This window comes from Thermobia domestica, chromosome 3 (genome assembly GCF_964235325.1).
Source record: "Thermobia domestica chromosome 3, izTheDome1.hap1.1, whole genome shotgun sequence".
Lineage (NCBI taxonomy): Eukaryota > Metazoa > Arthropoda > Insecta > Zygentoma > Lepismatidae > Thermobia > Thermobia domestica.
The window spans coordinates 320669088-320802072 of NC_137456.1; the positions used below are offsets into that span (position 1 = coordinate 320669088).

Sequence of the window (132985 nt, forward strand, 5' to 3'; positions counted from 1 at the left end):
GAAAGCCAGCTTTACGCGATTTTTACAAATCAACTACGCTAGAGTTATTAGTATGTCTGTCAAATGGTGGAAGAAGCTGTTTTTTCTGCTGTTTGACTTATCGCATGTCAAAGCTTACATACTGTACAGGAAGAAAGCAAGAAAGCATATCGCACTTCGAACTTTTTATGCGACAGTAGCAGAAAACTGTAGCACTCAGGAGAATTTGAAGTACAGGGACTATCGCAGTCTTCAGCCGATGAGTGTATTTATTTCTGTGAAAGTGTATTTTGCACTGCGTGCAGTGAAAAAACCTGACAAAAAGCAACGAATCTTCGAGGACCATCACATGCAAATCCAAAAAAGGTAAACAGTTTGTTTTCTTAATTTTAAACAATTGGTAAGTTTACTGTACATTGTGTTAATTTCTAAGAAATTGGTTACAAATCTGTGGAGATATGCAATTTTAAAAATACCTCTAAAATGTGCCGGACAGTATAAGTGAAAAGTTTAAATACCCGTCGGGTTGAGAGTTACACACCAGGGAACGTAGCACTCCGTATAAACTGCGATAGCGAAGGACGCATAGCAGAGAAAATCATAATGTCATATTTGTCACTGTTTATCTTTCAAAACAAATCGAAACAGTTTGGTTGAAAAAGTTATTTTAAGATCTTTCTTATTTATTTATTTATTTATTAGATTGATAATACACCGCAGCAATTCAGAGATAATGGTTTCTCATTTTTGGGTGCATAACAAGAAAATTACTAAGTGTTAAGTAATGAAATTCTCAGAATTTACAGGTAATAAATAGATGCACCTACATATCGTGCACACGAAATTATTTCACGGGATCTCGTTTCCAAGATATAGTCCTATAAACATTAATCTACCAATAAAGTACGATAAAATACGCACTTTTTCATCAATTTCTATTTTTGTCTTACTACACACTACAAAGAAATGTTTTATGTCGTTAAGTATTGAAAAGAGAAGATTCCAACAATTCTAACGAGGTACGAGAATGCAATATAAGTTTTGGGCGAATGTCACGGCAGCACCGCGAAGTCAGGGGCCTATCTTTATGAAATGGATAGTAGTGTGTCTAATTTTCTCCATGACTCACTCAGCAATGGCTATAGCCTGTTCATGCCTAACATATCACTGTTGTGAAAAAATGTTACGAACATATCTGTTTATCATATCTGCTGAGAAAGCAATCTGGTTCCATGTTTTCAGTTATAAGTTTATTTTGTTTTTAACATCGATTGCGAATTCTTATAAATAAAAGAAAACTCATCATAAACGTTACATTTGAATAAGCTAAAGAAAAGTCTGCAGATCATATAAAACTGTGTTTTGCCTAACATGCTTAACATTTTCACCACCAACAGTTACACAAGGTATCGACATGCACAACCCAATCATAGCTAAATGTCTTACAGTTGCTGATGGACTACTTAGAAAACAACACTTGAAAATAGGAATTAAATTGAAACACGTGACTGCTTAGTAGAACGAACTTTTACAATATGTGCCATTTCTGAGAGCTAGAGTGAACTAAATCATCTAGCTTCATTTCTAAACCAAAATTATCATGCGCTCCCATATCTGACAGTCAACGGATATGGTATCGAATGTATTATCTGTTTATAGAATTGGGAACGCTTCAAACGTATGGAACAGCGAAGAGGCTTTTCAAGACTAACTTTTACCTCTATCTTTTTCGTCAGTAGAACAGTTGCGATTTATCACAATTATCCACCTCTAGTTAATGTCACAGTTAAGTCACAGTTAGTGATGCAGTTAGATTTTCCTTGCAGTTTCAAACATAAATTGGAAGAACTTCGTTAAGAGCAATACATCATAATACTTACAGTTTAGTGTAGTTTATGACTTTAAAATAAGGGTAGCGAGATCGGCTAATATTTTCGTATATTTATGTATTATAAAACTAAACTTTTTCTCCACTAAAAAATTTCAATTGCATCCAGTTACGCATTTCCTTTGACAGAGGTGTACCAAAAAATATTTTGTTTCAACGTTATTTTGTTTCAATATAAAAAGTTAATACAAGTAGTAGATGCAAGAATAATGCCAAAGAAAGTAAAAAGTAAATAAATCATGTAAATGAACAATACTAGACAAAGGACGTATACACAGAATTGTACTAAAAATAACAGGATATGACTACTTTCTATCTTTATTTCTTTTGTTTTTAATTATAATTACAAAATTTATATACATATAAGAAAAAGTCTTGTGTAAACATGTTATTCTAATATGTAAAAGTACAAGAACAACATAGTGTTTAATGTTTGCACTCGACAAAACTTTGCTCTGTTTCCAACTTCACTAGTAAATAATATCGGCCATTTTTCACTCTGGCACTTTCAAGAGTATAAGAATGAACTTTAAAAATACAATACATTTAAAGAATATGATTGGTATTACAAAAGTAACATTACATTAACAGACAAATGCGCTATGCACAGTTTAGTGGTAACAATAGTCGATGATAAAATTTGCCTTATATGCGTTCATATGACAGAATTGGACGGACAAATGTGTTTTGTGTATGTAAAACAGTGCTGGTATAAAAGCTCAGGTATGTACTTATTGCTGTTTTCACTTAAATGTTCTACTTTTTATCACTGTATCTTGATGAATATTCAATACCCAATAGATATCAAAATAGCATCAACGAGTTTCACTGTTTGTCAGAAAGCAACCGAATTTCGTTAATTTGATGATTCAATGAAACGGTGCTTTGGTTAACTTTATTTGCAAGTCTTTGTGCAAGAAAAGTTCAAGCTTATGTTTATTTTGGCTTTATAATAGACACTACACTGAAAAAGTCAAGTCCAGTTTTAAGGACAAAGCGATGACAATATGCTCTCCGTTGGGAACACCATGACAAGACGCTGATGTCAATCGTAATAGTGAATGAAACACCCTTATTTCCTGTGGCGTCGTATGTCAGTCAATGAGAACGGTCCTTACTGTTTTCATAGGAATAATTGATGCTCTCACTTACTGACGTACAACGCCACAGGAAATAAGGGTGTTTCACTCAGTATTACGACTGACACTATCGGCTTGTCATGGTCTTCTCAACAGAAAACATATTATCTTCGTTTTCTCCTTAAATCTGGACTTGTCTTTTTTCAGTGTAACAGTTGCATTATCGTCCAGATACCTATTTATCATTATTACGTAAACTATTAATATTTTGGATAGTTTTGCCCCTGTAATTAAAAAAGCACCATCTTCAAAGAGAAATGAATGTATCTATCTGACAATTATGGAAAATCGGCAATGAAAGTGTATAGTTATGACAAGAACACAGATTCTGGTAGGACACCAAAATAAGGGGACATTTCTATGTAAATAAGCATAATTGATTTAAATATGTGTAATGAAACAGGTAATACTGATTTAAATATACAATGAAACACGTAATACTGATTTGAAATATATGAAACATGTAATACTGATGCAAGTATACACAATACCGATTGTAATGAAATTTTAGATCAATCTAATCTAGGCAAGAAGTAGTTAGAAGCTTTAATTCTTGTATGTTATGCATTTATGTAAACTCTACTTAAATACTTTTGTTGTGTATAAAGCAGAAAACATACATTTTTAAAATTTTTATTACAACTATTTCTTATGGTTGTTACTTACTAAATATATTATTAAAGGCATTAAAATTTAGTGCGAAACACACAAATATCCGGAACAGAAATGTAGTATTGAAACGAAGGAAGTGTTTTAACTTAATTTCTGTACTACATTTTGATTAATCTTGTTTGAGTTGTACTGGTTGTTCTGAATCTACATTTATACGATCTTTAACTCCCTTAGAAAGAGCGATACTTTGAAATTTTAAATACTTGTCACATCTTACATTTGTCTCGATCAGTAGCTTCAATGTCCATGGCAAAAATTTATCAACTTTATGTTCGTTATATATTATATTTGCCACATCGTTGCTAAATTACGTGCTGTTGAGATCTGTGGACTAGTGTGTCGTTATCGAAAGATTAAGTGAATTGTGATTGAAAATAACGACATTTTATTAATGAGTATGCATTTGCTCTGTCGTCTTCGGTTTGAAGCTCAATAGTCCTTGTAAGAACAATATGTACGTAATTGTGATGAGTCTGGCATAATTTGGTGAGGAGTGGAATATTATAATTGATTATGCCTGTGAGTATGAATTTTGCAAATGTGAATGTTACTGAATTATGAAAAAGGACCAGACTTCAGTAAAAGTGTTGCATGCTTGCACAGCAGGCATGGGTTGTAGTTCCTTCAATGTATTTCGGCTTCCATTCGTATTTAATTGGGATAAATGATAGACTATAGAGAACTATAGGAAACTTATTAGTACAGTCAGAGAAAATGTTTCTCCTTGTTCCTTGTCCGGTTGTCTATGTTAATATCTGTTGCGATATTAAAATATTTTGAGATATATCTGAAAAAATGTAATACACTGATTTAGTATGATATAGGTGGTAACTAAACTGAAACTTACAGTGCGCATGTACTTAGAAGTATATGTAACGCTATGTTCTATATTTAATTGAGATATGCAACGTAAACATTTGCTTATCATGCCAATATGTGTGCCTTCCTTAGCTATTAATTCCGATAATAAGTTAACCCAGTCGTGATTACAGAATATGAAGGTAAATATGGCAGTATTTCAGGCATTAAGTACAGAAATCATGAATACTTTCTTCTAAGTAGTGCTGCACTAGGAATCGAATGTTTTTATACGATACTTGTTAATATAATTTCTCTATTTTGACAAATACACATTGAGTAGTTATCCTTCTTCTGTTTTATGTTATTGAATACCTCCAAAATGTCCATTTCTGGCATTGTTTGGCATTTGTGTTTCAGCAGTATCTTCAATTGGGTACAACGATACCTAGAAAACATCAGAAGAATTTGCATTTATTATTAATATATTCAATTTGCGTTTAGAATATAATTTAATAGGCTGTTGGCACGGCATTCTTCGCTCTCTGTACCACAATTCAACAAATAAATGGAAACACATCTTTACTTGTTCTATAGATTGTAATCAACCAGTTTACTTTCTGGTGTATTCATGGGAACTTTACCATAAATGCGAGTAGGACGCACGCTATTTTCTTTCTGTTACCATGCCGAAGATCTAAAGCGCGTCAAGCCCTTACCATCTTTCACTCTATGTGAATCACGAAACTATACGATTCGCTATGAGTAACGTCGATACCTGTCTCAGAATTATTCGACCATCACTTAACATGGGACAAATATTTACCAAATATGACGAATAAAGCCTATAATGGACTAAATCTGCTGAAATATTTAACTGGTATTACTTGGAGACTTACAAAGATCCAAAGGTCTCTTACGTACAAAGGTCTCTTAGGTGCTACCTGAACTTACGGGTTCACAGCGTGGAAGGAATTCTACCAAAATATTATCATTCTCGAACGACATGCTTTCTGCATATAGCCTTCCCGTCCAATTACCCAGGACTTGTACCAACTCACATGACTTTTCTCACATTATAGAACCATATCGAATAACTACGTCTCATCTATGTTAGCAAATGCTTCCAGAATCACAATCCGTACTTCATGACATCATACAATATCTCATTTTTTTACATGCCACACCATATCGATAGCAACATACACTACTGTCTCTACTTCCTACACTTTATCAGTTTACTTTATTCCAGAGAGACCCTACAGTCTTAGTCATCTCTGACTACAGTATTTTATTCATGAATATCTTTCACTAATTAATCCATCTTACCCTGCACAGTAGTTACCTTTCTCTAGCCCTTTGGGCTTCCCTCGATTTTATCATCGCCTAGAATTTTCCCTAGGGAAAAAGTAGTTTTATTTGTGTGATCAATGTAACTAACGCTTTATTCTGTATATTCCACATTGCTTCATTCTTCATCCTCATTAACACGTTCTCAATATTCCCATTCATTTCTTTCTACCATATTATCTTCTACCTAAGGATCTTACATGTACATTTTCTTTCGTTATAATTATCCTTTGATACATATATGTTTACTTCCTGTTCCTAATGAGAAGAATCAAAGTTCCTTACGTCATGGTCATTCTTCTAAAATGTTATGGCGAGGTTTCACTAAAGGACGTAGACCACCATCAGTAATTCGTCCCCAATGTTTCCATCTCTTACCACTCAGAGGGCGTAATACTCTCTTTATAGGTTAGCTAGCCCTTATGGTTAGCAGGTAAATGAAAAACTTGATGTTGGAGTGACATGCTAGCCGTAGTAGTCAAGCTGGACATTATTATGCCATTTTTGACACCTGTGTACATTTTTTTATTATTTATAATTTGCACGCACCTTTGGCGAAGGATACTCGAGTTCGATTCCCGGCGGGAGCTCATGTGGTGTGGATTCCACGTTAAGCTGTAGGTCCAAGTCTTATATAGCCTCCCTGGTGAAAAGGACACTAAACTGAAATCATATCCAATCAAAATATTTATAAATGGAGGCGAGGTGGTTCATTTGTAGAGTACTTATCTCTGGTGCTGAGGTCCATGGTTGGACTCTCGGCCAAGTACCTTTGTGGTGAACAGCATTTTCTCCGTGGCTTTTCTCGGGATATTCCCATTTTCTTAATCCACATTATCATTCCACCAAATTCTTCCATCATTCATTTGACTTAATTATCCGTCTCCTTCAACCTGAAAGGTATAAACGTGGGACATTAAGCTGACAAATTGCACTTCATTTCAATATTTACAAATCGCTGCAATAGAGAAAGTGCAACCTTCTAAGGCCTACTGATTTCACGAAACGTAATCATGGGAATTCTGAAAGTAAATGACTTAAACACCCTGAAATGTTATTGAAAGTAAACCTCATTCAAATACATTCACGAAGCTATTGGTTAGTCGAGTCCATTTGGGTCATAATCTGTTCACAATATCGCCATAGCTATAAGCACATATCTGAAAATGAATATCTTTAACCCGATATGAAACTCAATAGTACATATCATTAGGTTTTATTTGCTATACGAAATTCATCGGTAACTGCAAGCAATTTATTATGGTTATCATGTGCATAGAGCTACGTAAGGTTTTGTAAATAAGGTCAATTTAAACTCTAATTTGCTTCGTTTATCTAATTCGAAAGAAAAATTGTAAGTATGTCATTAATTATAACCAAATTGGACATAGTTCGTTTAATTTAGTTATATTTTGCTCAATTAATTTCATTCTTGCATATACGGAGATGGAAAATCAAAGCCTGGAATCCTGACGAGGTTATTTCATGCTATAAAATAAGTATTAAGTATGGACATAACGTTATACCAGGAATGCTTTACCCTTAGAAGGAAGATTAAAATGATTATGATATGTGATTCAATGAAAATGAGAATAATATGCTTTTCTAATATACTTTGTCAATTTCTTAACTATTATTATTATTATTATTATTAGTAGTAGTAGTAGTAGTAGTAGTAGTAGTAGTAGTAGTAGTAGTAATAGTAATAGTAGTAGTAGTAGTAGTAGTAGTAGATGATTACAATACAGTAATAATGAAAAATAATTATAAACATGGCCCCGCGTGGCGTAGTCGCTAACGCTCTTGCCTTTGGTGCGAGAAGACCCGAATTCGATTCCCAGTGTAGTCACTCGGTCGAAAAAAGTGTAAAGCTTTTCCAGGCCTGCCGTCTTGAGTGACTTTTTCCCAGGGTTTCCCTCATTCACACAATGCAAATGCCGGGATGGTATCTAAAATAATAGTCCCAGGCTGCTTCCTTCCTTTCCCAATCCTTTCTTCCTTCCCTTCCATCGGATAGTGTGCTCGCCGAGGAACGTCATCCCTCACACATATGACGAGCTAAATGGACTTGGATGCCGACAGCCCAGAACTCTAATTCCTAATCCTAATCCTTAATAAGAATTCTAAACACATAAAATATACTTTTTAACTTGATTATATAAACATAGGTCAGAACTCACCTGAAGAGATTCTAGGTGCATCCTTTTAAAATCCGAGTAGAAGGAAAATACGTGAGCAAAAAAGGCGTAAACCATGATCCACTCTGACACACTACTAACAACATGCATCTCCCATCCTCCGTCATCTGGTTTCCATGTTAAATAATTGCTTCCTGCAACAATATTAAGTGTCATTGTTGCTTATGAATTCTATTGATTTGCAATCTATAATCTGATGATATAAGGATACAAAGAGATAGATATCATTAAGCGTCACTGTACTTACGAATTCTATTGATTTGCAATTTACAATCTGATGATACAAAGATACAAAGAGATAGATATGATTAAGCGTCACTGTACTTAGGAATTCTATTGATTTGCAATCTACAGTCTGATGATACAAGGGTACAAAGAGATAGATATGGTTAAGTGTCATTGATACTTCGAATTCTATTGATTTGCAATCTACAGTCTGATGATACAAGGATACAAAGAGATAGATATGGTTAAGTGTCATTGTTACTTCGAATTCTATTGATTTTCAATCTACAGTCTGATTATGCAAGAGTGATTGATTTAATCGAATGACTTAACGTTTTGTGGTTTGATTTTTATTTGACATATTCAGGATTCATTTATTAAGTATCAATTTCTTCATTTTAGATTTCATTCATTTTATCATTGTTTCAGTGACTAATTGACGGAAAACTTTTACTGAAAGTTTTGCAGCAAGTGTGCTATAAAAGCACATAATGCGAGGGCTGTCCAGAATGTAACAGACATCTTGGAATAACAAGTAACAGAATGATGAAACCAAATTGTATTATGTTCATTTGAAAGGTACACTCTTAAGCTATTTTTCCACATAATCGCCATGCAAATTAAGGCACTTGATCATACCGTGACTCAAGTTTTTCAATACCGTCACTGTAGAAACATGACGCCTGCGATTTCAACCACTGGCCTACACCGACATGCAGTTTGAGATCAGTGTCAAAGCGTTGTGTAGCGAGACACGTATTCATCGGTGGGAAGAGGTGGTTATCGCTTGGCGCAAAGTCCGGGCTGTATGGTGTTGATCGAAGACCTCTCATGCAAAACCATCCAAGAGTTCTCAATTACTCTTGGCCGTGTATGGAAGTTCGATGTTACAATTGCCTTACTCGGCCTACCCTCATTATTCTATGTCCGTACACTTCACACAGTTGCCGATGTATTTTAATTGACTTGTGGTTTTTCGCCAACGAAAAACCTAATCACCGAGCGCACCTCAAATGAAGCGAGATTTTCTATTGCAGCGCGCATTGTAACACGTTACAGAAAGCAGAATAAGAGCACCACAGTCCTTACGCTACCAGAGCTGGATGCATGTTGAGTGTGGCAACGTTCTGACACCAAGATGGCGACTCTAGCACCGCTCACTGCCGCGATAAGCCAAAACGTTCGGGACTTTCTGGATAGTCCTCATATTTGTAGTATATTTTACAGTAATAATTACTAAGCCATATGGAAATAGATTGCAGATATTATATAGGCTTTAAACTACTTTTAAATCTCCTTGAACACGAATTATTACATCTGTCGCTCATAATGTTGTAATCCAAATAAATCGTGTTTCTCAAAGGAGTAACAAACTTTCCGAAGTATGTCTATGCTCAAATATGTGTACACTAATATTTACCACAGAAATTACATGAAGTGGATCAAGAGAATGTTTCAAGAGAATGAAGAATGGATACACAGAACACAAAATGAACGGATGAATAGATGATTTATGAACGAACGATCATAAACAGAATCAAGTTTTTGTTAATCAGAAAATTGACAAACGATACACACACAAAAAAAGAAATGTTAAGTTTTCTTTAAGAAATTCCTTTCTTTCAAATATTTCTTATGCTCTTATCCATAAACGAAATTTGATCTAATAAATGCAAATACGAGGGAAGTTCAATAAGTTATCTCCCTAGACTGGAAGGAATGCAGATAGGCTCACCTGGTCATCACTGTTTTCGAAGTAGTTCCAATGGAAGTCTATGCGCTGTCACCACTTTGTGGGCGGCGAAGAAATCGCAGAGGAAAAGTATTCTTTGCCTGCAAACTACTGCGAAACAGCCTGTTGGACCTCGTTGTCCGACAAAAAAGCGTTGTCCCTGCAGGTGTTTCTTCAGGTTTCGGAAAAGGAAAGAGTTACCAGGGGCCATGTCAGGACTGTAGGAAGGATGATTTTACACTTAGAAACCACATCAGGAATTTGTCCTTGTTCTCCTCAAAGAAGTACAGAAAAAGTGGGAACACCTACATCCAGCATTGCTTCTGTGCAGTCGTAAGCATTCTGGGGACCCAACGAGCACAGACTTTTAACATGCCCAAGCGGTCATGCAGTATCATCTTCTTTTGGATATGCCACATGCTGCTTCATACGGCGATCCTGCAGGACCATATCCTCAACTTTGCGGCATATTTCCGTGGTGACTGCATTTGCGGTTCTCCCAGAGCAGGGGTCATCCTCAATGGACTCCCGTCTCCGCTTGAATTGTTTTGACCAGTATTTGACCTGGAATTCTGACGTTACTGCATTTTGGTAAACTTTCATGAGTCGCTCGTAGATCTCTTCTGGTCCCTTCCCTTCTTTAGTGAGAAACTTGATGACCGAGCGGTGCTCCAACTTCTGCAAATTCATTGTTCGCGGCGTCATAGAAATATCTGCTCACGGAGACTGCGTTGCTCCGACAGACCTCAAACTGCGCAGCGGGATTTCCCACAGTGGCCTTGACATGCTTGTCAGGCGTAATAATGCTCCTACCCTCCCGTCCTGTCCTCACTTATTGGACGCCCCTAGCATCTGTGATGGATTGAAATGTTAATATTAACCCAAATTATTAAAATCAACTACAGTTGTGCAAGAATATAGTATTCAAAAGCGAATATCAGGGTGTCTACTAAAATTCCAAAATGAAATTTCGTGACTTTTTCGTGACCTTTTCTTTACCAAATCATAAAATTTTGCTAACATTTTAAAGAGCGAATTAGGGTACGAAAAGGCAGAATTTTCATCCATGTGATAGAAACGTAGTTTGGTTGCGATTTGGTAGCGTCTAAAGCCGACCATAGACATTTTTGGTGGTGAATTGTGACGTTTTATAGAACAAAACTTTCCAATCTGTACTTACAATTGCACAGTTAAAAAAAATCGTGACCCAAAAGCTAAATTTCGTGATTTTTTCGTGACTTTCATCACCGTTTTCTGATTTCGTGACTTCGTGACATTCGTGACCGATAGACACCCTGGAACATGAAATGATCAGATTTGTTTAGAACAACTCCATAGATTTATCTAAAGCTTAAATAGAGACAGAAAGGATCAAATAATATTTGACACACAAGTTATAATGTTGGGTTCCCTTGATTGACATATCCCATTGATTTATGTTACTTGTAAAGGCCAAAAAGTGAAAAATAGAATACTTGGTTAGTTAAATTAGTCTCTGGTTGCAGACAAACACACTTCCTATAGTTCAGCCTAAATTTTATTTCCATGACGAAATAAGTCTGAAAGTCATCAACCGCATGTTGCACCGCCCAGAAACCAAAGTGTATTTTAAGTATCATAAAATTATCAAGATGATGGGTGGTGGTCGGTAGGAGAATCGTCAGGAGAAGACGGAGGGTGAGGAAAGGATTCATATTCTAACCTATAGATAGCTTGAATTGTTCTAACCTACAGTCCAATCTTTTATATTATCCTAGGAGGTCGGTTTCTCATCAGAAATGACAATCCGATTCAAGAAACTTTCCCGCCTATTTCGCAGAATCAGAAATCTGCATCGCTTTATGGAACGATCTCCTCCTTTCCTGTATAGGTAGATAATTTATTGGACATCCCTCGTATCTGTGATTGAAATCTTAATATTAACCCAAATTATTAAGATCACCTACGTTTCTGCAAGAATATGGTATTCGAAAGCGATTATGAGTGTGAAAGTTCAACATGATCTAACACACCGTTAAATCTTTTATATTTCCTTAGGAAGTCATTTTTTTATCAGAAGTGACAATCCGATTCAAGAAAGTTTTCCACCTGTTTCGTAGAATCAGAGATATGCATCGCTTCATGGAGCGATCCTCTTCGACCGGCGTAAATTCATGTTGCACCCATGAGTTTAACTTCTTCACGTTACGTGTTGCGCATAGCTGTCAAATGACACTGGTATAGTGTATGGTCAACTTGTATCCAACTACAAGACACCTTTAGGGCACCGCGGTTGCTTAGTAATACAACACTAATCTTGAAATTGAAATAAGGAGAACCCCAAGAAAGTTCACGCACGTTTTTGTTTATCACAAAACCCATTTGCTGAAACTGCCATTGGTATCGCACGCACAAAAGAAAAAGGTCCACCACAGATCCACCACAGCCTAGGAATGAAAACGTAAATGACCTTGGTCCATATCCAGAAACAAACACATGTATAATCAGTGTATGTGAGAAGAGCCGTTGCGTGCGGATGTGTGGAAGTGCGCTCCGATAAATCCCGTGTAAAACCCGGGTCTACCCTGGTGTTGGACTTTGCTGCTTTCACGGATTACGGGTAAGGGTTGTGGTGTTATTGTGTCAGAATTTCATGTTACTTGAGTTAACGACAGTTATGATATTCTTATGAATTCAGTGTGGTCCTTGTAACCTCCAATCAGTAAATTTAATTTTATAATCAAAGAAAGAAGAAAGGAAGACTCTTTTGAAAAGTAAAAACTGCTGACTAGTTAAAAGAGCGGAAACAGTGAGTGTAATGATCTTGCTAACTAACTGTTTGTGTGTCTGTGAAAGACCTGGACATATAAAGACGTGGACATTGGAGACACGTAAGCAGAACCTAATCCTGTTATCAGCACATTTTAACAGACTATAGTAAATATAATAGTAAAAACACATGCATGGTTCTAATAAAAACCCTCTTAAGGCGGGAATTAGGGAAAGAACATTATAGTAGGTATAGTGTGACTTTAAAATACGAACTGGTATCAATATTTGGTGAGCTAGTAACAACCAGTGACCCAACTCTTAGGATCTCTCCTGATAGTTGGGGAGTCTCCACTAGAAGACTAACATGAATCAGTCGGACGAAAGAAGACCCAAGAGTAGTTTTGGTAGTTATGAAGAGATGATTATTGTCAACTTAAATCAACGCCCGCGAGCAGCAAACAAAAGAGAAGAAGTGTCAATTGCCCCCGAACATCACGAGAAGAAGGTGAACAAGAACAAGAAAATCAGGTGTTTAGAGTGAGGTTGACAGTTGCTCTATAGGTATGAGTAATTATCAAGAAGCACTCAAGTTTATTGATAATACACTCGACGTAAAAAAAATGGTAAAGCCAAAATGATGCAGTTAAAGAAGAACTAACAAAATGGCTCATCTATCAATCCAGGATGAAGAGAATCATTGACCATATTAAGGAAGAATATCTAAAACTAAAGGACGAAAACAAGGAACTTAAGACTAGACTAGGCATTGCTGAGGAAAAAATAAGAAATTAAAATACTGTTTCATACACGATTGCTGATCCCAAAACAAAAACTTTTGCAGAGATAGTAAAAAGACAAGAGACGGTAAGAGCAAGAGCAATTAAAGAGGCAGTGACCAAACAAAAGCCAGTCATATTTCTAAAAGGGAAGGAGAATGAGTCCATCAAAGATCTTCAAACTAAGTTTGTCAAGTCTTTTAGTCCAACTAAGAAAAGAATTAAAGTTGTTTCTGTCAAGTCGGTGAGTGGATCATTGATAGTCGAAACAGAAACCAAAGAAGATATAGAAAAAATATCAAAAAATGAAAAGTTGATGGAAGAACTCAAAATTGAAGAAAAAAGGAAGAAAAGACCATTGGTCATTATATACAACGTACCGGCAGAAATGAAAGACGCAGATATTGTGTCTACAATTATTGAGGAAAACTTGGAAGATAACGATGTGAAATTGGCAAAGAAAGAAGTAAAGCCGAAATTCAGAACAGGGCCAAAGATTGACACCAGGTGCCATTTAGTAATTGAAGCACCTAATGAAATCTATAAGAAACTACTTCATACAAATAGGGTATATCATCTATACGAAGCCTTAACAATCAAAGATTTCGTTTCAATTCCTAGATGCCTTCGTTGTCTTGATTTAGGACATACCCAAAGGTTCTGCAAGGATGACAAATCAACTTATAAAATTCGTGGACAAGAAAATCATGAACAAAAACACTGTTCGGAGAAAGGTAAACCCAAAGTTTGTATACCTTGCCAAAAAAAAGAAAGAAAAAGTGTACGGCTTCCAACGAAAAGGAATGCCTAACATACAAAATGTTGTATGAAAGAAAAGTATCCCGAATTGACCATGGATAAGTGTTACTTAGAACTAATATTTAAATTAAGATCTTCTTAGAAAACAAGAGAAACAAAGTAAAAATCGGGATGACAGACACTGGGAATCGTAAAGAAAGCTAAATATGGATGAATACGTAGATTTACGTATCAATCTGTATGAATATAGTTTTGATAATATAGAGCAGTATGCTAAAAACTATATTGATTCAAACAATAGGGAAACTTTTTCAATTTTATATTTAAATGCTAGAAGTATACGGAATAAAATTAATGAATTAGAACTACTGTTACATAGAATACATATTGTAAAAGTTATAATTATTGTTGAGACATGGTTGTATTCTGGTGAAATTGAATACTATAATATTAATAACTATAATAAGTTCTATGTGTGTAGGGACTATAATCGTGGTGGAGAGTACTTGTTTATATCAGTAATGAATTGTATGTTATAGATAAAGCGTATAGAATACTAGGAATACAGATAAAATTTATGTCGAAAAATGTAACGCTTTTTAGTATATATAATCCAAACAAGAATATGGTTAATGAACTGTTAGATGACATGGAAATTGTGTTAACTAATTGTAAAAATTCATCCATTCTAATGGTAGGGGACTTTAATATTGACACATTAAACAGAGATTCAACTGAAACTTTAAAATATGTACACTTTTGTGGAAATTATGGCCTCTTTCAGGCAAATATTAAATATCCGACCAGGCTGACTGATAACAGTAGAACCTTGATAGATCATGTATTAGTAAACGATTCAAGTGAATTGGTTTCTGTTAAAAATATATTAGCTGATATAAGTGACCATAATATATTAAAATGTAACATCATATTTGAACGAGTACAATATTATGTAAACAATATGGAACATTCACGTTTACCTAAAATAAATTATAATATACTAAATAATTATTTTAGGAATACAAAATTTTCTTTAACTACTAATTATATTGATGAACAATATGGTAATTTGATAAAGTATATGTCAGAAGGGATTGAAATATCTAAATATAAAAGTATGCATAAGGTGTGTAGGAAAGGATATAAACCTAAGTCTCCTTGGATAAACGAAGAATTGTTAAGTTTAGTAAAAATGAGAGATAAATATTATTCTTTAATTAAAAAATTCCTAGATAATATAGATATACGTAATGAGCATAGAAAACTTAGAAATATGGTAACAAAGTCGAGACGGCAACTGAAGAGCGAGTATTATCACAGAAAATACAAGAATCTTTGTCTGATAGTAGGAAATTTTGGGGTGTTGTTAAAGAAATATTAACTAAAAAGATAAATAATGATATAGATTGTATACAATTGAAAATAGGAAATACCTTAGTTGATAATGAACGTATACCAAATGTGTTGAATGATCATTTTGCAAATGTTGATAAAACACTGGCATCAAAGATACCCTTAACGGAAAATACAGCTTTGAATACGGGTATACCATACAACCGCTCATTTTTTTACGCCAGTTACCCATATGGAAATCATTAGAATTATTAGTTCGCTAAAGAGAAAAGAAACCAGACAAAAGATGGATTACATAATGAATTTTTAATAAATTGCAAGGACACCATAAGCCATACTTTATCTGAATTACTAAATCTTTCCTTTACTATAGGCAAATTTCCAATGCAATGTAAAACTGCCAAAGTCATTCCAATTTATAAAGGTGGAGATAAGTTAAATCCGAATAATTATAGGCCAATATCAGTATTAAGCTGCATTTCCAAATTCATTGAGAAGTGTGTACATAAGAGAATGGTAACTTATCTAGAGTCTATAAATTATTTTTGTAAATATCAAAATGGTTTTAGGAAAAAAACAAGTACCTTAAATGCTGTAACTGATATAGTAGTAGAAATTCAAGAATGTTTGGATAACAATAAACTTGCAGCAAGATTGTTTATTGATTTAAAGAAAGCATTTGATACACTCAAACATAACATATTGCTTCAACAGCTTGAAAATTTAGGATTCAGAGATATATTTCTTTCATGGTTTAAAAGTTACTTGTCTAATAGGTCGCAATATGTCTTAGTAAATGGAAAAGAAAGTAACGAGGCTCAAATAGAGTATGGTGTTCCACAAGGCTTCATATTGGGACCGTTACTGTTTTTAATTTATGTCAATGATGTTCATCTGCTTAACCTAAGAGGTAGAATAACTTTATTTGCTGATGATAGTACTATATTCTATAAAGCTGATACTGTAGAGGAACTGATAACATACATTAAAGAAGACTTATCTACATTATATCATTGGTTATGCATAAACTCGTTGTCATTAAATTTAGAAAAGTCTCATTATATAATTTTTCACAAGTCGTTGTCAAAGTTAATTCTTTCTAACAAAATTGGAATTAAGAATTTGGAGGTGAAAAGAGTCGAATACACTACATATTTAGGGATAATAATAGATCAACATCTAACTTGGGAATTACATATTAAAAATTTAAAAAAGAAAATAACTCCTATTGTAGGTCTTATGTACCGCTTTAGGAAAACCCTAACAACGAACTTGAAAAGAATGGTATACAATGCATATATACAAAGTCATTTGATATATTTGTGTATTATTTGGGGATATGCCAAGAAATCAAAAATACAACCACTCATAATATTACAAACAAGGCCATTAGAGCGTATGGTCGACTTGTGGACTATCCAAGTAAGAGTTTATTTATGGAATCAAATATACTGCCATTCGATTTATTAATTAAAATCCAACCCTGTATGCATGTCCATAATGTACTTTCAAATAATATACATAGTAATCTACTTTTATTAAAGAGGAAAGAGGTACATAATAATAATACTAGAAAAAAGAATGATATTGATATTGATAATGTTAATACAACAAAGTATGGAATAAATAGCGTTAAGCATAACATCACACAAACTTATAATAGTCTGCCTAAAGATATAAAGGACACAAAAGCAATACCTTTATTTAAGAAATAAATCAAAAAACAGCTTTGGAATAAATTTGCGGAATAATCTAGTAGCCATAAAAATGACAAATGAAGACAGTGGATACTGACACATTACTACATAAAAAATAGCAAAAAGAAATACTTAGTCCCTTAAAGTGAGCTATTGCTCGTTGGGACAACATTTTCCATCTTCTACTATCCACATGTTATACCTGTCAGGCATAGGGAACTTGGAAGACCAGTTCACTTTATAATTTAGGAATATTAAGTGTGGGAAATCTGGAGGACCGATTTCCCTATTAATGACGTATATTAAGTGTGAGAAATTAGGGTATTATCAAAATAAATTGTAGGAAATTTGGATTTCCAATTTCCGTATAGTATGGTATTTCTGTTACTCTTTGTTTTTTCTTTTCTTTCTTTTCCTCTTATTTTTTAAAGAACTTGTGTTAGTAAAAATATGTTTTGATTGTAATGGTATAATATATTGAGAACAAATGTAGATATCTTGTATAAATCTTCCAACACTGGTCTAAATTCTGTAGCATCTCTTTTGTATAATAAATAAAATACTACCAAAGAGATAACTTTTATATGTCAAATTTCTGTCCTGGTGTTCTCACCTTATTACTGTACACAAAAGACATACGATTCCAGAACATTACCTTTGAAATCCTGATAAGAAATTACTCCTGAAACAATCATGATAATGAACAAAATTGTTGAAACTGATGCAAGAAACGTTCTCCAGTGAGCCATTGCCTTTGAATTAAAACTAGGATTCATCTGATAGGAAAAGTAACTCTGAAACAGAATATTTGATTTATGAAAAAAGTTATATACAGAAATATATAATAAAGGGTATCTTCACGAGGTGAGCAAATATAGGTTTGGTATGGTTGATTCACTCAAAAATTAAAGTCAAGTGGCATATGAAACGCATATGAGTTGTGGGTTCACATCTTCAGCATAAAATGGTTCGGGATGGAACAACCTCAGAAATACAAGTGACAACAATAGCCGGCATGTTGAAGTTTTTCTTCTTGAATATAGCTTAAATTTTCTAAATAGAAAGTTAAGCGTTTGACATTTTAATGCACATTTATTACAGAAATTCAATGCCACTGGTCGTTTTGTTCAACTACTAATCGTTCACTAGTAATGGCCCGCTTTACCATTGCAAATATCACTTACTGACTAAAGACATTGAGAGTTTTGTCATATAATTAAGCTTTCACTAACTGTAGCCTGTTTTATCATTGTAAATTTCACTAAAAGGACATGTAAATTGCAGCTTGCGTGTGAAGGCTGCATAGCTGAGTACTTCAATTCGATATCAGATAGGAATCAATTCATTTTAATGGTATTGCTGAGCTCATTAGCAGATTCTCGGAGACAGGATCTGACGATAAAAATCTTATTGCTATTCCGAAAATTTCAACAAATAAGGCACCTACTGTCGCTCCTTTTGCATCCTTAAGAAACAAAACCATAGCTACGGAGGATACTTTCCTCAAGTGGAGTCCATATAAAATCCAGACAGACCTGCATCTGGCAGAGGACGATATAGAACATCGAATGTAGTTTGCCGATTGGAAAAGTAAATAACCCGGATTTCCCCTTGAATATTTTATTTTCTTACAAGGTTTACGTAAATGAAGAAGTAAACAAAGAAATTCACAGCTACTGAAGTGACACCAATCGGAATTCGGTTGATAAATTAGGGATAGCTGGTGGCGAATAGATTGTGTTCTGATGTATTATTTTTAGGATGCGGATCATTCTTCATATAGGTACGCTGAGAATCGGCCAATACCTGGGTCTACCCGGATGAGAAGTGAGTGTAGTCCGAGGACTGTTCATACCCAAAGTTCTCTTAGAAGGATAAAGTCCCTCATAGTTATCATGGTCCATGGAACTAACTGGATAAACATTTTCCTGAGAGATGGATCGGTATCAAGGATCAGTGGAGTTGTCAGCACGTTCTACATATTTCAAGTTTCTGAACTTCTACCTGTGAAGCTACATTAAGGTTATAATGTACACCTCAAGATCAGAAATTTAGAGCATTCGATGCAGGTAATTGAGAATGCCTTTGCTATCGTGTGTGAAGATACAATTATTGTTTTGCACGAGAAGTGGAAGAGACGTGTGGTACAAACCATTGTTGCACAAAGTGGCCATCTCGAGTATGTGTTACGGGACGATTAACAGGAGAAAAAAACATAATTACTAAACGATTAATGATAGTACAAAACGGTTAGCAGTGTCACACTCCTGTAGAAAATCTGCATATAGAGCATGTGTCGCACAGTGACTTTCCAATTAACAAAATGATATAATCAAGATGTAGGTTGTGGTAGTCACTTGAGTTTCTGAGATTGTCCTCTTTCCCAAACATTGTAAAATTTCCATCCAATAGCTGTTCCTGTGTCAGGATTATACCATGAATTTTGGTTCATCATGTATGTGTCACGTGAGAGAAATCAGATAGTTGTCCTTAACCAGTAATGCAAACCCATGTGACGGAAATATACAGTGGTGTTATTAAAAGGAAAGTCCTCTCGTAACCTGAATTGTTAGTAAAATAAGGAAAAGAATATTATATATATATATATATATATATATATATATATATATATATATATATATATATAGAGAGAGAGAGAGAGAGAGAGAGAGAGAGAGATAGATATATAGATATATATATATAGATATATATAATATACAACTGCCGGAAAATAAAATTGCAGTATCCTGTAAAACATGAGGGAGATTGATGTGTTTCAAGTATTGGGTTCTTTGGTGATAGTGAAGTAGATGATTAACTGTGTAACAGTTTCGACCGACAGATGGCAGCGCCACAGAGAGACACTTGCGCCACTTGTGCCGAGTCTGTGTTGTGAATTAGCAGAGGCCGAAGATCAGCAGGTGCATGAAGTGATTCACACAGTAAACACAAGCAAGACAAAATGCCACGACGACGCAATCATGATCCATACAGTCAAATGAGCGAGTTCGAACGTGGGTCTTAGAAAGGCTGGTTGGTCTTTTCGTCGAATCGGCAAACACGTTGGCCGTGATGCTTCTGTGGTGCAGCGGTGTTGGCAGCAATGAATAGGAACCCATTCAAACACCCGCAAAGAAGGTTCTGGACGTCCTCGTAGCACGAACGTGCGCCAAGATCGGTGTATTGTAAGGGTGGCATTGGAAGCCCGCACAGCTACCACGTAAAACATTGGAACAAATGTGGCCCCTGAAGTTCCCATGCGCACTATTGGAAACAGATTACTAGCGGCAGGACTTCGGACATACACACCAATTGCCCGTCTGCCACTGATCCCACATCATCGCCGTACACGTTTGGAGTGTTGTTAGCAAAAGAGCACCTGGAGAAGGGAATAGCGTTCCGTTGTGTTCATCGACGAAAGCCGATTCTCTCTCTATGCAAGTGATGGTAGACTGCTAGTGCGATGTCGACTTGGAGAGCGTCTGCTCCCACAGTGCGTGCGTACAAGACAAAGTGGTACCACCCCAGGTGTTATGGTGTGGGGCGCGATCAGCTACAACTTTCGCTCACCTTCAGTGTTTGTGAATGGGACATTGACAAGCACCTTTTACGTGCAACAGGTGGCAGAACCGGTTTTACTGCCTTTCTTGAGACAGAAGGGTCCTGTACTCTTTCAACAAGACCATGCCCGCCCACATGCTGCTCGTGCAACAGAACGTGCTCCGCAAGATATGTCCGGACTTCCCTGGCCAGCACGCTCCCCAGATTTGTCTACTATGGAATATATATGGGACATTATGAGTCGATAACTGGCAACTGCTTCACGTCCACCTACAACTGTTGCTGATTTGCGCGATCAGATCTAGCAGGCATTACAGAATGTACCGCAAGACTGTATCCGTTATCTCTGTGATCGAATGCATGCAAGAATCCGTGCCTATATTGCAGTTCGTGGAGGGTATACACGGTAATAAAGTGGTGGTGGCAGTGTGATGATAGACAAGAGCGCCGATTTCTCTGTAAAATTGTGGGGGCCCTTTCAAATGCAGAAGGTATATACGAGGATTTTAAGACAAATTACATTCAAATTATGCCAAATATTGTATATTCATTAATACAATAGGGCGCCCCATACGAGCTTTGGGGGGCCGCCCGCACAGGATCGGCGCCCTTGATGATAGACGTGCCGTTCACACAAAACAATGTACTGAAGAAGCTAATATTGTATTCATCATCTTATATTCGTACCATGTACAGTATATGGAATAAATGTGGTTGAGATTGGAAAAAAATTTCGTGGTATTGCAATTTTATTTTCCAGCAGTATAATTCGTATAAATGATTTTTGTTGTGTAATTTTCTAAAACTAATTGCAGTTGTATAATTTTCTAAAATTAATTGCAGTTGTACAATTTTCTAAAACTAATTGCAGTTGTACAATTTTCTAAAACTAATTGCAGTTGTACAATTTTCTAAAACTAATTGCAGTTGTATAATTTTCTAAAACTAATTGCAGTTGTATAATTTTCTAAAACTAATTGCCGTTGTACAATTTTCTAAAACTAATTGCAGTTGTACAATTTTCTAAAACTAATTGCAGTTATGCAATTTTCTAAAACTAATTACAGTTGTATAATTTTCTAAAACTAATTGCAGTTGTACAATTTTCTAAAACTAATTGCAGTTGTATAATTTTCTAAAACTAATTGCAGTTGTATAATTTTCTAAACCTAATTGCCGTTGTACAATTTTCTAAAACTAATTGCAGTTGTACAATTTTCTAAAACTAATTGCCGTTGTACAATTTTCTAAAACTAATTGCAGTTGTATAATTTTCTAAAACTAATTGCAGTTGTACAATTTTCTAAAACTAATTGCAGTTGTATAATTTTCTAAAACTAATTGCATTTGAACAATTTTCTAAAACTAATTGAAGTTGTACAATTTTCTAAAACTAATTGCAGTTGTATAATTTTCTAAAACTAATTGCAGTTGTAAATTTTCTAAAACTAATTGCAGTTGTATAATTTTCTAAAACTAATTGCATTTGTACAATTTTCTAAAACTAATTGCAGTTGTATAATTTTCTAAAACTAATTGCAGTTGTATAATTTTCTAAAACTAATTGCAGTTGTACAATTTTCTAAAACTAATTGCAGTTGTACAATTTTCTAAAACTAATTGCAGTTGTACAATTTTCTAAAACTAATTGCAGTTGTATAATTTTCTAAAACTAATTGCAGTTGTACAACTTTCTAAAACTAATTGCAGTTGTATAATTTTCTAAAACTAATTGCAGTTGTACAATTTAGTCCTTAGACAAAAATTCATCCTGTGTTACGAAACTTCGACTAAGTAAAAGTTAAAACAAGGAGAACAATAACAATTTTCGATGGCTTTGCTTTAAATTATGATGTTTATATACGGCTTCCAAATTAGAAAATTCAATGTTTAAGCCTCAAGTTGAACTGCTGTCACTTTTGACTTAAGTAGCGGTATTAATTTTGGTATAAAACTTACTTTTATGATGCTGAATATAGACAATAATGCTTTCAAACAGTAATGTAAAATGATTTCACCCACCTGTATCATATTGCAATATTCCTATTTACAAAACTTGACCTGAATTCAAGATGGCGGATTTCAAGATGGCTGCTGTCAGGCTTCACCTTACCGTACGACTTCTCCTTAGGTATAGTATGTACCCACATTGTTGTTATTGACTTTTGTTATTAACAGGCCGTTTACAAGGAGTGGTACTGAACGTATTGTGCAATTGTCGACATGAATACGCGACATTTGAATCTGCCATTTTTGTTAATTCCACTTCGAAAATGCAGCTGCTTTTTCGTGCGTGGTCTTTCTGTGGGACTTCCTTCCTCTAAGTGAAATTTTACGGTAGGTTTCGATATGAGCTCATTCATACTTCAATATGTAAGTGGCAAATGGACTTTTAACAAGCGCTTGCTCGCTGGTATCTCACACGCGAACTTCGCTTGTATTTGTATTGGTCTTCAAGGGAGTGAAAATTATAGTACAAATGGTAATTACATAAACGTAATGTAATCAATGCTTAAGCTAAGTGAATTCAAAGAAAGATATTTACAATAGGAATAGAAGCAGTAATATCAGCTCATATTAAACAGGTTTGAAGCTTCAACAAGCCAATATTGCTCACTACGTTCCTCCTTTTTCTTTATTTTCTTTTTTTAACATATGAAGTAATACACTCGAGTATGTATAGGCCTGAATAGTCTGAAATGTTGTGTGTCATTAATACACTTCATGATTATAAAACCTATGTATATTCAAGTATATTTTCGTAACACATTGATCGGTTTGGATTTACTATTATTATTATTTTGTTTGAAAGAGAATTATTTAAAGATGACAGATAAAGTTTGAGAATATTTCAGGGGCGAATTCATGGTTTTCGTAAACAGAGGTGCATATACGTATATTTTCGTTATGCTTTTGTTTTAAGACATTACTCCCATATAAGTTTAAAGGAGGTTAAAACTTTTATCGAGCAGGGGCGCACCTTTGAGAATGAAATATATAGGCCTATATAATATTTTAAACATTGTTTTTATTTTTTTTACAAAAAAAAAACATCCTATGTGAAATCCTTGATGGTTTATTTATAGAATTTGTATTTGTACAAGTGGTTTGGTAAAATTGACAGTTATCTGAATATTGTGTCAAAATATACGCCACGACAAATTGTATTGTTAAACATTTGTACGAAATAGAACGATATATATGCAGATTTGTATTGTGTTTTAAAAATATATATAGAAATAAAATATATATATATATATATATATATATATATATATATATATATATATATATATATATATATATATAAAGCACCTCAAACAAAGAAATTGCAAGAACATCAGTGCTTCTTATCTCATTTTATAGTTAATTTGTCTTCTTAGGACCGGGCAAAGAAGTTAACACCAAGCAGGTAGAGTGATTAGACAGCACCTGACAAAATATTTACAATAAATTGGGAAACAGTGATAAGCGCAGTTAGTACTGTTAAAAGTTACTATGATGGTAGATATTTGTTCATTGTGCCGTTTATTGTGCAAAATAGCTGTTTAGTGCGTAATAATAAATATACCTTGGATAGAATGGAAGGGAATTCCTTTATTTGCTTGTTTCATCTTAAATTAGTTTTTGGTTATTCAATATGAAAAACAAAATAGCTTTCTTTTGATTGTACAAAAAACTGAAATGATTAGTTTAGTGTTCCATGATTATGTCCCGTGGACTAAAGGCGACAAACGATAAATGCAAGTGAATGATTATGGGATAAATTGGTGGAATGAGAATGTGGGAGTATCCCGAGAAACTCGCGGACACCATGTTGTCCAACACTAACTCACTTCATCGGGTAGCGAATCAGTACCCCTTGCACCAGAGGTGAGCGTTCTGTCACTGAGCCACCGTGATTGTTCGAGAATCTACCATATTTTTGTATTTACTTCAGTCATTCTTAATTTTGTAATTCTAGAGGGGGCCCCTAAATATAATTATCTACAGTTATGATTACAATGAGTAAAAATTTCAAAATCTGAGTGTAAAAGTGCTCCGACAATGTCGCCCATCACATGGGAGGTGGATACATTATTACGAACCTCCCATTCATTACCCATAATTAGTTAATTCTTGAACACATTCTCAATATCACTTAGAGGAACACAAAATAATTTCCACTTGGCACTTCCAGCCGCGCCTTTAGCTGTTGTCCATTGCAACTCAGATCACGTTACAGCCACGACAGCACTGAAGGCTACATGCACATGCACTCACCTTGTAGTCTTTCCACCATGAATATACCTTATAAAATGGTATCTAGTAAAATTATTTCTGCAAAGTTTGAATCAAAAGTGCTAGTAATTTTACTTAAATGTGACGTGAATGTTATTTTATCTGCTAGATATCTATCAATGGAAGCCATAAAGAAGATAAACTATTGAGTTTCTTAATTATTAGCTTTGTGCACTATCAATTGAGATTTAGCAAACAATCCCATTGAACATCTTCGCATCTTAAGGTTGGAAAGAGTGCATAGTGAATCTGTTTGTGTGTGAAGTGACTTTGCGTTGTATGTGAAGTGTTTTGCTTACACCAACATAATATCATCAATATATCATTTCAATGATAACGGTAGTGCATTCTAAATCTTGTGCATGATATCATCATCATCATTTAAATAACATCAAATTGGTATTTGATCAAGTCATTCCATCAAGATCATTCTGCTTAGAAAAATGAGTACTGCTAACATTAAAGTTTACAACGAATTCGTGTTTGCCACCACTGAATACATTGAATGCAAAACATGTTATTGTTGGCGTAACTTCTATCTGCTTTGAACCTCTGAGAAGACGGGCGAAGCACAACTGTTTGGTGCGCAATTGCACATTTAACACTGGAAAACATTATTTCTTATAGCCAACCACACAAGGGATTGTTTTAATAATGAACTGGATATGACAACTGTGAAATCATTAGACACTAACAAAGTAGCAGTGTGCGTACTAAGCCTAATGATAAAATATGGTGCTTTTAGGTAAGAATAGTGCATTACACGTGCCTCCTAATATTTTTTATCTGTCGCAAACTAAATGAATAAAATGAAAAGTGGATTACAGTGTTTGAAATATTATACTGGATGTGAAAAAAAAGTTTCAACTCAGTGAGATATATCAATTGCTATATGTCTATTTTGTGAGCATTTTTTCCCCCTATATTCTAATAATATTTTATAATACAACATAATGCAACTTACTTGAATCCACATATGAACTATAAACAAACTGACACTGCAAGTAGTGGCTAATAAATGCGCACCAAGCATGGCTGTAGACTGAATACTTCCAACAAAGGTTGCTGCAACACTGGCACAAAGTCCCACTCGAAGACCGTTCCGGTTTAGCGATTGCAACCATGGTTTCTGTTTCTCTTTAAGAAATTGTTCTACTTGCCGGTAGCGAAAATAATGTGATACAGCAGCTGAAATATAAGAGCAAATGCGTTCGTATTGGCGTATAGGAGTGTCACTTACAAACATAGGTTAATTGATTATCTATGCAGAAAAGTGAATGGAAATTATGTAAGTATAGTAGCCATTTTACGGGAAACTCGGATTTGTTTTGGATATCTTGGTTTATGCCTAATAATTTGTTTCAGCGTTTTTCATTGGCTGTTTCTTGAACGATTCGAGAATGGAATGACATTAGGGTGGGCTCTACCATATGTGAAACACGTGCATTTGCACGGAAAGGAAGTTTCGAGTGGGCGGCAAAATATGTCATAACTATATTATTTAAATTAAATATTTCTTGTAGGAAACAGATTTCATTATGGTAATTAAATTTACTAAGCTGACCTTCTATTTGAATACTACAGTCATAATTCATGTTTAGGTCGCATTAGTTTAAAATCACATGGACAGTGCTAAAGCAAATGGTCAAACAAATTCCAGTATGAATTGTTTGATTGTTGTCAAATACAAGAACTCAATTCTTGAACAGTAGCGAATACCTGTCGAATTTAGTTAGTTATCACAGTTATGATATGGAAACTAGTCTTGTCCTTGTCTCAAATAAGTTCTTTACCATTAAAGGTGAAAGCGAGATCTTTTTAATAGATGTAGAAGGAAAATCAAGAAATAAAGGTAAAAGAACTAGTTGCACCGGAATTGCAAAGTGATATATTGAGATTGAAGCTCGATACTAAATTGTATAAAAAGGATTGCCATCTCTCTTCTGCAGGTGCGTTTGCTTTATTTTTCACTAATATAATACATTATTATTTAAAGAAGAAACAGGCACGACAAGATTATATTTGTAGTATTTAGGCCTTTCTGAGAGCGATTGCTCTTTCCCTCCCCTTCGTTGTTTATAATTGGGTACCATGCTCAAAATCGTGACTTTATCACAACGTGGAGTCATATACGATACAAGTCAGGAGAGTAGTTGTATTAGGTTAGGTTAGGTAAGGTTAAGTAAGGTAAGGTTAGGTGAAATAAGGTTGGGTTAAGTAAGATGAGTTAGGTGATGTAAGGTTACATTAAATAAGGTTAGGTTATGGAAGGTAAGGTTAGGTGAGCTTAGGTTTGTTAGGTTACATCATTTTATAAATCTTATACATCTTAGCTGTATTATTTTCTACATTTTATATTTGTGGATATAATTCGTTTCTTTATTGATTATACAAGATGGTGTAAAATACATAAGTTCTATATTGTAAAAATTTTAATTGATTTCATTGTTTATTTTAAGTACTTGATTGTTTGAATTTTTCCGATAAATCACTTTTCGTTGTAACAAATCTGCAACATCATCATTATTAGCATCAGCTTCAAATTCATCTTCTAGTTCATCCTGTTCCTCATCATTCTCATTTTCACTTACCAGTTCATCAACATCGGACATATCTATAGCAAGACTATCCATGGCTTTGAATTGATTATTTTAACAAAAGAAGCACTGACCAAAGCTTCAAACCCATTATATTTTAAGCTATAACATGTAACGGTTTCGGATATCTAACATATTATTCCTAAGACACTATAGAACATAAGTTAAAATACAGACACACACACACACACACACACACACACACATATATATATATATATATATAGAGAGAGAGAGAGAGAGAGAGAGAGAGAGAGAGAGAGAGAGTCATTGTTATAAAAAAAAGTTTAATTTCTTTTTACTGAGGTCTTCAACAAATCCCTTAATTCTCCGTGTTCACTTTGCAACCAATCACATTCCGCCATTTTTGGTTCTTATAAGGGCCTTTTTATTTTCTTTTGCCCACGCTATCGAAACTTCTTTGCCATAATTCATTAACAGTTTATTAATTATACTATAGTTTACCGTTTCACATTATATTATTTATTTATTGAACAAATTCCCAGATACAGCATAATTGTGCCATTTTACACAGGGAAATGTCAACAAGCGGGACAACAAAAAAAGAATTAAAAAATAAACAACAACAACATCAATAATATTAACAAAGAGTGCACAAGTAATATTATTTAGCCAGCACGCGTTTTATTGCTCTTTCAAACACCGAGTAGCTCGAAAAAAATGTTCACCTCACTTGTTAGATTATTATAATAGTTGGGTACTCGGTGAAAAAAGACCTCTGTATAATTGTCAACCTAGGGCGTGCAAGATAGAATAGGTGGGTATTCCGGGTTTTGCGGGAAGGGAGTTTAAAATATAGTGGGTTTGAAACTTTGGTCAGTGTTTCTTTTGTTAAAATCCTCATCTAATTCATCTACAATGCATACAATGTCTTTCTGATTCGAATGCCTCCTTGACCTCGCCATTTATAAAGGAATTTTATCACTAGAATATACTTTACAATATGGCTGTTGAAAAGAAAAAACGTTTCGTTAATTACAATGACAATCACAACGTGGGGTCATATACGACACCAGTACTCAAAATACCACAGAAATTGCCGCACTAATACAACAATGCAACATGCACTTTCAACAGTATTGTCTGAACCGAAGTTAGACGAAGTATCGTGTTTCACTCTGACAACCTAGTAGGCGTAGAACGCTTTTATATGGAGTGTGGTCGTCGGTGACCCCACGTTGTGATTGTAGTGTTAACCATCTTTTAGAATTCAGTTTGACCAGAAAGTATATTTATTTTTAAATTGGACTGTACCCTCATTTTTTCCAGAAATTTTAACCTTGTAGGGTGGAAAATGATTTTCTATGACAGTTCAAAGCGTGTATACATATTATATACTGGGTGTATCAAAAGCCGGGGCCATAGGCCAATTTCATTATGAGTAAAGATACAAGATGGAAGGAGAGAAAAGTTGTTGAAAATTTACATTGAAAGTGTTTAATTTCTTCAATCACACTAGCCGTTTTGGCTTAACAGTCATAAGGCACCTTAGGTTAAAAGGAAAAGTAACGTTTCCAGTTTAGTAGGCTATAAGTAACATTTCCAGTACTGCAGGATATAAGTAACGTTTCTAGTTCAGCAGGATGTAAGTAGCATTGCCAGTTCAACAGGCTATAAGTAACTTTTCCAGTTCAACTGGATATAAATAGTGTCCAGTTGAGCAGATCGTTCAAATGGAACGTAAATGCATGAAAAGATGACAGGGTGACGGCGGGAATAAAACATTTGGTTCGTTAACGCCGCCAGATGTGTCAAATGGACACATATTTTAAATGTAATAAATAATTGTATTTTCAAAACTTTTGAACCAATTATCAGTCGTTTTATCATTCCCTTGTTCTTACTTGCGTTATTCATTCGTTTTTTTCTTTCTTTCTTGTCTGTTTTTCGATGTTTATGTTGACAATTTAGTAAAATATCTGCTATAGATAGTTGCTTTCTTGACAGATGTGGCTCGTAATATTGTTATCTGTCTTTAGTAATGCATTTGTTTTCCCTCGCTTTTGCGTTGATGGATGTAGTTCCAGATTATTTACGTTTCTAAATACGTTCCTTTGTGTTTGTGAGTATACTTTATGTGTAAATATGTTGTGTCGTTGAATATCAATGTGCAGTGGAACATACGAAAAGCGAACTCAAGACGGCATATGTTTCTTGTATCGAAGAAGAAAATTAGGCCATCGAAGAAGAAAATTAGGACTTGAGAGACTTGTTCTTACTGCAATCGACGTAACACGTGATGCTTCGGCAACTCAGTCAGGTGTTGACACAATGAAATCTACGCCCAAGAGAAGATGTTACATGTGTAACCCCAAAAAGTGCAGAATGCAGGGACAAGTGTGTGATATTTGCAAGAGGAATTTCTGCTCTGAGCACTGCAGTGTTATCAGAAAGTGTCTGAAATGATTAATGGGTAACAATTAGGGTGAAATATACGAAAATGTAATGTCAGTGATATACCAAAACATATCTACGAACAAAACGTTTGTGTTCAGATTTTCAAATGAATCGTTTATATTACATTAGATACTTGGGGATGGAAACTCTGAACAATATATATATTGCCTTATATTAGAATGTAGTAATGTTAAATGTATGACGTTGGATATTTTGACAATAATACCAAAATAAGTAACAATACTCATGAAAGAAATATTTGTGTTCAGTTCTTCAAAGTAGTCGTTTATCTTTGGTAATACAAAGAAAATGAAATGAAATTTTGAGTTTTACGTCCTACGGTTATGCCGGTTAGGCTAAAGGAGACGGTGATAATGAGTAATCAATGAAATGGTGGAATGAAGAAAGTGGGAGGAAACGGGAGAACCCCGAGAAAACCCACGCACACGGTGTTTGTCGACCACAAAGTTCACTTGGCGGGAGCAGGGTTTGAACCCGAGACCCCTAGCACCAGAGGTGAACGCTCTGCCATTGAGCCACCGCGGCCCCCAGGTAATACAGAGATAGAAACACTAAATATTATATATTTTTCCTCATGTTAGAGTGTTTTGATGTTCAGTGTTACAACATAATTCATGTTATGTCATTAACATACAAAAATATATCTATGAAGAAAACATTTGTGTTTAGTTTTACAAATTTGGTGTCGTTTATCTTTGGTAATGCAAGGGGTTGAAAACACTGAATATTATATATTTGGCTTCAGTTAGAATGTATTGATATTAAACATATATTTCTACAAAATTAAAGTAAAAAAGTCAAATATTAAAGTTATGAAAGGGAAATTAGGTTAAAAATTGCAATGTTTCCACTGGACACACCTTACGGTTTTGTGTAACTGGAATACATTGCAATATTAAGAGTTAAAGATGATCTTCAACGTACTCCACTTCCCTCTCTGTACACTTTTTGATACGAAAATTCCATTGTTGGAACCAGATGTGGAAATCTTCACGTGTCACCACCTTGAGTATCACTACCGTTTTTTGTTTAACCTATTCCACAGTCTGGTAATTAGTTTCCTTGAGAGCGAATTTCACTTTCGTAGAAAGAAAAAAAAAGCACAAGTTACCAGGTCCGGGGAAAGTAGGTTTTCCAACACTGGAGTCTCCGGAGCTGCCAGAAACTGATTAATGCAAAGGAGCATTTTCGTGATGCACAATCTATACATTATTCTTCCACAAAAGAGGACTATTTTTTCCCACGCGTTCTCGCAGCATCACCAAAACCTGCTGATAATATTGGTTATTCACTGTCTGTCTTAATGGTACTCTATTCACTCAGGACCAAGCCATTGAAGTCGAATAACACAATTAGTATGACATTTACTTTCTATTTGCTCCTGCGTGACTTTTTGATTCGCGGTCATGATTGAATTTTCCACTGAGTGGATTGCCTTTTCGTTTCGGATCATATTGAAAAATTCAAGTCTCCTCAACAGTGACAATTTTCGTTATCAGTTACTTTTCTGCTTCCAGGTGTTCCATTGTGTCACTGCACACGTGCTTGTGGACGTTCTTCTGCCTCAGCGTGAGGTTTTCTGGCACCATTTTAGCGCAAACATTGCAAATATACAAATGGTTGTGCAGAATTGCGCGGACAGACTCATTGTCGATGCTCACCATATCTGGTATCATTTGAATGCTGGGAATGCGATCTTTCCGGATAATGCCACTCACTTTTGTCACATTTTCCTCTGTTGTTGCAGTGAGGACGACCCGGTCTTTTATCATCATCCAACGTTCTCACATTCCTCGCTGATACACTTATGGCACTCAAGCACTCGCGTACGTGACAACGTATAATTACCAAACATATCAAGCAACAATTTCACACACTCTGTGGCTTCCTTAATTGCATAAAGCATTTCAAGTTAATGCGCTGATCAATAGTCACTTTCTCTATTCTTCCGGTAACATGATTGTACACCTCTCTCTTCAATCGCTGCTCACAGATTAAACTCCAATAGGAGTGGCAACTCAACTATACTATACACTTCTCGACGGTTCATGGTTGTCCTGTGTACATGCGTTCCCCATTGCTCCATGTACACTACTGGCATGGTTGTGAGTGCCATTATTTTTAGGGAAGCTTCGTATATATACTGATGACTCACTGAATTGGACCTTCCCTCCACAGAAGAAAGTTTGGCCAGCAGCCTAGCTGATTACATGACCACCCCGACTGGTATTATTGCAGAGAAAGAAGACACTGTGTCATGTTCGCAGACAGCACACTGTTATAATGGATGTAGGCAGGATTTATTCGCATTCCAATAGGGCATGATTGTGGGTACCCGAGCAAAAGGTGCACCAATAACCCAGAGAGCAATACCTGTAGGACACGCCAGTTTCTGAGTAATTAAGATGTACAAGGAATGGGAAGAAACTGGGATAACGGTCCCCAAGAGAAATACTATCGGAACTGTAAGGATGTACGAATGTTCAAAAAGTGGGGCGAGCGTTGCGTCAAACAGTTCGTGAATACCACACGAACCATCAGTGTCCGGAAATTACGTGACTAATAGAACGATGGATACGCAACCCCCATACATACACAACTATATAGTGTACACTGGAACTTGTGAAGTTCCACAGCAAATGACCCACTAATTACGACTCGTCTCCGCCGACTTCGTCCCGCTTAGGCATAGAAACACGTGAATTCGGTCGTTGATGATTGGAAAAGGTGTTGGTCCAATATATCACGGTTTGTACCACTCCTCTCGGACTGGCGTGTGCATGTGTGGTGCCAACAGCACAAAGCTATGGATCCCTCGTGCATTGTGCGTACTGTACAGACAGGTCGGGACGACTATATAGTTTTGAGATGTTTCTGTTGGCATGGACTGAGATCGCTGGTATTTGTGGAACATAATGTGACATCCGTTGTGTATCTGCAGATGTTAGGGGATCACATACACCCTACAATGCAAAACGTCTAACGAAATGGCATTTTCCAGGACAATAATGCACGGGTTCCACCAAGGACTGTACTTGCTTGGCTTAGAAAACATTACACGGAGCTGCAGCATGTGAATTGCCCCCTAACTCACCAGATCTTAATCCTATACAACGTTTATGTGATATTGTGGAACGGGCTCTTCGAACCATGATTCCTGCCCGGACATTTGTGAGCTTATTGTGGGATGTCATCAGGAATATATTGTGTCACATACAGTGTTTCTTCCAGAGCTGTTTTGGAGGGTACTGCCCCCGGAACAGACCAAAATAATACGTTTATAATATAATAAATGTAATAGTATCAGCAGTGCTCCTCGAGAATACTAAGTGTGTCCCCCGGAACATTATTTCTGAAAGAACCACTGGTCACATCCCCGTGGAAACATATCAGCAACTACAAGAATGCATGCCACGCACTATCTAGGCTTTTATCTGAGAAAGAGATGGACCAAAAAAGTATCAGGTAACTATCTATCTATCTATCTATCTATCTATCTATCTATCTATCTGTCTATATATATATATATGGTTAATAGTATTCTTCCTAATATAATCTCCCTTTACATGCGTCAATGCCCTCGTTTATAAGTGACCCTGCTCCAGGAAGCAAGAAGTACTCTTTCTGTCTTCTCTTCAGATGAACATAATTGAATCATACTAAAGTTTTCACAATCATGATAATTTTTTCTTCCTTCACAAGCGATATTTAGACACATAAACATAATATTAAAAATGACACTATAACACTACTGCTTCTGGAGTGTGTTGTCATTTGCGAAAGTCTCAAAAATGGAAGAGTTCGTAGTCTTCCAAAGTAATGGTAGAGAACAGAGGTTCACCAGTTCTTCTAAGTGAAAAGCAGAAAAAGATGCAAAATTTAGTCTGTACCTCAACTCGACAGCAATATTGCTTACAAGTCGAGAAATACACAATCAAATAACTAGACGAAATTACAAATATGACAATTCTCTTCTCGTTTTCAATACTCGAATCGAAACGAGAAGAGACAGAATGAATAATTTCCAGATTCTCGTGGCTAACGTAAGTTCAGCAAAGTATTAGATCTCCTTACCTAACATAGACCAAATCCTTTATCCTAATTGTACTTACTTCCTAAGCCAAGAACATTAATTGCAATTGAAAACAAACAGCTTTCGGGAGGAGTGGCCGCAGCATCACTAATGTACGGTAAAAATGGTTCTACGTGGCCTTTTCTTACTGCAATTAGATACCTGAAAATTAAATTTAAGGTCTAAGAGAATAAGTATTATATTCAAGCCCAGCATATTATTAAAGTTTTATGTTTTGCTACAATATAACTAGCTTGAATCCACTAAAGAAAATCAATAATATATATCACAGATGTTAAGATTCCATGAAGGTACTGACATATATCGCCCCCAGAAAGCAGAAAGGTGCTAAGCGCCATTTTCCTTCATTTCCAACTAAGTGCATATCCTGACTAGCCATTTCATGTTTAATGTTATGCAGAAAGGAGACAAGTGGCAGGAGACAATATGTAAGGTTTGCAGTGCAAACTGAATTCTAGAAGAAAGAAAGAATGGGGATTAATTAGTTTCATACGCTTTTATTGCTCTCCTGAGAAATCTACATTTTGGCGCTTAGCACCTTTCTGCCTTCTGGAAACGATATTTTGAACTAAAAAAAATCATCATTATAACTATTCTACTGCTACTGGGCGCATTATTTCATACATCACGGTCCTCAGCAAAACACCGTCTTTACAGAGCAATTTCCTGCCTTAGTATTCTCCATCAATTATAGCATCTTAAGCTTAAGAGGTTCCATCACGGCGAAATTAAAATACCGCTAATTTTACAGTAATTGTGTGATATATTCAAATAGATAAAAGATAATCGAAAACTGGAGCAAGAGCTTGCTAGACAATATTATTTTACATGCAATACTATTATCACGACTCACTTATCTACTTTCGATTTCCAGCCATTTGGAAAACCAGCATTTATTTTTGCCTTTCTACATTTCATCTGTACCAACCTAACACCAATAGTAAGCTACATGGTGGGCTACATAAAAGCAGCCTGACGTGATAATATCGGATACCGGCCAAAAAGGTAGGAAAATATGATCAGTGGCTTACCTGCACATTACAAGCGACGCTGAAAGCGGCCCCCAATAACGCTGAGACACTTTGGTGCACGTCGCAGCATATTGGTTGACGATGCCTGCAGCTCTTCACGTGTGATGCTACGGAGAGTATGGGTAATGTTTTATTGCAGTTCAGCCAGGGCATGTGATTATTTACATACACCTTCTGCTTTCAGCATCCCCAGAGGTAGAAATTACAGGGGGCACGTCCGGAGAACGAGAGATCCACTACTCCTTTCTTACTGTGCTCTTTTGTGAAATGGTCGTGCAGCAACGCGACGGAGTTATGTGAGGTGTGACACGTGATTGTATCTGCTTAGAAGTAGGAGTATACCCACGATAAATTTTGACTGTTGATGAAAAAGAACACTAGACCTACTAGAAATGTCCATGTCCCCGAAACTGAGCATTAAATACCAAGTTTTGGGTTCTGGAGTATTGTTTCGTGCAGTATATATGGATTCAACAGACCAGTACCCTGTAGTTTGCGCATTTGCGTAAATGGAACCACGTTTCGTGCAGTACGGAACCCTTTGTTCGGCTCCTTCAGATCCTGGACCCATGTTACTCACTATGGTTACAGTTTTAAAAAATTTAGCTAACTTTGATATGTTCTTTCGTGACACACCGATCTGCTGGGAGAGTTTCCGAGTAGACCTTCGTGGGTTTCGTGATATCAGCTGCTAAATATCAGAGATGGCTCTGAAATTCGGAGCACATTTGGTTTCATCATACTCACTTCGCTACAGACCAACTTTCACACTGATTTTGAACCAGGTTCTGAACACAGCGTTTAACAGGTAGTTTAGTGGCTGGTGATCTTGCAATGAAGGTTTCTTGTACGCTGTTAATTGACACTGTGCATATGCATTCTTCTGTTACTACAATTCGCTCTTGCACGAATAAAAAAGCGTCTCCACGTGACATTTTGCCAGAGCTGAATAGCCAGGGAATTCATGTTACACAATTGCACATCGAGTGACATGCCTGCGCCACATCGCGGAGTCGGGAAGAAATAAATCATGCAGGTGCTAAGCAGCTCCACATCCAGCAGCACACCGGCATCAGCGAGAATTACACACAGTTATTTCATGTGTTTGGTATTACCCAGGCAGGCTACTTTTATGTGGGTCACACTGTAACTGGAACCTGAATAACTAACTCTATGGCCTATGGAACCCGGAGGTTCAGTCCCGAGTTCACAAAAGCTGTTCATTGACTTCTAACCTTAGCAAATGGATCTAGTTTCTACTTGGTATTCCTACTTCTGCGAGATCCATCAGAATATTGTCCTTCCATCTGAGCCTAGCTCGTCCTAATGGTCGTTTTCCGATTGGATTTTCAGTTAAAACTTTGAAAGCGTTCCTACTTTCTTCAATTCTGGTTACATGACATGCCCACTTGGGACTCTTAGATTTGATGACCCACGATATAAATTATATAATTGTTCGTTACAAAGTTTCCGCCATTCACCATTCCCGTTCCCCTTGGGTCCGAATATTCGCCTTCTGAAGCATGAATATTCTACTAAATTTTGAGGTTTTTGCTTCCCTATCTGATCTAAAGTGATCTGTTGAAACTGGGAGTTTAATTGTTGAAATGGAATATTAAGAACTTCCATTCAGATTTAAGACTAAACCAGGGAAACAAAACAAAAGTCAGAAAGTTAGACAGCGGCAAATCGTACAGAAAGCCAGACATGGATGATCACGTAGATTCGTATATCAATTTGTACATAGTTTTAACAATATAGAGAATTACTCTGAAAACTGTCCAAACAAGGAAACGCTTTCGGTGTTATATCACAATGCTTAAAAGTATACGTAATAAAATTAATTAGAATTAGTGTTAGAAAGAATAAGTAGAGGAAATTACAATTATTGTTAAGAAATTCTTGTATTTTGGTGAAATTCAATCCTATAACATTAATAACTGTAACAAGTACTTTGTATGTAAGGACAATAATCGTGGTGGAGGAATATTTGTTTATATTACGTGAGACATTCAATATATAAGTTCCCCTAAACTGTAAAATATTTGTTTCACGATATACTTTTATGTTTCACGATATACATACACGTGTAGGTGGGTACTTCCTCACCTCTACGCATAATCTGCATCAAGATTTAGGCATTCGTCTCGCCGATGCAATTTGTCCAAACACATTGCAAAAAATTAGGGCCCTGCTATTCAGCACTTTCCTAACATTTCAATTCACTTCTTCGTCTGTCTCGAAACGTTCACTTGCAATGCAAATTTTAACTCCGAAAAAGGATGGAGTAACTCGAGGCTAGAGTTTGAGGGCCCTTCCCACCTTAATTCTTCAATTCTGTGTCTTGTTTACGTGCTGAGTGAGGGGTGAGCGTTATCATCAAGAAGAAGAGATCATGTCTCTTAAATCGAATTGAATTTGTCCGAAAAAAGACTTCAACATAAGTGATCCGTTCTTCTCTCAGTTCGTTATAAAGTGAAGCAGAGTGTGGGGAGAGTGCTAAATAGCCAGGGCCGTGAATTTTTGTAAGGGGTTTGGACAAATTGGTGAAACGGTGAGACAAAAGCCTGAATATCAATGGGGATTATGTGGAATGGTGAAGAAGGATCCACATACAAATGCATGTATAGTTTATAAATCATTTTTTTTTTTAAAAAGTTTTTTTTTTTTTTTTTTTTTTTAAGGTTAGGAAAACTTATACACCGTGAGCATAAAGTCCTGCCCTGATTATAAAAATTTATTACGGAATAACCGTTGGACAGAATAATGTAAATTCTGGTCACTTACATAGGTTAGTATTACAAGTTTCTTTTAAGACCAATAGATGGCACTAGTGCTACCCAAGAGTGACGCAGTACGTTACTTGGCGCACGCGGGTTAGTTAGCGAAATGGCATCGAAGCAGGAGAAAGCGCAATGCGTGTTGTGGTATCACGCTCTCCCCGCCACAGACATTACTTCACTGGACTTTTTTTTATGGGGCTATATCAAGGACAGAGTCTATGCCACATCTGTTGCTGACGTCGAGGAACTGAAGGATAGAATATAAGCAGTTCTGGGTACTGTGACAGAAGACATGTTACAAAACACCTTAAGGAAACTGGAATACCGCTTAGACATTCTCCGAGCTACCAAGGGGACATACGTTGAAGTGAAAAGGAAATGAAATGAAATCTTTAAGTTTACGTCCCACGGTTATGCGGGTTAGGCTAAAGGAGACGGTGATGATGATAGAGGAATGAAATGGTGGAATGAAGAAAGTGGGAGGAAAGGGGAGAACCCCGAGAAAACCCACGAGCACGGTGTTTGTCCACCACAAAGTCCACAGGGCGCGAGCTGAGATCAAACCAGGGACCCCAAGCATCGGAGGTGAACGCTCTACCACTGAGCCCCCGCACGTTGAAGTGGTCTAACGTAAGTGGTCTTTAAAAAAAACTTGTAATACTAACCTATGTAACTGACCAGTATTTACATTATTATGTCAAACGGGTCTTGGTATAATAAATTTTTGTATTCAGGGCAAGACTTTATGCTCACCCTGTATATTGAACAACCCACATAGTAACGAAAGGCAATTAAATATTATAGATAAGTCACACAGCGTAATAGTAATGCATATAAACTATGTATCAAAACGTTTTATGCTAATTAGTGTATATATTCCAACTCAAGATGAATGAATTGATGAGCGACGGGGATAATGTATTAACTAGCTGTAAAAATCCATTTATTAGCAGTAGACTGCAATATGGATACATTAAACAAGAGTTGTTCAACTGAAACTTTAAACTACGTACAATCTTGTGAAAATTATGGCTTCGTTCAGACAAATATCAAATATCCAACCAAACAGACAATAGTAGAACTCTTATTGAGCATGTGTCAGTAAATAGGTTAGTGATCTCCTAATAATATACTAGCTGATGTTAGTGATCATAATATCTTAATATCTAATATAATATTTCAATGAGCATATTATTATAAAAACAATAAGGAATATTTGCTTTTACCTAAACATAAGTTATAATATACTGAATAATTATTTTAGAAATATAAATGTTTAATTATGTGCTAATACTATTGATGAACAATATAGTCAATTATAGCCAATTGATATCACAAGGGATTAGGTCATTATCACAGGTATTCTACCATTATTGGCAGGTCACTTGCTGCAACTGAGAACCTTCCATGCTCCATGGTCTTCCGCTAACCTCTTCGTCTTCACGTACGATTTCTCTGTCTTAATATTGTCCATTAATTGTAGTGTTCTTCGCCCCTCCCTCTCTTACCTGCCACCATACCCTCTAAAGTGTCCCTCATGATACAGTTTCTTCTTGAGTCGACTTGATTCTGAGTTTAACGCAGCACATGCGTCAGCAGCGAGGCTACATGAGACAGGACCTACTGATTAACGTGGAATCCGAACCACATGCGCTCCCGCCGGGAATTGAACCCAGGTCTCCCACACCAAAGGCACACAGTTCTTCTTAGCCAATGTCCACAACTATCAATACAATGTGCACAACTACCTTCTTAGCCAATACTATTTTATGGGACCTTGAACAAAGTGTTGAGAAAAGACTCATAAAATGCTTAATGTGAAGTATTGTGCTGTATGGGTCAGAAACATGGATATTATGCAAACATGATTAAAAAACGACTAGAAGCTTTCGAAATGTGTGTGTGGAGAAGAATGGAGAGAATTAGAAGGGCGAGCGAAAACCGAATGAGAGGGTATTAGAAATGCTGGGGGAGAAAACAATAACTTTAGATATGATTAAAGGAGAGAAAGGAAAACTGGTTGGGACATTAACCTAGAAGGAAGTGTATTATGAGGAACGTTTTAGAGGGTAGATGGCAGAAAATTGAGGGAGAGGACGAAGGAGATTACAATTAATCGACAATATCAAAACAGAGAAATCGTACATGAGGACGAAGAGGTTATCGGAAGACCGTGGAGCATGGAAACTTCTCAGTTGCAGCAAGTGTCCTGCCAATAATGGCAGAATACCTATGATGATGATGATGATAACTCAATTCCTTGTCATATCAATTGATTATTTGTAAAAGTACACAAAGAAGATTTGTAGAAAAGGATGCAAACTCGTCTTCTTGAATGAATGAGGAATTATTAAACTTAGTAAAAATAAGAGGAATATTACTCTTAGATTAAAAAAAAAAAAACGCTGCAAATGTATGTAATGAGCACAGAAAACAGAAATATGGTAACTAAGTCAAGACGGCAACTAAAGAGTATATTATCACAAAAAATACAGGAATCCGTACCTAGCAGTAGAAAATTTTGAGGAGTTGTTAAAGAATGAATAATTAATAAGAAATATATTAATAATGTAAATTGTGTGCAATTGAAAATAGGAAATACTTTAGTTAACAATGAACGCATACGCATACCAAATGTATTAAATTATCATTTTGCAGACGTTGATAAAACATTAACATCAAAGTCACACATAAGTGAAAACAAAATGTTGAATATGGATACCCCAGTGAGCATTCATTTTATTTTACTGCACTTGGCCATGCCGAAATTGTTAGAATCATTGGTACTCTGAAGAGAAAGAAAAATCACACAAGGAGCTTTACTTTGATAGGCAAACTAAGGGACAGAACTTAAGAAAAATAACTGTCCTTCTACTCTGTTCTATTTTATTTCGGATGTTGTAGCCGCAGGTGACCAATTTATTATAATCTGACTCGACTTCACGCTCACATCATTTCGATATCTCGTTTGCTTGATCTCACACTGACAGAATGATTTCAACATCAGATTCACACATTATTTCGACATAATGCTCACATCATTTCGGTGTCTCGCTCGCTTGATCTCACATAACAGCATCATTTCCACATCACGTTTACACATCATTTCAACATCACGCTCACTTGATCTCTCATTCACATCACTTCGATCTTTTATTATCGTAAAAGGAAGTAATAATTGAATGATATTACTTACACAAGTGGGAAGGCGATGGACGGTGTGAGTGACGTTACTACTGGCAGAAGAGACCACTTGCTTTCCTTTTGACCTGAAAACAAAGTAAGTTACTAATTAGAGCAACAAGGAAACTGTAAGGAAGGGAAGAATATCCTTACAAATTATATATATATATAAAAAAAAAAGAACTTAAGCAAGTCCAATATCGTTCGTAAAAAATCGTAATTGAAGTATATTTATGTGGTCGTAAATGTATTCGTCAATATAGTCTTTCATTCCCAGCTCGCGCCGTGTGGACTTTGTGGTGGACAAACACCGTGCTCGTGGGTTTTCGCGGGAATATCCCGTTTTCTCCCACTTTTTTCATTCCACCATTTCACTCATCTCTCATCATCACCGTCTCCTTTAGCCTAACCGGCATAACCGTGGGACGGAAAACTTAAAGATTTCATTTCATTTTATAGTATTTTATGAATATATTTATAGTTTCTTTGAGAATTGCGTGGAGATATTTTCATGACCATTCTTCAAGACATTACTAATTATAATTACTTTCCGTATTAAAGTATGGTTAACTTTTTGGGACAAGTAATCGACAGAATAAAATTTAATTTAATTCTTTAAAAAAAAATTGAAAGTGTTTATGTGATCTTAACGTTTATTTGAGATTTCGATTCTTTTTTTCTCATGAATCTTGTTTTCTCTATTTCACCTCTGCATATACAGACGTTCATTTCTTATGACTAATATATTATTATTAAAATCGAGAGAGCTCCCTAATATATTATATTGTATTATATATTATATAGCAAGCTCTCTCGTGGCAGAGATGCAGTGAGTCAGTGGGTCGTGGATCAAGTGAGTCAATATTTGTGAGTGAGTCAATATTTGTGAGTGAGTCAGTGGGCCCTGGATCAAGTGAGTCAATATTTGTGAATGGGTCAGTATGTTGTGGGTCAACAGGACGTGACCCACTGCGACTCAGCAGCCACCATGATCCAGTCTGACCCACCGACCCTCTCTGCTGAGTGCATTGTAGACAACATCTTCCGAATACTGGCAAATTTGTTTACGTTGTACTTTCAAGGCCTCCATTTTTCCTTTTTCATTTGTTTCTATTTACTTACCTGAGATGAGTACATCTAAGTGGAATAAAAAAAAGAACTTCAGGCACTTTTGGATATTGATATTTGTAATTGTAATAATAGCAATAGGACTTACTACTTGGCTTTCGAGACGCAGTTGTACCTTACACTTTTTTATGTTAGTCTACTTTACCTTGATTTGAGACTTTCAAATTACATCCTATTTTCAACAAAGTAACTGTTATTCAACAAGGAAATAACTGCATATGATAATTAAGTGCAAATTCATTGTAATATGGCCCATGACAATATCTTAAAGAACAGATCCACCGGTAGGGCCTATTGTAACAGAGCGGTGCTTAAGCGAATGCCCGTAGAAATTGACACTCCGATGAGTGATAATTTCACAGTCTTGTTTTATTACAAGTAGAGATGCAAGGCCTCGGAAAAAAACCGGCTTTTTTGGAAAAAAAACTCGGTTTTTTCTGCTTTGCTTTTTTGCTTCGGAAATTTTGGGCTTTTTTCAAAATACTGCTTTAAATTGATAAAACAGACTTTGTATCGCTTCTCTATAACACAAAAAATCATTTAATTAGTGGTTGATGCTGATAATAATATAAAACATCGAAAATAAACTATGAATTTCGAAAAAATATTTCAAACAATTTTTCTTCAACATATTTACATTATGAATTCCACAGGATTAACCAATGTATATAATAAGAATTTTTTAACCTCCTATATACAAAAGTAAGCAGAGTTGGCAAGAACCGTGGTTGTTTTTGAAAATGCCAAAAACCCGTTTTTTGGGGGATGTTTAAACCAGGCTTTTTTGGTTTAAACCAGGCTTTTTTGACTTAGATTTTTTGCTTTATGTATTTATATTACATATTCACAGAAATAGCCTAAGTTTGTTTCGCCTTGATGTTATTATGCAACAGCGGGGTTATGCCGGAAGAACTCACATAAGCTTAAAGAAGTGCGGTCAGTAAATTTCTTAATTTGAGAATCTCCCGCCCTAGCCATTGGGAAAATCCCGTCATTACTTGAAATGTAAGACAATAACGGGAAAATCCTGTTATTGCTTTGCATGTAAAATTTAAAGGTCAACGTACCATAATCAGTACGCTAAAACTGAGGTATTAAATTACAAATTTAGTACCGGTACGTAGATATCATTGAAAGTCCAATCCAAGCTAATGTTGGAAGCTACGTAGGCAATCGATAAATTTTGCCAATTTCTATCAATATATTTAAGCAATATTAGCTTCTTTATAAAACAACACGCATTTAGGCATGTAGAAATATACAATTTGGTTTGTTTCGTATATTTAGGCTTAACATCCTTACGAAATACCGAGGTTATCAAGGAGAAGACTTTCGCTTAAACTGACATCCGAACCGCTACTTGGGTTACGCATGAAAGAAGGATTGTGGTTCGACCGAGAATTGAACATGGGACACCTTGATTAAAAGGTGAAAGGGAAATAAAACTATTGGAGGTAGTTTGATATCTGGAAACGTCACCATGAAGTTCACACGATTCGCATTTTTCATTCTTTTTATTTTTGTGGTTTAAACCAGTTAAAAAAAAAAAGTTGGTGTAAACCAGCCAACCCTAAAAGTTAACACTTCTTTTTAAAGAATACACAAATAACTAGCAAAATAGTATGTAGTATTTTTACTTCAAAATATTCCATACCCTCTTTTTGAAACAAAATAAAATTAAAATAAAACATAAGAGAAATACTTAGATTTATATGATACACTTAAAGGCTGCACATCTAGAGCTTTTGGTTCTGTATATTCTTGAAATTCTACAGTTAAGTTTTATAGAACCACCATCACAGTTTACCCAATCCTCAAGTTTTCTGAATTTTTAACAAGAGGGATTCAACATATCATTACGGAACTCCCTCCCCCCCCCAAAAAAAAAGACTACGGAATATATTTAAGTTAAGCTAAATACAACTGCACAACAAACATGACTGAGTGATTAGCTTTTGCGCTTCTATCGGGAAGTCCGGGATTCAACCAGCATTCGACCATTCTGACAAAGCTTTTCTTCATTCCATCTGTGAATGTAGAAATAGTGCGTGTGCTGTGAGTTGGGCGACTTCCTTTTTTATTGTTTTTAAATCGTTATTATTACTAATTACCAGCAGTGACGGTTTTGCGAAGGTTAGGGGGGCGGTCTTTCGGACTGAAGCCCGTTCCCCAAAGTTACGGAATGTCTGCAACAAACGAAATATCTATTATTTATGCCTTTACTCATAAACTTTAAGCTCCCGTCAAATAAAAATTACGAATGTTTAAAAAAACTAAACATTAGTAAGAAATCCTTCCCAAAATACTTTTCTAAATCCGCCACTGATTCTCAGTATAAAATGATTTTTAAAGTTGTATCCGGAAGATTATTGCTAAACATATAAACGAAACGAAATATTAGTTATGCCTGTACTCATAAACTTCAAGCACTTCCCAAATAAAATTAGGACTTTTTGGGAAACGAAACAATCAGAAAAACCCCTCCTAAAGTACTTTTCTAAATCCGCTACTGATTATTTGTATAAATTGGTATTCAAGGTTGTGTCCGGAAAATTATTGCTAAATCACTTCACAGCTACAGTATAACAGAAATGTGGAAGTACGGTTTGACGGATATATTGAAAAACGTACGCTTTGACGGATAAATAGAAAAACGGGCAAGTTTAACTTTTGCGCTAGAAGCTAGAGTACTGAAAGCTCTTAGAAATGAAACAAGGATGGCAAACTAGAGAAGAAAAAAGATGTCGATAACTCAAAAGTTAAAATAAAGTTAAATAGCCTCTAAAATTACCCTCAAATACTACATTCTTCATGTTAGCTTTAATTCGTAAAACATGTGCTCCATCCATCTTGATGGTGAATTTCAGAGCGAAATATCACATTCAGGTCATGGAATTTTTATCTAACTATAGAATATACTATAAGAAAGCTATTTAGATAGAAAAATCATGAAGTTGAAAAAAGCCAAAATTTCCAAAATTCTCGTTTCTTTCCCAAAAAAGCCGGCTTTTTATGTGAAAAAAACCATCGATTCAAAAAAGCCGGCTTTTTTGCATCTCTAATTACAAGTGTAAACCCTTTAGTCAATGGAGAGGAGGACGTGGATCATGGGTCAGAGTTGATAACGATGGCTTTTGGTGGGTCATGGGTGGGGGATAAGTGGGGGATAAGTCTGTGGGTCATGGGTGAATTTTCATTGGCCCACGTCATCTCTGCCTCGTGGCTAAAAAAGTTAGTGAATATGTTGCATTAAGTATCAGTGGTGTGTTTTAGGATTTGGTTTCGGGGGCTTCGTACAACACGGGAAATCAGGGGGGCAATTGCCCACCTGAGTTTGAGAATTAAATATATTTTAATCAATTGTCTACTAATACACTAGGAAAAAACGTGAAACTCGCATGTCGGTGGAGGATCTAACTCCCCCCCCCCCCAAGGAAAATCTGAAACGATGGTCCTGCTAACGCACGTTGAATATTTTGAATATTTGTAATCTCATTTCAACTTAACTGATTTCATTAGTTAGAAAGAAATGGAAATATTCAATTTTATCTGTGTACGTTTTTACCTAAAACAAAATGTTGAGACAAGTTGAAGCTAAAATATACTGATTGCAGTTTTAATGGCAAGAATAGTAGACTGGTAAATCTTATGCGATATGATACACACAAACTTTTAGTAGTGAATCTCACTTTGTATTCTGTTCATAGAAGAAAGAGGAAACATTCTTTTGGCCTACCTAATTTCCTGCGCTACTTATTCCTCCCCCCGACATCTTGATTTTCTTTAATTCAAACATTTACCTTTCTTTACTGAAGGATATAAATTTTCCTTTGCTACAATAACTTAAGTCCCGTTATGTTGATATCCGTGCAGTGGAATACCAGTTTCGCTTATCAGCTCCTCTTAGTTTCGAAGTTACTGACGACGGCCAACTTGAATCACGACTAACAAACGAAAGAAAGTAACAACTAAGAAAAAGAAACAGAAGAGCAGAATGGACGAAAGAAAGGAAAAAGAACGCAGTTCCTACACGGAATTAAATTTGACAAATACAGTATTATTTCTCAACAACATTACCATGCCGCGGGAGGGGGCAGTAGGACGACGACTCGGGGCTCCGAAGTAACGGGGGCTCAAAATTCTGGAGGAGAAAAGAAAAGAAGGAAAGAAAAAGAGAGAGGAAGAAACTTGGAATATTACTAGTATGTACTTAAATGCTCTTTCTGCTTTAGGAAGTGGTCCTATAATGTTAGTCATGTTAGGAAAGTGCATGTGCATATACACGTATATAAAATGGAAAGAAAAAAGTAATAAAAAGTACTTAAAATGAAGGAAAAATAGGGTTTACTTTTGAAAATTTGTTACGCTTCGCGCCAATCATGGTGGCGCTTCGCGGCTGATTTGTCGACGTCACAGATATGTACGGAGGCGCCGATTTTCCAAAGCACGGCACTGCTCAACGAAGATCATAAGAAAATGGAAAGTCAATGAAATTCTTAGAAATGGTAAGAAGGATTATTATTATTCGTGAAATGCGAAATACTAACAAATTTATGTCGGGGGTACTTGAGCTCGATAGCCCCCTAAACACGCCACTGTCTAATATATATTATGATCAAGATATTGCCACATTTCGAATGAATATTAACCAAGATACAAGGATTTAAAAATTTAACTTTTTTCAAAAGCCTTTATTTAAAAAAGAAAAAAAAAACTGTTCAGATAAATACCTCACCTAACTGCAAAGATGGCTTTCAATAGTTGTGAATTCACAATGCCGTTTACAGCAATTTGATACATCAAACAGTTCTGGAGATATGGAAAACACTGGTAAAGGTTGCAAAAGTACTTAAAATTATCTAATTTGGAAAACTTGTTGGAATTACACTTACAGAAATGTATTATTTTAAAGTTAAAAATGCAGACTAAACATAAACATGTTTTAAAAAGTTATAAGAAATACGACACTTTAAACAATACTTTTTTTTTCATATCTTTGGATTGGTTTGACATTAGATTGCTGTACACGACTTTGAGATCTTTATATATATTAATAACCATCTAGCTTATTGTGTGTGTGTGATTCTTATCTAAATACGTTTCCGAAATGAAGTACTTGAAAAAGAAAAGACAAGTTTTCTACTCCTTACAACTTTCTTTCCATTTGATCGAACTACATCATGTGATCATCGTAGTAGTCGACACTAACACGTGTAAGATATTTTGGATGTGCATCATCCCGTCAGCACCGCTGTTATTGTTGTAAAAACCTTTAAATTAAAGTGATATTTCAACATCCTTAACCCTAGAACGGTCGGGGTGGGTCTGTGAGACCCATCTACTTATATTTTAAATAAAATTTTTAACTTTAAGTTATAGGATTGAATTGTGAATTGTGACTTCGTATACCTTCCTGAAACGCCCGATAAGAGACGTTAGTGTCGCGAACCAGTTTGATTTGTTGTTAGGTTGCCTTTAGTAGAGCTCTGAACCTCGCGTGGGTCTGTCAGATCCAGCCCGACCGTTCACGTAACTTTTTTTGCTAGTGTCAAGAATCTTGTAAGAAGTTTACTTTTTCATTGTGATTTCCTGTTCGACATTTTTTGAGTGTGTATATAAGAACAACATTTCAGTTGGCATTTTGAGCAACTTTAGAACATAATGGAACGTGAAACAGTTCTGTGAGTGAAATTCATAGAATCTTATATGGTGATCAAAGTGAACTGGATGATTCCGATGCTGATCCTGATTTTGAATTGTTTAGTGACCATGATAATTGCATAGTGATGATGAAATTGACTTAGAAAGCGGTAAAAAGAAGAAACAGCATAATAACATATTACAACAAACCCAAGGGTGATGTAGACATTGTTGATGCTATGTGTGGTGAATATACAGTCGCAAGAAGAACCAGGTGTTGGCCACTCTGTCTTTTTTCGCAGTCATGAACATTGCTGCACTGAATGGCTATCTCACTCTCAGTGCAAACCAAATAAAAATGCCAAGACTGGATTACCTCAAGAAACTAGGGACATCTCTGGCAAGACCCTACATGATGCAGCGCTCAACGCAATCAAATCATTCACGTGAAACTAAGCTTCTTGTAGCAAAATTTTCTAACATTCAGGTGGACAGACCAGCTTCTCCGGAGACAGGAAAGAGGGGATGATTCCGTAGAAGCAAAGACAGCAAAACTAAATACTACTACACAATTTGTAAAGCATGAATATGTTTGAGCCACGCGAAAATGATGTGTGATGAATGCTATGAAAACTAAACAACTTAACTCCTGACATTCAGTACATTTCAACATAGGTGATTCCTTAGGCTATGTTTAATAAACTTACAAGTGTCCATTACAATATTACTTATCCATAACAACATTTGAGCAAGTATACTTTTTTTTTCGAATTTTCTAGAAAAACTCATATAATTTACTAAAAAGAGGCGTAAGCAATTACAAATGATTTTTAAAAAGTAAGCGAAAACACCAGTTCTGAGCTGAAATGCTTTTTTCTGTTTTAGAAATACCTATAATTACATAAAAAAATATGTTTTCATTAAAAAAAATATTTACAAATTAATTATGCATATTTATTTTCTTGGGTCTCTCAGACCCAGCCCGACCGTTTATGAAACTTTTTCCCGCCCGACCGTTGTAGGGTTAATATTGCTTATGATATTGCAGCATCCTTACTTTGTAACACGGAATAACAAGTGTGGTATTTAAGTTTTCGTTTTGCACGTAGGTTTGAAATACAAAATTACCTGAAGTGGGAGGTAACATTTGAAAAACAATACAAATTTATGGGTTGGCAACATTTTTAACCTGATTACATCGCACAATATATCGAAGAATGTTTTCTCCTACATTCTCATTCGAGCAATTCTTTCACAATAGTTTACTTTGATTTATCATTCATCTCCTTTTACCTACACGCCATAAACGTGGGACGTAAGGGAACAGGTCAAAACTCCCACAGCAAAACCCCCACACTCAAGAAATGTCAAAACGCCCACACAATCGGTCATAACTTCCACACAAACGGACAAATATCCCAAATGCACGAACGGTTATAACTCCCACAGCCAAAACCCCCACACTGGTAATCGGTCATAACCTCCAACGGTCGTAACTCCCACACAAATGGCCAAAACTACCACACATAACAACGGTCACAATAAATGGACAAAACCCCCATACAAATGGACAAAACTCCCACATGCAGAAATTGTCACAACTGCCACACAAATGGACAAAACCCTCACACAAATGGACAAAACTCCCACATGCAGAAATTGTCACAACTGCCACACAAATGGACAAAACCCCCACATAATCGGTCAAATCTCCCACACTTTGAAATCATCCTGGTTGCATGTCTTGCCCTTGTACTTTTTAATATCATTTTTTATTCCACTTAAACTGATGTTGCAACTATTCTTCTTGCACTGTTTTCTAATGACAGAAACACTAAATTGGGCGTCATGATGAGCCGCAACAAAGACGTGAAATCACGATCATTTTAGTGTGTGGAGGATTTATCCGATTGTGTGGAGGTTTTGTCCATTGTGTTGCAGTTGTGACAATTTCTGCATGTGGGAGTTTTGTCCATTTATGTGGGGATTATGACCGTTGCTATGTGTGGCTGTTTTGTCCATTTGTGTGGGAGTTATGACCGACTGTGTGGGCGTTTTGACATTTCTTGAGTGTGGGAGTTTTGGCTGTGGGGTTTTGGCCGTCCGTGCGTTTGGGAGATTTGTCCATTTGTGTGGGAGTTATGACCGATTGTGTGGGCGTTTTGACATTTCTTGAGTGTGGGAGTTTTGGCTGTGGGGTTTTGACCGTCCGTGCGTTTGGGAGATTTGTCCATTTGTGTGGGAGTTATGACCGATCGTGTGGGCGTTTTGACATTTCTTGAGTGTGGGGGTTTTGGCTGTGGGGTTTTGACCTAGACCCGGACGTAAAACTAAAAGAATTCAATATTTCTCAAAACAATTTTCCACTTATAATTTTGGTAAAAATACAATTTAAGACAATATGGCATATGGACGTGTATATGTTTTGGCTTCCCGATCATTACCAATGGCTGGAGTGGAACTGGTGAAGAATAAAGAGGGGTGAAAGTGATAAAATAACTACATTTTTTTTTTTTTTTACCTCTATGGTAAGAAAATCACGAAACCTGTTCTCGAAATTTTTGTATTCTCATGTATTATGGAGCACATTTTCTTTGAGGCTTGCTAATCCACACTGCTTCCTGTAGGGCCAGCTCTAGGTAATTTGCCTTCCCCCTTTCTTCACAAAAAACAAATCTTAAAAGCCATGATTTATAGTATGCTACACCATCATGAACAATGAACAGGAGAGACTCAGAAAGGCCTAAACACTATAAATACAAATTTCTTGCATCCGTTTATTTTCTTCAATTAATAATCTATTATTTTAGTGAAAGATAAAGCAAACAACATACCTGCAAAGGATAAACGGTAATCCTTCTTATAGAAGTTAATATCGAGCTTCAGTGTGCAATTCCAATGCAACTAGCTCTTTTATGTTTATTTCTTGATTTTCCTTCTACATCTGTTCTTTTTTTTTTAAAAAAAAAAAAAAACTTGTTTTCATGTTCAATGATAAGGAACTTGTTTAAGACAAAGACAAGACTAATTTACATATCAACAGTGTGATAACTAACTAAATGGAACAGGTATTCGCTACTGTCAGAGAAATGAGTTCTTGCATTTGTCAACAATAAAACAATTCATGTTGGGATTTGTTTGACCATTCGTTTCCCCACTGTCCATGTGACCTTAAACTAATGCAACCTAAACATGATTTATGAATGTAATATTCAAATAGAAGATCAGCTTAGTAAATTTAACTACAATTATCATGAAGTCTGTTTCCGATAAGAAATATTTATTTTAAATAATATAGTACAGATTTTATGGGTCCTCGAAACTTGCCGCTCCACAGTAACATTTTGACAATCTAGGAGGACGAAGTCCATTTTCCTAAGTTATTAATATACACATAACTGCTATAGTTATTATAATAATAGAATAACCACAGTTTATCAAAACAACATCTGTCTCCAAATCTGTTATCTAATCTAGCCCATAGATATGCCCAAACTTCTCGGAACACCTGCTCAGTGGTTTCTCAATGCGCGTTCGAAAAGCTGTGATGCGACTTCGCTTGCCCAGTTTGGATCATACGAGTCGTGTAACAGCAAAAAGAAAATGGGCATGTATTGGTGGTCATATTATATCTGTTCTGAATTGTAGTGTTTTGTTTGAAAACATTTTGTTCGTTCTGAAAAAAAAAGGTACGGAAAACTGTAAGTATTAAACACCCAATTATATTGAAATGTATAAAACAGCTTTGAGTTTTAATATATTATTCTGCATTATTCCAGTGCTAAATTGTACGTAAGTTATTGCTGAGAATGCAGAATTTTCAAAAGTGAAAAGAGTTGTTGCGCAAATTTGCGCACTTAAAGGATTTTGGTTTTTAATAACGATGGCGCTACAAATTCCCTATCACACTTTATTTGAGATATAGGTACAGAATTCAAGTTCGGCGAGATTTGATGCCTTACTGATGCATGTTAAGCAATCAGTTAGTTACTCCCCATTATTTAATGATGATTTATCATCTATTAAAGCGACACTTAGGATTTTTAGTCACAAACTTGAAGTGAAGTAGAAGACAGCATCAAGACATCGCGAAAGTTTTCTGCAATAATTAATTCTGGCTTGAAGGAAGTCTTCAATTCCCTGACCTCATGACATTGCAGCCTAGTACATCCCAAGGTCATTTTGGAAGGCGACACAAATTCTTCAGTGACTGCAGCTGAACGTCAAAGAAACGTAGAGTGAAGATTCTCATTGAAGAAAGAAGCCATGAGGAACTGTCGTTGGCCATTTAACTAAAACTTAAACAAGAAGGAAAGAGGGATTCTGCTTCAGTTGTGAGTGAACTTTCAAGTCTCTCTTCCCAGAGAGGAACTAGGATGAAGAAGTCTCGTCTTGTATTCTTCCTGTTGGCGAGCTTTCGGAGGAAGAAGAAGAGACCAGAAATAAACACCACAGGTAATACAGGGAATTCTTTACGAGGAATACATCAATTGAACGAATACAAATAGCGATCTGCTCCACAGACTTCTCATTATCTCTGATCCAGTCATTGGAAGTTATCGATTTCCTCCAAAAACAAAACAAAGTCGTATCGACGAAGAGGTTCTTGACTTATTGGGTGAGCCTTCTTTATACAATTTCAACGAACATCGATCTTCATCAGATGGCTCATCGGCCAACGAACTCAGCAGTAGCGGTTCAGAGAGTGGTATATGAAGAATTTGTAAGTCAACATAATGTTTGACTGTCCAAATAGTTTTACAGTCCAAATTATATTTTGTGTTGTATTATATTTATATAAAGTATAATATGTGATAAATGAAAACAAAGGGGAGAAATAGTTAATTAATATTAAAGAAAAATGGTGAGAAACAGGAAATCAGAAAGTACCGTAATCAGCATACTAAATAATTGTTTTGGTTTGTTTTTTGTTCTATTCTCAGCCTGTTTCTTTTTTATTCTCAATTATGCGAGTCCACTTTGCATGACGATTTTGTGGTTTGCCTTTTTCTTTTCTAATAAAAATAATAAATTATAAATTATTAAAATAAGAAAATAAATGGCATGGCTTAAACTAATAAGGTATAATGCCAAAAAATTAGCAGCCTTGCCTCATCCTGTTGAGATTTCAAAACAAGAAAAGAAAAGAGAAAGAAACGAGATAAAAGAAAAAGTAGCAGAGGGAGAACAAATTGGTAAGAGGCATTTGCGTCTGCCATGAATAAGACCAAAAGAACTTGGCCAAGGCAGGGGAAAGTAGATTCTAAAAAAAAATCATGTTTCCATGCCTTGTTTCAATATCTATTGGTCATTACTAGTTTTTACAATCAACTTTCCTCTTGTTGTCTCTTTTCTTTCTGTGAACAATTCTTTGTTTTTTTTTTATTTAATGTCTGTCTACGAAAGTTGTTACTGTTGGCATGGATTTGTTATTACTACTATTTTTTTTCTTTTTTTAATATAGGGTTCATTAGCATGGGTTCAGTTATTTCTACTACTGTACTCCAGAAACGTACAGATTCTTGATATAATAATTTTGTCGTCCTAGGTTGGAAAAATGTCACACTGTGCGCCCCGTGCAAATGCACGTAATGCACATATGGTAGAGCCGGCACTGTGTCTTTCCAATACCGGATTCGATTCTCACTACGAACACAAGGTCAGAAATATGTAAAAGTCTTTTTAGCCAAATCATTCACATCGAGGTTTCCTTGGTTTTCCTCATTTATGCCAGGAAAAATGTCAGGATGGTACTTTAAAAATATTCGTGGGTATTTTCCTTCCTTCTCCATTCCTTTCTTCTTTAACCATTTCTTCGTGTAGTGTTTTCGCCAAGGCACGTTATACCTCATACGTCATAGGCTAAAATAGCCATAGATGTCATGCAGCAACTACACAAATATAATCCCCAATTCCACCTCTTGCCATTCAAAAAGATTAATATATTTTTTTGTCCTTCAAGGATATTTTAAATGTATCCCATTACATTTACTCGCAGTTAACAACACTCATGGGCAATGGATGAACTAATTTACCCACAGGCGATACAGGGGCTGGGGTCATTTTACTTTTTTACGATTTTAGGTGTTTACGTTGTTTTGAATATCTCAGCATGTATTAATCCTAACAAATTGAAAAGTGCTGGACGTCTCCAACTCGTGCAGAGCTAAAACTTTGATCTCTTAACCAGGCACGTAGCCAGGATTTCGTAATAGGGGGGTCCGTGACGAAATATTGCGGTTATCACGCCAGGGGCTCGATCATTCTGAACTATTTTACTGTAAACATATATTGATTCCTTTGGCCAGGATTTCGTAATTCTGGGGGGGGGATAACATGAAATACTCTGGTTACTCACCAGGGGTTCGATCAATCTAAACTATTTTAGTGGCAACACGTATATTGGTTTGTTAGGACAATAAAATGAGGATATGCTAGTAAATACTTCAATAACGAACTATCTCTCGAGTAAAAGAATAAAGAATCTCCAGTAAAAGAATATTAAAAAAAGTGTTGAAAAAGATATAATATTCCGAGTTTCTTAAGTTCTTCTTAGAGTCTATCTGATCGAACCGGTTTCTCGACCATCATTTGTTGTCCATAGGATTAGCATAGAGCTAGATGGAATTTGGAATGCTCCGTTACAATAATATTTTCAACTTGACCCCCCTCCCCCCCCCACACAGTTTCCTCTACACAAAGCTCCTTAGAAGAAAGAGTAACCATACGCTTGCTGTAGCTTTATATTTTTAACGCTGATTCTCCTTTTTCTCGTTTCTTATTGTTTCATCCTTCCTTATTTTTTTTTACATTTCTGGTTCCGAAGGGGGGGTCCGGACCCCCCGGACCCACCCCTTGGCTACGTGCCTGTCTTAACTATTTTGCCTAAAACCACTAGAAGGGGGTGAAATCAGGGAGTACAATAGCAACATTTTTGGACATTGAAAATGTGTTTGAAAAGAGGAAATAACTGACGTAGAGGTCTGAATTTGTGTGTGCATGTGGTCTGGAAACATAAGTTAATACACAAAAATTTACAAATCTGTAGGTGCTCCCAAAGGCCTGAAACAAAATCGTAAAGTTGGAGAATTAGAATATTTCACTGTCCAATATCTCCAATGGGTCTGGATAGAAAAATGTGAATTTTGGGAATAGTTAGTCTTTTATTATACCATAACACACAACAAAGCACGTTTTGTGCATTTGAGCAGAAGGGGGTCAAAGTACTAATTAATGACGTTATACTCTAGGAGGTGTTCATAAAATCTACTGGAAATTTGTCATTGTTTACAGCGAGTAACTGTTCACAGACTTGAGGATGTAGATCAAAAGAAAGGACAACAGTCTCCTGCATAAGTTAATAGTTAAAACAAGAACAAACATGATTGAGTATCATTGATATAGCAAGTAGCAAGAGCAAGGAATTTTTACGAACTTTTTTATTTTTGGTCAAGTGTGCATTTTGACTTTTCTCGCCTTCAGTTGATGAGCGGCATTATTCACCAGTGCTGCTGTGGGTCTGATAAGACAGTGTTACAACTAGAGAAAAGAAACGAGCTTGAGAGCCTTGACTGGACTAACCATTCATCCTAATTTATTTTACTTCACAACAACAAATTTCCAGTAGATTTTACGAACAAAACACCTCCTAGAATATGACGTCATTAACACTGCGTTGGTCGCGCCCTCCACAGTTACGTGAGTGGTCGCGCGTTCTACTATTGTAGAACATCAGTATTTTTCTGTACTGCTATGACTTTTAGCAATATTATGTCTTGGGTATGTTAGTTATAGTATTATATATGTTTTAAAATAGTTTTAAATTATTTTGTTTCATTAACACAATAATATTGACAAAACTAAAGATTTGGTACATCTTATGTAAAATATACCAATGTTGAACAGAAGACGGAATAAGTGTTTAGGTGAAATTGTTGAAATAACAGCATAAACCTTCTTCTATGATAGATCATATAGGCATATTGATGTACTTTTTCTGAATGATTGTCTACTCCAAGCAATAGTCACACACGCTTTCCTCTTGGTCTGGACCCACCCATAGTTTTCTACAAGTTTTTTCTTGTTGACTTGTTGGGATAACAGCCACAATGGTAACATTTTCCTACCACGGAAGCTCTGTCTTGTCTGAAGCCCAGCAGAAAGTCTTCCTCTGCATCGATGCTCTTTTGACAATGATTCCATGGCTAAACGTTCGTTTATTGCCGGTTTTGGCAATTCAAAAGCTAGATAGTGTAGGAAATTATAACGTTTGACATTCTCATCGTTCTTATTTCACTAAATATGTTAAGAGCATTAAACCAGCTATGTTCATCATCAGTTCATCACAAATTAGGCATAAAAATTATGGCAAAATTATGTGGAACAGGCCTAACAAAAGTTGTTATTCAAATTGGGAGTTCGTGAGTTTCTTGACATTATGGAATCTACATACCAGCGAGGATGTTCTACATTTTTATCTTTAAGATAGAAAACGCATGTGTCTCGAGAGAAGGTGGTGTATCAGGACCCATGACTTCAAGACTGGCTTGTACTGAAATATTTTCTTCTTCTTCCGGTATATTGTCTCGTACATCTTCGGTATCACTGCACTCAACTGTTTCTTCAACAAAATCTTCCTCGAGATTATCCATGTCTTCAATCCGAATACACTTTCACCGTCACTTTCTGCCTCTTCTAACCAAAGACGCACCTGTTCAATGTCATACTCTGACATTTCAAATATATACATGGACGTATTTCGCAAAAATAACGTGAAAATGTAAAACGAAATAAATCACTAGTACAAAACAAACTAGTACGCCAATAGTCGCGCGATCTACAATAGTAGAACACTAATGAAAATCATGTAACAAATCGGAGCAGGTGCAAGAAGAAGCGCTGAAACTAGACTAGAATGTACAGAAGGTTGGCTGAGGAAGGTACATAGCCGCTCATGGCCGAGTGTGTTGCCAATTGCTCAGGGTTCTAAAAATAAAACACCTGTTCTACAATAGTAGAACGCGCGACCACTGCAGTGTTAATTAGTACTTTGACCCGTTTCAGCTCAAAAACACAAAACGCGCTTTGTTGTGTAATATGATATACTAAAGGACTAACTATTCCCAAAATTTCAATTTTTCCATCCAGGCGCATTGGAGATATTGGACAGTGAAATGTGCTAAATTGGCATAATTCCCCAACTTTACGATCTTTTTTCAGACCTTCGGGAGCAGCTACAGGTCTGTAAATTGTTGTATATTAACATATGACCCCTTACTACATAATCACACAAATTCAGACCTCTACATCAGTTGTTTCCTCTTTGCAAACATATTTTGAATGTGCAAAAATGTTGCTACTGTAGGCCCTGATTTCACCCCCTTCAAATGGTTTTAGGCAAAAATATTAAGAGATCAAAGTGTTAGCTTTGCACCAGTTTGAGACGTCCAGCAATTTTTAATTTGTTAGAACTAATACATGTTGAGATATTCAAAACAACGTAAACGCCTAAAATAGTAAAAACGCAAAACGGTGGGAGCCGTTGCGTCACAATGGGATGTTGTAAAAAATAATTAATTCTAGTTTGAAGTACACTGATATAGGATAAATATTCATAAAAAATTATATTTGAAAAGGTCGAGCATCAATTTTTCTTTTTTTCTCGATCACATTGCATGGATTGACCCGCTGATGTACTGTTAAAGACTTAATAAACTTTTTAAAACTGTTCAGGAACATGCTTTTAGCTTGGAAATGGTAGATTAGAAAGTGGAGAAAGAGACAGTAGGAAAGAGATTATATTACTATCACATGCAGCGCGTACCCAGAAATTTTTGTTCGTAGGGGTCCAAAATTTGCGGGTTCGGGGGGCAGGTCCAATACTATAAGCCACTATATCTGTGTAGTATTGAACGGGTACTATTATCCACCCCCAAAAGGCTCTAAGTAATTGTAAAATACTTCCTCCTATATTTACAAAAAGATTATAGAACTAGATAGTTTTTATAAGAGAAAGAGTATAATTGAAGTGTAAGATCAAATTTTTATGCTACATTAATAATTTCCTTGTGAAACAAGTATTGTTTATTGGTTATATGTTGAGTTAGGAAGTTTCTATTTCTTGGGGGCGGACGGGGGCGTAGGTGGGTGAGTCTGGACCATGTGGACCACTGCGTGTCAGCACTCTTGCTATCACGGCTTTGGAAAGGTTCCTAAACTGTATTCTTTAAAACAAGAATTTGTTTTGAAGAGAGTGGTGGATTACAAACGAAAGCAATGCCCATTCTCTTTTCTCTTATCCTCTTACAAGGATCGATGTCCTTCAAATACTGTAAATTGTGGTGTTCATATGTAGTACTGTGTACTATATGCGACGGCAGTGCACGAAGTAATCGAGTCCACATAAAGTCATTACGGCCAGTTTTCATCCTTATGATCTCTATCTGAATCTCCAAATGTCATATTCAGGTGCTGTAAACAACTCTCACATCAGATCTTAAAAAAAAGTGTCAACTTTTTCATGTGTTTAACCGTCCTGAACTAAGTATACTGTTCACATAACTTTATTAATCGAACTTGATTCCTTTGTTTTCTTAGCACCTCGTATGTTTAAAAGGGTTAGTGTCGACTCTCCAACACATAAATATTAATTACATTGTTTGAGATTACTTGACTCGCTTTTGCTATGAAAATTAGTAAGCTTATTATACCTAACATCTCGAATCATGTAGCACTCTAATGTATTCGAATGACGAAGTAAGAAACACAAATACGTACACAAATTTAACAAACCTAAGCATGTTGCTTCATTCCTTTCTGTTTCCATGTGTAAATGTCGAATTGTATTAGTGTTCACACGAGACGAAAAACTCGTCTCGATTCTCGTCTTCAAAAGGAAGCGAGATGTTAAATTTTCAATCTCTGAAAGAGACTGTTACTGTTCAATTCCAAATGTTACTCATATCAAAGCACTCGAAACTATATTTAAACCAATTGAGAATGCTCGAAGAACATTACCGGAACGAACTTAAAAAGACTTATTCTTTTCCGAAATTTATATGAAATTCGAATATTAAATTTATTTAATTAGATTCAATAGATAATGCAATATAGATAATTATATTAATACAAGTTATAATTGTAATATATAGAGTATACATATATATAAGTTATAATTGTAATTGTAATATATAATAACAAAGATAAGTAGAAAATTATAATTAAAAATGAAGTGCATCGGGACCGTAACAAAGCAAATTATGGATGCGTTAAAATATTAAATAACACTTTTGATAAAGTGGATAGTTTCAAATATCTAGGATCAATATTAACATACGAAAATCATATTCACGAAGAAATTAAATGTCGACTAAAGGCAGGGAATTCGTGTTACTATTCGGTTCAAAATCTCTTGTCGCGAAATCTGTCGAGGAATTTGAAGCTCAAAATGTATAAAACGATAATCATGCCTGTTGTTCTGTATGGTTGCGAAACATGGTCACTTACTTTGAGGGAAGAACATAGACTGAAAGTATTTGAGAACAAAATCCTGAGACGAATATTCGGACCCAAGAGGAAGGGGAATGGGGAATGGCGGAAATTTCATAACGAGGAACTACATAAGTTATACGGTTTACCCAACATTGTTAGGGTTGTCAAGTCTAGGAGGCTTAGGTGGGCGGGTCATGTAGCTAGAATGGAAGAAAGTAGAAACGCTTTCAAAGTCTTGACTGGAAGACCAATCGGAAAACGACCATTAGGAAGACCTAGGCGCAGATGGGAGGACAATATTAAGATGGATCTCGCAGAGATAGGAATACAAAGTAGAAACTGGATGCAGTTAGCTAAGGATAGAAGTCAGTGGAGAGCTTTTATGAACGCGGCATTGAACCTCCGGGTTCCATAGGCCATAGAGTTAGTTAGTTAGTTAGGCAATTATCTAAGTTTAAATTGTGTGAAAATTTTATGTTCAAATTAATTCAATAGTTATTGAGTCAATAATTAACAACACAATAATTATACAGTGAATAACTAGAATTGGTATAGAATCAACGTTCGTATTAACACCAATATATTTTCTCTATGACTTACGGTTCCCGAGATATCGCTCCTTAATTCTCCCGAAATCCGAACTTTTTTGGACAATATCTCGTGAACGGTAAGAGTGACGTGGCACCAAAAATTCCATCACTTCTTTGAGATATGTTTTGATACTTCATCGAATGGAGAGCTCAAAATTGAAAAATTCGTAAACACACACACACACACACACACACACACATATATATATATATATATATATATATATATATATATATATATATATATATATCGGGTCGGCTATAGGGAGGTGCACCGGAGCACGTGCACCCACTCCGTTCTGAATATACACTATCTAAAGTGACAAACTGGCTCCAACAAGTGGGAATAGCAATACTTTCCTAAAATTTCATTACATGTCATACATATAATTCAGTAACGAACTTTTTAAGTTCGCTGAAAACATATTCAACTCAAAGGAGCAAGAAAATATAAACTTCATGCCATTTCACAAAACGTGATTACGTGTTGCGTGAAATTGAAAATGGATATTTACAAAGACCATTGTTCTTCTCTAATTGTGTCCTTGATGTTACAAAGAAATGACAGCAGCACGTATCTATAAGGAACAGTTGTGATTGGTAGAGGTTGAACAACTCCGTTTGCATGTAAGATTTTTTTTAACAATTTGTATGTAAGATTTTTTAACATCCTGCAGGAACTGCTTTGTCATTTAAGAAGTCTGTTAGTGATCGTATGTGGGTACTTGATATATATATATATATATTATCGTCTCTTAAACGTACAACCGCCGGGTTATGTCAGGGATTTCAAGTAGCATTTCCCAAGACATCTCTGAAGAAATACCTGTTTCCTTATTACATAATATTCCTTGTATTTACTTCCTTTAACGAATTGGACAGGGTCATAATAAACACATACCGGTACCGTGATTTTGTGATATAACTCTTTTGGAGGCGAGTATGGTGAGGAATTATTTATATCGTAAGGATACATCTAACATGATGGGTCTGTTACCCACTAACTGGACCGCCGATTCATGATCTGGATGCGCTTCGGAGACCACCAGGGTTTGCTCAAGTAGTCCTAGTAGGGTTGCAAACCGTCCGGTGTTTTACCGGTCAGTTCGGGTTTTGACCTTCTTGTCCGGAGTCTGGTACGAACTCAAAATCGGGTGTTAAATGTCCCGTAATTTTTCCTCTTACAAGTATTATTCTCTGTTCTATTCAGATTATTTTGAAGTGACGAAAGGAATCGTTTGTCGCTGAACATGGTTAAAGCAAAGCTTATAATTCGCTCTGATATCGACCTGTTGTGCGCGGAATTTACTGAAGCTTTGAAGGAAGAAAAATTTACTGAAGTTACCAAAACTGTTAAAGATCAACAAAAGTATATTTTCGAGAGCGCAGCTAGCATTGCTTCATCCTCAGCTACATCTTCCAATTAAATAATACATCCAGATCCAGCAAAATTGTGTAGGCATTAAGAGACATTACCAGCCCCGGAGGAGCTAGTAAGACTTATTTTTGAACCATATTTTGTGCATACCATAAGTACTATATATTGCCAATTATATTTGTTTTTCTGTTTTAAATACTGTGTATTATTAATGGCAACTACAAAAATTGCATGTGCCGACTCAACAAACACTGGAATAAATCACTTTAATAGATGCTTCAAAAGGAATTAGTCCCAGAAGCGACAGTCCTATTAGCGACAGGAACTGTTATCTGTCCTATGAGCGACCGATTCATTTACATTGAGATGATGGAAGATGATATGATTCCAGCTCGCAAAGTATGTTTGCCTCTGGCGTTATTAGCGCCCGAACACTTTGGTATGAAATAAGTACGTGCCAGTGATACTGTTCGTCAAATATATTTTTCCTCTACTGTGAGTGCAAATAAAACTTATTTCAATTTTGAGTTAGATTTGACATAAAACATATCAAATAACTTAACGAGACAACAGGGATATTTCCATGAAAAGTATATTCCTATGTAATTATTGAAAATCCAGTTGTAATATCCCCTTTCTTCAAAAGCTGTTTTCTGTACTTAATTTGATTCAAATCTAATTACTCACTAAGCCAAGTAATATATTTTATTTTGAAAAACTTAAACGTGTAACAGTTTCGCCGTGAATAAAATTTTAAAAAAATGTCAATAACAAAAGACAGCTTTTGAGATCCCTTACACCTGATTGGCTATTCTCAACCAATCCCACCAATTACAATGCAGTTCACTCTAAACAATGCAAACGGTAAGCAACTAAAACGTAAACTAATTGCTTAATTTGCCTTCCTCCCTTGTTTTGACTTATACATAAAAGCTTGTCTTGTAGCAATCTGAAATAATCCCTTATAACTAGACGAATTGTTTTGTCCTGCGAGAGATTTCTAACTTGTGTAATAATTTCTTCGAATACACCGTGTTTTTAGATTTCTTTGATATCCTCAAGTGGTGAACACCCTCTTTCCATGGGCGCCCGATGGCAAGGTAGGGATTGCTCCCCTGGCTCACAAAAATGTATACGTATATAGCAAACCACATATATTAAATATCAGATATACCAGATGTGATACAGCAACCATGGAAATTTTCTTGGGGCGCTCCTACCTCTTTCTGATTTCTTTCTTATGCCAGAAACATATTCAATCTAAACTTATGCTCCATATCATTTTAACATGAAATTTTTAATTATATTAGAATCATAGACAAAGGCGGAGCTACTCTAAATATTTAGTTAGTTTTCCCCTTGATAGGGTCAATGTATTCATAGAAATTAATTCAAAAATATAATATTAGGAAAAACGTAAAAAGATTGTTAATGTAATGAGAGCATTCTCACGTATTAAATTCAGGTAGAGCGAAATTTTTCATAGTACATTTTGTTAGATTCTAAATCACATTAGCATAAAACAAGTTAAAGAAGAGAGAACCTTATCTTCTTCCATTATCTGAGTATGAACGAATCGGTGACTCATAGAGCAGTTAACAGATCGAATCGGTCGCTCATAGGACAGTTAACAGTTCCTGTCACTAATAGGACTGTCGCAAGTGGGAAGACACCCTTCAAAAGTATCTAAAGTTATTAAATTCGAACTCCGAATAGCTCAATTTTACGTGAAGTAACCACTTTCTGGTTGTTCAGATTTTTGACGAGCGATGTCAGAATCATAAGGGCCTATTTCAGGAGGGTGTCTGGTATTTCCATTTTCAAAAGTTGACAACCATAAGCTCCAGAAAAAAAAAATCGGGTTGCACCCACCTGAGTTTTTGAGCTTTTTATTATTGGATTTCTGGAAGAACCAAGCTGCATCATATTGCCTTATTTCTTATGAGTTTGGATGTTTATCGGGAGCATTAAACATTTCACATATTATTAATATATACTACGTACATAGGTCTTACAAGGGAAGAGAGGGAGATTATATATCGAAGTGGAAGTTGGTTTATACACCAATCGAAAGCACTAATGACGCCTATTACGAAACTAATATTTTTTTTCCGAATGCATATACTGTACGAGTTACAGAATATACAGATGTCGAGAAACTCTGTTGCCACCCCTAGAAATCGGAAACGATGAGACAGATGCCAAAACAGGAAAACACGTGCTTGATTATTTTAAAAGTACAACGTATCATAGCAAAAACTGTGGTCCTAGGCCCGCCCGCAAGGTCCCAGGCGGAGTCTAACTCAAAAATTGCAAATGGTAAGGGGGCCAAGTAGCATATTGTTAGAAAGCTGTTGGGAAATGCAAGAATATGGAACAAGTTTCGACTCTAAAATTACCCTGTGCAAGTTGGCGGCCGGTCAAAATGTCAGCAGAAACGTCATTATAAAGTGTATGGCCACCCCTATAAATCTGAAACAATGAGACAGATGTCAAAACAGGAAAACATCTATGACATCATTTCAAAAGTACAATGATTGAAAGTAAAAAATATTTGTCCCAAGGTCCTCCACAAGGTTCCAGGCGGGGTCCTACTCAAAATTTTCAAATGACAAGGGAGAACAAGTAGCATATCTTTTGAAAGCTTTTGTTAAATGGAACAAGTTTGGAAGCTCTACGATAACACTGTGGAAACACTTGCGTTTTAGTTCTTCTTTCAGTAGTCGGATTTTAGTTTGTTCGCATTTTAATTCTTGTACTCAACAAAAAGACAGGTAATGCCCCCACTGTGAGATTCTGTTCTTCGGAGCCTTTCATGTGTAAAGAAAGAAAGAAGGAAAGAACGAAAAATAAAGAAAGAAAAGAAACGACAAGAACAGTAAAACGAAAAGAGACCGAGACTATACATCGAAGTGGAAAATAGTTCATAAACCAATCGAAAGCACTAATTATGCTCATTAAGAAACTGTAATATTATGGTCCGAATGCTTGTACGGTGCGAGTCATATGCCCAAAGAGCAGATACTCACAGTAGGGACCCAAAGAGCAGAACATAACAATAGATCCATTTCCTTTCTTTCCGTTGAGTACAAGAATTAAAGTGCGAACAAACTAAAATCCTACTACTCAGTGGCGTATTTAGGGGGGAGGCTTCCGGGCTTAAGCCCCCCCCCCGAAATCTTACTTACTATTGTAAAGTATATGAAATATCTTGCAGAATTTTCACATTTTCAGGCAAAGCCCCCCCGAAAGTTAGCAAAGCCCTCCCCGAAACAAAATCGTAAATACGCCACTGCTACTACTGAAAGAATTAAAACACAAAATGTTTCCACGGTGTTCCCGTAGAGTCTCCAGACGTGTTCCATTTGCTTTCATTTAATAACAGCTTTCAAACGATATTCTACTTCACACCACTTGCCATTTGGAAATTTTGAGTAGGACTCCTTCTGGGACACTTCGGAGGACCCTGGGACAGGTATTTTTACTTTCAACCATTACACTTTTGAAATGATAACACAAGTGTTTTCCTGTTTTGACATCTGTTGAACGTTTCAGAATTATAGGGGTGCCATAGACTTTATAATGACGATTTTGATGACATTTTGACCGGCCGCCATTTTGTACAGGGCAATTTTAGAGAGTCGAGACTTGTTTCATATTCTTGCATTTAACAACTTTCCAACAATATGCTACTTGACCCATTTACCATTTGAAATTTTTGAGTTGGACCCGGGCTGAGACCCTGCGGGTGCTCTAGGACAATACTTTTTGCTTTGATACGTTGTACTTTTAAAATGATCAAGCACGTGTTTTCCTGTTTTGGTATCTGTCTCACCGCTTGCGATTTCTAGGGGTGGCAACGGGCTTTTTGGACACCCTGTATATTCATATAACTAGCACAGTATATGCATTCGGAAAAAATTTATTACAGTTTCTTAATAGGCTTCCGGGGCCGCGGTGGCTCAGCGGTACAGCGTTCACCTCTGATGCGTGGGGTCCCGGGTTCTATCCCAACTCCCGCCAAGTGAACTTTGTGGTGGACAAACACCGTGTGCGTGGGTTTTCTCGGGGTTCTTCCGTTTCCTCCCACTTTCTTCATTCCACCATTTCATTCATTAGTCTTCATCACCGTCTCCTTTAGCCTAACCAGCATAACGTGGGACGTAAAACTCAAAGATTTCATTTCATTTCATTTAATAGGCTTCCTTAGGGGTTTCAATTGTTGTATAAACCATCTTCCACTTCGATATCAATCTCCCTCTCTTCCCTTGTTAGTTTTAATAAATACTAAGACTGTTCCAAGACCATCATGAATTTCTGAATATACCGAGTGAATAAATTATCACTCTGATTTGAGTTGAGTTCAGTTTATTTTGAGTTTAACGTCCCGTTTAGAAGCGAGACGTGGACCTATGATTAACGTAGAATGCGAAACACATAAGCTCCCGCTGGGAATCAAACCCAGGTCTCTCGCGCCAACTCACTCTAATTTGAAATGATTAAAGAACAAATTAATAAATGAGTTGTGTTTATATTTGAAAACCAACCTAAATTTACATTTAAAAAATCCGCAAAACAAAATACAATAACAAAATGTCGAGAACATAGTGGGAAGCAGACCTGCAACTAGAGGCTGGACCCCTAAACTTTCCGTGCAACCCCAGGCCTCAATACAAATTTCTATTGTTAATTAAAAAAAACACAATTTAGATATTTGTAAGAATTTTTGGCGAGTTGGCCCCCCTAGCATATTCAGGACCCCCCAAACCTCTGTGGCTGGTTGCGGGCTTGGTGGGAAGAATGTAGGAATTTCCGATTTGAGCCATTCTTGGACCAAGACTAGACCTAGGAGTGTTGGATATACTGTATGTAGGCCTATTTGAACTTAGTACCACGTATAAATGGTCTGATTAATTTGGGGTATTTTTGTGACAAAGTTAGTCTTTTTGCCTTTGAAAATTTCCCTGTGTTTATTTTGGCAGGAAGAATAGAGAACGAAGAACTGATTGTGTGAGTGGCAGAGTTGAAATAATACGCTATATATACAGTGAGTGGAAAAAGTATTCGTACAGTCCCACGTTTCGTATAATTCCAATGGTACTATTCATATCATGGATTTAAAGCGTGTGATAAAATTACGTGTATTAGTGTATACGTAAATTACATCTATGAATATATTAACGAAGTGACTTTCAAATAAAAGCTATTTTCTCTCTGTAACAAAGAAATAAAACAAAATAATTCTAAAATTGAACGCGGTAAAAGTATTCGTACAGCTGAACTATTCAAGAAAATAATAGTATTAATACCATCAGTTGTCAATTAATTATTACATTGTAGAGTTCATTGTTCTTATTAATTAATACATTGTTGTCATTGTCATTAATACATTGTTGACAATTAATTAATACTTAGCAGCTATAGTTGTCTGAAGTCTTTTGTAAATGGAAACGAATAAGTACGCTGTATTTTTAGGTGAAATATAGTTACATTCTTTTATTAAAGTATTTTTGAGAGCTGTTTTGTTAGAAATAACCCTGTATCTCATTTTTTGGTCCATAAGTACTCTATGGTATTGATATCTGGTCACTACGTGTGTGTGTCTGTGAACTTGGTTGGATACATTAATAATACCCGCATCCTTGTATTATGTGTAGTATGTTTTGGTTGCACGAAGTCATTATTGGGACCTATTTTTTGCAGTTCTTTACCGAAGATTTCTATTTAAAATATTGATATAGTTCATATACGTAAATTAAAATTTAACTTTTTTTGAACCACAGGATTTTAAGATTTCGAAAAAAGGAAAACCCGAAAAAGCCCGAGAAACCACACACGAAGCCAGGCGTTTTTTAAAAAGAACTTTATTTTTTACCTCTGAAAATTTTACGTCTCACGTTATGCTGGTTAGGCTAAAGGAGGCGGTGATGATGAGAAATGAATGAAATGGTGGAATGGAGAAAGTGGGAGGGAACGAGAGAATTCCGAGAAAACTCACGAGCACGGTGTTTGTCCACCACAAAGTTCACATGGCGCGAGCTGGAATCGAACCAGGGACAATCTTTTAGACCTGTGGAAACCATGTTACAACTGGCCGTATATTGATTCATTGAGGTCTAATGGGACCGTCAGCATCGGCTGTATATTGACCAAAGGAAGGCCCGCCAAGCCAGTGCTGAGGGAAGCAAGAGAGAATACAAAGAGAAAGGCCGGGTGCATTGATTGTATGTGTCTCTCTCAGAAACAACGTTGGAGAGCTCTTTCTGTAGCACGTGCTCGAGTGAATATTTGGTAGGAGGTTTTGTTCCATTGCTCACAGTACTGCACTTAGTTTCAGCTGTCCTGTTCTTTGGTCAAAGTGCGGCTGACAGAGTAGGTTCTGCCCTTCATAAAATGGGTGTTGCATAAATGACGTAGAACAGAAAATCTCCAACGAAAACTCAAATATTGGGGACAATTAAAAATATTCATGGTCTTTAGTAGGACTTGATTTGAACTCACGTTAGAATGCGACCCTTAATCTACAGCCGAAGGTCTCACATTTTTTTTTTTTTTTTTTTTTTTTTTTTAACTTCAGTTCTTGAACTTAATCGTTGAACTTCTTTGGACTCCTTGATTTGATTTTCAGTTTAAATGAAATGAGGTCCGGCTAGACTAAAAGAGACAGTGATGATAGGAAATGAATGAAATGGTGGAATGAAGAAAGTAGGAGAAAACGGGAGAACCCCGGGGAAACCCACGCATACAGCACTTATCCACCCAAAGTTCACTTGGGAATTTCAATTTAACAGTTCCCCGCCTGCCCTCCAGAAATGACGCCCCTTCTTGTGGGAATTACTAAAGTATCAATTTTTAAAATGAATATGTTTCCATATTGCTTTTTGTTTCCCCAAGAATAAGCATTACACTGTGCTGTATTGGGATTTAGCGTTCCTTTCAACGGCGAGGCTATTGAGACGTGGACGTAAACTACATTTTAACGTGCGGTATGAGCCACATAAGCTCTCGCCGAGAATCGAACCCGGGTCTCCTACACTAAAGGCAATTACGCAAACCGCTTAGCCACGCGAGCTCATTTTGGACTCCCTATTATACTCCACAGGGACACAAACAGTGGATACACGATGGCTCAGTGATAGAGCATTCACCTCTGATGCACGGGGTCCCTGGGTCGATTCCGGCTCGCGCCATCGTCATAGACAAGCACCGTGTTCGTGAGTTTTTTCGGTGTTCTCCCGTTTTCTCCTATTTCATTCATTCCACCATTTCATTCATTTCTCATCATCACTGTCTCCTCTAGCCTAGCCTGAATAAGTGTGGGACGTCAAACTGAAAGGGATACGAACACGGAAACATCGAAAACAGTTAAAGACACCCGTGCTTTTCCGCGGGACTCAAATTCACGATAAGTTTTGCTTCACTAGACTGTCAAGACTAACACTGTAGACCAGTGTTTCTCAAAGTGTGGGACGCAGGCTGTTTTTCGGTGGGTCGCGAGAAGTTTTTCCTTGATTGAAAATTTTATTTTGGTGTAGAAACATATGTTGTGAACAATGTGAAGTACTATTCAGAAAATAAAAATTGGAAGCGTTTGTTAATGAGGTGATGAGAAAGTGGTTACTCAGAGCCCGGCACTGTCGTACAGTCACTAGAAATGCTGGGTTAGAATGGAAAGAAAGAGGATGAGTCAAAATTTGTCACGGGGTAGAACATTGCGTTGGGAATACTGTTAGCTCTGTGTTACCTTTCTAATGGAAACACTTTAACCCTCTCTGCGCATGTATACAATTTCATATGACACAGTTATTGAGTAAGAATGTCAAAGTGTATTTGGATAAAAGTAAATGGGGCACAAAATACATTTTATTATTTAATGTGGGTCGCAGTAACAACAAGTTTGAGAACCACTGCTGTAGACCGTTTGACCACATTGGGAAATAGCAGAACACTCGCCCATACAAGCTGGTAAGAATATATAAGAGAATAATCGTACGCAAACCAAAGACTAGCGTGCTTGCAAAACAAAACAAAAAAAAAAAAAAAAAATCGAACTTAAAGAACTAGAACAGTGACCCAAATATACTTGCTAAGAAAAGCAAGATAAAGAAAATAGATAGAGAGAAAACAAAACTATCACTTGTCACGAGGCATATGCCCACAAGCTCTCAATTACAAAACAACATTGTTGACCTTGAGTTCTACCCAAGATGTGACATTAAAATTTAAAGCCACAATCAAATCACTTACCGTTTTTCTTCCCTTCTACAATCAAATGGTCTTCTGTGTTGCCATTGCATAAATTCTTTGGTCGATTCACCTCCCGTCTTCTAATAGAGGACTCCATCACAGCTGCGTTCAGTCTATAAATGAAACTACTTTTCACTACTAAATACCTGTCGTTTGCATGTGAAATGACATGACGTAAATATTGTGAAAACCCTGAGATGTTTTTCTTTCCCTCAATACCTCTATTTTCAGCTACGTGTGTTATGTATAACTTAATTGCATGAGAAAATTTCAATGACCTTCACCATGAAGTTCTTTATTCACAATTACAACACACGTTTACTCGGAACATCGAGGAACGAATCTAGATTGTCTGTTTGTTGATACGCTCTTCGAAGGTTAAGCCTCCTTACTTCTACAGGAAGTCAGAGTGCTATCGGAGGAATATTAATTCACCCACCTGTGTAATGAAGGCATAATTGCTTAATTCTAGTGTAAGTTACGTGGTAATACTAATCGTGTTGTCCAATACGGGTGTTCATTTGGTTGAGTCTAAAGTGACGTGAGGCGATGTTTATGGTAGTAGCCTATTTTACATTCAGCCACAGTAGTGTACAAAATAAAATGAAATGAAATATTTAAGTTTTACGTCCAACGATTATGCCGGCTAGGCTAAAGGAGACAGTGGTGATGAGAAATGAAGAAAATGGTAGAATGAAGAAGTGAGAGGAAACAGGAGAACCCCGATATAAACCCACGCACACGGTATTTGTCTACCACAAAATTCACTTGGCGCGAGTTGGGGTCGAACCAAGGACCCCTGTACCAAGGTGAACGCTCTACCACTGAGCCATCACGCCCCCCTCACAATAGTATAATTGATAAGGTTTCAATCTGCTAATTGGGCAGCCCTCTGGTGCTTGGGGTCCCGGGTTTGATCCCAGCCCCCGCCAAGTGAGCTTTGTGGTGGACAAACACCGTGTGCGTGGGTTTTCTCAGGGTTCTCCCGTTTCCTCCCACTTTCTTCATTCCACCATTTCATTCATCACTCATCATCACCGTCTCCTTTAGCCTAACCGGCATAACCGTGGGACGTAAAACTCAAAGATTTCATTTCATTTTTTAATTGGGCAGCACGGATTCAATCCCAGATAGAAAAGAGAAATTTATCTCATTGTAGGTCGTTCTAATGAGATTATGTGGTTCTTCAGGGCTCTTTAGAATATATAATAAAAAAAATTGAAATCTTTCCGTTTTACATCTTACGATTATGCCCCTTGAGTTAAAGGAGACAGATTATTAAAGGAAGTTAATGATAATGGAATAATTGGTGGAATAAAAATGGACGAGGGAACGCCCGAAGAAAACTCAAGGACACGATGTCCTCCACCACATGCTCAACTCAAGAACATGCCCACCACATGCCAGGGGTCGAACCAAGGACCCTACGCACCAGAGGTACGTAAGTATTTGACCACTGACTCACAGCTCTCTTTGTAGAACAGTTACCATGCGCAACTTCGAGATCACCTGTAACACTCCTACGTTACTTCCTCATGTAGGACCGCGATGACTCAGGAGTTAAGAGGCCTCATCCCGGCGAAATTAAAATACCGCTAATTTTACAGTAGTTATGTGACATCTTCAAATAGAGAAAAGATAATCGAAATGTGGAATAAGAGCACCCTAGACAATATCATTTTACATGAGATACCGTTATCACGACTCACTTATCTGCTTTCGATTTCGAGCCATTTTGAAAATTTGCGTTTACTTTCGCGCTTCTAAACGGCTGAAAACGGAAAACCACTAAGTGACTTGTGATAACGGTACCTCACGCAAGATAATATTGTCTTGGGCGCTCTTGTTCCACATTTCAATTTTTGTTTTAATCTATTTGAAGATATCACAATTACTGTAAAATTAGCGGTATTTTAATTTCGTCGGGATGAGGTCTCTTAAGGGCTGAACTCGGTTGCGAGGGGCTCTTGAATCGATCCCAGTCTGAATTATGTAAGTTTTATTGTGGGCTAAGATCGTTTGCCTGAGATTTGTTGGGTTTCTTCCGTTTCCTCACAATTTCTGCATTCTAGAAATACTATCCGTATCAACATCACTGTCTCTCTTAGCTTCGGTTCAGAATCGTGGGAAGTTAAACTATAAATAAATAAATAAACTATATCACCTTCATGAGGGCCGAATTCAAGGATATTTGAAGTCTTTACCTCTATAAATAGCCCTTGGGCCTTTATGGCCTGTTCGAAATCAAGCAAAACGTGGGTGAACATTACATAAGCGTTATTAAATAACTTATCAGAAAATTAGCCTGCTCCCCCTTCCGGTTGGAAATATGTTTTAGTTTAACGTCCCACGATTATACCCTTTAGACTAATGTAGACGATGATTTAGGCAAGTGATTGACGATGGAAGAATTGGTGGAATGAGAAAGTGGGAGAAAACGGAAGTACCCCGAGAACACTCACGGACACGATGTTCTCCATTACAAAGTTACTTTTCCTGGAATCGAACCATGGGCCTCACGTACCAGACGTAAGCTTTCTACCACTGAGCCACAGTGCCTCCCACGAGCTCTATGAGATCTATGGGTACATATGTGTTTTATCTTTGGACCAGGGGTAAAAGTGCGGGGGGACGCCGTTCCCTCACCTCCAAAAATATGTACGGCGTCCTCCCAGTTCCTAAAATGTTACAATGGTCAAAGATAGGCAAGGGGACGGTATGATGTCATGTCGCTATCTACCCTCCCCCTACCTTTTCAGATCCACTTTTAACCCTACTTTGGACTATAAACATCTATAGACAAATAAAAATTTGGCGCGGGAGACTAGGTTTGGCGGGTGCTCACAGTTTGGGCCATACATTATCTTGTAAGTCTATGTGTCGCATAGCCTCACAGGTGAAAAGGGCGATAAACCCCAACTCAACTCGAACAAAAATCGAAGTTGGAAAAGTTAATTCCGGGCTATATATATATCCTTAACCATACCACGTATACTCCTACAGTTGTCTTGGTAGGCATAGTGAAAAGTTTGCTCACTTTATAATTTACTATCAGTGAGTAGCTTTATTTCAATATCTGGGGTGATTATTGAAATTATTATTAGACTATTCGGTTTACTAAATATCCGTTATTCCGTTATTTTCTCGAAGAATTTACACATGAAAATTTACAGCAATATGTGTGGCTTTGTTGAGCTGAATTAAAAATGAAATTAAATATTTCAATTTAACGTCCTACGCTTATACCCTTTAGGCTAAGTGAGACAATGAGTAAAGCAAGTGAATGATGACGAACGACTTCATGGAATGGCAAAGTGGGAGGAAATCGGAGTACTCCCGAAAAACCTCGTTAGCCGCCACAAATTTACTTGGTTGGGGCTCGAACTAGGGACTTCACACACTTGAGTTGAATGAGATCTATCTTAAGAGACTATTAAAGTCTTATCTTTACACATTTCTCTTTTTTGAGTTGATTTTGAGTTTAACGCCCCTTTCAGCAGCGAGGCTATATGAGACGTTGACCTACTGATTAACGTGGAATCCGAACTACATGAGCTCCCGCCGGGAATCGAATCCGAGTCTCCCGCGCCAGAGGCGCGTACGCTAACCGCTTAGCCACGAAGGAGCTCATTTCTCTTTTTTGTTAAGCAATAATAATAATATTGTAGATTTGTACGTTCCTTTCGAATACTACTTTATTTGTTCTTATTATAGAATCTTGATATACATACAATCTAACTAGACTAATACCTACAAAATAACCTAACAATATTACCGAATTCAGATAACCTTCAGCTGAATTCATTTTTTTTTTTTTGCACTACCTTGAACGTTAATGACACTGCTCCTTATTTTTTTATATATATAAATCCCGTTTAGTTCGGGATAGGCTGCCTTCACACTAATATCTTGTGAGCTGCTCATGTGAATGTAGTGTGAAGGTATTGAATACTTCTGAGCCGCTGGAAAGATCGTGATACCAAAATGACAGCCATGCTAGGACCACAGGAAGCTGCTGCTATAATCTTGGCGATAAATTGCAAGAAGAAAAGAAAAAAGAATATGTAGAACAATCTGGATTAATCCTATAAATCGATCAAGACTGGAATAATGTTCATTTTACAGTCTGTTTCCTAAACTCAGAGAAGATGAAAGATTTTTTTAAAATTACTTCACGATGTCTAAATCTTGGTTTGAGAAACTGTATATTAGTGTAAAATGTGCATTTCATCAGAGTAACACCAAAATGAGAAAATTTTCAACATCAAATATATGTACACTTTTCTCCATTCTGATTTCAGGCTCACGCGTGAAAGGCTCTCATAAGACTGCATGTTATTTACTTCCCCGCCAGCAGCCCGCTCGAGCCAGCTACTACGGTGTGATCTTCATACCAGCTCAGAGCCGTGGCTCTCTTGCACCGAAGAGCATGTGTGAAGGCGTACATTTGTGACAATGTAAAGCTAGCAGCTGCATCTCACGTGAGCGGCTCACAGGATCCTAGTGTGAAGGCTACCTTACATCCAACGTATTTGACCCGAAATTTTATGGCAGTTGTTATTCAGGACATGGTACTGTTTCGTTGTTTGTTTGCAAGTACAGGTATATGAGTTACAGCACTTGCGACTACGCAAAAGAACATTGTGATTTTACTTCAAAACAAAAGAAAGTTAGGTATTCGTATTAATGTTGAAGCGATATCTCAAAATTGCTCTCCAAGTAAATGGTACTCACGTGAAAGCAGTAGAGTTGCTGATGTGTTTCGTCCTAGTATGATAAATAGTAATGACACTTTTTCCAAAGGAGCATCGTTCTCTTATCGTACAGTGGCAAGCAATGCGAAAAGCATGATTCTCGCATTGTACGGTGAAAACAAATGCACTATCTTTTACCTGTAATTCGAATTTGTGTTATCAAATAACCGGTTTTACCGGATAGGCCTATCACTCACTTCTAAATATCTGTCAAACATTTTTAAAAAAGGAAAAGAAATCAGTTTTCTGACTCCAGCAAAAAAATATTTTTTTCTTCAGCTTTAAGAAACAACAAAAATAGACAACTGTTTTCACCCAAATGTAACGCTATAGTTCTTTTTAACTCATTTCGTTTACGTTTCTCCTACACCCTTCAAAACATTGTCATACCAAGTATGATGATAATCCTAGTACCGACAGTATATTGTTGAATACTATAGGTACAGCAGTTAATCTGCCATTTTCTGCTTAACACGAGAAGTATCAAAATTCCATCTATACTAGAAGCATCAAAAGGGTCATTTTGACCCCTCTTTATGAAAATGCATTTTTTTTACTATCTAAGTGTTCATATATGCTTTTAGTATTTAAATTTTCGTTCAGTTGTTAATGTTATTTCGTATTTATTAGAATATTTGTAGTGTTTTATTATACAGGGTGTTTCAAAACAACACCGACAACGTTTGGGAAGTGATTCCTGACACCAAGATAAGACAAAAACTATAGACCAACCTGGGTGCACAAATGCTTCCTTTCGGAGTTATAGGCTGCCGAAAAAATGAAAAAATGAACTTTAAAGGTCCACAGCTCCAAACCCATGGAACCTACCCTAGTCGTGTCAAGATTTCACTTACGTATGCGTAATTTGAAACTTAGAACCGGAACCCTCGTGAAGATGTTCCAAAGTCTGATCAGCATCTAAATTCATGGGGACCAGAAGAAAATTTTCTAGGGAGGTTATGTCCCTGGTTGCTATATTAGTCTGATATTTAACGTACGTGCTTTTCTGTATTACGTATGCATTTTCGTGAGCCAAGGGACTTGCCCGTCTTTGGGTACCCATGTCTAAATTGTATGACTCCATTCTCAACAGCATAAACGTGAATATAGCTGCCTTCGGAATGTCTTCTAGTAAGCTTTCGTTGTAATGAAAATACTGTACTCAGAGTAGAGGAAAAATGAAAAACGAAAAATTTTCAGAAAACGAAAACTGAAATTTTTTTTTTTGAAAAAACGGAAAACGAAAAATAGAAAAATTGAATTTCTGAAAATCAAAAACGGATTTTTGGAAAACGGCCATCTCTAGTCCTAACCTCTGGTGTTTGAGGTCTCTGGTACAATCCCAGCTGTCGCGGAGTAGGCTTTGTGGTGCACAAGTACTGTGTGAATATTTTTTTCTCGGGATTCTCACGTTTCCACCCATTTTTTTGCGCCATTCCATATCTAATTTGTTCAAATTAATCTTGCTACCCTAAATAACTTAAACTAGAAATAGAAATCACTAAAGAAAGTAGCGTATGTTTATAAAAGAAAACAATAGTAATAACTGTGTAAGATGTTAGCCAACTAACTGAACATATTGACAGAGTCTGATGAAGCCAATACGTTGAGCTACTAGTTGGCAAAAGTGCTAACAGTTACTATTTTTAAAAATATACGTTGCTTTGTTTACCATTCCACGCATTATGATATCACCATTACCGTCTATCTTGGCTTCGGAGGACAATCACCTTGAAACAAAAGAAACAAAACGAAACAAAACAAAACAAAGAAACAAAAAATCCACAGACGATTTCATAAATAAAATACAAGACTTACTAGTAATATTGTGACATAAAAGTATGACTCCAGACTATCCCACTTTTAAATTTCTTCCTTCGTTAGCAACTAAAGCTGAGGACATGCCTCAAAGTTAACAGAAATGTATCAATATCTACCACACCTGATTAAAAAACTCACTGGCACATTTAGAACGGTGGTGTTTGATAAACATATCTGTTTTCAAACGTTATGTAATCACAATGTCTTTCTCTATGTAAAGCCTATAGTATAGTCTCAGGACCACCAACACTATGTATATTTAATTTCAGCACTGCGTGCACTCGTTCAAACAAATAACACAAAAGTCCAGAACTACTGCTAACCTCCAATCACTAGGTTGACAAGAGCATAACCGTTAAAAGATAATACTGGGTGGGTGAATGCTATAAAAAAGAAAGTGCAAAATCGAATTGATAGTACAGACACACGTAAGTATCGTTCCAGTTCATAGCTACAGGCTGCAAAGAAATTACGTAATTATATAGAATCAGGCACAACACCAAGGTAAACTGCGACCTTAAAGCTAACATGGATTTTTTTTTTTTCCTGTCGGTCTGCATTTTCTAATTTGCTAATGGGCATAGTAAGACCAGCAGCGTCTGTTATGGGTGAGTCATGTTGTCCAGATAGAAACAAATCAATGACCGATACAAGATTTTGTCCCAGATTGACGAAGGTTGCTGGTAGACCAAGAAAGAGATGGAATCTGTGAGATTTTTTACTAAATATAAATCAGAAAATGTAATTACTTTAAAGGCAAGTTCTCAGTGGCGTTTGAAACATGTTGCTGTGCGTGGTATTCTGGGTCTGATCAGTATGATGATAATTATTACATTTGCTAATTCCCAACACAGTAAGGAAAGAGCCTTGTAGCTGCTTGCTATTCTATTGGCCTGATTGTAGGATTATGATTGTTATTTTATTTGCTAATTTAACCTTGATTTGGTCTTTTCAATGTAAAATAATAGATTTTGACAACTGTGAGGACTCAGAACTAACGACGATTTCAGATTTCCCCCGAGGTGATGGTGGATTTTCAATACACAGGGGATGCAAAACAGTATTGCAAAAATACTGGTGATCTATATTGAGCAGAAGAGCTCCTTCGTTGCTATGTGATTAGTGTACGCGTCTTTTTGACACACGATACCTGGGTCCAATTTCCCCTGGGAGCTTATGTGGATCCTATTTCACGTTAAGCAGTATATCTATGTCTCATATAACCTTGCTGTTGAAAGTGATACTAAACCATAATCATCAAATCAACTTTATTGAGCACAATTGGAGGTATGAACCCGCAGGAAATTTCGAAGTACTGGGGGGGAGAGGATATTTCTCCAGTCCACCTCATCAAACAATCACTACTCAAAACTGTCACCTCAAAGCAATAGTGTACAGAAAATCGACTGTACGTTAAAGGTTTGACGACATCAACTCCGGTTCATATTATTCTCTTCGAATCCATGTTTTATTCTATTGAGGAAGGCACGGTGGCTCTGGGGGTAGAGCGCTTATCTCTAATGCTGGAGATCCATGGTTCGATCCCTGACTAAGTAAGATTATGGTGGACATCATCGTGTCCGTGGGATCTCTCGGGTTATTCTCCGCACATTCTGCTTCCATCAAATTTTCCATCATCATTCGCCCGCCTTAATAATCCGTCTCCCTCAGTCTAACGATCATAATAATGGGACATAAAACTGAAAGATTTCATTTCTATGTTATCGACACACACTTGTATAAAGATTATTATGGAAGTATCGCATCTTAAACAGAAAAGAAAGTTAAAGTTTCCTTGAAATACTTCAAGAAGATTATTTCTTCGAAATTCTCCCGTTTTTAGCCTTCCAAACTATGTTAGACTTAACTTCCGAAAGTCTCACTAAACAGGCTGTGTCCGTTAGTCTGTTCGTCGACAGGAATCAGAGCAAACAAATATAAGAGCTATCAAAAAGTGCTCTTTCTTTTTTTTCTTTTCTTTTTTTTTCAATCGATTTAGCGTTCCAAGAATACCCTCAATCTCCTCCGTAAATCCACTATTCAAACAGGAAGTGATAGAAATCAACCTTTTACGTTTTAGCGTTTATCGCCGTAGAATTGAAACGGTAATAGATATCAGCTAGTGTCCTATTTCAATCTATTCATCGTTTCAAGGAAACATCATCACTACTCACAATACTCTATCGAAAACGGAAGTGGTTCAAATTTAGTAATATTTCAGGTTTGAATATTGATTTCCATAGAGCAATGATTGTAAAATATATCCGGAGGTTGTTTCTTGGAATTGATTTAGCGTCCAAAGAATAGGTTTCACTTCTCCGTTTGCCCTCTATCCAAACCGGAAATGGAAGGATTCAATCAGTTTAGGTTTCAACGTTTATCATCATATAACATAAATGGGAACAGATAGCTATAATTAGCGGTTTTCTTACAGTGTATTCAACTTTCGAAGTGAACATATCATTACCACCCGCAATACTGGTAAAACCGGAACGGGTTGAAATATACTAGTACTTCCGGTTTCAATAGTTATTTCCATAGAGCAAAAATGGTAAGAGGTACCGAAAACCATTTTTTTTTTTTTTTTTTTTTTTTTTGCATGGATTGAACGTCCCGAGAATGAGTTTTGTCTCGTCCTGTATATATTTGTTTAAACAGGAGGTGATGAAAATCTGCAATCTCCGATTACAACACTAATCGTATAATGGATAAAACTAATTGACTAACTAACTAACTCTACTGCCTATGAAACCCGGAGGTTCAATGCCGCGTTCACAAATGCTCTCCACTGACTTCTATCCTTAGCCAACTGGATCCAGTTTCAACTTTGTATTCCTATCTCTGCCAGATCCATCTTAATATTGTCCTCCCATCTGCGATTAGGTCTTCCTGATGGTTGTTTTCCGAATGGTCTTCCAGTCAAGACTTTGAAAGCGTTTCTACTTTCTTCCATCTTAGCTACATGATCTGCCCACCTAAACCTTTTAGACTTAATGACGCTAACAATGTTTGGTTAACCGTATAACTTATATAGTTCATCGTTATGAAGTTTCCGCCATTCTCCATTCCCGTTCCTCTTGGGTCCGAATATTCGTCTTAGAATCTTGTTCTTAAATACTTTCAGTCTATGTTCTTCCCTCAAAGTAAGTGGCCATATTTCGCAACCATACAGACCAACAGGCATGATTATCGTTTTATATATTTTAAGTTTCAAATTTCTGGACAGGATTCATGACGACAAGAGATTTTGAACTGAATAATATCACGAAATTCCTGCTTTTATTCGACATTTAATTTCTTCGAGAATATATATAGTTTTCGTCTGTTAACATTGATCCAAGATATTTGAAAGTATCAACTTTATCCAAAGTATTATTCGATATTTTAACGCATCCACAACGGAAATGTATAGCGACAAGTGGTTTTGTTATGAAGATTTAGTAGGCCTACCACAAGAATATGTTTCACCATTAGCTTTGTACCTGTTTTGTAACCAGAAATTAGTTCTTCCAGTTTCCCCAGAGCAAAAACAGTAACCGACAACGATGAATGGCCTTTTAATATGGATTTATCGTCCGAGGAACAGGTTCTATCTTTTATTTTATTTCTCTGCGACCAGTAGTTACAGGTGTACTACTTTAAATGTGTGTATTGAATTCGCATAATGTGAAAGTGTAACGCAGACTGTGAAGGGGCTACGGTGGCTCAGTGGTAGAGCACTTACTTCTGGTACGTGTGGTTCCGGCTCGATCCCCAGCCAAGTAAGTTTGTGGTAGACAACATCGTGTCCGTGGGTTTACTCGCGGTTCTCCTGTTTCCTCCCACTTTATCATTCCACAATTTCCTGCATTATCTTTCATTTGCCTTAATCATCGTCTGGGGCCGCGGTGGCCCACTGGTAGAGTTCACCTTTGGTGCACGGGGTCACGGATCTGATCCCAGCCCCCGCCAAGTAAACTTTGTGGTGGACAAACACCGTGTGCGTGGGTTTTCTCGGGGTTCTTCCGTATCCTCCCACTTTCTTCATTCCACCATTTCATTCATTACTCATCATCGCCGTCTCCTTTAGCCTAACCGGCATAACCGTGGGACGTTAAACAAAGATTTCATTTCATTTTTAATCATCGTCTCACTTAGCCTAAAGGACATATTCGTGGGACGTTAAACTCAAAGATTTTTCGCACATTGTGAAACGAAACTTACTTCTTCATATTTACTTTCGAGCAGCAATGGCAGAGATTAGAGTGTGATGATCGTGAAAAAGAAAATTGAATTCAAAATATCAACGGATTTATAGGTTCATGACCCGTACATACAGAAAAATCCATTTTTAGATGTTTACTCTTCTGTTCATCTGATACACATCTACCTACAGCCATAGTATTCAATATATCTGCACCAAATTTTAAACTCGAGTTTTTTCATGCGATCCTCCAGATTTTTTTAAAATTTAATTTCTTCCCAAAATTAAGGATAGTTTAACGAATCGTGATTTTTTTTTTTAAAGTGATTTTGCCGAAAATGGCTCTAACGATTTTGTTCACTTTTCCCAAATCAATATTTCATGAACAATTCTATAATAATTATAGTATAATCTTTCCCTTTGGAAATATTTTAGAAGGATTCTCGGAAATGAGTTTTCTCGAAAACAATGTTTCATAAATAAATGTTTTATTATGTAACTTCATCCATCTTGACTCTGGAACTATTACTTAAATAATTAATACTGCACAAGAAATATGGAGAGGAGAATAGAAGAAATAGATAGTAGAGAAAAGGGAAAGAAAGAAGACGAAGAGAAGTTTCACAATCTACCAGAAAAAATGGGTACAAGAAAAGAAGACAAAGAAAAGCAAAATAGAAGAGGAAAGAAGAAAAGAAAGGAGAAAAGAGAGAAAAGAAGAGGAAGAGAGAAAATGACACGGGATAGAGAGCATTGAAGAAAAGGGGGTGTGAGCATACACAGAAAAGGAGGACATAGAATTCTGGAAGTGGTTAAAAGGAAATTGAGAAATAGGAAGAAAGGCATAAATGAAGAGTTGAGTTGAGTTGATTTTGAGTTTAACGTTCCTTTTCAGCAGCGAGGCTATATGAGACGTGGACCTACTGATTAACGTGGAATCCGAACCACATGAGCTCCCGCCGGGAATTGAACGCGGGTCTATGCTAACCATTTAGCCACGGAGAAGCTCTGGCATAAATGAAGAAGATGGAGGAGAAGAGTAGGAAGTGAAGTGTAAAAATTGTAATACGATATACATAGGAGAAATAGGGAAGGAAGTTACAGAAAAAGTAAAACAACATAGGGACGATATGATACTTAAAAGAGAGAACAATGCTATATACAAACATGTGGAAGGAACAGAACATGATATAGATTGGGAAGGGGTTCAAGGTCTAGAAAAAGAGAAAGAAACAATAATAAGAAAATGGAAAGAAGCTGAAAGATTAATCAACTGGACAAATGGACTTCAAATTGATGAATTATAGGATAGAGTTTTAGAAAGAATGGTATGAAAAAAATATTAAGAGAAGCAATATAAATAAAGTTATATGATAGATCATTGTATTGAGAGGAAATGTCAAAATTAAATGTCAAATCTTGCTAAATACAAAACTACAGTACATGAACCGACATAAAATAACGGGGCCGCGGTGGCTCAGTGGTAGTGCGTTCACCTCTGGTGCTTCGGGTTCTGGTTCGATCCCAAGTCGTACCAAGTAAACTTTGTGGTGGACAAACACCGCGTGCGTTGGTTTTCTCGAGGTTTTCCCATTTCCTACCACTTTCTTAATTCCAACATTTCATTCATTTCTCACCATCAACGTCTCCTTTAGCCTAGCCGACAAAACCGTGGGACGTAAAACTCAAAGATTTCATTTCATTTCTGAAATAAAATTATGGATACTTCCGGTTGACGTGAAAAGTTGAAATTTGGCATGATTGTAAGTTTTCGGGACTAACACACAAAAAATTGTCAAAGGTGAATACTTTTAATTTTTAATACCCCATGTTATTTAAATGAGTCTGTTTTTGGACCTATAATTTCATGTTTGAGGTACTTGGAATTGGAATAAAAACTTGAAATTCAGTATGCTTGTACGTTTTTGTTAGCGTTACCTAAATAGACCAGCAAATAAAAAATAACTAACCATAGTGCGGTTTTGTGGGTAACCAAAAAATCTTCTTCACGTTGTTTATATGGCACATCTATACCTCAAATTATTGGATACTTCCTGTAAGGCTACAATGATAAAATTTGACTTGCTTTTCGATTGTAGCTTTTCGGGACTAATCCACAGAAAAATTGCCAAAGGTGAATATTTTTTCTTTTTATGGGATCTAAAAAGGCGATGAAGAAACTGTTCATGTCATTTAAATGAATATTCTTCTTCTTCTTCTTCTTCTTCTTCTTCTTCTTCTTTACAATGAATGTTTTGAGTATTACGTCCCACGCTTATGCCGGCTAGACTAAAGGAGACGGTGATGATAAGATATTAATGAAATGGTGGAATGAAGAAAGTGGGAGGAAACGCCGAGGAAACCCACGCACACGGTTTTTGTCCACCACGAAGTTCACTTGGCGGGAGCAGGGTTTCAACCCGTGACCCCATGCACCAGAGGTGAACCCTCTACCACTGAGCCACCCCGGCCACTCGTTGGACTTATAATCTCATATTTTAGGTGCTTGGAATTAGAATAAAAACTTGAGATTCGGTATATTTGTACGTTTCCGTGGGTGTACTAAAGTAAATCACCAAGAATAAAAATTTCCAAGTTTAGACTGGTCTTGTGGGGAACTGAAAAAAATCTTTCCATGTTATTTATGGGACATCTTTACAGTGATGAAAATTTTCCGGAAAATTTTGAAACGGAAAATTTTCCGATTCATAAAAACATACTCCACTTATTCCTACATCGTTGTATAGCCGTGATGTGAGGTGGAAAATTTTCTTCTATACTTTTCCGGAAAATTTTCCGTTCTTAACAAATATCAGTGATCAAGGAACAATTTCTCAGTATTCATAAATTGATTAAATTCATGTATAGAAATGTTAAAAAGTGAAAGATTGTTTAAAGAATCTGAAAATTTTCATGGCTCAGACAATTTTCAGTACTATGTATTTAATAGGAACAAGTGAAACAATTTTTCATGAATCGAAGAGTTGTCTGTCCTGTACACTGATGAAAATTTTCCGGAAAATTTCGAAACGGAAAATTTTCCGATTCATAAAAACATACTCCACTTATTCCTACGTTATTGTTTAGCCGTGATGTGAGGTGAAAAATTTTCTTCTATATTTTTCCGGAAAATTTTCCGTTCTTAACACATATCAGTGATCAAGTAACAGTTCCTAAGTATTCATAAAATTGATTGAAATCATGTATAGAAATGTTAAAAAGTGAAAGATCGTTTACAGAATCTGAAAATTATCAGAATCGAAGAATTGTCTGTTTTGTACAGTGATGAAAATTTTCCGATACATAAAAACATACTCCACTTATTCCTACATCGTTGTTCAGCTACGATGAGAGGTGGAAAATTTTCTTCTATATTTTTCCGGAAAATTATCCGTTCTTAACAAATATCAGTGATCAAGTAACAGTTCCTAAGTATTCACAAAATTGATTGAATTCATGTACAGAAATGTTAAAAGTGAAAGGCCGTTTAAGGAATCTGAAAATTTTAATGCCTGAGACAATTTTCAGTACTATGTAGGAATAAGTGAAACAATGTTTCATAAATCGAAATATTTTGTGTCTTATATGGAAAAATTGAAGAACTTTTCTATGAGTAGGAAAAGTTTCATCATTTTGAAACAAAAAGTAAAACAACTTTTTTTGTGAATCGGAAAGTTTTATTGCTCTGTAGAAACAAATGTAAGGAATTTTCATGAATCGGAAAATTTTCATCACGTTGTAGAAACAAGTGAAAACACTTTTCATAATCCGGACAGTTTTGGATATTATGTATAGTGATGTTAGGTGGAACATTTTCCACTATATTTAACTGCGCATTAAGATATACAATTCATGTAGAGGAAAATTGGACAGCAACAAATTATAATTTTCCAATTAGATTTTGGGAACCAGAAAATTTTCTAATATTTCAAGTTGTGAAGTAAAAATTTACATAGTGTTTCTCTCTCTCTCTCTCTCTCTCTCTCTCTCTCTCTCTTATATCTACTTATTTATAAATGTTGCAGAATGTAAATCTATAAAAGTAGTAAAGCTATGAGAAAACCGTCTTATGCGTATTAAACTGACGAAATCTAATATTGTAAGATCAAAGGTGGATTCTGAAGGAAGAACGCATTGAAGTTTTTGAAACATTCTTGAAATTAATGGTTAGATTTTCACTTCATGAAACTTTGTAAGACAATACTTATTACCAATAAATTCATGGCTAAACAACGATGTAGGAATAAGTGGAGTATGTTTTTATGAATCGGAAAACATTCATGACTTTTAATAATTGAAATTTTAAATAATAGAATTGGATATTTGTACTCTACGAACTCATGTTCTCTGCACTTTACACACACACACACACACAGAGAAAGAGGAGTTGAATTGAGTTGATTTTGAGTTTAACGTCCCTTTCAACAGCGACACTATATAAGACGGGACCAACTGATTAACGTGAAATCCGAACTACATGAGCTCCCGCTGAGAATCGAAGCCAGGTCTTCCATGCCAAAGGCGCGTATGCTAACTGCTTAGCAACGAAGAAGCTCGCAGATGAAGAGAGAGAGAGAAACACTGTGGAAAAGTTTACTTCCCACACTGAGAAAAAAAAATGTAGGTGGCATACTTAAAAACGTAGGTTACATTCGTAATTCCTGTAGTTTCTGGACTTAACGTACAACCGTATATAACATCCTGCAGCAAACGTATAGCTGAAAAAGTATGTATTATACGTACTGTCTGCACAAGTGCAATGACGTCATTCGTGTGACGTTATCTGCAGTAACAAGTATATACGGAGGTAATATCTAGCTTTGTGACGTCAGGGTCGTATGTAGCATGTGGGTTAATAATGACGACATACACTGACTATCAGGACGGAGCATGATTTCAAGAAGTATGCAATATACGTTCTGTACGTATGTTTCTTGCGTTCAAGCCCGAGACAGCATCTATATTGTACTTGTGCCCCATACGTACGACTAGATACAGTATACGTATTGTACGTATGTATTATACAGATTTTCCTTATGTCGCACACAGCTTGTCCAGATACAGCATACAGAATATCCGTATGCACCATACAGAGTGCATATATGTAGCTTACAGACTGTCTGCATGCAGCATATAGATTATACGTATGTCGCGTACAGGTTGGCCATATGTAATGTATAGATTGGATGTATATAGCTAATAGGTTGTCCATATGAAATATACAGATTTTACCTGTATCGAATACGTATTGCCTTCTTGTAATGTATGGATCGGACATATGCAGGATCTAGAGTGTACGTATAGTGCACCATTATTAAAGTGCTGCAACATACTGCAAAGTGCATGATACATTCTTACTGTAATGTTGTCAAATATTGTTTTACTCTGTATGAAAACAAAAATAGCTTAAAATATGGTTGATCTCCTTTGTGCCAATAATAATAAAATTAACAATACTACACTTTTCAAATCTTAGTTTGGAGCAGTGAAACTGTCCAAAGAAATGTATTTACCTGCAGGGTGTCCTATAAGTTTGGGCTTCCTGCTAATTCGTTGGAAAGCTACTGCAAAGTCAAGTGTTGAAAAGTGACACAAGCGTTAATTTTAAAATTATGGGCACAAAGCAGGGGCGGATCCAGGACGGATTTCTGGGGGGGGGGCGGTCGGCGGTAATACTGCTACTTTTAAGAGCTCCAAACTTGTTATGGATGGGTTTATTTATATATAAAATAAGAAAGTTTCCTCTTGTGGGGGGGGGGGCGATCGCCCCGATCGCCCCCCTCTGGATCCGCCCCTGGCACAAAGGAGGTTAACCATATATTAAACTATTTTCGTTTCCATACAGAGTAAATCAATATGTGATATATTACTGTAAGAATTTATCATATGGTTTGCAGTTAGTTAGTTGCAGCACCTCAATAATAATGCAAAATGCACAGCCTTATACAATCCTATATTCAAACTCAAACAAGATTTACGTACAATCATTTATTAAGCTGTTATCATCCATTGCTTGTACGATATAAAGATTATTTTACCTCATTCTTTTCCTTAATAGTATCTTCTACTAAAGTGCAGTTGTTACCACAAGAGGCCTGAATAGAATTTTCCAGAAATAACTTCTCTGTACATTTTAATTAACAGTTTTTTTTTTTTTTTTTTTTTTTTTAAATGTCGCAATAATTAAAAGTGTGGTGTCAGCCGGAAACGCATTCGCTTACAATATTATTCCTACTCAGTACTCGCCATTAAAAATGAAACACCAAGAAGGAGACTGGGTAGATGCGCCAAAGTTCCCAGGCCGATACCTAATAGTAAGTGCAGAATACTCTTAAACGTTCGCTGTATTCGCTGTGTGACAACGTGGTGACAGCGGAGGCGTTGTGCAGCCATCGACTAAACATATTTATTCTTCCCTGCTATAGACATTCTGCAAATTTGGACTTTCCTGCATGCATCCTTCTTAGTGCAACATTTTAAGGAAAGAGCAATTTAACAGTCTCATACATTGCTTAAAGAAAGAGCAATGATTCTCAGAATTACTCGGAAGATATATATACACAATAATTTAAAACGGTTATTTCAAACTTTGCAATTCAAAGCACGAAAAGAACTATAGATAAAGGAACACTGATTTTAGCCAAATAGTAATTAGTAAACTCAATCACACTCAGTACCATTAGTTGCTTGGTGTTATCCGTAAGTCAGAGATCACGGTATCTCATTTCGTATAGATTTTTGCATTTGTTTAACGCTAAAAATGTATTTTATCGCTAATTGAACCCAGTACCATATATATACCGACAGGACGTACCTTAGTCACAAGGTGACATGAGTGAAACACTAAACTATTCGATTGACACCTGCGGCCTTGTCAACACTAGAGAAAGTTACAAAGTGATTAAGTAAATACGGAACATAGTTCATACAAAGTATAGCGATGTATGAAGTCTCCGTTTCATACGACTTGGATAAAGGATACATCTGAAATAGCAACAAAGAAATATATAATGATTTCTCTGGATAATTTGGATTAGTCCAGAATTCGAACACACACACGCTGGTAAGTCCAACATTTTTTTTTTTAACTTCTTTCTTCGGATTCCCAATAAAGTTGACTACTGAAAAGCTGAGTTATAGATTCTGTATTAAAACAACACCTTCGCTAGACATGTTCAGTATACACATTGTCTTACATACAGAACAATACATTAGTTATTAATGCATGTCTGAAATAATAGTGCTTCGTATAGAATTTTACTTCATCCAATCGCAATAGCACAAAGATAAAAAATATTGCTAGGGATAATGTTCTTATTACAGAGAAAAAGAATTAAAATGACTTAACATTAACAATCATTTTCTTTAAACAGAGATAATATTTTATTATAATTTATGGAAGAAAGAAATAATTTGTAGTACAGTATCTTTATTAGGGTTATATATTCGTACAAAATAATGTAAGTACAACTGAGTCTGTCTTCAGAAAGGGCGTACTTTTAGCCACAACCTACACTGCTTCTTTTGACTGTCTTTCAAGCAGAATCCTGGTTTGATGCACGAAATACCTGCAACAAAAATCAGAAAATATTTAAAATGTTATATTCAGTGTGCTTAATTTGGTTGTACTTAACAATACAAAGTATCTTAACATTTTTGAGATTAAATGGACAAAATCTGTTAGGTCAGGTATGGACTTTTGGGTTGCACGTAGAAAAACTATGAAGTGTTTATTGATGCTGAACAACAACTCAAAATGTATTACCATTCAAAAGTAAGTGGGTACCTCAATGGTGTTCGGGCTACCATGGGGTACCTAATGTCTGTATTTTTTAGATATATGAAAATATATGTCTCTAAAATGTAAGGAACTGACATCTGTTTACCGAAAACCTCAACTCGGTAAGCCTTATGGATATCGAGATATGGGAAAATAAAGAGCGACACTACAGAACTGTGGAGTTTGCGTACTAGATGGTGCAGTTTCGGAAACGTAATTACGAGGGCTTACAACAACCTCAAAAGTAGTTTCAATTAAATACACTACACACACGCCCTGATGGGGGTTTTCGGGTACCATGATATTCCCAGAACTCTCATTTCTAAATATTCTAAAATATGTCTTAATAACGTTTTAAAGAACGTTAGAGGTGTGTGTTTACCGAAACCGCAAGTCGGTACGCCTAACAGTTACCGAAATATGGTGAAATAAAAAGCGACACCATAGGTACGTGGAGCTTGCATATTAGACAGTACAATTTAGAAAATTAATTAAAATATGACTATCAAGATATTGTCAAATAAAGGGAGGATCCATATAGTTATGGGGTTTTCGTGTTAGGTGGTAAAATTTCCGAAACCGGTCATGTAAAGTTAATAAGCATCAGTAGCAATTTCATCTTAAAATAATTAGGTATTTCCATGGAGTTTAAGAACATCATGGGGTCTACCAAGATTAAATTTTAAAAGTTTTGTAAAATATATTTTGACATTTGTAAAGAGTATTAGAAATATGTATTTACCTAAAAGTTCCAGCTAGTACATCTAGCAGCTAGAGAGACACCATACAATAAAAGCGTATTAGATCTTGAAATTTCAGAAAACAATTATTGATCCTAACAAAAGTTAAATAAGATGGTACTTATATGGGTTAAGTGAGAACCTCAGACTCGTCAGTACAATTTCGATCGAAAGATTAATTCAGCTCTAAATTTTCTTTGGACAATTCCAAGCGTTCATCGGGCTCTGAAATAAAGTGAACATTTTTTGTCAATATCTAATATAGCAAGCGAGATATAAGGAATTATGTATTTTATGACGTCGTAAAAATAGAGACCCACATGGATTTGTACTTTTGAGTATTTGCTGTAAGAAGAAGAAATTTCAGAAAACAACCGTATATACCTTAATAGACAATTAAATGGGCGGGGGCACAGTGGCTTAGTGGTAGAGTGCTTACCTCTGGTGTATTGGGTTCTTGGTTCGATCCACGGCCAAGTCAGTTTGTAGTGGACATCGTATTCGTGGGTTTTCTCGGGGTACTCTCCTCCCACCTTTGCATTCCATCAATTCTGTCAACAACATTCACTTGCTTTAATCATAATCTCCCTGAGACTAAAATGCATAATCGTGGGTCGCTACACTGAAATATTTCCTTTTATTTAATTTTAAAATTAAATAGGGAGTTAAGTATGATCGTATTTCTATGGGTTAAGTGAATACTCCAATAGTTTCTGCAAAAAAAAAAAGATTAGTTAAATACCCTACCACTAAGCTACTGTGTCCCCGCCCACTGAATTGTCTATTAAGGTATATACAGTAGTTTTCTGAATTTTTTTCTTTTAGGAAAGACCCAAAAGTACAAATCCATAAAGATCTCTATTTTCACGTCATAAAATATATAATTCCTTATATCTTATTTACTATCTTAGATATTGACAGCGAATTTTCATTCTTTTGCACAGCTCGATGAACCCTTGGAATTGCCTGAAGAAAACCTAGGACTGAACTAATCTTTCGATCGAAATTGTACTGAGGTACTGATTTAACCCATAGAAGTACCATCTTATTTAATTTTGTTGCGACCAATAATTGTTTCCGAAATTTCAAGCTTTTATTTCACAGTGTTTCTCCAGATGTTAGATGTACTAGCTGGAAGTTTTGGGTAAATACATATTTCAAATACTGTTTACAAATGTCAGATTATATTTTCAAAAGCTTTTAAAATTTAATTTTGGTAGACTCCATGATGTTCTAACACCCCATGAAGATATCTAATTACTTTAAGATGAAATTGCTACTGGTGTTTATTAACTTTCCATGACCGATTTCGGAAATTTTAGCATCTAACACGAAAACCCCTTAACTGTGTTGGTCCTCCCTTTATTTGACAACATCTTGATAGCCGTTAGTCATATTTTAATTCAATTTCCGAATTGTAGCGTCAAGTATGCAAGCCCCACATACCTATAGTTTATTTTCCCATACCTCGGTATCCATAAGGCTTACCGAGTTGCAGTTTTCAGTAAAAAAAAAAAAAAAAAAAAAATCAGTTCTTTACATTTTAGAGACATGTATTTCCATATATCTAAAACGCAGAAATTAAGTACCGCATTGGAACTCCATTGGAGTACTCACTTACTTTTGCATAGCAGGGTAAAAACGCCAGTGGTTCTCACTTTAAGGTTGAAAACATACTATTTTGTCTCTTCTCTGAGCATCGTGAATCTGTCGGAGCTGTACCATAGTTGGAAAGACTCACTGATCCTTCCTATAATGACCATGTAGTTAGAATTAAAAAAGGAGTAGCCGTTGGAGGAAAAACAATATTTTAAAATCCTTGCACCAGTAGTCGTCACCTTAAAATCAAAATGTTCCAGTAGTAGTCAGGATTTTCTACCAGTGTTCGTCACTCAAATAACTTGACATAATTTATTCAAAAACGCACTGTGTATCAGTTTAGGGTTAAGAATACAATATAAAGTAATAAGCTTAATAACTTTGCATCACTTTTAGCACTCAAGAAATAAAATAAAAACGTTTTTACATACTTTTTAAAGCAATTTCAGAGAGAAAAATGTTAACTGAATTCAAAAGTTAACTGTATATCACTTCCACGTTAAGAGTACAATATTAAATACTATGTTTAATAACTATACGTCACTTTAAACTCTCAAGAATGAAAATAAACGTTTGTACATACATTTTAAAAACAATCTGAGAAACAAAATAAGTTAACTGAATTCAAAATTTAATTATACATCACCTTAAGCTTGAGAATACACTATAAAATACAGAGATTAATAAAAAATGAAATCTTTAAGTTTAACGTCCCACGATTATGCCGGTTAGGCTACAGGAGACGGAGATAATGAGAAATGAGTGAAATGGTGGAATGAAGAAAGTGGGAGGAAACGGGAGAACCCCGAGAAAACCCACGAGCACGGTGTTTGTCCACTACAAAGTCCACACGGCGCGAGTTGGGATCGAACCAGGGACCCCAAACACCGGAGGTTAACACTCTACCACTGAGCCACCGCGCCCCCCTGAGATTAATAATAATGCATTACTGAAGAATGAAAACAAAAATGTTTTAGCTACCTATATTGTATTTACATGTTACCGGTATTTCTCATTAACTTTTTTTTTTTTTTTTTTTTTTGATACCTCATGATCAAGTGTAGGGATGCGCAAGAGAAAAGATTTGAGATTGTCTCCTCTCGAAAAGGTGCCGCGAAAGTTATGTCTCGTCTCGAAAACTGGATCCGTTTCTATTGGAAGAGCTCTATCTCGTCTCGAATTTCGTAACAAAAATTCTGTCTCGTCTTGTCTCGTGCGCATCCCTAATCAGGTCCATAGCCAAAAACTTCATTTCGGAGGGGGTTCGATAGGGCTTTGGGATATCCGAATTTAGATATAGATAATCGATATTGACAAACTATCGAAACTTGTTCGAAATATCGAAAAATACAGCAATATCGAAATATAAACAATATCAAAAATCGAAAATATAGAAATATGAAAGAGATCAAAAATATGGATATATCGATCAAAAATGGATATATGATCTTGGAATATGATTTGGTGGAATAATGAGGGAGAAAAATAATCATTGATTAAATATTAAATTGAAAAGAAATAAGAGCCTGACGCTCAAATACTTATCTATCCGGCACCCATCTTGATCCCCATAAAATATCATGAAGTGCTTGATTGATTCTAAACCCAATAATAGTAATAGTAATTTAACAACAAACACAGAATATATAATTTACGCACCTTGAAATATAGAAATTAATGATTGTAATCCCCAGCTTTCCAATAGACGTTTGATTTCTCCAAATGAAGATTCGGATATCTTGTTTCTTCTCAAGCAATAATGGGTTACAATAATCAGTTGCAGTCCAAAGCCAAGTCACTAAGTTAAGCATGAAAATAAAGAATTCATTAGTTAGATGCATACAAAATCCTACGCATATAAATCCGAATCTACTTGTATTAAATTGTAAATTTAAACAAACTAAATTATACTACTTTGGAAAGCGTCTCCAAATATAATGTTTTCATTCTAAAGTGAAGGAATTTTTAAAATCGGATGACCCGTTTGCGCTGTACACTCGCTATGCGTCCAATGTGAAATGAAAATGCAACATTGCCATTTACCTGGACCCACAACGTAAGTGAGTGAAGTTACTGTCTTTTACGCTAACATGTCGATGGCCAGCCCCCGTTTCAAACAGTAACTTCATTCACTTATGTTGTGGGTCCAGGTAAATGACAACGTTGCATTTTCATTTAAAATTGGGTGCATAAAGAGTATACAGCACAAACATCTCGTCCGATTTTTTTAAAAAAGTGTTCACTTTAGATTGAAAACGTCATATTTCGAGATGTTTTTCCTCTTACATTTTGTTGTAACTCTGATAATAACAGAGTTATCCTATGTCAGGGAACGTTTGAGACATCCTGTATACATCATAAGAAGTTCCTTTCTAAATTCTACACGGATGTGGTTTCATTGAATGTGAGGTGGGTGATACACATTAGGCCTTTTGGGAGTACGTCACACGGACGACCGTAATTTTGTGTTCAAAATTTTTATGAATTGATGGGATATGTGATACATATGGCCACGGACTAGAATTTTCTCAGTATGTCAAATATGCAATCAGATTTCATGCAGCTTAATTTGGTGAAAAGCTATTGCCAATTGAACGTTACATTTACCTCTTTCTTGCAGATGTTGAACCATGCCGTTAGCACGTGAGGAATGGATCGAAATAATCAAACTGTGGGGCGGGAGGAGTATATGTGCAGTGGTTGCCGATTGCAGTCATCCACAATGTGACTCTGTGTCACATGTTTCAGTGTCACAGTAATTAACTAAATTTGAGAAGACGGGGACATTCGTGAACATACATCGTAGCGGTTCAAACTCGCGGAACCTTTTTCCTTCCCCATTTTGAACCGGTACATGAAAATGCCATTTTCTCCATGTTTGCCTGCGCCGATTTTGAAAATTCCTTCACTAATCGATTTCTCTCGTCGAGTACTACAAAAAACAGTTAAAATCTCGCGGGCCCTTTTTTCTTCCCCATTTTGAACTGATACATGAAAATGCCATTTTCTTCATGCTTGCCTGCGCCGATTTTGACAATTCCTTCACTAGTCGATTTCTCTCGTCGAGTATTACAAGAATCAGTTAAAATCTTGCGGCCCTTTTTTCTTCCCCACTTTGAACCGGAAAATGGAAATGAGATTTTCTCTATGTTTGCCTGCGCCGATTTTGAAAATTCCTTCACTAATCGATTTCTCTCGACGAGTACTACAAGAATCAGTTAAAATCTCGCGGAACCTTTTTCCTTCCCCATTTTGAACGGGTACATGAAAATGCCATTTTCTCCATGTTTGCCTGCGCCGATTTTGAAAATTCCTTCACTAATCGATTTCTCTCGTCGAGTATTACAAGAATCAGTTAAAATCTTGCGGCCCTTTTTTCTTCCCCACTTTGAACCGGAAAATGAAAATGAGATTTTCTCTATGTTTGCCTGCGCCGATTTTGAAAATTCCTTCACTAATCGATTTCTCTCGACGAGTACTACAAGAATCAATTAAAATCTCGCGGTCGTCTTTTCTTCCCCATTTTGAACCGGTACATGAAAATGCGATTTTCTGCATGTTTACCTGCGCCGATTTTGAAAATTCTTTCAGTAATTTATTTCTGTTGTCGAGTACTATAAGAATCAGTTAAAATCTCGCGGGCCCTTTTTTCTTCCCCAAGCCAATATTTTTGTATATTTTGAATGTATTCAAGTATGGAACAAAAGTATTATATAATTCCCTTAGTAGGTTTCTCAACTTCATATTTTTCAACTTAAATTTTATTTATTTTAATTATTTATTTTCTTGTGACTCAATATTTAATTGCAATCGTTCATTGGGGAGAAGGGTGGCCATTCTCAAATATATAAATATAGTATTCTTAAAATTTATGTGTTCTCGTACTATTAGTTTCTTCCACTAGACCTGGAAATTGAAAAATTAATACCTGGAAAACCTGGAAAATTCAGGGAAATTGAGTTCCATATTTATATATGAACACTGCTATTTACAATTTTTTTTTCGAATAGGGAGAACTGTACAAAAGGGTGTTTTGGGAATGGTATAACAATAGGTTTCTGGGAGTGTTGTTCGAAATGAAATCTTTAAGTTTTACGTCCCACTATTATGCTGGCTAGGCTAAAGATAACGGGGTGTTGTTCGCAGTGTTGAATTCAGACATTTACACCCGGGGGGGAATGTCAACTGCTCGGGGGAGGGTTATTTTTCTGTATTTTTTTCAAGAAAGCAGCATATTTAACAATTCCATTCACATACACATCTTACCTAATATTGAGACTAATTGCTGATAAATATTCAATGAGATTATAATTTTAAGAAAACAATCGTTTGATTTCATCTAAAACATTAAATAAAGACTGGCAAAAATAGTTTAGACTAAACTTTAACTGCTATTTACAGTAACTATTTTTATTATTTCCTATATTCAGTAATTACTGTTTGTTACTAATGTAAAAATTTTTAAAAAGATTTAAATTAACTGAAATATTTTTTCTCCTAAAACAAACATACTTAGGAATATCTTAATAAAAAGTTATCATTCTTTCTCACACTTCTGATTCTAAATCAAACATATTAGCCTTGGTTTCTTCACTGCATATACATCAATAGTTTAGTTGACGAAATCTTCAGTAGGATTAGTGCCGTGTCGTGGAAAATCAGCGCTTGGCGCGAGAGTATACGACGGCATCCCCGTATATATGAGTGAGGTCGACAGACCAGCCGCCAAAGGTGGGAAAATTTTAAAAAGTAAACCCTGCTTTTCCTTGATTTTGAGCACTTTTCATTACTTTTTTCCTTTCATTTTATATATGTCCACATGTATTTCATTCCTCTGTTTTTCTTTCCTTCTTTTTTCTTTTTCCCTCCCGAATTTTTCACCCCTTACTTCGGCGCCCGGGGCCGTCGCCCCGCTTGCCCCTCCCCCATGGAACGGCACTGAGCAGGATCTTGGCCACCTTCAATAGCAATCTTTCACTTATATACTATTATCATATTGATAAATTCTATATAAGTCTCTAATCAAGGAGGGATAACTGTTCCTCCCTGATCCCTCTAAATGACGCCCACTGAATCTCACCCTTTAACTGAATTATTTTTAATTAAAGAAAGATGTGTTTACTTTAACAATCGTAAAACACATTTACGTCTGTTACTTCCGATGCGAGAAATGGGATTTAGGCGCCCTATTTCAAATAATGTAGGAACTGTATATTTTCAAGAACTGAAGTCTGCTGACATGAGAGATTATATGGAATGATCGAAAGATCTTCCCTATCTTTCCTTTCGTATCTCAACCTGTGCTAGTGCTACCTACTAATATATAATATAGGGCGAGAGTATAGTACCTACTAAAATACAAACCTTTCTTCAACAGTTAACAATTTCATGTTCTGCCAAACTCAGTCATAGCGTTAAGAAATACAAGTTTTATTCACTATTTGGTATTCTATCTTAGATGTTACATGTTAACATTTATATAGAATGGGTCTGCGTCATTTATATGTATATTGAGAGATCGGATTTCGTCTGCACGTACACGGACAGAAAAGCAAATAATTGGGTGAAGTAATTTCTACATTTTGTGACTGAAATTTTGGGAGTTTCTCCGGGGGGGGGATGAATTTTCTTCGGGGGGGAGATTCCCCCCGGGCTACCCCCTGAATTCAACCCTGGTTGTTCGGTGGGGGTCAATGTTGCCAATTTTGGGTAAAGTCGCTAAATAAGGGGAATTCGACCTCAACGATAGCGTAGGTTGACCATAAAATTTTCAGTTAAAAACGGGACAGGTTCTTGCAACCCTAGACTTTTAGATCTACCTTTGTTCTTATCAGTGCCTTGATATCAGATTTCCTCCTCTCTCTCTTTGTTACAGAACGGGTACTTATGAAAAAGGAAAGACACGTTGAAATTTGTTCAACACACAACCAACTGCTAAAACCTCTGCTGCCTTTCGAGCAGTACTGCGAACTATAGAGTATGTTTAATATAGGGAATTTCAGTTCAATTTTTGCCTCTTTGTTATTATTAATTATTAATACTTTTAAAAGGAGTAAAGATACTGGGTTTGTTATTTACTTCTTTCATTTACATAGAACGGGACGAATACTACTTTTTCCATCTACTGACGGGACGGCCGAGACACGCCACTAAAACGGGACTGTCCCGGTCAAAACGGGACGTATGGTCGCCCTACGATAGCGACAAAAAATATTTTTTTCCGATTGGAGACTTTTTTGGGTGATTTTTAAATGACGATTTACCTACTTACACATTTAGCGACTTTCTGCTCCAAACAAAATGTTCATCTGTAGAGAAGCATTATTAGTTCAAAACAGTTTTTACGTTCTTTTTTTCTGTTTGTTTGTTTTAATCAGCGCAACTGATGAAGAGTTTGGAAATACAGCATACTCACTGCCCCACAATCCTGCATTGTTATGTTACCCTTGCCCTCTAACGAAGAACAACTACAAACTTGATGTCCTTTAGTTCGCAGAGTTTCCGTTGAGAAACACACGTAATACATCATTACCGATAGCAACAAGATTAGCTATAGATTGCGTGAATAAAGGCGAAGAAGATGTTTGTTATATTTGTCCTTTGGGGTCTTTTAATTATTCTGCACTTTTTCTTTTACAAAAAAATGATCCCTGAATTAAAGGATTGGTTGCGCCCTATTTACAAAGATGTGAGTAGAACCAGCGGCGCAAATCTGTCTTCAACATTGGGAGGGGGGGGGTAAGACCGTTACCATACTTTTTTTTGACGATGTCCAAAATACTTATGAAGTTGAAAAACAATGTTGTGGAGGATCAGAGTTGTTTTCAGCGTTGGGAGGCTGCAGATTTGAGGCTTATCTGGGGGACATCTATTTTATCTCACGTTCCTTTGTAGCAATCGGACAAAAATAATCAAATTTCTCCAAAAAAAAAACACATTTCAAATCGGATTATTGGGGAGAAGTCCCCCTCAGTTCCAAGATTGGAGGGGACATGTATCCGTCATCCCCCCCCACGGATTTGCGCCAGTGAGTAGAACATATTGTTTAGTTTACATCTACAACTTTAAAACAATGCTTATAGACAATGAATTTCTCTATTATTTTTTATAGCGACTTTTCACCCAAAATTGGAGTCGTCATATCCCGTTTCGCAAACTTATTGCCAACATTTTGGAAACTGGTTGCGAATAGAGCTACAATGGATGAGTCGAGTTATTTCGTCGCTTCTGCTGTGAACCTAAGTACAAGATTCCAAAGAGATTAAGAAAAAATGAAATGAAACCTTTGAGTTTTACGTCCCACAGTTATGCCGGTTAGGCTAAAGGAGACGCTGATGATAAGCAATGAATAAAAGGTGGAATGAAGAAAGTGGAAGGAAACGGGAGAACCCCGAGGAAACCCACGCACAAGGTGTTTGTCCATCACAAAGTTCATTTGACGGGGGCTGGGATCGAACCCGGGACCCCAAGTACCGGAGGTGAACGCTCTACCACTGAGCCACCGCAGCTCTTAAGAGATTAAGAGTCACAAACATAGTCACTTTCAATTTTGTAATATATATAGGTCTATATATTGCATCACTGACTAATAACTAAAATCCTTGGATTGTATATATAAAAGTCGCCCCCTGCCCGTAAAAAGCTTCATTCGAACTCGGAATCGAACAATTGCATCTGTAAAACAGTGCTGATTTGATTTTAACGTTCCTTTCAGCAGCAAGGCTGTATGAGACGTGGACCTACAGATTAACGTGGAATCCGAACCACATAAGCTCCGGCCGGGAATCGAAAAAATGAAATGAAATCTTTGAGTTTTATGTCCTACGGTTATGATGGTTAGGCTAATGGAGACGGTGATGAGTAATGAATTAAATAGTGGAATGAAGAAAGTGGGAGGAAACGGGAGAACCCCGAGAAAACCCACGCACACGGTGTTTGTCCACCACAAGGTTCACTTGGCGGGGCTGGGATCGAACCCGGGACCCCAAGCACCAGAGGTGAACCTTCTACCACTGAGCCACCGCGGCCCCCGGCCGGGAATCGAACCCGGGTGTCCCACGCCAAAGGCGTGTTCACTAACCACTTAGCCACGAGGGAGCTCATCTATAAGACAGTGTAAGCAAACAAAAAAACGCACACTGGATGTTTGCGCAACTGAGGATCAAAACATTCTCAATGGAGTATGAGAAATAGTTAACGCCAATCAAAGTGTGCTTTTGCTTATTTATTACTTCGTTAATACTTAATTCCTTCTAGAAATAGTGAAACTATACTATGAAGAAACACTAATAAACTAATAACAATTACGTTGTATTTCTTACCACACCACGACCATTTTTACCACCCATAGAATTTGAACCTAGTACTATACTGCATTAGTCACGCCGTAACGAAAGATGAACATCTGGCACTCGTAGCTGTTGAAGCTACCTGTATATCACGCGGCCTGCGTTGGTACTCCTCAACATAAATACCTCACAGCCCAAAGCCAGGAAACATCACAGACAGAAGACAGGGGCACAAGCAGTGCCTGACACTTCACGAACTCTAAACCCGCCAAGACTCAACTCAACATGACCTTCAATTACGTTCTAGAAACCAAACCAATGCTAAGGCACAAACTTACCAACTTCCTATATGAAAACACAAGAAAAAAAATCTAACTTTTTTGGTTCCAAAGTGATGACATAACAATAATACTAAAAAGGTTTTAATTTTCAGTAACCCAAACATTAATTAACTAGGGAACATAACAAAGCAAAAATAAATAAAAATAAAAATAAATTAAATTAAAAAATAAAAATCTGACAAGTAAACTCTCCCTGACTACTTTTTTTTTTTTTAATTTCAGTGAGGCTGTAAAATATGTTAGTATCTTCGTAAAATATATATATTTCAATGTAAACAAGTTCTTTAAACAAAAGAAAGCTTTGTAGTAGAGCGCTTACCTCTGACGCGTTAGGTCCCTGGTTCGATTCCTGCTCCCGACAAATAGCCTTTTGGTGAACACTGTAGGTGTGGTTATTCTTAAGACTTTCCAGTTTCCTTACATTTTCTTGATTCCACCATTATCATGTATCTCATTGTCACCTTCTCTCTTACATTGATATACAATCATGGGGCGTTAAACTAAAAGAAAAAAAAAATTTTGCAAATATCCTAGTAAAAATGAGTTTTCTAGACTACACAAGTGGCCCCGCGTAGGGTAGTCGCTAGCGCTCTCGCCTTCGGTGCGAACGGTTCCGGGTTCGATCCCGGGGGAGAACTCGGTCGAAAAAGTATCAAAAGATTTTAAGTCCAGCCATCCTGAATGAGGTTTCCTTGGGTTTTCCTCATTCACAGCAGGCAAATGCCGGAGTGGTACCTAACATATAGGTCCCAGGCCGTTTTCTTCCTTCCCCAATCCTTTCTTCCCTTCCTTTCCCCGGATAGTGTACTCGCCGAGGAAAGTCATCCCTCATATGGGGTAACAAGGCCATTGATGCCGAAAGCCCAGAAATCTAAATCCTAAATCTTCACTACACAAGGAAATTTCCGCGCTGAAAACGGTTTATTAGCAATTATGTTAAGCAGTCCTGTAGTAAATCTGCACCAAGTAATAAATCGTCACATATAAAATGGAATGAATAAACACATAACATTCATTTTGCTACCTTGAAACATAATATGTTTCAAAACATTAATATTCAAAGTTTTTTCAAAATTCAGATTCACCCATTCCATTCTCCTCAATCATTTACGAGTTACAATAGTAAGAATTGTAGTCATAAACTACATTACTTACTTAGTACTATATTAAAGCAAGTTACACTAAAAGAATATATAATTAATGGAATATTTAACTAAAGTAACAGTTAACTAGTGTACTTACCCAAGCATTTGTTTCCTTCCTATCTTCTTTTCAGTTTGTAAACAACCTCGTTTCGCAAGCAAAAGACGGTAGTTCAATGACGTCAGCCATGGCGAAAGAAAGAGGTGTCTATAGGCGGCCTGGATCTCACACACAGATGGACGTATTTAACATATAGCTGAAGTATTTAACATACGTATACGTATGTAAAATACGGAAGATTGTTAGATATCAGACATCCTGCAGCGACATGATGTAATATCTAAGCGGGTAAAAGGCAGTACCTATGTAGTATATGGATAAAGTACGCTCCGTACAGATTTCCTTAGTAAACATAACGAATCCTTGTATTTGTACAATATACCGCTGTCCGGATAATGGATTTTTCTCAGTGCAACTTGAAATATTAGAAAATTTTCCGGTTCCCGAATGCTAATTGGAAAATTATAATTTGTTGCTAACTAACTTTCCTGTACAGAAATTCAATTTTGTAGCTGAATGTGCAGTTAAATATAGTGGAAAATATTCTACCTAACATCACTATACATAATATCCAAAATTGTCTGGCTTATGAAAAGTTTTTCCCACTTCACACTTCATCACTTTTCCACATAGTGATGAAAATTTTCCGATCTATGAATATTCCTTTCACTTGTTTCTACAGAGCAATAAACCTTTCCGATTCACAAAAAGTTGTTCACTTTTTGCTTCTAAATGATGAAAATTTTCCGACTCATTAAAAGGTCTTTAATTTTTCCATATAAGACAGAAAATATTTCGATTCATGAAAAATTGTTTAACTTGTTTCACATACTACTGAAAATTGTCTGAGCCATGAAAATTTTCAGAGTCTTTAAACGATCTTTCACTTTTTTACATTTCTGTACATGAATTCAACCAATTTTATGATTGCTGAGGAATTGTTACTTGACTACTGACTTTTTTTTTTAGAACGGAAAATTTTCCGGAAAAATATAGCGGAAAATTTTCCACCTCACATCATTACATCTTCTACACCTCAAAATGTTTAGGCATTTCCGACAGGATTAGAATGATTAAAATTGGCATGATTGTAGCCTTCCGAGACTAACCGACAGGAAAATTGCAAAAAGTTAATAGTTTTAGTTTTTAAGAAGTCTAAAGGGGGGATGAAGAAATTGCCATGTTATTTAAATTAGCGTTTTCTTGGGATACAAAATATTATCTTTTAGGTAGTTGAAATAGGACTTTCCTACTTGCATTGAGGCTATATTTGGATCTATGTAGACTTTTTAACTATTTAGCTTCTTTCCTGTCCACTACAGATCTTAGTGGAGAAACCGTTCTTACAGTTGCAGATAAGACAGTCGAACAACTGGATACTATTTCCGACAATGAACCAAGATCTGATAAAAATTCAAATGATGCTAAGTAAATCGAGTGTTTTGCATCGACATGCTGTTCACCTCTAGCTACAGACAAAAACAATATTCCTGAGGCTGAGAGTATGCCACAAAATTGTTTCCAAGATCCAGAAATGCAACAAGTGGCACGTTCTTCTATGTTATCCTAGAACCAGTGGCGTGCAGTGACTTTTCTCACAGAGGACTAGATTCGAAGAGAATGTGCGCTGTACAGTGGAGGTCCTAACTAGTATTGTTAACACCAAACAACACAATTTATATGTTTTCGTAAACGCTTCTTCTACCAAGCCTCTACATGATACCTAACACAGTTTCAAGTATGACATATTTTCAATGATAACACACATACAAACAATATATAAATCAAGTCGTTTTAACAAAAGACAGCTATTGATACCGGAATTTGTCAGTTAAGGTCACACACTTTCGGAACATGGCATCTAATACATTTTCCGAGGTGGGGTGTTTTCAGGTATTGCACACATTCAACCCATATATCAATCAAGTTGTCTTGACGAAAGGAATTGTTTGGTATTGGAAGTCACGAAATTCTATTCACGTGCTCCCGGAATACTGTATAAAATACAGTTTTCGGGAAATTGGTTATTTGGTAAATTTTAAGAGAAAGATTGGTAAATCTAAGGAAGTTGCTCCCAAGTCAATTGGGAGTACCTCTGGAAAGTCGGTAACTGATTATAACAATGATTCCTTTTACGTGATTTCTAAGTAATCTGTAGAGATATAAAGAGTTAAAATTCTAAGGTAAATTAATAATACTTTATTATCGATTATATTTAGTATAAGAGGACAAGGACTGGTTTTATCTGTCCGAATGCCTAAATGCATCTGAACATAGTTAAACAGCTTCACAGTCACCTGACACCAGAGCATTTTTTTTTTTTCAAGATGGGACAATACATTACGCCTCAGGTGAGCGCCTTATACAAGCTCATGAAACATTTTCTTAAGAACGGAATGTCTGTAAGAACCTATGGCCACATTAGATATTTTGTTTTACTTATGTTCGATTTTCATTCTGGACAAACTTGAAGGGAATATCGAACGTCAATGATCTGTAATCCTTAAATAAACTTTAAAAAAAAAAAAATCAAGAACGCTAGTTATAGGAGTATCATAGAAAAACTGCAGTCAACATGCTCCCTTTTATAACACATAAGTACGTTACAAAATCTTCATTATAATAATAATACGTATCATAATTCAGTTGCTTCAGTCTCAGGTTACTTTTGGTTGCTCACTCTGTATAACAAAACATATTTTGCAGAGTAATATTTTCGTGAAACGTGAAAAATTCTTGTAGTAGCTGTTTACTCAATAGGATATCATTTGTGATAACTTGAAACCTATTCTTCTTTTCCAGTTTTCGGGAATATTTACTTACTTTCAATACAGTCAAAGAAAATCTGGAAAAAAGAAAAGAAGAAATTTAGTTAAAACGTAAGAGGTTTACCCGAGAAATTTACAAAAGGAAATTAGACAGTGTAGTCCTACAAATCAATTACGATATCGTCTGGTGGGCATTATGATTTTATTCTAATATTTGGTTTTGTTGTTTGTTTTGCATCATTTCTCAGCACAAGACATAAACGTACACTTTACGGTGGAATTCGAATCACTGCAATGAATTTTGTGCTCTTTCACTGGGAACCATTCTTGGGACACCGTGCATAAAAGTCGCGCCATAGCAAAGGGACCAGGGAGTGGTCTGTATATTTTTGTATAAAATGTGCTTTGTTTTATTATTGTCAATCATATAGTATGCTTATTCTAGGAGCAATTTCTGTTATAGTATTTTCTGAACTATCTTGGCTCATAAAAAAAATGAAATGAAATCTGAGTTTTACGTCCCACGCTTATACCGGTTAGGCTAAAGGAGTAAGTGATGATGAGAAATGAATAAAATGGTGGAATGAAGAATGTGGGAGGAAACAAGAGAATCTCGAGAAAACACACATGCTCTTTGTCCACCACAAAGTTTACTTGGCGCAAACTGGGAACGAACCCGAAACCCCATGTACCATAGCTAAAACTTTTACCACTTTTTTTGTTTAAATCATTTATTGTATGCAAGACACAATTACAACGAAGTGTACAACTTTGTCACTGAACCAATGAGCAACTGCGGCCCCATAAGCAAAAATAAATAAATAAATAAATAAAATAAAATAAATAAAATAAAATAAAATAAAATAAAATAAAATAAAATAAAATAAAATAAAATAAAATAAAATAAAATAAAATAAAGAAAAGAACCGCAGCATTAAGAGCATTAGTAGTGCAATGGAACCAGGGCCGTGCTGGGATACTAATGAGGGCGGTGGACAAGTCTACTAAAAGGGCGCCCATACAAACGGGAATGAATATATATATATATATATATATATATATATATATATATATATATAAAGAGAGAGAGAGAGAAAGAGAGACTTTGAAAGAGTATGGGTGTCATTTTATTGTTTTAATTGTCCATCAAATTTGTTTTAATATTTCAGAAAGAATTGAAGCATACCATGATTTCCAATTGTATCTATTTTTCAAACGAAGAATTAATTATTTAAGGCTATAGATTATTTATTGATAAAAAAAGCCTTATAACTTTCGTACCATCTATTAGTATGTGAGCCAAGTTACTTATTAAAGCACCCTCGTATAAGATTGTTTTACTAACCAACATACAATGTTTAACTTGACTTTTCTCGGGCGACTTTCTCTTAAATAGCTTAGATTATTTTGTTCGTAAATAACTATTTCACCATGAACTTTACGGTTTAGGTCATTTTACATGAAAACAAAAAAATCATAAGAGTTAGAGATATGTTTCCTTTTTGGGGGAGAGAAATGTTTCATTTAATTCTTTTCATAAATGGCTAGTACTTTTTTTCACACATTTTTTTTAGAAAAAATCTCAGAAATGTGTTTATGTTGATTTTTCTTTACACTTTTACTTCCGGTTTTCTCAGAAATGGTATTATCAATTTTGTGTACATTTTTTTCTTGATTTTCTCAGAAATTTTTCTTGCAATTGCATTCATATACGAGAAGCAGTCAAACATAGCTCCTTATTATCACAATTACTTAATCGCCGTCAAGGTAAGCAATTTCGGAGCAGACGGTCTTGGTCCAGCGCAATAACAGGTCATAATAGTCAGTGTACGAGTGTGTGATGTTCAGTTGGCGGAAAGTCGCAGTTCGAGCAATGCTCAATCATCAAGTTCAATTGCCTCAAAGAGCTCCATTGGATGTTTGGCTCTTTACAAAGCTAACAATGGCTTTCAAAGGTATCCGTTTCGCCACCGTAGAAGTGATCAAAACCAACGTGATAGCTGAACTTTGGAAGACACTAAAACAGGACTTTCGTCGGAGATCCCAAGAATGACACGAGCGATGGGGCAAGACCGTGTGTTCTGAAGGTACCTACCTTGAAGGCGATTAGCCAATTGTGTACTTATATTGTGGTAATAAAAAGCTACAACAAATTTCGTAAAGTTTTTGACTAATCCTATATTAATTTTTATTTTCTCAAAAATGGATCTAGTGATTTTATTTTCTCAGAAATGGATCTAGTGATTTTATTTTCTCACAAATGGATCTAGTGATTTAATTTTCTCACAAATGGATCTAGTGATTTTATTTTCTCACAAATGGATCTAGTGATTTTATTTTCTCAGAAATGGATATAGTGATTTTATTTTCTCAGAAATGGATCAAGTGATTTGATTTTCTCACAAATGGATCTAGTGATTTTATTTTCTCAGAATTGGATCTAGTGATTCTATTTTCTCAGAAATGGATCTAGTGATTTTATTTTCTCAGAAATGGATCTAGTGATTTGATTTTCTCACAAATGGATCTAGTGATTGTATTTTCGCAATTGGATCTAGTGATTTTATTTTTTCAGAAATGGATCTAGTGATTTTATTTTCTCAGAAATGGATCTAGTGATTTTATTTTCTCAGAAATGGATCTAGTGATTTGATTTTCTCACAAATGGATCTAGTGATTTTATTTTCTCAGAATTGGATCTAGTGATTGTATTTTCTCAGAAATGGATCTAGTGATTTTATTTTCTCAGAAATGGATCTAGTGATTTTATTAATTATTTTCTCGATTTTCCCAAAAATAGTTCTTACGATTTTGTTCACACATGATAATAATACCACAGTTGGATGAAACTCAATTTAGGGAATAGAAATTAGGGATTCAACATTCTGGTTCGTATCGATTATACGAGGGGGGACCCAAAAGAAACGTGATTGAAAGAGCGCTGCCGTTCGTAGGGAGTAGAGAGTTCTCCTGCTAGGTGGGTCTAGTAGAGATCTTTCCAGATCAATTGGCCAAGCGGCGTCTGCGTAGGAACTTAACGTTGCATCGTATTATTGTTTTTCTCAACTGTTCTCGTTTGCCGCCTGCGAAATCGTTATGGCAGATTCAAAGGAACAAGGAGTGTGCTTTCTACTTGGAAAATCGAAAACGAAAACTTACCAAATGCTTCAACAGGCTTTCAAGAAGGATACTATGAACCGCACACAATTTTTTGAGTGGTTTGGGCGCTTTGAGTGTGGTGAGATGAGTGTTGCAGATCATGCTCGTTCTGGGTGCTTTTCATCATTTTAAAACGACGAAAACATCGAACAAATCTGCCCCAAAATCAGCGAGGATCGTCGTTTCATAATCGATGATATTTCAAAACAGGCAGGAGTGAGTTGGAGCTCGTGCCAGCGTGAGGTTTTGCAAATGAGACATGTTGCCGCTAAGTTTGTTTCTCGCCTGCTCACACAGGATCAAATGATTCGTCTGAATTTGAGCCAGAACTTGAAAAATCAGATTGAAAGTGATCCAAACTTTTTGAGCAAATGATGACATTTTCCCAGAATTAAACAAAATCTAAAAAGATCATGTTTTGATGGTGTAGAGGATGTAAAAAGAACTTCGCAGAGCGCATTGGACGATATAAAAGTTCCAGAGTTCAAGAGGTTCTTCAAGCAGTGAGAAAGAAGATGGTTGAAATGAATCGCATTTAATGGAAAGTACTTTGAAGGAGACTGAAAGAATTTTGTAAAAAGATGTAATAAATTATTTTTTTAGAACGAAAGTCCGGTTTCTTTTGGGTCCTGCCTCGTAGCTCCCTAAAGCGGATAATATATTATTGTAAACTAATCCTAATATGTTTAAAACTTACCCCAATAGTTGATAAATTACATAAATGCTCACCTCAGGTCTCTGTAGTTTCATCCTTTTAAAATCCCAGGAGAACGTTGCTAAGAAGACAAGGAATGCATTCAGTAAAACCCACTCTGCTACACTGCTAATGACGTGCAGTTCCCATCCACCATCTTCCGGTTTCCATTTCAAATAGTTGTTTCCTTTAAGTAGATTATTGAAATTGAAAGCATGCGACTTTTTAAAGCTGTAATATATTACTATACACTGCACTTGAGTGATTTAGCATATATAGTGTGTTAATGGATTCTACCGAAAAATTATGAGATGATTCCTCACATCATATATATATATATATATATATATATATATATATATATATATATATATATATATATATATATATATATATATATATATATAATATTTGTGAGGAAAAATGTAAGCATGATTTTCAGTTATGGAGTCGGACGAAATGGGTATTATTTGGTTTATATTTACTCCTTTCGTTCCAAGTGTCATATTTCTATGTGCGTGCTCATATACCTATAAAAGACCGTTATATAGTTCATAGCTATTCTGCGCGAGAAAAGTAGAACATTCACATTACTTATAAAAACAATTATGTGCATTGTGGAAAATTTGGAATGAAAAAGGGAAATTCTGATATTCTGAAGAGATTTTATGCTACTTCAGGTTGGCAACACTGACCGGAGATGAAAGTCAAAGGTTTTTCGATTTCGATGTTGATAATTGTTTATTGTCAAAAGAAATACATATGTATTGTAATTGAATGATCCTTTAGGCCTGCCATCTACTGATAAAGCGCATTTTTTTCTTTTCTGTTAGTAAGGTGCTGTCACCTAGGAAGAAATATTAGAACTAAATCTTTCCTTGCACTCACTAACATATTTCAGCATCTCCAGGACTAATACGACCCTTAATAAGCGATATATTTTAAATATATTCTCATGGATATCACTAGCACGCAAGTAGTTTACATGTACATCCATAACTACACATGCAGTTTTAACTAGGAATCATAAAATAAAGTTTTAACTAGGAATCATAAAATACAGTTTTAACTAGGAATTATAAAATACAGTTTTAACTAGGAATCATAAAATACAGTTTTAACTAGGAATCATAAAATTCAGTTTTAACTAGGAATCATAAAATACAGTTTTAACTAGGAATCGTAAAATACAGTTTTAACTAGGAATCATAAAATACAGTTTTAACTGGGAATCATAAAATACAATTTTAACTAGGAATCATAAAATACAGTTTTAACTAGCAATCATAAAATACAGTTTTAACTAGGAATCATAAAATACAGTTTTAACTAGGAATCATAAAATACAGTTTTAACTAGGAATCATAAAATACAGTTTTAACTAGCAATCATAAAATACAGTTTTAACTAGGAATCATAAAATACAGTTTTAACTAGCAATCATAAAATACAATTTTAACTAGGAATCATAAAATACAGTTTTAACTAGGAATCATAAAATACAGTTTTAACTAGGAATTATAAAATACAGTTTTAACTAGGAATCATAAAATATAGTTTTAACTAGGAATCATAAAATACAGTTTTAACTAGGAATCATAAAATACAGTTTTAACTAGAAATCATAAAATACAGTTTTAACTAGCAATCATAAAATACAGTTTTAACTAGGAATCATAAAACACAGTTTTAGCTAGCAATCATAAAATACAGTTTTAACTAGGAATATTAACATGAGGTCCAGTATCTTGGAGAATGATGACCAGTCCTGGACTTGGAATGGCCCCGCGGGCGTAGTCGCTAGCGCTCTCCCCTTTGGTGTGAGTGACTCCGGGTTCGATTCCCGGTGGGGACACTCGCTCGAAAAGTGTAACTTCTTTTCAGGCCAGCCATCTTGAGTGAGGTTGACCCTGAGTTTCTCTCGTTCACATGAGGTAAATCCCGGGATGGTACCTACCATAATGGTCCCAGGTCCCTTCCTTCGTTCCCTTATCCTTTCTTCCTTCTCTTTATTCAAATAGTGTGATCGCCGAGGGACATCTTCCCTCGTCTACATGACGGGCTATATGGTCTTATATGTTGCCGGCAGCCCAAAAATCTAATTCCTAATTTCCCCCAGTTCTGAACTTGCAGGAGATGCCTGTGATTGTATAGAATTCTATGGAGGTATAGCAATAACAAATAAATTTTCTCGAAAGTACAATTTTAAATAGAAGAATTAAGAACCATAGATTTTCGGCAATTGTTACCAGTTGTCGATTAGAACGAAGTTGAGTTTGAGTCGTGACGACTTCTACTACATCAATAACTACAAAGCTATTATTATTATGATTAATAATAATAATAATAATAATAATAATAATAATAATAATAATAATAATAATAATAATAATAATAATAATAATAATAAATTAATTAATTGGATGATACCATTTCGTCTCATTCGACAAATGTTTTATATTACCCTAAATCTTAATTTGTTGTCAATTTTCCCCCTCAAGGTTGTATTTCTCAGAAATGTGCGTGTCAATCGGAGAACAATGATACCCATTTCGTCGGAACTGGCAACCACTTTGTAACAAAATTGTCCTTCTTTTTTAACATATAAGAAAAGCAGCTAGCTTTCATTGTTATGGTGTGCTGAATTTTTATCAAGCAGCTTGGACAGACCATTGCAACAGCCAAAAGTAGTCAATATTTATTCTTGTACAAAAGTCCTCTCGTTTACCTTCACTTTTAACATTCCCGCGCAAATGGCAGCTTGTGTGTGTCTTCACCCCTCTCATTTTCATACCTTCATTCTCACCATCGCGTCGTGATTAATCCGATTCGGTAGAAAAGCGGGATTGACTAACCAAACTAATCACAATCGAAACGCCGAAACACGTATTTCAGACTGACCGTCTCTGGTTTTGAAAACGCTCCTGCGTGCACTATAAGTGATTGCTTGGCACCTTGTACAGTCCGCAGCAAAAAGCCTGCAACATGAGCATGTAAATTTATTGTGAAACGACGAAGTCTTTTGCTCCAAAATAAGTGTGCAGGGGAAGACGCCGAGGTTTTTCTGGCGTGATTCGTGAGACTTAGACGTGTTGATTCTCTGCGCTATTAGGTGTCGTTTGACAATAAATTTACATGCTCATGTTGCAGGTTTTTTGCTGCGGACTTATTATTAACAAATGATATATAATAAAAACTTGTTGAGACACTTATTGAAATTTTTGGGTTACGAGCGTAGCAAACAACAAAATTTTCACCAAATGCATTTCTTTGCAAACCGACAACAGTAATGACTTAATAGGGCGACAATACTTTTACGGGGCGTCGCGTCGTTTATTCTTTTTCCACAATTTTTCTTCCTGCTTGCTTATTCGGCGCCTTCTTGCTATCAGCGCCCAGGGTGACGGCCCCGCTCCCCCCGTCCCGTAGCTACGACTCTACCTGTAGGTAGATTCCATCTTATAAGACTTAACTCCAACCTAAAGAGGAGATTTTACATCAGTATAATCTTCCCGAGCTTTTGCATTAATAAAAACAAAGAAATCTCTGAATAACGACCCTGTGAGATGTACATATATAGCCTAATATCAATATAATTTTTCTCAGTATTCCAGTTACTAGAGGAACTTTTGAATTATTTCCGGGACTTTCGAAATACGATGAATTGTAAAAATATGCCTTGTTTAAATTTCATTAACTAACAGTATTATTTGTTTTTCGTTGAGATTGAAGCGAGATTGAAGCCCCAAGGAGAAATGAATGAGTTTTTCAGGAAAGGGAAGTTGTGTAGGATTTTACATAATTCTTAGCGGTGCGACAAGATGAGTGTTTTTATTTATTGAAAACTTTCTAAAAGTACAACCCAAAATGAATTTATTTTACGCAGAGAAAAGAATTTCAACTTCACGTTGCATTTGTTTTGTGTGGAGATCAGTGACGACGACCCAGCTTTAATTTCATTTGGGGCCAAGCGGAGGTGCAGAGAATTTGTTTCTAGGGGAAGCAGCTGTTTTCCTTTCTATGGAAAATAAAAGTTTTGTAAAATTTAACCAACATTACTATGCAAGTACATCTAAGCGGGCAGATGAGTCGGAAGAGGATGTCACCGTGGGACAGCCACCTCCCTTGCCTTCTTTTACTTGCGGAGGGACGATTGAACAAGTCATTAGTTTATGACAAAGACATTTTTTAAAGTCTACTGCGTCATGTACGGCGGATTTATTTTAAAATTACCACTGTGCTAAATATGTAAATGAACTGAGAATAATTCTTTTCCGTTAAGGAGGAGGCACGATAGCTGTGTGGTAAAGCGCTTAGCGCTAGTGTGTGGGTTCGTCCCTCGGCCAAGTTTGTGGTAGAAGGCGTATCTGTGTTTTTTCTCAGGGTATTCACGTTTCCTTCAACATTTTCATTCCACTAATTCTTCCAGCATCATTCACTTGCCGTAATCATCCGTCTCCCTTAGTCTAAAGGGTGTAATTGTGGGACGTTAAACTGAAAAAAAATAGTTTGTCTGTTATGAGAAGAAAGATTATGCGGAAAGAAGACTGCCCATGTCTGCATCTTAATTCACCTACCAGTATATTTTTGCCGGGACGAAAAAAAAAATCGTAGTACGAAAGTGTCCGTTAAGAGATTTTTCACTTGTTTGTATTCTATACTTACTTAGTAAAACTATTCATGGCTTTGGATTGATTATTTTAACAAAAGAGACACTGACCAAAACTTAAAACCCACTTTATTTTAAATTATAATTTGTAACTGTTTCGGATATCTAGCATATCCTTCTTCAGACACTTCTATACTTACAAAATGAAATCCATGGGAAATTTTACCTTTGAACAGCAGGTAAGCAGGAATTCCCGTTAAAAGCAAGATTATGAATCCCAGCGTGCAAACAACTGTTGATATCGCTTTGCAATGCGCCAGCATCTTCGAGTTATAGCGAGGATACAGCTGATACGAAAAATACACCTGGAAACATCATATAAAATTGTAATCACGTAACGATTGATTTTTTAAAAGTAATGACAATAGTACAAGGTTCAGTCATAAGGCTTGTAGTATTCTGATACATAACATACTTATATTTATTACGTACAACGAAATCAGATTAAGATTCAAAGTATAACATCTCGTGTTGGACTGTTTGCAGCCACCTCTCGGCCAATTCGTGAATTCCACGTCGATATCACGGTTTGTTGTTAGAGGCAAAGAAGTCAGCCACTGTTAATTCCACCTCTGCGCCATAGATTGAAACAAGCAGTAATCAGAGCTGGAAAGTTCAGGACTGCAGCAGGATACGCTTTTGGATCACCAATGCAGGATATTTTTGGCGTAGTCCAGTATATATCTGCCCTAACCGTTCGGAATAAAGATCGTCATTGACATTATAATCATTTGAAAATAAGTCGAAATGAATTACCCCCTCCTACTTCCACCAGAGACAGACCACGACTTTATGCTCGAAATGGCCCTGTTTAACGACTGATTCTTCATGTTGGACCTTGCTTAATCACTAATGTTGCAGATTTAAATTAAAAAATGAAGAAAAGATAACACTTTTAGCGCATCTGAAAATTCCCTTCCAGAAAACGCACGTGGAAGATTTTAAGGCGGTTGATTTAAAGGTTCTTTCACGCAATAAATGCCGTCCAAGCCCGATAAATATGGGCAAAAGTTTTGGGTAGCCGTGGACAATGATACAAAATATGTAATAAATGCCTTCCTCTACCTGGGCAAACATGAGTTTCGTCCGGCACGGGAAAGACTTTCAGAATATGTTGCGACGAAACTAGTTTAGCCCTTCTTGAAGAAAGGAAGAAATGTCACGTGTAACAATTACTTTCGGTAGCACTTTCTAACAGACTACGTTTTGCTTCTACTAGTCTAGTAGGAACTATGAATCGTTCACGCAGGGAGATTCCAGTTTCTGTGAAAAAAATCAAAGGCTTCTTTACATTACACACAGGTGTTGCAACATGGACAAACTACCCTCACGGTTTACCAGGCAAAAGGGAACAAAAGTGTCATGATACTGAGCACAATGCATCCACAAATGGAACTGCAAGCAGATGGCAAGAAGAAACCTGAAATTGTTATATATTACAACAAGACAAAGAGCGGTGTAGATTCAGTTGACGTGATGGCTTGCAAATATTCTGTGAAGCCTGCCAGCCGACGATGGCCTGTACACACTTTTTGTAACTTACTGGACCTGACAGCAATTAATTCCTGGGTGCTGTTCAAGATGGTCACCGGAAAGGTTATTGAACGTCGCAAATTTATTTTGCAACTTGCAGAAGAACTGGCAGAAAGGTACATGATAGGAAGGAATAGAGAGGTGAGTCAGACACCTAGAACATCAACATTTTCCAGCTCTACGGAAACTACACGAAGACGTTGTGAGGTACGCAAGAAGTGTAAAGTGGGTTGTGGACGACCATGCAATGTGTGTACGTCTTGCAACAAAGTTGTGTGCAAACAGTGTACTGCGAAAGTAATGAAAACATTTGTATGTGTTGCATGTCATGCAAACTGATAATACTGTTTGCACCTTGAGGACGGTGGTGTAGCAATTCAAATGAACACTTTCCACAAAACATTTTTTCAATTTCTGTTAGGTTTTTCGCATTTATTAGTTTAAAAAATATTATTCCATGCACACACTTTTTGAAATATGAGCAGAAAACAAATAAATGCGCTGGAGCATATAGTTCAGATGTAACGTAAAATTTTCATACAAAATAAAAGCACTTGAACTTAATTCCATATATTCTTCACTCTAGCCTGCTACCCCTCCCCCATTTCCCCTGCCTCACAACAATGCTAGAATAATGTGATACGTCTCTGTTGAAGTTTATTGTGGATTAAGGTATATAATATTAATATTTTGAAAAATATATTTTATTTGCTATAGAATCGAAAGAAGTGGAACATTTTTGTTCCACTGGGCATGTCGGAAGTGCGAGCATTCTAGTGTTAATCCATATCAAAAACAATTCCTCGTCTTTTTTTCAGTTTTTGTTTTAGAGCAGCGATGGCTGATTTGTAAATTATTGTCGGATAACACAAAGTACTTGGTGATCATTTTCCATTTTCCTTGTTCCTTCTGAGGTAACGGTTCACTGAATGTCAACAGATGATGTAATACCTGTGATTTGTGAATCTTCTTTCCAATTCTGCGGATTCTGCTTTTTGTTTTACTATTTCTAGGCCAATTGAAACTTGAGTTAGGAGGACGGAACAGTAACTGTTGAACTTTATGCATTAGTCTGTAAATGTACCCGGTACTTAAGGCCTTTCTTATGAGAATTGAATTGGCAGCCAAAAAAGTCAAACAAAGTATACGTATATGAGCCTGCCTCGTCTCATTATGGCCTGCTATACACTTTCTGTTAGGCATGGAGTTAAAGAAACGCATAGCATACAGTTTTCTTAGTATTTTTATTCGTCTGATGGATGCGGCTCGTGGGCCGCTGTTTGACCATAACTACTCTGTACGAATTGATATTGAAATCAAAAGTTGTACCTTGTGTATTTTACTTCTCCACGCTTCGATAGAAAAATATTAGCGGAGATCAATTTGTTCTTAGGAGCCTCATTTAAAAAAAAAAAGAAAGAAAAAGAAAAAAAAAGAAAAAAAGAAAAAAGAAAAAAGAAAAAAAAGACTCGTATTGCCGTTCCTGCTCCATGAAAAAATATTGGAATCGGAAGTGCTAATACATTTCTAGACTTTCGGTTTAAGAAAATAGATAAGAATGGATTTATTTTTCCGGTATTAAATTTACATATGAGAGTCTCTTCAACCTTTCCATTACCATTTTTTTCTTTCTTTGGTGATTAAAGTTGTAACTGGAAAATCGTACCCGATTTGGTTCTCGTAGAGTTAGATCATTCTCGTAGATGAGAGAGAAACTATTTATGTGGCAATGAACCCATAAGAAACTGTTTTTCGCTGTTATGTAGCTTTTAATCTGACTCTTGTCAGCAGACTGACGCACGGACAGACGGATGGATACAGCCGCTCTACAGGAACGGCAGAGAAATCTGACAGTTTTTGAAATTGAACTTCTGACTAGACTGAAGATATTTTTGTTTTCGAATTGAATTGTAACTCAAAGCTCTTTACTTACATCAACTAGTTATGGAACATTCATCCCTGCTTCTTGAAAATTGCATTTTCCAAACATAATTTTCTTAACGGGGCAGACTACTAAAAATGATACAATAGCTAACCATTTTTCTTTCATCAGTTTTTCGTAATTGAAAAGAAATAATAGAATCTAACTTATCTCAATAATAGATAATGTTATTCTACACTCGAAGACGCGAATCGGAAGAATTTTCAGCGTTGCTATCCTTAGAAATTACAGTGTCGTTATAATATGAATTACCCAAAAATCTAGGTTAAGGCATAGACTAGAAAAATGAACTCAACGGTAATTGATGACTTATCATATTATCTTGACTCTTTGTTAACTACTTTTTAAATTATACTTGTATTTATTTTGTAATAAACAGAAAGTGTAATTTTAATAGTGTATGGATTTTCCACTAGGCTTTGGCTTAGGGCTGCACTTCGGATGAAAACTTAACAAACACGTAAAAAGTCGAAAAATAATAATAAATTGTTGAAGTCAGAGTAGACGCTTTTCAATTAATAATTACTTTAACGAGTCTACTGGCTTCAATTATGGTGGTTGAAGTTGAGAGCAATTTTGCACTAGACAATAACGTAGGTCGGGTAGTGTGAACGCTAATGGGCTGATGCGTGGCTAATCGCCCCTATACGTCTCTGTGCATGTGTCTCTCACAACACGCTATGGGTTACATTTGTATAATAAGACCGAAACGTCATAGGACTGGAACAGCATAGAGCCGAAACAGAGGTGTAGGAGCCATCAGGTTTCTCAGCTGAAGTTTCGACCTTATGTTGTTTCGGTCCTACGCCGCATTTTGGACGCTATCATTATACAGATCTCATTAGAATCTGTACAAAAATGTTGAAACGAAAGTTTGCATAAAATTATTATTATTATTATTATTATTATTATTATTATTATTATTATTTTATTGCGTTAAAACTTTGCAGGTCGCAAGTGAACATCTTTCTACCTAGTGACAACACACTTTTCGGCCAAAAGACGGCAAAACACTAAATCCGGTCCTGTTTATTTGTAATCTTTATTTCGGAAAATGATCAAAGATTTATTGAATGCACAATATTTTATGTATTATTTTAAACTAGAAAAAAAGAACCAAAACAAAACTCTTTACTACAACTTACCTGGATCCACATATAAGATATGTAAACAATCATACAGAAAGTTACAAGCGATAAATGCAGTAATAGAAACACTGTCGTAGGAACACTTGCCACAATGCTTGCTGCAACACACGCAACAAGTACAACTTGAAGACCAATTCTGTTCAACCATTGAATCTGAGAATCATCTTTTACTTTAACAAACTGTCCTATTTGCAAATACCGAAGGTATGTTATTGCAGCCACTGAAATATTAAAGAAAAATGTTTATTTTTATTTCCTACAATGAAAATACGGTCGACTTCCAAATTACAGAAATTCAATATTGAAACCTAGAATAATAAACTCTTCGTTTAATAAGATTTGGAACTACCTCGAACTAATATACTTAACGGTGCCAAAAGAAATAGGCTTGGGAAACCCTGGTTCGATTCCCGGTTAGAGCACATCTCGTACGGAAACCACATTAAGCTGGAGGTCCACGTTTCATATAGCTGCTAAAAGGGACGTTACATTCAAATAGAATAAAATCAAATCAAACCGTTTTGCTAAAAAATTAATGTACAGGAAAATACATCGACCCACACCAGTTTTTTTTTTCATCCGTTTTTCTCTTTTTGATTAAAGAAAGGTGACTGCGGAGCTGAACAGCATTTCGTTAGACGATTGTCTAGTAGCCCAGTAAACAAACACCCAAAAAGGGGTTCGAGCTGAAATAATTCTAGAAAAGCTCAAATTTTCAGGATTTGCTCTTTGTGTCAAACACAATGAAACCTCAAAAGTCCCAAAATATACCATGTGAGCTTCATCCTGAAAATGGCGGTCAAAGATGACCGCCATCCCATGCGCTCGTGGCTTACTATTTCAGCCTCTATCTGGCAAATCAATAACGATATTTTAATTTAAAAGATACCATTTTACTCTCCAGTAACTGTACTTTAATTTGTTATATTATACGTTTAAATAAAATCACACCCAAAACGGTTATTTGTGACCAAAGTTGATAATTTCGGCATTTCAGAAAAGCATTCTGTAGCATTTTGCACTTAAGTTCCAAAATCATTAAAAAGATCTTGAAAATGTTTTCATACATTTTCGATTGTGTTTCATAAGCTACATTTTAAAAGAAAAATAATCAAAATCGGATCATAACTTTCCGAGATATTTAGTTCGTTGTGAGACTAGCTGTTAGCGGTATGTTTTTTTAAAAAAAGCACTATCTGGTGGTTAAGTATCATTTTTTATATTTTTTATATTTATTTATATTTATAAACAAAACATGAAAAACATATAAGAGATTTGGTGAACGACTGATCGCTACAGATGGGTGCATTGGTTATGGGAAGGAATCCACTCTAACTTACACGATGCTTGGTATGAGAAGAAGGAAAAGAACGAGGAAAGTGATTGAGCTTGTACTATATTAATGACAACAAAAATAATTAAAGAAAATATTCAGTCAGAAGAATATGATAATGTGTTATATCCTCAAGCAGAACAAATCTTTGAGGGGCATAACGATTTTACCCACCATCACTAAAACATACGATCAAAGAAGTGACATCACCGAAGAAAAGTAATCTCAAGATAGCACCAAAACAGAGATCATTTTCCCCAGTCAACTTACTATATGAGTATATAGCCTGCTTCATTTTGGTTCTTAGCAGCCAATTGATATATTTCAAAGTCATGGAATTTGTGCAAGTTATAATGAGATTCGTCGATACAAATTCTCAATTATATCATAATGTCCTTCACAACCATTATTACGACCTACATTTTATTCAATGGCTCTTTGATAACACTGACGTCAATAGGAGAACACTAGATAGTAATGAAACTTTCCATAGCATGGGGGGGTATCAGAATAAGCGCGCCTCCTGAAGAAAGAACCACAAATTCTCGGTTTTTCTTCGTGGTTACAATACATCGAACAAGTTAACCACATACTATAATACACCCACGCGGATCGCACTGGAGATTGAGAACTGCATTTGCATGCTGCTGTACTTCCATGTAGCTCGCCATCACTTTTATGCTAAATGTTCTCATCTGTATGTTCAGCAGATGGAAACTTTGAAAGAGAAAATTAATCCTGAGGTGTACAACAAATTTACTGACCAAGGATATTTCGCCATTCGCAGTAAAATAGATATTAAAGTCGGGTTGCATGGGATATGATCATTCATCAAACTTTAATGAAAGCAATTAAAGTTTCTGAAGGCCGAGGAATAACAGTCTCAAAATTAGCTAGATAGTTTCTCATCCCCATAAAAGTCACCAAAGCATTATAAAACATGTTGAGCTTATATCCTACCACCAAGAAGCTGTCTGGCTGGTTATCCTTTCATGATCTCTTAGAAAATTCAGCACCAAAGGACTTACTCATGAACATTGCAAGGGTTTAATTGCTGACAGTCAAACTCTGACCAAGTAAAGAAAATTGGTGAAGCTTCATTAAACTAGATGATAGGTGGTTACTTTGGAACTGTAAAACTGGAAAAGAAGAGAAAAGCTATTGCAATATTTGGTACAAAGAATACTACCAAAATTAGAGAGCAATTTGTCTCTATCAATCCATTGCAGCTGTTCAGTAGAATTGCAGATGTGCACCATTCGAGGGAGAATCTTCGCGAGTATCTCAAATATCAATTGGCAGCGATGCCTCTATCTCTATTTGATGAGGTACACTGAGAAAAATTTTCATAGAAAATTTAACAGTAAAGACATGTAAAGTTGATTATTTCGTAATTCCGTACTTATATTACGTAAATTTGGACTTGAAACCATTATAATGTTAATTTACCATGTGGCGAAGTGGAAATACAACATGCTGCATTTTGTCTTTTATGAAAAATCTGTAGTACGCAATAAATGTACGTAACGACAGGAAGGTTTTCAGTTCTGTAATGTTAAGAGTACATTCCAGACTGGAAAGAAAATGTGACGTCATTCAAGAGAGATAAATGTCTTTCAGGAATGAAAATATTACAGGCTATCCTATCTAGTACGTGTTTTTTGACATGAGTAAGGAAAATATCGCAGGAAGAAGGACAAATTTTCCTTGTAATGCATTTTTTACATTATAATGTTAAAAGAAACTGAATAATGTAAAAATGTTCGTAGTAAAGTGCAAACTTCACGTCAGGAATGAAATTTTGTCATGATAATGAGATCTACCCATTCTACACTGCAAAGAGCAAACAAATCCGTTCTATACAGACATTATGTAAGGAGACAAATTGTTTTATCATTACTATTTGTGTAACGGAAGCACGATTACTTACAATTTCTACGTACAACTGATCTTTCAATCGGAAAGCAGGACAAAAAAGTACGTAAAGGAATGATAGAAAGTCATTATAATGTTATATATCCCAGGAAATTGATAAAAATACATTTAGTAATGAATAATTTACAGTAAGTAATGGAAAAAGTCCTCTAACTCTGTGTAATCATACAGTTGTTTGGTATTAAAGTCTGTACTGTCATGTTACTTTAACATTACAATACAGACAGTAACGCATTATTCTTGTTATAAAAGTTGCAAAGAAAGAGGCTCAAAATTTTTATTACCCACAATTCCATTCTGTATGGCAAAACGCGGGAGCCTCCATTTTTCGTGTGAAAGTCATAGTCAGTATCGCGCTTGAAGAAATAAGAAGAAAGAAAGTGTTGTTATAAGCAAAATATGGATGCGTATGTGGAAGATTTGCTGACTACTTGGAAACTAAACAATTACGTTAACATTTTTAAGGGTAAGTAATTAGCATTAGAAATAAGAAAACCTGAATCAATCAGCATGACAGCAGAAGACAATCTATCCTGCTTGAAAGTAATGATTATTTTCTAACGATCTAGAAATTACATAAAAGCTGGAGAATTTTTGTGTACACATGAATATTATTTTGGATATAGTATACGTGAAGCTGCATCAGTTCCCAAAGGAGCAGGACGCTCATACTTTTAGGGATTATTCATTGAGTATGTACGAACTTACAAAGGGGGCAATAAAGCGACTTTTATTTACTTATCGGCTCATACGAAAATAAAAAAAACGTACCTGTACTTTATATCGGCATGTGTAGTGCCATTGTACTTTATCTATGACTGTGTGTGTGTGGGGGGGGGGGATTTAACGCATATCGGTCTTGTGCACATGGGTACTTCTTACTATTGCACTACGTAGAAAATTTATGGTATTTCGTGTAGAAGTGGTAATAGAACACAGAAGAATGCAGATCAGGGGGTTCTCGTGTATACTATTACCATTATTTTTTGTAAAAACATGCAAGTATGTTGGTTGCACTCATGTTAGAATGCATGTGATGAACATACTAATTCAGTAGGTTCCTGCTTCAGTAACTGCCTTTCCTATGAATGTAACTTCTAAATCTGTTTAGGCAAGAAGTATTACTAATGTAAATAATGCTCGCTGTATTCTCTTTCTGTACGTTCAGCAATCATTGTTGTAGTGCGCACTTGCAATCCTCGTTGCAGATTCAGTTAAGAGGTCTTGTGTAAAACACCAACCAACCTGTGTTAGATGGACACTAATAAGCACGAATGCTATCTAAGCGAATCTGGGAAGGAGCTTAAGAATGAGGCCCACGCGGGAGTGCCTCCGTAGGGAGTAGGCACGTCAGCGATGTTGGGTATACGCGTAAACGAGCATTATGGAAAACCAACGCTTTCACGACACGGAGATTTCTTTTTGTAAAAGTCGTTTGCTCCTTAAATTCGTCGCACCGTACATTGTTCATTATTAATTGCTCTACTACTACTTACCTTATGGGCGAATGCGTGGGGAAGGTTCTAGAACACAGGTCCCCCATATAAATTAGTACGTACGTTGATTTCTTTCTGTACCAAAGTTTAATATTTAATTCAAATATTATTGCCAAGCGAGCGTAAGCGAGTGAAGGCGGGTTAAGAGCCCCGCAAAGCACGTTGTGTTTGGTCTTTGTTGCAACTAAATGGGAAGGTTCTAGGACACAGGTCTCCCTTCCCGTTTAGCTGTGGTAAAGATAGAAAACAACGTGCCCTGCGGGGCTCCAACCCCCCTTCACTCGCTGGCGCTCGCTCAGCAATATTATATAAATTAAATATTAAAATTTTGGTACAGAAAGGATCCATCCTAGCTACTAATCTATATAGGTGGACCTGTGTAGAACCATCCCCTACGTCTTATACTTTACGTAATTGTCACTTTCTGTAAGATTTTCTGGCATTAGTCGAACAGTCAGTTCTACAAATTTTGATATATTTCTTACATTTTCAGGTTACGTTAGAGCTTTTTATTTCTTTTAGTAGAGTATGCACTAAAGGACCTCCATTACTACTTGCAAATTCGCTTGAGGACTGCTTTAGCAGGGTTGGCAAAGACCATGGATTTTATTGAAAAAAAAAATTTGTTTAAACCAGGTTTTTTTGGTTTAAATAATTTGCTCTGTATATTTATATCACATATAGGCAGAAATAAGCTTGTTTCGCCTTGGTGTTAGTATGCAACAACCGAGTTATGCTGGAAGGGGTCACATAAGCTTAAAGTGGAATCCAAACCGCTTCTCGGCTTACATCCAAGAGGAATTGTCTTCCACTTGAACTCGAAACCGGGACTAATTGGCCAAAAATGCGATACGTCTGCCGAGTCACTAAGGACTCCTGATAAAAATACGTTAACTGATCTTTACATATTTGCTAATATAATTGTCAGGAGTCATTAGGACAGAAGGACAAAAAGATAAACAATTGCACAAGTGGAACCATTATACAGAATTACATATGTACAATTTCAAAGTACTACGGAGTACAGAAAACTAATTTAGTCCAACTCAGTTCATTTATTAACCAAGTTAAAGAAATATAACGAGTTACTTTATATATCAGTAAGGAAAGTGAATAAAGATACGAATTATTTGAGTCCACTTTGGCTCTGACCCATTTATACATAAATAGTTACCAAATATTCTTGTTATTGCAATCATTGCCTCTCGTGGGGTTTGTATGACCCCCTCCCCAAAAAAGTACAGCATTTCGATGTATTTTATTAATAGTAAACACTATTAAAACGATACAATGTTTTGAATTTCCCTTTGGTTGCATAACAATAATAACAAACTATAAAAAAAATCACAAAAGAAACATCCATAAAGTTACATAAAAAAAGTTCCTTTTGTAATATAATCTCTTTGAGTAAAGAATGGGGTGTTTAGGTCTGAATATAGTACGAATAATATATGGGAGTGAAAAGTGATACGCACACTTGTGTTCACAAATGTGTGTTCATCAAGATTTTACGAATAGTTACACTTTTACGAACATTTTTCGTTTTTTGGTTTAAACCAGTTTTTTTTTTAAACAGCTGGTTTAAACCAGCCAACCCTGCTGCTCAGTATAAATACAATGTTGATGTATGACAACAAGTACAGGGGATAAAACATGAACCAACTTGTGCTAGGTGGCCACTAAAAAGCACGAAGGCTATCTAACCGGGTCAGGGCAGGAGTGCAGCAAGGGTCCGAGCGGGAGCGAGGAATGCACTCGTATGGACCAGGCGCATCAACGATGCGGATATACGCATAAACAAGGATAGTGGAATAGCGCACAGACGCACACACATACAATTCTTTCACAACCGCTCAAAATTCATTTCAATATGCTGTGCATTGACAGTAATTACTTCTATTCACACTCTCAGATCTTCACAGAAAAAGAAGAATTTTACCATCGTATTTTACCTATGTTTTCTGTTTGGTAGATCTGTCTGCTCGAGTAAACCCCGGTGTTTGTGCCCCATTCAAATTACACACACACATGATTCTTTCAGCTAAATTCACATTTTCCTTTGTTTCAGTGGATTAGTTACGGTAATTTTACGGAATTACTCTTTTCAAATGATGGAGGGCGTTTTGGGTCAGTGGAGAGCATTCACCTCCGGTGCTTGAGGTCCCTGGTTCAATCCCAGCTCGCGCCGTGTGGACTTTGTGGTGGACAAACACCATGTTCGTGGGTTTCCTTGGGGTTCTCCAGTTTCCTCCCACTTTCTTCATTCCACCATTTCATTCATTACTCATCATCACCGTCTCCTTTAGCCTAACCGGCATAACCGTGGGACGTAAAACTGAAAGATTTCATTTCATTTCATTTTCTTTTCTTTGTACAAACGTCGGTATCTCCCTGCACTTGTAGGAGATAATGAAAGGATTTCGTTTTTCTGTACATTCAATGGGATAGTTTATTCGAATTCAACCTTGTAATTTAATATGCGCTATTCTCCTCAATGTATGTATTGATTCTAGTGACTACATTTAGAAAGCTATGTGCCATTGAGTACAAAATGCAGTAGTAGAACAGTAGCGTTTTATAAAGTATTTCAATGTTGCCGCTTCCATAATTTATTTCAGTAGTTTGTAGGATAACCATTGATTTAATTATAGCATCAACTCTACGAGGCATTGAATACATCAAAATTGAACCAGAAACTTTTAATCCTAACTAGCTAAAAGAAATACGCCCGTTATCGAACGGGAGAAATCGATTTGAGGCAGCGAGAGACAAAGGGGTGTAAGTGACATTTGCGATAAAGTTTATTTATGTATAGAAAATGGACTCCCCACTGCATAATATATGAACTGGATATTGAAGGACGCTATAGCCTACTTGCGTCTCTATTCATGGATACACTACGGCATGCTTCACAATCCAGTTCATACATTATGCTCCACGGAGTTCATTTTCTAAACTGGGGACCAGCGTTCACCAGGAATGGTTTCTGCCTAAACTTAAAGTGCTGCGCAGTTTCTAGTTGGCACGAAACTAATTGTCACTGACTGAGAGAAAACACGAAATGTGTAGTCTTCACGACGCACATGGAAAGTGAAGTCTTCACAACGTTGTAATTCACCCTTCCTTTCCCATCTTGGGGGACAGCTCATTGCCTAGAATAGATTAACCAATGACGTCACAATGTAAATAGAAAACGAAAAATGAAATGAAATCTTTTGAGTTTTACGTCCCACGCTTATGCCGGTTAGGCTAAAGGAGACTGTGATGATGAGAGATTAATGAAATGATGGAATGAAGAAAGTGGGACGAAACGGGAGAACCCCGAGAAAACCCACGCACACGGTGTTTGTACACCTTTTCTCTTGGCGGGGGCTGGGATCGATCCCGGGACCCGAAGCACCAGAGGTGAACGCTCTACCACTGAGCCACCGCGGCTCCCTAATGTCAATAAATAAAATAAGTAAATACATAAAATATATTTTTAAAAATACATATTTGCACGAGATGCTGTTATCACTGGCCACCTAAGTGCTTTTCTTTTCAGTACAGTAAATAAGTAAATGTAGATGTAGGATTATATGTGAATATATTCTGAATCTAACTGTCTGATTTTGAAATCTTATGCTCTGGTGTAATCTGTTTCTTTGTCAAACCAAAGGCCGCGAGCGAGATGGGGGAGGCTCATAACTTGTGTGTAAGTGACACTGGCAATCATTTTTGGATTGGTGAGTGCGTCTGACTTTGAAATTTTGAACTATGTATTGTTCCAAGCATTCAGCATGACATGCAACCTAGTGTCTTAAGAGTTTGAGCATTGCGTGCAAGGGGGGAGATCTGAGTGTAAGTGTGCTTATCCAACCAAACCCTCAGCTTAGGTATTGGAGGTTATTACGTAAACATTAAGAATTGTTTTGATAAAGATGATTGTTGTTGTTATGGCGAACTGGCACAGAAATTTTTACTTATATATAAGGCAGTTCGCATACGTGTAACTTTTTGCGGGAATGGGGGCAAGATAATGGGGTCATAAGCCGTAGCTCGTTTTGCTTTTATACGTAAATCTGGCACTGATTAAGCAACATATTTTTAGTAAATCATTACAGAAGTTCAATTTATTTATTTGCTAAGAAAATTGAGATCCTCAGCACTAACGCTGCAGCGTTATTAACGCTCATATAGTCCATCCAGTGTTATAGCCATTGATCCAATAAGCCAGCGTTATCGCGCCCAGAGGCGTTGACAATGCTTGGTTAACGCGTGGTTGCCGCCGCTCTCTGTCAGCATTAATTGCGGGTTGATTCCGCTCATATACTCCAAACCTTAAGTGTCTTCACCACCGAAAATTTTAGAAATTTTCTGTAATATCTTCAAAACAAATAAAAATATTCAAAAAGCAAAGAAGTACTGCACTAGACAATATTAATTTTCATGTGATATTGTTATTACGACTCATATATCAGCTTTCGATTTGCAACTGTCGGTAAATTTAGCATTTTTTTGAAGGTTCTGTAAATAGCAGCACACCACAAGCAAATACATGAATTATGGTAGGGTGTCACATGCAAAATCAGATTGTCTAGTGATTTGAATCTTTGCTTTTTGATTTTTTTTTATTCGAAGATATGGCAGAAAAAACTCTAAAGTTTGCGGTAGTGTAATTTTGCTATGGTGAGCACTCTCAATAAACAGGAAAAATGTAGCAAAAGTGAGTAGGTTACGCTAAGTTTAATATCCCTCTCATTAAAAAGAAGGTATTTCAAGTTGATAAACACAAAGCTCCGCATACAGTGGATGGAAACGTTAATCAACAAAAGGAAGCAGAAGTTGTCTGTTGTCATGCTGTAAAGATCCTCAGCATATGCATTAGGGCAGTGTCGTCTTCCTCAACGTATGTTCGTTGATTTGTACCTTTCTTAAGCATAGTTTCGCAGATTGGGCCAACACGTAAAAAGGGCTCCATAAGATTATATTTTGATTCGACTTTCGTTAGTGGAAAAATACAGAATATAACAAATCACATTGCTGAGATAAAAATACACAAGGGAAAAGATGACATTGTTAAATTACTAGGCACAATCATGTGTATATATGCCAAAGTTTTTCACCGCATGAAAGCACCCTACCTACTCACAACAATCTTAGAAGTTTTGAAACGTATAAATAAAAACTCTAAGCAAGTTTATCATTGTATGAATTCTTTTGTTCACGAGAATATAGGTTATCATTTTTAGTAATGAACTGCAGAGTTTATTTTGATGTAATGTGGAATGAAGTTACATTTTTATTTCCATTCCATAAATTTCATTATGGTGTTGCATTTCTTCAGTTAATGTCATATTTTGAATTACCCTTTCACCACCTCTATTGCAGTGTATAAATGGTTAATATTATGATTACATTTGCTCATTCTGCATTTGTGTAGGAAAAATAGTACGTAATGTAAGATGCTTCTACAAGTAGGTGCAGAGAATGAGGGTCAGAAACAACCTGAACAGTGCTTTAAGAGGCTAAGTATCTTTCTTTTCCAGAGAATGGTGTAGATTTTTTTGCACTTCAACACTTAGAGGATAGAGACATCGAACAGCTAATACCTCAGGCAGGGCCAAGAGTAAAATTCAAGGTTAACTGGAAATCTTGGAAACAGGATCTTCAGAAAGCAGATGAAAACAGGAGGGTAGGTTATTCTTGTGTGTCAGCTACACATCATAAGTGGAATCCTCATGTTATATTTGTCAGTAGTTCACGTACTGTAAAGTAGAAATAGACTCGTTAACATGGAAGTCGGGAAGTAGATGTGACCTGTTTCAACTACACAGTAGGTATGACAGACTTCTTTCAAGATGAAGGCATTTTGCTTAATTCAATGCGCAATCTGTGAACACCACTATTTGTGATCATGCATGTTAACCACAGAAGTTATAAGTATAAATAAAATGTGCTTTTTTTTTTCAGGCAGACATACAAACCAGAACAATTTTTTAGTTCCTCTTTCGCATTCATGTTATGAAAATCATAGACTGTGTGCTCTCTTGCGTCAACGTCCACAAATGTTTCTAATATCTGTTAGATGTGAAGTGTACAAAACTATACATCCCTAGAATTGGTGATAGATCAATAGCAATAATGTGCCTGTATGGCGGTATTGAAACCCAGCTAATACCATTTAACCTTAATTTTGCCAATACCAACACCATTGAATGTTACTATTAGCCAATCCAATTCCTGTACTCCTACGCTGATAAATTTCACATAATAGTTGCTTTAAGTTGTTACACAAAAACTGGCAAGTTGATGATGCAATTCTTCTTCTTGCGATTCATAAGAGCATTGCTTCCGTAGGAAATGAAAGACTTTAAACTTGTAAAAAAGAGAGAGATATTATAATTAGCTCATTTCAGACAATCATTTCTCTCTATTACTTTTCAGAGATGTAATGATCTTCCTCTTTCCCTTTTTTAAAACACTATTAAATGTTAATAGTGTCATACTGTTGCCAAGAGTGTCGTTAACATTGGTCTTGCATTATATTGCAAAGGATTACTAGTTTCAATAAATGTTAGAGTGTAAAAGTGTATTGATCTCTTTAAAAAAAAATCAATGTTTTGGACTAGTATTGTTAAATTGTGTTTTTAACTGATACCACATACCTTTGAAGTCAGGTATCAACCATTCTGATACTTCTTGAAATCTTAGCTATCGACACCGATATTATTGATTTGACGATCCATGTCTACCATTAGATATGGATATATACCATTGATGGATTTGCCAAACAGACTTTATCACTGCCCACACTTCAGTTTTCCACAAACATCCATCAGTATTGCAAGCATCCATATCTGCATTGGCCATTGCTAATGCTGATCAGATGCGTTAATATCAGCAAAATGGTCCTTCCGTGGTACCTGGTATGAGCCGCATTATGAAAATTGACAAGTAGTTAGAATTATAGTACCTCCTTTAACACAAGTATATGTTTGCTCACATTTTTGTTTCCTTCTTGTCTGACGTGGTACTTAAGAAATTAGTCATGTCCTTTGTAGTGTTTTAGCAAATGGCATTCACATGTTTATTAAATACTCATGCTTCTTGTGAGTCATTTTAAGGTTTGTACTCAGTTGCAGGAAGAAGCAGATAGGTTGCTTCTTGACTTAACAACGCCAATATCGTTTGGAAACAGTTCTTGGTGTGAAGGAAGGAAATCAACATTCAATGCAATAGAGAGAGATAGATTAGAAGAAACTCCTGGAACATCCGCAGATTTACGAGAGGAACACCAGCAGGAAGAAAACAGACAAAATACTTCTGACATTCAGTCTCTTCCTTCCAATTCCAGTTCAACTTCTTGCACTCACTCAGTGGAAGGCGAAAAGCAAATCAGGCACAGCGAATCAGAGGGAAATCATGTAAGTTTTGGTTTAATGGAATAAATGTCTACAGGTTTTAATCATGAATGTTTATGGGACTGAATAAAGCAATCATCGCTCAAGGGAAATACATCAATATGGCTTTGTGAATGTAACATTTTTAAAATTGTTTGCATGCCTCTTCTGTGTGAACGTGGATTTATGTCCAAATGACAATTTTCCGTACATGTTAGGTTGTATATTGTATTTATCAATCCATGTTCCTTCTTGATACAAAGAAATCATAAATGGGATCTTATAAGTTTATAAGTAAAGTACAACACATTTTGGTAGCATGTGTATAATGTGAATTTTAAAGATTTGGGAGAAGGATTTCACATTCATTTTTATAATTGAGATCATAAAGGAAAGGGTATTACAGTTTCTTAAGCAAATTTTTAAAATTGCACTCATTTCGATAACCAGACATTTTATCCTTACCCCATTCTGTATACAGCTGGAATTTGCAAGTAGTTACACTGTTACTTCATGCCACTAGCCAGGTTTCAAAGCCAAGCGTGCTTCGTCGTCAGCTGAATCCATGAAATACTACAACAGGTGGATTTCATAAGGTTTACACGAACTACAGTATAGTTTTTTCTCACGTTTACAAATACGTTGAGCACCTAGATAAAATACAAAACATATTGTTATAGCTACTTGGTTGAGATTGTGAACATGAGAGAAAAGTAGAAAACGTAGTTGCTGTAACACTGAAATGAAAATCTGTGTAGTGAAATCCACCAGCGTCGATCCACCTGTGGATGAAGCATGCTTGGCTGAAAATCTGCGTTGTTGAGTGAACAAGCGAACTACTTAGAAATTCCAGATGTATATATGAGGGTTGAGAGTTCTATATGTAATAGCTATACGAAATGGTCTTTTTACTTCAACAGTTTGGGACCAATTTACTACAGAATTTTGTTTTCGTTTATGATAATTTAATCTAAACATAAAAAATCTACAGTAATTTTCTGTGAAACCTCGTTTACTATAAATGAAATAAACATTTGGTAAAGAATCGGGGTAAAAGTACATATCTTTTTTTATTTTCAGATACACTCTCTTGCTGCTATTTAAGAAATGTTTTGTCGAATCCCTTCTTGTATTGTACTATTAATGTGGGATAATGGAACATACAGGGACTTTTTCCTGTGGACAAACTCTCCCCAAAAGACCCTGATTGTGATTTTGCGTTTCTGATTAGTCACTCTGATATTATAATCAGATATTCATGCTCATGTTTTCCCTATGTACATTCTCTTCAGTTCAGGTAATTTTAGGTAACACTTCAAGTTGGAGGACTCGTGTAAGAAACCTTAAGGGAAATTATACCTTGTTTTTACTGATAATTCATTTTCATTCTCTACATTTGCACTACATTTATATTTCATTAAAAGTTTTGAAGGTTCACTTTACAATGTAAGAGGAAAATGCAAACTACAGTGAAATAAAAAGATAAAAATAATACGCTTATGAATCAGAAAATGTGAGGTCAGTGTATACTTTCTCAAATCTTGCTGTGATTAGGTTTTCAAATGGAGATGCAAGCCATGAAATATATTTGTTTTCGTTTTCTTTCATTAGGGACTTCATGGATATCCTTGTTCATAATGCTTTCGTTGCTTGCAGGTGCTTACTATATTGCAATGCACACTGGATGGAAAAGCCATTCTTGCTAAAGGAGAAAAGAACAATGGTTTACTAGATAATGCTTCAAGGTGTAATTTAGCACGACTTATAGTAAAGCATGAGTTAGAAGAAAATCCGACACGGCTAATAACACGAGGTGAATTTACACGCTGGGCACATGAAATAGCAACCATTTTTGGGAAAGAATCACCATCTGTGTATTACGCAGCTTACATTGGAGCCACGAACTACCAAACAAAACGCAATGCTTCTGGGAAGTTGTATGAGGCCTACATTTCAAGAAGAAGAGTTCTAAGAAAGAGAGGAGATATTCCAAGTAGAAGGTCCTCTTCTGCATCACCTACATCTTCACTAGGTGACGACACAGACATTGTTGAAGAACCCATTCCAGACCCAGTAATAGATGAGAAGTTACAGTGGCTCAGAACGTCACTAGATCCCTGGCATGTTGTGTGCGATAATTGGAGAGCAACAGCAGAAGCTAGATTGAAAGCCCTGGAACAGCCTGGGACGGTTGGTGCTTACCTTGACTTGTACCCTGTTTTGAAAACACCACAAGGTTATACATTGGTAAGTGCACTGTTACTGTACTATTGCAAAGTATTTAACAACTGAGTGAGGTGTCTCATTTTTCACAAAACACGTGTTCATTTCAATTCAACGCTGTCCTCATTAAAACATATAGGTCGAATAATGAGGTGGGGAAAAACATGTAAGATTTACATGTGTACAGACCACTATCACAAGGAAACAGCTCCACCCATAATTGCGCTCAGGCACAGTTTTAAGCTGTGAGAGCTAGATTTAGTTAAAGTTTTTGCATCAAAATTTTGACTGTTAATAGCTATATACATTATGTTAATTGTATTTTATATTCTATTTCTCTCCCTTCCATACTACAGTTTTATATCATGTATTCTGCTAGAGAAAGGTACGATGTGGTCTTGATTTGATACGTAGATTTTACTTTCCTTGACCACTACTTTCATCTTATTATATTTGGTTGTTTGTGAATATGTAAAATTGCTGAATTGTAACATTGTGTAAAAAATGCGAGTTTTGTAATTTATTTTCTTCATTCTCTTTCCAATTTGGTAACTTGAACCACTTGAAAGTGAGGAATTAAAAAAAAGACACATAGAAATAATTAACTATGTCTGTAGATTAAAATTGAAGTCTCCTTGCACTTGCTTGCTGGTGCTGTGAAATTTTGTCTTTTATTTTTTATTTTATTTATTTATTTTTCTTAAGAACCATGGCAAAAGGTTAATATGTTTTTAGTGGATGTGAACTTGATTGGTTTTAGTCATTGTGAACTTAGAATGGCCTACATGAGCTTTGCACAACTTGAATGTTGATCGTAGCAATCTTCCAGAAAAGGGTTCCAGTATATTACCAAAATATTGAAGAAAAATAGAAACTTAAGCAGGTAATTTTAATGTACAGAAATGGTTAATTTTTTTAAGAAAAAAGTTTGCCCGTTTCCTGTTATGTTTGACACATCGGTTGCTTATCTTTTAATGCGTTAATTACTATTATGAAAAATGAATAGGAAAACTTGATGTTTCATTCCTGTAGGAACATTACTGAGAAATTTTACACTTGTTTCATATTTAAGATTTCATCGTGATACCTCACTACTAATAATGTTGCTCTTTTTGCAGCTGTTGGAGGACTACTCCTTCCTTTACCCTGGTACTGAAGACAATTTGTTTAACAGAATTGTTCTGCTTCAAGACAAAATTCTGCATTTGTTGGAGTTGAAAAGAAATTTGAAAGAAATACATTCTCTTTCAGCACCGTACATCTGTGCTATTCATGGTAAGTACAGTGCTTCAAGCACTATTTATTTTTGTAATACAGTCAAACCTAGGGTGATCAGGCGTACTGATTTTCGCAGTACAGTATTATTTTTCAAATAGCTTTCCTGTGTGTTCCAAAGACATCTAGAAAATTGAGATTTGTCCTTTTTTTAAAAGTCCTGATTAAATTTATTTGCAATACTTTAATGTTTCATTCTTTATTCACAACATATCGAATCACAGGCACTTTTTTTCTGAATGATAAACTTTTTTTTCAACACTGCTCAAAAAATTATTGTTAGGAAAATAAAACAATCGACAAACCATTGTTTTGTAATGCAGTTGGTTTTACTGAGAAAGTCTTGTTGAGATGTCGGTAAGGCAGGATTGGTCACTTATTTCAAGTCACAGCAGTGACGCCAATCAATTTAACTGGAGTTTCCTCGTGCCAGTCTTTTTCTGTCATGTCTTAAAATAATCCCAGACTCTGAAAATCAATTTTAAAAAGTAAGTTTTTAGCCCTAAACGAAGTTTCACTATACGTTCATAAAAATAAACTACAAGCGCATGTATTAATTATGTGTCTAATTAATTATAATGCAAATGATATTATTTGATTATAGTACAAATAAATTTGATTCATCTATTTGCGACTTGCAGTGTGAAGTATTTGCGCTTCTTTCAGTAGTATTACTTGTCTAAATACATTGTTGTGAATAGGCAGAGAGAAAATTCTTTATAGTTCAATCGTGACCTTTTTTTATTGTTTTTGTTGATACTCCATTAAATTGTTTGAAATTCTTTCAAAAATCTTGTATTTCGACATGAAAGTATTTGGAGATGTGTTGATTTCTTAAAAATGAATGATTGCCTTGAGGTTAACGTGAAATGAAACAAAGAGATACGTATTGTCGATGCACAGGCTATCATTTATTATTATGCTTCTGTCCTACTTTTCACTTGTCAGAATCTGGTCACCC

At 36.1% G+C, this 132985-nt stretch overlaps 2 protein-coding genes across 7 annotated transcripts; one reads left to right on the top strand and one right to left on the bottom strand.

Moving 5' to 3' along the window:
- Positions 1-2167: 2167 nt before the first annotated feature.
- Positions 2168-76860, bottom strand: LOC145681156 (DNA damage-regulated autophagy modulator protein 1-like). Of its 6 annotated transcripts, none has more exons than XM_081752605.1 (8): positions 76472-76860; positions 69759-69871; positions 41299-41371; positions 34308-34429; positions 26124-26347; positions 17973-18111; positions 8007-8158; positions 2168-4924 (listed from the first exon to the last, which is right to left on the bottom strand). In XM_081752605.1, exons 1-8 carry the CDS (start codon positions 76477-76479, stop codon positions 4841-4843), a joined length of 915 nt encoding a protein of 304 aa, XP_081608731.1. In that variant the 5' UTR covers positions 76480-76860; the 3' UTR covers positions 2168-4840. The 6 variants fall into 6 exon arrangements, with proteins under 6 accessions (XP_081608731.1, XP_081608730.1, XP_081608733.1 ...); XM_081752604.1 differs by having other exon boundaries at positions 69759-69883; positions 76472-76859; XM_081752607.1 differs by having other exon boundaries at positions 76455-76859.
- Positions 76861-119187: 42327 nt separating this feature from the next.
- On the top strand, positions 119188-132140 carry LOC145681157 (uncharacterized). The gene is made up of 5 exons (XM_081752609.1): positions 119188-120114; positions 126673-126818; positions 128263-128550; positions 130183-130773; positions 131868-132140. Exons 1-5 carry the CDS (start codon positions 120048-120050, stop codon positions 132123-132125), a joined length of 1350 nt encoding a protein of 449 aa, XP_081608735.1. The 5' UTR covers positions 119188-120047; the 3' UTR covers positions 132126-132140.
- Positions 132141-132985: the final 845 nt, after the last annotated feature.

Bases quoted from the DNA above. Each gene is read 5' to 3' on its own strand.
- LOC145681156 (XM_081752603.1), bottom strand. The intron at 34,430-41,298 runs GTAAGTAATATC...TTTAATTTTCAG, and splicing joins TCCATCGCCTTCCCACTTGT to GTATCTAATTGCAGTAAGAA. The intron at 18,112-26,123 runs GTAAGTTGCATT...ATTCTGTTTCAG, and splicing joins TAGTTCATATGTGGATTCAA to AGTTACTTTTCCTATCAGAT.
- LOC145681157 (XM_081752609.1), top strand. From the start codon at position 120,048: ATGGATGCGTATGTGGAAGATTTGCTGACTACTTGGAAACTAAACAAT. The intron at 126,819-128,262 runs GTAGGTTATTCT...GTTTGTACTCAG, and splicing joins AAGCAGATGAAAACAGGAGG to TTGCAGGAAGAAGCAGATAG. The intron at 130,774-131,867 runs GTAAGTGCACTG...CTCTTTTTGCAG, and splicing joins CACCACAAGGTTATACATTG to CTGTTGGAGGACTACTCCTT.